At 40.3% G+C, this 144,179-nt stretch overlaps 8 protein-coding genes and 1 long non-coding RNA gene across 14 annotated transcripts; 7 read left to right on the top strand and 2 right to left on the bottom strand.

The window, feature by feature from the left end:
• Positions 1-6,410: 6,410 nt before the first annotated feature.
• On the bottom strand, positions 6,411-13,789 carry LOC124135248 (sedoheptulokinase-like). Its single transcript, XM_048395850.1, has 5 exons — positions 13,462-13,789; positions 11,526-11,823; positions 8,225-8,400; positions 7,318-7,524; positions 6,411-6,799 (listed from the first exon to the last, which is right to left on the bottom strand). Exons 1-5 carry the CDS (start codon positions 13,787-13,789, stop codon positions 6,411-6,413), a joined length of 1,398 nt encoding a protein of 465 aa, XP_048251807.1.
• Positions 13,790-16,400: 2,611 nt separating this feature from the next.
• Positions 16,401-32,335, bottom strand: LOC124135189 (sedoheptulokinase-like). 3 transcript variants are annotated; one of them, XM_046500433.2, is made up of 6 exons: positions 32,217-32,335; positions 28,831-29,163; positions 26,215-26,513; positions 24,202-24,377; positions 21,155-21,361; positions 16,401-19,898 (listed from the first exon to the last, which is right to left on the bottom strand). In XM_046500433.2, the coding sequence occupies exons 2-6, from the start codon at positions 29,146-29,148 to the stop codon at positions 19,504-19,506; spliced, it is 1,395 nt and encodes a 464-aa protein (XP_046356389.2). In that variant the 5' UTR covers positions 29,149-29,163; positions 32,217-32,335; the 3' UTR covers positions 16,401-19,503. The 3 variants fall into 3 exon arrangements, with proteins under 3 accessions (XP_046356389.2, XP_046356391.2, XP_046356392.2); XM_046500435.2 differs by lacking the exon at positions 32,217-32,335 and adding an exon at positions 31,152-31,203; XM_046500436.2 differs by lacking the exon at positions 21,155-21,361.
• LOC124135190 (beta-1,3-galactosyltransferase 1-like) lies at positions 32,251-37,807 on the top strand. Its single transcript, XM_046500437.2, has 2 exons — positions 32,251-32,331; positions 36,612-37,807. Exons 1-2 carry the CDS (start codon positions 32,310-32,312, stop codon positions 37,601-37,603), a joined length of 1,014 nt encoding a protein of 337 aa, XP_046356393.2. The 5' UTR covers positions 32,251-32,309; the 3' UTR covers positions 37,604-37,807.
• Positions 37,808-46,077: 8,270 nt separating this feature from the next.
• On the top strand, positions 46,078-51,992 carry LOC124135192 (tripartite motif-containing protein 42-like). Of its 2 annotated transcripts, none has more exons than XM_048396298.1 (4): positions 46,078-46,145; positions 48,930-50,109; positions 50,440-50,487; positions 51,224-51,992. In XM_048396298.1, exons 1-4 carry the CDS (start codon positions 46,137-46,139, stop codon positions 51,859-51,861), a joined length of 1,875 nt encoding a protein of 624 aa, XP_048252255.1. In that variant the 5' UTR covers positions 46,078-46,136; the 3' UTR covers positions 51,862-51,992. The 2 variants fall into 2 exon arrangements, with proteins under 2 accessions (XP_048252255.1, XP_048252256.1); XM_048396299.1 differs by lacking the exon at positions 46,078-46,145 and adding an exon at positions 48,253-48,316.
• A 2,305-nt stretch (positions 51,993-54,297) lies between these two features.
• Positions 54,298-61,422, top strand: LOC125379945 (E3 ubiquitin-protein ligase TRIM33-like). Its single transcript, XM_048395851.1, has 4 exons — positions 54,298-54,348; positions 56,228-57,407; positions 60,175-60,216; positions 60,800-61,422. Exons 1-4 carry the CDS (start codon positions 54,313-54,315, stop codon positions 61,420-61,422), a joined length of 1,881 nt encoding a protein of 626 aa, XP_048251808.1. The 5' UTR covers positions 54,298-54,312.
• A 7,001-nt stretch (positions 61,423-68,423) lies between these two features.
• On the top strand, positions 68,424-100,478 carry LOC125371693. 2 transcript variants are annotated; one of them, XM_048396300.1, is made up of 6 exons: positions 68,424-68,544; positions 78,165-79,344; positions 88,286-88,327; positions 91,396-92,574; positions 96,428-96,469; positions 96,994-100,478. In XM_048396300.1, exons 1-6 carry the CDS (start codon positions 68,509-68,511, stop codon positions 97,623-97,625), a joined length of 3,111 nt encoding a protein of 1,036 aa, XP_048252257.1. In that variant the 5' UTR covers positions 68,424-68,508; the 3' UTR covers positions 97,626-100,478. The 2 variants fall into 2 exon arrangements, with proteins under 2 accessions (XP_048252257.1, XP_048252258.1); XM_048396301.1 differs by lacking the exon at positions 68,424-68,544 and adding an exon at positions 68,692-68,810.
• Positions 100,479-107,960: 7,482 nt separating this feature from the next.
• On the top strand, positions 107,961-118,125 carry LOC125380069 (E3 ubiquitin-protein ligase TRIM71-like). Its single transcript, XM_048396302.1, has 4 exons — positions 107,961-108,206; positions 112,926-114,098; positions 116,300-116,341; positions 117,418-118,125. Exons 2-4 carry the CDS (start codon positions 112,931-112,933, stop codon positions 118,047-118,049), a joined length of 1,842 nt encoding a protein of 613 aa, XP_048252259.1. The 5' UTR covers positions 107,961-108,206; positions 112,926-112,930; the 3' UTR covers positions 118,050-118,125.
• Positions 118,126-120,632: 2,507 nt separating this feature from the next.
• LOC125380070 lies at positions 120,633-124,522 on the top strand. Of its 2 annotated transcripts, XM_048396303.1 has the most exons (3): positions 120,633-121,808; positions 122,530-122,580; positions 123,339-124,522. In XM_048396303.1, exons 1-3 carry the CDS (start codon positions 121,202-121,204, stop codon positions 123,959-123,961), a joined length of 1,281 nt encoding a protein of 426 aa, XP_048252260.1. In that variant the 5' UTR covers positions 120,633-121,201; the 3' UTR covers positions 123,962-124,522. The 2 variants fall into 2 exon arrangements, with proteins under 2 accessions (XP_048252260.1, XP_048252261.1); XM_048396304.1 differs by lacking the exon at positions 122,530-122,580.
• Positions 124,523-128,230: 3,708 nt separating this feature from the next.
• LOC125380071 lies at positions 128,231-129,279 on the top strand. The gene is made up of 3 exons (XR_007221050.1): positions 128,231-128,248; positions 128,534-128,581; positions 129,260-129,279. It is a non-coding gene; the product is annotated as an uncharacterized LOC125380071 (long non-coding RNA).
• Positions 129,280-144,179: the final 14,900 nt, after the last annotated feature.

The following is a 144,179-nucleotide window of genomic DNA, read 5'->3' on the forward strand; positions in this document are numbered from 1 at the left end:
TGCCTATGCATATTATGACGGGTGCCACCAATGAGTCAGGACACGCACACCTTTACGTGAACACTTTGTGTCATCACTTTGTGTCATCACTTTGTGAAACTGATTCATAAACATGCTTATGAAGGACCCTTCAAATGGAGATTGCTTATGGTCATAGTTATTTAAGCAAAGTTGATCAACCTCATACCCAAGGTTCTCCGTGGGCACAGGAATTAGCTTAAGTCCCCAAGACTCCATAACTTGTGCAAAGAGGCGATTTTATTGAACTGCGCCATGAATGATTGGTTGGTTGGTTTGTTGCTTAACGCCGCACTCAGCAATATTCCATCTATATGACGGCGGTCTATAAATAATCGAGTCTGGACCAGACAATCCAGTGATTGATATCATGAGCATCGATCCACGCAATTGGGATCGATGGCATGCATCAACAAAGTCAGCGAGCCTGACCACCCGATCCCGTTAGTCGCCTTTTACGACAAGTATAGTCGCCTTTTACGGCAAGCATGGGTTGCCGAAGACCTACTCTACCCTGGAGTCTTCACGGGTCTGAAGCGTGGCGACCCGACGGCGTGGGACGTTGCTCAAACAGCTCCAAGACTGGGTTATTTCTGTGCCGTCGTCATGACGCTGGAACATTGTTTTGACTGTAGTGTATGGCAACCAGAAACAAACAAATACACTGTGGTGCAATAATCATAAAGTATTAAATGTTGATGAAGGTACCTTACAGCAGCCCTATGGACAAAACAACACGCACACCCGACAGTCATCACCCAGAGGGTGTGAGAATAGATTAACAGTCTCTGTAGGAATATTCACATATGCTTTAAGGGACTCCAGAGGCTGTCAGCCAACTGCATCACGCAATGACAATGTAATGCACGGCTTTGTCAGAACTAAATCTATTGATCTGTGTAGCGCTATGGGTACACCCATGAAAATAAGAAACGAGATACAAAGATAAATATAAATGTACCGTTTACACATGGGTATGTACGAGGTGTTTTTACAGCATCTCGATATGTCTGTGACTAAAATGTACACGCAACCTGATCAAGACAAGGAGAGGGAGGGGCAGCCTTTCGGGTAAAACGTTTGCTCGCCGAGTTCAATTCACCAAATAGGTACAATGTGTGAAGCCCATTTCTGGTGTCCCGGGCCATGATATAGCTAAACACGGCGTAAAACACAACTCATTCACTCACTTATCATTAAACAAAAAACAAACAAACTTTACTAAATGAATCAGACGGACTTCTGTTGTCACAATGGAATGTCGGGGAATCACAATGAAGTAAAGGCAAGTTCCTTGCACTCCCGGTGTACCCCCATTGAGGGTTCCCCCCCATGTGCAACTTCTGGGAGGATGCCTCAGGAAGTAATAGTGAACGTTAAGGGTTCTTTCGGTATCTTTGTTCTTTTGTTTGTTGTTTAACACTGCAGACAGCAATATTCCAGCTATATGACGGAGGTATATAGATAACTGAGTCTGGACCAGACAATCCAGTGACTGACAACATGAGCATCGACACACGCAATTGGTTGGTTGGTTTGTTTGTTGTTTAACGCCGCACTTAGCAATATTCCAGCTATATGACTGTAATAAAATTGAGTCTGGACCAGACAATCCAGTGATTGACATCATGAGCGAGCCTCCACCCGATCCCGTTAGTCGCCTTTAAGGAAAAGCATAGTCGCCTTTAACGGAGAGTATAGGTTGCTGAAAACCTTTTCTATCTCGGAAATCTTCACGGGTCCCACGCAATTGGTACACAATGACATGCATCAATCAAGTCAGTAAGCCTGACAACCCGATCCCGTTGACCCGTGAAGATTCTGGGGTAGAATAGGTCTTCAGCAACCCATGCTTGCCGTAAAAGGTGACTATGCTTGTCGTAAAAGGCGACTAACGGGATCGGGTGGTCAGGCTCGCTGACTTGGTTGATGCATGTCATCGATCCCAATTGCGTGGATCGATGCTCATGATATTAATCATTGGATTGTCTGGTCCAGACTCGATTATTTACAGACCGCCGTCTTCACGGAAAGATTTGTAATAGTGGACTGAGATATTAAAATTTAGTGTTTGTTTGCAAATGTTGACTTGAATTCAAAATAAACCTATTTACATTATTTAGTGTTGGTATTCAGCACTAGATTAATTCTAGAGTCGTTTCTGCTGAATAATCATGGATGTACCAAGACTTCGTTATGAAATATGGCAGGAAATTCCTCGAAGAAAACGGGCATTTGATTCTTCGAAAACGATGAAACAACGAAACGAAAAAAGGAAACAATCGTCGTCTACTGACGTTTCTAGAACTATTCGCTTTTACTTACGCTATTATTTTTTCCGAAGCAGAACTCCGATACTGTTAAAAATTTCTTCATCAAACTTTGCATTTATATCACTCTAGTGGTGAAGTTGTGCCTTTTGCTATTTTGCAATTATTCAATGTTTTCATCTCAAATTTTCATGTAAACATGTTGGACATAGGCTCACTATGTGAGTGATGTTAGTTTCCGAAGCAGGACTCAAAAACTGTTGAATATTTCTCCATGTTACTTTTCATAGGTTTAAACTACATACTGAACTGGTGCCTTTTTCTATTTTAGGATTGAATTTTCAGTCTCCACGGAAGCAAATTCGACTTAAGTTCAATTTGGGATAGGGTTCATTTCCTGAACAGAACTGAGAAACACACTTGTTTTACTTTCTATTTCATATGGATGCGACCATGGTGGATCTTTTGTGGGTAAACAATGTATGCTTCTTCAAGAACATTCAAATCTTGACTCATTACATACAGAATTGCACATTTACTTGTGGTTACTTAACAAACAGCTGCCGGGGGGATATGTCATATTTCTGATGACTCTTGTTTGAATCAACATGGAGCTCCGGGGTGCTTTTGAACAGACCGAACCTTCTGAACGTGAATTGTTGATACCACCTTCTTATCAAATATCTTCGCGTGAAGACACCTCCGAAGAACTCTTCGTTGTTACTCAGTCAGCGCTACAGAATTGAACTGATCGGGGTCATTATCATGCAACTGAAGAGAATTGTACGCACGCCTTAAAACTGCATGAAATGAGCAGATTTGGACATGTCGGAAAGTTTACTTCAGTAGTGGTCAGCATTGTGTTAAAAGGAACACGTCTCGTCACATTGAAGGGGGATGTTTCAAGCGAATACTCGTAATGTTCATTGCTTGTTGATGTCTGGACTTCGTTTTGTACAATATGAAAGGTTTTGTACACTTGCTAACATGGGCGTCAGTTCGCTTTATGATCGTCATTATGACATTGTTAGTGATATGGCTAAGGTGAGGTGAGGTGAGGTGAAATTGGGTTTAACGTCGCGTCCAAGATTATTGCACTTATATAGCGACGTGCATGCACGTGTATGTGTGTGTGTGGCTGCTTGTACTAGTCCGGACTGATGCCGATTTATAGTGCTAGCTCACTGAGATACCATGCCGCAGTTTAACATGAATACCCCACTCAGACACAGTATACTGACTCCGAGCCGACCAGTCCTTGTTTTAGCCCCTTAATGCCGAGCGCCAGACAGGGTAACAACAAGTACAATCTTTTAACGTCTTTTTGTATGACGCGGCCCGGGATCGAACCCCGGACCTTCCGCTCTCCGGGCGGACGCTCTACCACAAGACCACGGAGGCGGTCTGATATGGCTAAGGAATCGGGTTAGGCCGTGTCGAAAGAGGCTGTGGGTATCACATTGTTGAAATCTATTGATCAGAAAGAAGATTATCGAGGCATTGACATTATGAAAAGCTCGACATGGGTGGAGAAAAAAGGCAGCTGAGAGCGACATTTTCGCTTTGAGTTGCGAGACCAAGAAATGTGTCCATGCCGGAGTAGTGACAAGAGAGGATGATCCGTGTAGCCAGCGACATGAAATGCATGGTTCTCGAAAATTGTATACTACTTACCACCCGTTAGTCGCATGGTTCTCTATTACGGCAAGCATGGGTTGCTGGAGACCTGTTCTACCCCGGATCTTCACGTGTCTCTTTCGGTATCACATGTTCTGATACAAACACGCATCTGTCTAGTTAATATAGAGTTTCATTTATGGAATAAAGTGACGTTATTTATATATATTTTCTGGTTTACACTTTCCCACAAAACACACAAAATAAATATCCCAGGTGGTCTCCGCAGTCGTGCGACATGTATGCTCAAAAGATGAAACAATACGACTCACTTAATCTCCATATGCAATACCCAATCCTACCTCCCAAAACAATCAAGTCTTTAGGTTTTCTGTCTAAGTCAGACTTTGCAAACTGTGTCTTCCATTATGTCCAGATCGCCGTCATATAGACGCCGAAATCAGAAGGGATCATGAGACATGAATGTTATGATCGTTCGTGCGGAGACAGCTTTGAAAAATGACAGCCACAGATAGAACGATTAGATTTTGACACTTCAATGAGCGACCCGTGAAGATTCCGGGGTAGAATAGGTCGTCAGCAACCCATGCTTGCCGTAAAAGGTGACTATGCTTGTCGTAAAAGGCGACTAACAGGATCGGCGGGTCAGGCTCGCTGACTTGGTTTGATGCATGTCATCGATCCCAATTGAGTGGATCGATGCTCATGATATTAATCACTTATTTACAGACCGCCGTCATATAGCTGGAATATTGCTTAGTGCGGCGTTAAACAACCAACCAACCAACCAACACTTCAGTGAGCGGTCGTCAAATCTTTCTGAGCAACTGGTATTGTTGATTCTGGTTGTCCACAGTATCATGTGAGCTCTCTACCTTTGCTTTTGTGCAGCTTTTCATCCCCACTACTGATCCCGTACAGTGATTTCAAACAAACCATCAAGAGTTGTACGCGGGATCTCATGCAGAGGTACTGTAAGTCCCCATGATCCCCAGTGAGGTGGCCTAGCTTTGGTTACTGGTGGCCTTTAGCCCGTGTTTTAAAACTGTATACATGATATTGTTATGCTCAAATATGTTTCATGAATTGTTTCTAAATAAAGTATGGTCAAATATGTTTTACAACTTGTTTTTAAACAAAACTTTGCATTAATGACAAAATTGTAAATATATTAACTTGGTCTCGTCGCTATATGGCTGAGATAATGCCGATGCGACGTTAAATTTTAACTCACTCACTCATGCAAAAGAGGTGGGACCCCAGTAAGAAGCAATAAACTTCACGAATTAAAACCAACATTCGGTCATACCTACTTGGGTTGTCAGTCAAGACATGACGAGGTCGTTTAAGACGATGTATTGGCCACAGTCGGTTTACCCACGAACATCTGCTTAAGAGAGATGAGGACCAACCTCCAAAGTGTATCCCTTGTAATGAAAGGTTCGCCGTCAAGTATGTATTGCTTGACTGCGTGGACCTTGCAATCGCAAGGGATTCACATCATCAAAGCTTTAATCTGAAAGATCTCTTTTTCCGTGTCAGGCGGGCATCTCATCTTGAATGAGTTGAAAGAAATTGGTCTGTATTATAAATTTTAAATATGTAAGTGAATAATTAAATGCTTGTTTGTAAATTTGGCGTGATACTATCATCAACAGGTGTTTTTAACCAGTGTTTACATTGGCTAGTATTGAGCACAACCACCAGTGGCTAAAGTGATGACGTAAATCCTGCTGGGGTATCATGCAGGAAGTATAGATACTGTAAGACCCCATGATCCCCAGCGAGGTGGCCTAGCTTTGGTTACTGGTGGCCTATAGCCCGTGTTTTTAACTGTATTAATGCTATTGTTATGCTAAAATATGTTACATCAATTGTTTTTAAATAAGTATGGTAAAATATGTTTCATAACTTGTTTTTAAATATAATTTTGTATAAGTAACTAAATTGTAAATATATTAACTTGGTCTCGTCGCTATATGGCTGGAATAATGCCGATGCGACTCACTCACTTATGCAGCTTTATGATCAGATTGGGAAGGCGCCGTGTACAACGTGATGAACCTCTAAGATCCACTGGCATAATTCCAACTGGTAAAACTCAGCGAGAGGTAGACAACATGTTCCTTGGGTCTCATTCTGTGACTTGCAGACTTTGGAACAGGTTTCCGCAGACACAAAAAATAATGATCTGCCTCGCACAGGGCGCCTAGGTCAACAAAACAAGTCGAGTATCGATAGTCAGAAATCGAGGTCGAGGGTGGGACTGGCACTATAACACATTAAACCTCTTCATTTTGTTCCGCTTGGTCCTTTAATTTTGCTTTTATGGCCAAAAATATTCGTATTGCGTTTCTTTATTTTTCAAGAGGAAATATTTCAGCGATTTGGTTTTAGGTGTGCACATTTTACAAATACACAAACATATTATTTCTGAAGTCATCTTATGGGGTAGGCTAGTTTTTGACATCGAGCTCAGACTAATTACTTCACCACAAGGGCTGCACCCAAGGCAGAACTACATTCTTCGCCGTGAACGACAACGGTGACGTCGTACAACTCGCGAAGGCGTTGACTGATCGATGGTATAGCTGCTGTCACGTGGCCAACAGCGTGTATCGTTGAGATTCCTCGCCCCTTAAGGTATTCAGCATTCATATGATTGCTGATTTCATCGACAACACCAAAGCAGAGTGATTGGAAAACCTGCCCTAAAGTCATGTTTTCGGGAGTTATCCCCCTTACGCTGCAGGAAGGTGAAGGTTGGAAAAATGTTCCAAATAATTTGGGGTCTATATTAAGATCGCTGTTTGTTGCATCCAGGGCGAGTGAAGGCAGTTTTCTCCATATAGTTTCTTCATCCACGACCACACCTAAAAACAAAAGTGTTTGCAAACAAACACTGCAAACATCGTGACATGTTTATCAAATATAGGCTTACTTATGAAAATGAACATTATATATACAATGTTACATAACACATCCTGAATATTTCTACATAGTGTTATGTGCAACGCAGCGCGATGAGGAACCGACCATTTTTGATATTTGGTGTGTGTGGTGTTGGTGAGGGGAGGGGGGGATTATTGAGGAGTACTGAGATTTTGTCTGCATATTTTTTCAGCTTAAGGTGCAAAATCTTTTCTTTAAATTACAACTGTGAGCATGAGCATTTATTAAAGAAAAACACATTGCAACGATGTTATTTTTGTGGCAGACAATTATTTTTCAACCATCTGAAGTATATATCTTTTCCTTTACAGAACCTTCTGGGGCATTTGTTTCCGATCGACAAAGTCCAAACCGCGGGATAGAATCAACTCAGATGTCCGTACATGAACGCACTTAATGATATTCTACTCAATCTATCCAGATGATATAAACAACGTACCCAAATCCTGCAACCAGCTGTACAGCATCTTGACAAAGGCCTCCAGTACATTCCCACCGTCCAACCCACTGCAGGATGCATAATGACCTCCGTGGAAGAAGGGCTGATACTCCAGGTTTGCGGGCGTATCTGGAGGACGCTTGTTAGGGTCGAAGCTGGCGTCAGTTATGACGTAACCAAGTTGTGTCGACGTTCCAATATAGAACACTAGAAAATGAATTGACTCATGCAAGTGGATACACAATGCGATTTATTCCCATTTAGGAGGATTCCTGTCCGCGGTGATTTCAGGTTAGAATAGGTCCACGGGAAACTATGTTAGTCGTAAGAGGCGACCAAAGCGATTGGTCAGTCTAGTTGACTGGGCTAATTGCGTGTCATCGTACTCCGACGGCGTGCATCTTTGCTTATAATTTCAATCACTGAATCATCTGGTCAAAACTCGATTATATAGAGCCGCCGTCACACAGCTGGAATATTATGGAGTGCAGCGTTAAACACCAACGGACCATTCCACGATACACCGTCTGTATAGCGAAGCAGTTAATTACGACCTCATAATTATAAGACCACGTTTCAGTGGAGTTCTGTTGGATTGTCTACTCAACACAAAGTCATTTACTCTGATGCCCGTAAAGATCCGGGGTAGAACAGGTCTTAAGCAGCCCAGGCTTCCCGTAAAAGGCGACTGTGCTTGTTGTAAGAGGCGACTAACGGGATGGGGTGGTCATGCTCGCTGACTTGTTGATGCATGTCATCGATCCCAATTGTGTGGATCGATGCTGATGATGTCAATCACTGGATTGTTTGATCCAGACTCGATTATTTACAGACCGCCGTCATATAGCTTGAATATTGTTGAGTGCTGCGTTAAACAACAAACAAACAAACAAACAAACAAACAAACCTGCATCGTGCACCCCAGGTCTGACAGAGTGGACTGCACACTGGGTGTCCATCGCACCCACATACACTGGCACCCCGTCCTGTATGTGGCCCCAGGGGCGAGGCAGGTGCCCCACAACAGTACCGCTCGGAACAAGAGACGGCAGCATGTGAACCGGGAACCCTGCTTCCTCTAATCTGAAACAGTGGATGAATGTGAGTTAATGTCAATGCAAGTCAGCAAAATTACGTGCATTCTTCCAAAGTGATTTTGCTTCGCTACCAACAGTGTTCCAGCTACCTAACGTCTATATATATAAATAAGTCTTGACCACAAACAATGGTCACTCTTGCCGAACTTGGATGTTATTATGGAGTTACATTTTGGCTGGACTAACGAGTCTATGAATTGTCCAATCAAAATCGAGCAACGAAATCGAAAACCGGTTCGGAAACTATCTTGCAGATTTCGGTCGATTGCAGGATTTGCAAAGCATGTGCACCGCCAACTCGTCAACAGATATTTTCCAAATCTGTTCATGCTTTTAATCAAGGTGCTCGCGGGATTTGATGTACTTCGCGATGAAAGACCCGTTTATCCAAAGATATATCTTGATTGTCGATCAGATCGTCTTGACTGAGCGCCGCCATTTCGTTTGAAACAAATGCAAGTGATACGAGAGGTGAAATCTGATTGGTCTGTAGTAGAGGCTTAAAAGGGACATAACACGTAATAGCCACTGGTGGCGCTACGTTCGAGCGCAGGAATTCCAGTCTAGTTCAGCACGGGGGGGGGGGGGGGGGGGGGGGGAAACTGGACTTTTAAAGTCAGTTAACTCTCTTGCCTTGGGAAGATTCCAATGGTTGACTGTAGTGTCATGTTACTGTCAACACACGCCGCGGTTCGATGACACGCAAACAACCCGGGTACAGAGCCTGGATGCTGTGACAGTCGTCTCTTGTGACAAGCTTGATACAGGGGTACAATCCTGACCTTGAATCCTAACTGGCGTGGCATTTGTACATTGCACAAGACACAAGTGTCATAGTCAATACAATGATCATATGGCATCACGTCAAGTCACGGACCGCCTCCGTGGTCTAGTGGTAGAGCGTCCGCCCGGAGAGCGGAAGGTCCGGGGTTCGATCCCCGGCCGCGTCATACCAAAAGACGTTAAAAGATGGTACTTGTTGTTACCCTGTCTGGCGCTCGGCATTAAAGGGCTAAAACAAGGACTGGTCGGCTCGGAGTCTGAGTGGGGTATCCATGTTAAACTGCGGCATGGTATCTCAGTGAGCTAGCACTATAAATCGGCATCAGTCCGGACTAGTACAAGCAGCCACACACACACATACACGTGCATGCACGTCGCTATATAAGTGCAATAATCTTGGACGCGACGTTAAACCCAATTTAACCTCACCTCACCTCACGTCAAGTCACGTCATGTCAGAGGTGTTTCTACCTTGTAGTGCGACACTACTACATCCTCCGTTATATCATCACATGGACTACAAAAATACTGTAACCTTAAGGATAATAACGGTAAAACAAATTGCGTAACATATTGTAAGTAAATATTGTTAAGTGTTGGTTATCGTTATGTTTGTTGTGACAACATCTTGAAACTCACTTTAGTTATTTGATCTGTGATCTGTGATCTGTGAAGATTCCGGTGTAGATAGGTCTTCAGCGACCCATGCTTGCCGTAAAAGGCGACAATGCTTGTCGTAAGTCGTAAGAGGCGACTAACGGGATCGGGTGGTCAGGCTCGCTGACTTGGTTGATGCAGTTGTGTGGATCGATGTTCATGATATCAATCACTGGATTGTCTGGTCCAGACTCAATTATTTCCAGACCGCCGTCATATAGCTGGAATATTGCTGAGTGTGGCGTTAAACAACAAACCAACCATCCAACCAATATTTGATCTGTGCACATAGATGTATATATGCAAGAGGGATATCAATATTGGTGAGTGAGTGAGTGAGTTGCGTTTAACGCCGCTTTTAACAGTATTCCAGTTATATCACGGCGTGTCAGTTTAATGTGGTAGGAAAGCCCGAAGTGATGCACATCTCAGACGTTAACCACTTCGGTGAAACCCACGAGCACGGTGCTGACAAACCTAGAAACATAATCGGGGCGAACCGGGATTCGAACCCACAATCATAGCTTTCTGGCGTGCCCAAGGGACGCAACTCGGCGCAGTCAATCGCGGCGCCTCGGATGACTGGGCTACACGTGACCCGGATATCAATCTGAATGTTTATCCAACAAATGCATCTATTACAAAACAGTCGAAACTCTATATAAAGAATATTATTTATGATGTATATTTATGTCAATAAAAATTAGATTGCAATATCAGGATTGCGATGTTCGTCTCAGAATCTGTTTATTACATTTGTTCAGGTGTTCAAAGAGAAGAAATTATGTCAGCTGTGCGACCTAAACAAGTTTCAAGACGACAAGTAGCGTTACTTTCCCTTCACTTGTGTCCAATCTATTCACCACTAGATTTTAATACTCGCAAGAATATTATTATGTACAGCAATATTAGATTCTTTATTCTCTGTTGAACAATGGATATACTTTAAATTTACCTCAATTGTCATTTATTTATAATTTATTTCGTATAATTTATTTAGAATTGTTAATTTATAATGCAAAGTTGCACAGAAAACAAACACTCATATCATAGCCTGTTACAGGTTTCACGGTTTTACATTTATGTTTTGAGCTTTAAACTTCAGAAAAACATTTCGCAAGTTTAAAAAAAACAGTCCTGGATTCTGCCCAAACACTTTGGTCTTTCCCAAGCATGGTCACGTGACTTCAGCATGGCGTTAGAAAGGCCAGAAAAAACAACTATTAAAGTATGTAAGTTAAAGTTTGACTTTCCACCAACCGGCAAATTGCGTGATGTATACTAACCGCCAAAAGAAACGCGAACAATAAAAAATACATATAGAGAAGTATGTACGTTAAGAGATGTTTCCAGTGTGACAATACTAACAATCAGCCAAATGTAAACACAGAGTGACTTCATGCCTATCACGTCATTGCCGCACATCATTTCCAAACTTTACACGCTAAACATGCACGAGGCAAATTTATTAATGGTGCATCTCGAGTCATGGATCTATGACATCACACGTGATGCGTTCATGAGCATCGGCGTACACATACCAGTATGTTCGTTTGTGCAACAAACGAATAAATATGAAAATGAGTAAGTCTTCATAAATTAGCCAACATGTATGGTATTCGCGTTTCTTTTGTTGGTGAGTATATGTAAAAATGTCTATTTCCAACTCACATATCTGAATTCCAGGACGCAGACTTGGCGTCGAAGTACCCAAAGCTGTATGCTAGCAGCTCAGATGTAGTAGCTGTCCCTCGCTCACACAAGCCTGCAATTAGGTATTCGATGATCGTCCCCGCGCAGTCGTAACCTTTCTCCTCTATCAGTCCAGGACGATGTTTTTGTAGCCACTGCAGTGTGACCCAGCCCATACCTGCTTTGATTGGTATATTTGAGTCTGGTGGGGGCAGGGACGACACGAACTCAGGGGTGCAGCGTCTATCCATCCACGTGTACAGGTTGCTGCAACTGCCTGGATCAAACAACCATTGGATGAAGACTGATTTAGTCCATAGGTTCGTCGACGGTTAAATTAAAAGCAATGTGGTTCTACATTCAAATGTTTTCATTACTATATTATTTATCAGGCTCGCTGACTTGGTTGATGCATGTCATCGATCCCAATTGCGTAGATGGATGCTCATGATATCAATCACTTGATTGTCTGGTCCAGACTCGATTATTAACAGACCGCCGTCATATAGCTGGAATATTGCTGAGTGTGGCGTTAAACAACAAACAAACAAACAAACAAAACAAAACAAATATTTCTCAAACTAGATCCTTATAAGTGAAATCTCTTTACTCCCGACATGGTTAATCTTGACAAAAACATACCCTTGGTAATACGTTTTGGAACATCAATATAGCTAAGGATACATTACGATTTACTAATGATTCGTTGATCAGAAATTTCGTTTATCTTGACGATTTCAATGGGAACGCTACCGCCCGGATTAATCGTCTTTCACGGTACACGAGATTATTTCTTAAAGACATTTTAAAGATGTCATTCGAAATTTGCAAATATTTTATACTTTATCTTTCTTAAAGAATGAACTTGCCTTTAATTTTACAAAGGTTAAAAAAATAAAAAAAGGAAATTATAATTGTGTCAAAACATAAAAATGTAAATAAAGTCTTGATCATCCGATACGTTTCTCGATGGGAAGTTTCTAGGAGGCTGAAGGTACTTATATAAAAACAACATTAGGATGATTCGGGACTCTTTTCAACTGTGCATGCGAAGTGCGGATACCTATTTGGAAACACCAAATTCCTGCAAGCTTCCCACACTATTCTGATTTCAAGAACTGAGACAAGGGTGTTTCAAGACATTGGGCAGTGACAAACATTCGTTAGCAAACCAACATTAATTCTAGGGATTGTTACTTATTGCTGCCATTTATTTGGGATACCATTTGATTCTTACCTTAAAGTAGTGTGTTTAAATATAATATAGTTATTAAGTGTGGTCATTCACTGATAATTATGTGCGTACCGATTGCTGGGTTAACCGCTGCGATTCATTTTGGAAATCACCTTGTAACAAGTGAGTGAGTGAGTGAGTTGGGTTTATAGCCGCTTTTAACAGTATTCCAGTTATATCGCGGCGTGTCAGCTTAATGTGGGAGGAAAGCCCGAAGTGATGCAGGTCTTAGACGTTTACCACTTCGGTGAAACCCACGAGCACGGGTATGGTGCTGACAAACCTAGAAACATAATCGGGGCAAACCGGGATTCGAACCCACAATCATAGGTTTCTGGCGTGGCCAAGGGACGCAACTCTGCACAGCAAGTCGCGGCGCCTTAGACGACTGGTATGATCGCAGAAGAATATCAGCGAATTGTCAATGAACAACATTCATATTCGTTAATAAATTGTGATGTAAGTGTGCCGAAAGGAAAAGGCATGGTTCCTTTATTAATCAGTGTCTATTTCATGTCAGGATTGACTGTGAATTTTTTCGGTTCAAGCTTTTGTAAGAATCCGCACATATTAATTTGCTAAGAGAAAAAGCAATGGTTGTTTTCAAGATGTGGCCGAAAAAAATATCTTTTTTAACACAAAAATCCAAGAACTATCAAGACAAGCCCAGAGATACTTCACCTGCAACCAGATGCCCTGTGTCCGGGTGGATGTTACATCCGCGTCCCCCGGCCCACATGATCAGTCCGGTTCCCTGACCCGTCACGGCGATCCCCGCAACCCTCTTCTGCTGGGTAGTGGTCATCTGCTGCAGACACTCCTCCAGGGTGCTGAGAATGGTTCCCGGGGATTGTTCAGACCCGAGAGAACCTATATCACTCTCTACCTGCGACCTGGAGGGGCGGGACACTGCAAACACCTGTTCCTCTGTCTGGATGTCTATCAAACTCAGCTTGATACATGATGTTCCCAGGTCGATTCCCAGAGCTAGGCGTCTTTCTGGAGACATTGCAGAAAACGGAAAACCCTTGCGCTTGTGATTAATCCGGTATGATAAATGGTCTCCAAAAATGTCTGCCTTTCCGATGCAGTTTTGACACTCAGTTGTTGTTTTCTTGATCCTCTACAACACGTGCTCCTATAGTCAGTATATAATTCGTGTAAATAAACATATATTGAACAGCAGCAATGATGAATAATGAAGTCTCTGAACCACCAGATATTGCACTCGTGTACACAGTGGTCGTGTAGCCGCAAGCTCAGTCCTTTAAGCCAGTCTAGATTATACTATATCATCTCATCACAAGATCTCTTCAGATGCAGTCGTGTTCAAGATGACATGTAACTGACCACCTCACTGTGAACATCAACCTTTGAAATGTGTCTGCAGTTTTTGTATCCAGAACGCTGTCTTGCAATATTAGAAGTCCATAACGCACATCTGTTGTCGCTCGCTGCTGGAAAATTGTGGTGTCAACACTGTTTAAAACTTGCATGCCAGTCATGTAGTATTTGTGTCATACCTTTCAGTATGAATATTACGAAAGGATTATAATCGTGTGTACATGTGTGCTCCAGTCGGGATGTCAGTCGACAGAACCAGTCTGTGTCGCTGTCTGTGTGAGTGAGTAAGTGAGTTGGGATTAACGCCGCTTTTAACAGTATTCCAGTTATATCGCGGCGTGTCAGCTTAATGTGGGAGGAAAGGCCGAGGTGATGCAGGTCTCAGACGTTTACCACTTCGGTGAAATCCACGAGCACGGGTATAGTGCTGACAAACCTAGAAACATAATTGGGGCGAACCGGGATTCGAACCCACAATCATAGGTTTCTGACGTGTCGCTGTCTGTGGTAGTGTTTTAATCAGAGTGACGAATAACTCTCCACAAGACTGTTACAAGTCGGACGACTTCAACTTTCCCTTTATGTCGAGCTATTTTCCATCAGCTGTGCCTTTGGTGTCTACATTTAACAACTTTTGAGAAACAATCGAACATGCTCTTTCTACGAAGATTTCACAGAACGTCATATAACTCTTGCTCAAAAGTGTTTTGTTCAAGGTTACAACATTCAAGGCCTCAGTAACACTTCATGGAATACATTTCCAAATTTGACACATCAGTGACAAAAAAGTATGTCCAAAGAAGTTCCATATTTTGACTAGTACCATTTTTTTTTCAGGTGAACAATTGACTTGCCTTTGCATGGGTTTATGACGGATGCCTGCGGCGGGACAGGATAAGCTCACCTTTTCGCGAACGCCTGGTATCAACACTGTGATTCAGGGGCGGTCGGGTAGCCTCCGGTTACAGCGTTCACTCGTCACACCGAAGACCCAGGTTCGAATCCCGACATTAGTACAATGTGTGAAACCCATTTCTGGTGTCCCATGATATTGCTAAAAGTGGCGTAAAACGTCACTCACACACTCGCAGATAGTTATTCATAAACACATGCATACGATACATTTGGAATGATAACATCGACTCTGCTTTCAGCAGATATTTCACATGAATATGGAAATGGTGGTTGTGTATTTTTATTCATTGACGTGCATACCAGAAACCACATGACAAGTAGGTAGCAGAAACAAGTGTTCGGAAAATGGTTGAAAGCATATGCGAACGAGTGATGGTGTTATTTAAGTCAGACCATATTCATTCGACAAGCATGGGAGTTTGTTTGTTGTTCAACGCCACACTCAGCAATATTCCAACTATATGACGGCAGTGTGTAAATAATTGAGTCTGGTCCAGACAATCCAGTGACTGACATCATGAGCATGGATCCACGCAATTGGAATACGATGACATGCATCAAACATGTCAGCGAGCCTTACCTCCCTAACCCGTTAGTCGCCTTTTACAAGCAGTCACTTTTTTGGCAAGCATGACAAAAGAGTTAGGGATCATGAATATTTTACGGGATATGTTTTGTAGCACACAATTTCATACAAATATCCCCCAAATCTTCATGATCCCTATTTGTTAGTTCAGAATATATCGCAGCATGCAACTTCAGCAAAAACCCAACAAGGCCAATCAAACAAGTGTAAACATAATACAAAGCTGTAGCCATTACAATACATCCCTTCAGCTAATAACAAGACAATGTGTTGGTGTTGGATCGTGTTTCATAACACTGTCACAATGCGAGTGCTCATTTATCAGTACTGAGCGAGCCTCACTTAGGAAATGTGTAATAGTGAAATCTGTTGTTAAGGACGTTAAATGATGTCATGGAGGTACATCCACACAAAAAAAAACCGTGAGTCAATTAAGCAAATTGTGTCGCTGTGACAGGTCGGGGAAATAACCTGGGGTCTGTGATCTTTAGAAAATTGGGGAACGAACAATGATCAAGTACTTGCAGAAAAAGGGGTTCGCGTCTGGAAGGCTTGTGACGTCAACAACACCAGAGATGATCCACAGATGAGTTCGTTCGTTCGTTCGTTTGTTGTTTAACGCAGCACTCAGCAATATTCCAGCTATATGACGGCGGTCTGGAAATAATCGAGTCTGGACCAGACAAACCAGTGATTCATGTCATGAGCATCGATCCACGAAATTGGGATGGATGACATGCATCAACCAAGTCAGCGAGCCTGACCACCCGATCCCGTTAATCACCTTCGCCTCTTACGACAAGCATGGTCGCCTTTTATGGCAAGCATTGGTTGCTGAAGACCTAATCAACCCCGGATCTTCACGGGTCGCTAATGACTGAGCGTCATACTGCTGGTTCAGTAGGCATTTCTCTGGATTAGATTCCATTATCTGATACTTTGGGGTCTAAAGCTTCTGACATTTGATAAAAAAAAACCCGCACCAGGCACACGTCTCGTGACAATCTAGCTCTGTTTGAAACTGATCGAAAATGTTTCTTGTTGTGATTTGTGAAACGATTCCAAAGACAGGAAGCATTTGACATCACCACACCAAAGAAGGCTAAGACTGTCCCATCAGCTGGAAAGGTTGTGGCATACTTGTTCTGGGATACCAAGGGCGTCATCATAGTGGACTATCTTCCAAATGACCACGCAGAAATGGAGCTCATTATGCTGCATGTTTAAAGAAATTAAGACCAATATGTGTGGAAGCTGAGAAAACATGTGGTCTTCTACCCGGACAAGGCTTCGGTTAACAAATCAATCATTGCTGTGGGTAGTCCATGTGTGTGGCTTTGAACTCCTTCAGCACCCACTTTACCCTCCTGATCCAGTTTTGTCAGATTAACATTTGTTCCTAAACATGAGTAAGGATCCAGATGGTAACCATTTCGACTCGAACGGTCACCTAGTAATGAGTGAGAGTTTGGTTTTATACCGCTTTTAGCAATATTCCAGCAATATCACAACGGGGGACACCAAAAATGGGCTTCACACATTGTACCCATGTTGGGATTCGAACCCGGGTCTTCGGCGTGACGAGCGAACGCTTTAACCACCAGGCTACCCGACCGCCCCTGGTCACCTAGTAGCAGCTGTGGAAAACGTTTACACAGCCAAGACTTCTACAAAACTGGGATAAGATATATCATGTTATCGTCTTTAGGTCAAGTCTTCCTTTCCACTGAAGATCAGAAAGATTACCTGTTCAATAATATGATGTACAACTTGGGGAATGAAATAAGGATATCTGAAATAAATTTGTTGTAAACAATTTCCACCTGATGTGTGAAATAAATTCTTAAATTATTGTTAGTATATTGTTAAAAAAATATGAATTTAATTGGTTTGTGTGGAATAAATGAATGGCAAATGGTAATATATTGTTTGTTTTCCTTTTTCGCTATAAAAATCTAAAAAAGGTCTGTTTTTCTGCAAGAAAATCCACATTTGTTCACCTAATTTGGTTCTGTTTTATCAAGTACAAATTGGTACTATTCTGACTCGGTTCAGATCTCAGCACAACCCGAAGTAACACCAGGACTGGAGTCACACAAGGATTATTATTTGTCAGGATGGAGTCACACCAGGACTGGTGTCTGTCTGGGTGGAGTCACACCAGGACTGGTGTCTGTCTGGGTAGAGTCACACCAGGACTAATGTCTGTCTGGCTGGAGTCACACCAGGACTGTTGTCTGTCTGGGTGGAGTCACATCAGGACTAATGTCTGTCTGGGTAGAGTCACATCAGGACTAATGTCTGTCTGGGTGGAGTCACACCAGGACTGTTGTCTGTCTGGGTGGAGTCACATCAGGACTGGTGTCTGTCTTGGTGGGGTCACACAAGTTCTGGTGTCTGTCTGGGTGGAGTTACACAAGATCTGTTGTCTGTCTGGGTGGGGTCTCACCAGAACTGGTGTCTGTCTGGGTGGGGTCACACCAGGACTGGTGTCTGTCTTGGTGGGGTCACACAAGGACTGGTGTCTGTCTGGTTGGAGTCACACCAGAACTGGTGTCTGTCTGGGTGGGGTCACACCAGGACTGGTGTCTGTCTGGGTGGAGTCACACCAGGACTGGTGTCTGTCTGCGTGGAGTAACACAAGGACTGGTGTCTGTCTGGGTGGAGTAACACAAGGACAGGTGTCTGTCTGGGTGGGGTCTCACCAGAACTGGTGTCTGTCTGGGTGGGGTCACACCAGAACTGGTGTCTGTCTGGGTGGAGTCACACAAGGACTGGTGTCTGTCTGGTTGGAGTCACACCAGGACTGGTGTCTGTCTGGGTGGAGTCACACAAGGACTGGTGTCTGTCTGCGTGGAGTCACACCAGGACTGGTGTCTGTCTGGTTGGAGTCACACCAGGACTGGTGTCTGTCTGGTTGGAGTCACACCAGGACTGGTGTCTGTCTGGGTGGAGTAACACAAGGACAGGTGTCTGTCTGCGTGGAGTCACACAAGGACTGGTGTCTGTCTGGGTGGAGTCACACAAGGACTGTTGTCTGTCTGGGTGGAGTCACACAAGGACTGGTGTCTGTCTGCGTGGAGTCACACAAGGACTGTTGTCTGTCTGGGTGGAGTAACACAAGGACAGGTGTCTGTCTGGGTGGGGTCTCACAAGGACTGTTGTCTGTCTGGGTGGAGTAACACAAGGACAGGTGTCTGTCTGGGTGGGGTCTCACAAGGACTGTTGTCTGTCTGGGTGGAGTCACACCAGGACTGGTGTCTGTCTGGTTGGAGTCACACCAGGACTGGTGTCTGTCTGGTTGGAGTCACACCAGGACTGGTGTCTGTCTGGGTTGAGTCACACCAGGACTGGTGTCTGTCTGGGTGGAGTCACACCAAGACTGGTGTCTGTCTGGTTGGAGTCACACCAGGACTGGTGTCTGTCTGGGTTGAGTCACACCAGGACTGGTGTCTGTCTGGGTGGAGTCACACAAGGACTGGTGTCTGTCTGGTTGGAGTCACACCAAGACTGGTGTCTGTCTGGTTGGAGTCACACCAGGACTGGTGTCTGTCTTGGTGGGGTCACACCAGGACTGGTGTCTGTCTGGGTGGAATCACACCAGGACTGGTGTCAGATCCTTAAACATACTTAATGTTACTCCAGAGCTGTGCTACATGGAGCCTGGTATCTTCATATGATAAGCTTCAAACAAAATACAGTAAACTATGGTTATGACAAACTCTAAGGGGCCACTAAGTTTAGTTCGTAATAACCGTAGTCCTATATAAGCATATATACAACAAATAAGTTCATTATATCGGTCAGTTCAATATATGCGTGTTCGTTTTAAACATAGTTTACTGTAGATTTATATTCTTTATTAATGTTACAAAAAATCAAAGTTTAACAATCTTGGCAGCTCCATTGGCAGAATCACCTGACTGTCCATACACAATGGGAATGTCCTTATACACCAGCTCCAGTCTAGATCGAACAATAGGGTTTTTAGTAATAACTGATCCACTAGCAAGAATTCTTTTCACATGGCCTGATTGTGTTAAAACCTGAGACGACATGAGTGTATGTAGATTGTCTATGATAGATTCACACAGGCCTCTGAACACCTCACCGAGAGATGTGTTACTGCTGGTAATTCCGGCAATGCTAGCTTTCAGGGAAGGTTGGTGGCGCTCTCCATACAGGGTTGGTGTGATGCACAAACTGCAGCTTTCTGATGTCATAGCAGCGTCAGAGAGCTTAGCCCAAATATCAGTTTCAGACATAGCAAACCCTGTAAGAAGAACATGTCAGTGGTGATATATTGTCATGGTGGGCATGTAGTCACAAATAACATACCTAAAAATGTATGTATTTTCTTCTATATTACGGTGGTCTGTAAATAATCGAGTCTGGACCAGACAATCTAGTGATCAATATCATGAGCATCGATCCACGCAAATGTTTTGTTTGTTTGTTGTTTAACACAGCACCCAGCAATATTCCAGCTATATGACGGCGGTCTGTAAATAATTGAGTCCGGACCAGACAATCCACTGATTGACATCATGAGCATCGATCCAAGCCATTGAGGTACGTTGACATGCATCAACCAAGTCAGCAATACTGACCACCCGACTCCATTAGTCGCCTCTTACGACAAGCATAGTCGTCTTTATATTCTTCTGTGGTCAATGTTGCTTTCCTATTGCAATCCATCTTCCCGAGGCAAGGGAACTGACTATAAAAGATTTGGCTGGAGTAATGAGTCTATGCATAGTCCAATCAAAATTGCCTAACAAACTAGACATCCGGTTGGTTAACAGAATGGATTTCTATGTGCAGATTTCCTTGACTGCAGGATTTGCAAAGCATGTGTACTGTCAACTTGGTGTCAACAGATATTTTGCAAATCTTTTTATGTTTTTAATCAAGGTACTCAAGTCATTTGATGGACTTCGCTGGGTAATACCCGTTTTATTACAATATAGCTCTTGATTATTGATCAGATCATCATGACTGGGCATCTTGTTACGGGATATGAGAAGAAGGGACATCGAGGGGACATAACTCGTAATAGCCGCTGGTGGCGCTCCGAACGAACTAGGGTGGAAACTGGACTTTAATAGTCAGTTAACACCCTTGCCCGGAAAGATGATTGCAATTATACATGTTAACTTTGGCATTGACAACTTTGATTTATTGCAGCAAAATATGTCAATTTAGTTTTAATAACACAAAAACACATATTCTCAGGCAATGGCTATTTAGAAGGTGAGGTGATAGAGATTACTGAAAATCTGGAAAGTTTTGTGCCATGATATTACTGCGAGTGGCTAATGATAGCCTTTACTGCATCTAGAAAGTTTTGCAACACCCAGTTAAGATTGCTTAATATGAAAGCTACTTTTGCAGGTGTTATATTTGATAAGTAGGAAGCGACATGATGGAAGGGTAAGTCAGTGTCAGTCAGTGATTTGTAAACAATAGATGCATGTGTTGTTGTTGTTGTTGACAAGGGAGGTTGGAGTATGACTTAAACAGACCTACCAAACTCCCCGAACCATCCTTGCAGCATCGACACAAAGTGTTGTAGTACGTTGCCACCATTCAGGCCAGTACTCAGGGCCAGGTACTCATCACCGAAGTAAGGGAAATAACACAATGTGGCAGACTTGTCCTCCAGAGAGCTAGACTTCACGGAGTTGTCTCCCTTGACAACATAGCCCATTTGAATGGATGTGCTCAGGTTCAGGACTGAACAGATTGTAACAGTGCATCAGAAATTTTCTTCAATTGATTTTGAAAGTTTTACAATAAATTTTAATATTCATATACTTATCCTGTCTCACACTCTGCATTTCGCCTTCTTCTTTCGATCATGGTGTGGTAACGGCCAAGAATGAAGTTTCCAGCTTCAAAACATTTTGCCTGAACACATCACCATGGTCACCACCTAACCAAATGGGTCGTGCACTGTAATCCCATGCATCGCGACCCTACATGACCTGGTAGCCTGACAAAACCTACCACATCATTCTCTTTCTTAGAGCAGAAAGGCTGGTGATACTGTAAGGCGGGGGATGGTCGGGTGGGCATGTAGCGTGTGAGATAGGATAAGAATATAACTATACAATTTAGTGAAAGTTTTCAAACATTTAAACTTATCCTATCTCACAGTATGCATTTCATTGCAAAACAAAGATCTGAGGACATCCCATTACGGGTCACATCAGAACGACCTTTCATCCAACCAATCAGAGCATCGCTTACCAGATCATGAAAATGACAGTCGGAATGTATTTTTTAATCATGCAACTGCGAAATATTTAACACTTGGTATTCCGAACGACAGTTATGGGTTTTATGATTATATCCATACAATCTAGGCAATGTATAAGCCATTCCAGAATGTTCTTCTTATAACTTATATGCCAAAATATGTTTCTACGCGTAGTTGCCAGTTTGAAACTAGTGTCATAAAGCTCGAGAAAGCTGCCTTCTGATTGGCTAATGTCGATTTCTTGTCAGTCATTTCATTGGTCAGTCAATATTCTCGAAAGGTCGTACTGGCATGACCCGTAATGGGATGTCCTCAGATCTTTGTTTCGTGGCAGCGAGAACTTAGATCTGATTTTAATGAGATTGCCGACGACTTGGGCTTGACAGTGTCCTTTGTTGTTGGAGTTTACAGTGCGTGACCCATTTGTTTGAGTGGTAGCCATGGTGATGCTGGATGTGTTTGGGTGAATTGTATTTTCGAGGCTAGAAAATCTGTTCAAGCACAATTCCACATAGGATTGAAGAAGATAGAAGAATTGCATAGCGTGAGATAAGTTGAAAATTTATCATTGCAAGTCAGATAACAAAATTATAACATTAAAAAGGCCCCAAACCAGGAAAATACTATGTTTTTATCACCTATCTATCCAAATAAAACTCTGAGATAATATTTTTAAAAAATCCTGTACAATGCATTTTATGTATTTCTTTGTTTTTTACCTACCGATCACATTTTTGACTGTCAAAATCCATAAAAAAGAGAAAAGTAAGTGTGGTCTCGAGTAATCTGCAAGCAACCTGTAGCTGTAACATGGTACTGTCATCAAAACACTTCATACCCTTCAAGGAGGGTCACTGGTGGCCCAGTCGTCTAAGCTGGGTTGCCTCCCTTGGGCATGCCAGCAGCCTATGACTGTCGGTTCGAATCCCGGTTCGCCCCAATTATGTTTCTAGATTTGACAGCACCATACCGTGCTTGTAGGTTCCACCGAAGTGGTAAATGTCTAAGACCTGCATCACTTTGGGCTTTCCTTCCACATTAAGATGACACACCAGGATTTAACTGGAATACTGTTAAAAGCGGAGTTAAACCCAACACACTTACTCACACACAAGGAAGTGATGAAGGAGTAAGTATACATCGAAATGCCTCGTTACTCATAATAAAGAAGTTGACAACCATAATTTCTTTTCCTTATGAGTATCACTTCTAAATGCCATCCAAATACTTGAATTTATACACGATGGTTGTTATGTCAGAAAAAGAATATTTATGTTTCTGGTTCCCAGACCAACCCATCACATGTGATTTTCATCTTCCCGAGGTGAGGTGTTAACTGTCTTTAAAAGTCCAGTTTCCACCCTTGCCCAACTAGGCTGGAATTCAAGAGTTATATTTTGGCCAGACTAACGAGTCTATGCCTCGTTCAATCAAAATCGTGTAACAAAATCGACATGCCGTTTGTAAACTGCCTTGTACCGTTAACTCGGTATCGACAGATATTTTCTGAATCATCAATGTCTTTGTCCATGTTCCATGTCTTTGATCAAGGTGCGCAAGTAATTTGAAGCACTTCACACGGTAAGTCTCATTTTATTACAATATAGACCTTCATTATCGATCAGATTGTTTTCATTGGGCCCTGCCATTTTGTTTGAAGCCAAATCAAGTAGTATAAAATGTGGAATCTGATTGGTCAACAGGAGTGACAACGAAGGAATATAACTTGTAAATAGTCACTGGTGGAGCTACGACCGCGCCACGAAATTCCAGTGTAGTTCGGCAAGGGAGAAAACTGGACTTTCATAGTCAGTTAATTCCTTTGCCTCAGGAAGATGGTGATTTCTTACAAACTGGGATGTATTGATGAAGAATAACTCATCACAGCAAGACCACATTTTACAGATGTTGTTGCAGAGGATGTGTTTGACCAATTTTCTTGTTTTGAAAATGGGAACCAAAAACAAAATGTGTAGTGGCCTTTTCTATCAGAGCTTTAGAACCAAGAATATATTTTACCAGTATCAAGGAATCTTTTCTTTCAAACATTTTCTTAAAATAAGTAGATAATAATTATCATTGAATAATATATTTTCTTATATTTAGGACACATTATCCCCCAAAACAATTATGATGTAACTTAGTTTTTTTCTAAAAATAAGGAACATGATTTTGACAGTGATGCGACCATAACATCTTTTTCACATCCCTAACTAGTTGTCAAGACAGCTGCACAAAACATTAATAAAAATCATAATTATAAGTTTTTACCTCTCATGTTTCCTGAGACAAATATTTACTTGTTTGGAATTACCTGCGTCGTGAGGGTCCTGTAGGATAGACAGAAAGGCACACTGGATGTCCCCCAGCGCGGCATACACTGGGATGTGAGGCTGGATGTCCAGCCAGGGACGCTGTAGCTGACCGGCTACATTCCCAGCAGGCACGACCTCCTCCAAGAGGTCAGTCGGGAAGCCATTCTCAGACAGTCTGCGAAATTAAGCTGTAATGACTTTCAGATGTAGACACATATTGTAACAGTGTAAATATGCAATCTTATTAAAATCAGATCTTAGTTCTCGCTACCGCTAAACAAAGATCTGAGGACATCCCATTACGGGTCATGTCTGAACAACCTTTCAATCGACCAATCAGAGCGTCGCTTACCAGATCATGAAAGTGGCAGTCGGAAGGTGATTTCTAATCATGCAACCTTGAAAACTTTAACACAGGGTATTCTGAACGATAGTTACGGAGTTAACGACTGAATCCATACAATCTAGACCATCTATTAGCCATTCCAGAATGTTCTTTTGTTAGGGTTTCAAATTTTTAATCGAGAATTTGCCAAATATGTTTCGATGCATTGTCTCCTATTTGAAATTAGTGCCGTAAAGCACGAGAAAGCTACCTTCTGATTGGCTAATGTCGACTTCTTTTCAGTCATTTCATTGGTCGGTCAAAGTCCGCGCAAGGTTGGTCTGACATGACCCGTAATAGGGTGTTCTCAGATCTTTGTTTAGCGGAAGTGAGAACTAAGATCTGATTTTAATGAGATTGTATAAATATGCATTGTCCATTTTCCTTCATACATCTGTAAAACAGAAGACAACTATTTAATATGAGACAGAGTTTAACACAAGGCAGAATTGCCCGTCCAGTATGCACAAATGGATAATAGGGATGCAGAAATAAAATATATTGCATCCCAACAGAGTAATATTCATTGTACAGAAGTACAGCCCTCTAAGTTTGCATCATAGTTAGGGAGCCAAGCGGCTCCCAACATGAATATTAAAGGAGCCAAACTTAAGTGTTTAGGAACCTACTATTTTTTCCAAGGAACCAGACTGAGAATCTGAGATAGGACATGTTTGCACAGGTTTCATTTGGGATAGGACACATGTTTGCACAGGTTTTGTTTCAGATAGGACACATGTTTGCACAGGTTTCACTCGAGGTAGGACACATGTTTGCACAGGTTTCATTTGAGGTAGGACATATGTTTGCACAGGTTTCATTTGAGGTAGGACACATGTTTGTAGGGTCTTCATTGTGTCAAGCCTAAAGGTGGGTTTTCAATTGGAACAGACAGGTACATTAGTAATATTGTAAATATTTCCTTTTGGTACACTATCACATGTTCATGATAGTGCAGCCGGGTACAACATACTCAAGCTATTAATGAAACCCATGTAATTGTATTAACCTAAATAAATAGACATCATGATATGAAACATTATTAATTAATTATGTACTGGACGTTGGTCCTGCAAACACGACTTGCTAAACAAGATTTGCAACTAAAATCTATTTGTATCTTAAACAGACAGACACCAGTTATTTTTACTCTTAGGTAGCCAAGTGGCGAGAGGTAGATAAATTAAGTTCGCCAGTCACAGATTTAGGTCGCATTGGTCACCGAAATAGTTGCTACTTAGAGGGCTGAAGCAATTATCAAATCTTTCAGTACAGTACACCACATACTTTACCTACTGTACCAGACCCAACTAGTTCCTGTAATTTCTTAGGGACCCTTGAAATCAATTATTGAAGGTGCCCTGGATAGAGGCAACATATTATCATTAAAAGACAGTCTGTGCCAAAATGTTCGTGCCCACAAGCTCAAATATTCATCTTGTCATCATTTTCTGAATTTCATTATTTGTCTCAGTCTATGGACAAGTTTTGTGTGATCTTATCATACAAGAAGATATTTTACTGGACTTTGTTTTCGGACTAGTGGCTAAAGTTGTGGACTAAACAGGTATAAAAATGGTGCCAATAGTTTTTTTGGTGCTTAATAAGCAAAAACTTATATACTGACATGCCTGTGTTCCAAGACAACAGCTGTGTGTTGAAATAGCCCAAACTGGCTGCCACTTGGACCGAAGTCACCGGTTTCTTCAAGCCACAGAGTCTCGCTACAACATAGTCCATCACTGAACCACTGCAGTCGTACCCCATGTCAGTGACGACCTCCCCCTTGTGGCGAGTCAGCCAGAACAGCGTGGCACAGCCATGCCCTGTGGCCAGCTGGAGGTGGGAGGAGGGGGCTGGGAGGGTGGCCAGGAACTCGGGGGTGCAGCGCTGGTCCATCCATGTGTACAGGGGACTGGTGACGACCTGACATATAAATAGACTTTACACATGGTCAGGTGTAAGCTGTCTTCATGTTCATAAACCCTGAAACATAACATTAAAGAGGTGAGAGAGTCTCGAGGAGTTCGGCCACATAACATCAAATAGGTGAGGGAGTCTCCAGAAGTTCGGCCACATAACATTAGATAAGTGAGGGAGTCTCCAGGAGTTCGGCCACATAACCTTAAAGAGGTGAGGGAGTCTCCAGGAGTTCGGCCACATAACCTTAAAGAGGTGAGGGAGTCTCCAGGAGTTCGGCCACATAACCTTAAAGAGGTGAGGGAGTCTCCAGGAGTTCGGCCACATAACATTAAAGAGGTGAGGGAGTCTCCAGGAGTTCGGCCACATAACATCAAATAGGTGAGGGAGTCTCCAGGAGTTCGGCCACATAACATTTAAGAGGTGAAGGAGTCTCCAGGAGTTCGGCCACATAACATTATAGAAGTGAGGGAGTCTCCAGGAGTTCGGCCACATAACATCAAATAGGTGAGGGAGTCTCCAGGAGTTCGGCCACATAACATTAAAGAGGTGAGGGAGTCTCGAGGAGTTCGGACACATAACATTAAATAGGTGAGGGAGTCTCCAGGAGTTCGGACACATAACATTAAATAGGTGAGGGAGTCTCCAGGAGCTCGGCCACATTACATTAAATAAGTGAGGGAGTCTCCAGGAGTTCGGACACATAACATTAAATAGGTGAGGGAGTCTCCAGGAGTTCGGCCACATAACATTAAATAGGTGAGGGAGTCTCCAGGAGCTCGGCCACATAACATTAAATAAGTGAGGGAGTCTCCAGGAGTTTTTTATTGGGTCTTAGTTTGATCAGTACTTAAGTTACATCGTGACTTGTCAGCTTCAGAGACATATGACATAGGTCTGCGACTCTAGTGAAGCCTGTGAGCATCGATTATATGGAGCTGAGAGGCCTCGACTCATGACTGGGGAGACAGCCTCCGTGATCTAGTGGTACAGCGTCCGCCCGGAGAGCGGAAGGTCAGTGGTTCGATCCCCAGCTGCGTCATACCAAAAGACGTTAAAAAATGGTGCTAGTATTAACCTTGCCTAGCGTTCGGCATTAAGGGGCTAAGACAAGTACTGGTGTACTGTGTCTGAGTGGGGTATACATGTTAAACTGAGGCATGGTAAAATCTGCATCAGTCCTGACTGATTCAAGCACACACACATGTATGCATGCACATTGCTACATAAGAGCAATAAGCTTGGACGCGACGCTAAACCCCATTTGACCTCACCTCACCTCATGAATGGGGTTTAAATCCCATAATCACTAATCCTGGCATAGCTGCTTTACACCCTCAGGGTTGAATCACAAAGTCTGAATATTTGATATCACATGGTTACATCACATTGACATTTCTTATATAAATCCACAGAGGATCTGATATTTTTTGTTTCTTTTGTTTGTTGTTTAACGCCGTACTCAGCAATAATCCAGCTATATGCCGGCGTTCTGTAAATGATCAAGTCTGGACCAGACAGTCCAGTGATTGACATCATGAGCATCGATCCATGCAATTCGGATACAATGACATGCATCAACCAAGTCAGCAAGCCTGACCAACCGATCCCATTAGCTGCCTCTAACGACGAGCATAGTCGCCTTTCGCGGCAAACATGTGTTGCTGAAGACCTATTCTTCCCCAGATCTTCCAGGTCCAGAGGATATGAACTAAAACAGAGTTAATGAATGTTGTTTCAGATCCCAGTGGACACTATTCCATCATATCATACAATCCCAGCCACTTGGTGCAGAATACAGGATACTCATCTTCAGCACTTACAACAAGCGTGGATTGGCTCAAACCTATCAGAGCTCCAGATTACCTTTTGAGCAATTGAGGTTTTACTTGAAGGTTTCTATTTCAATTGGGCTATTACATTTTTCATTGGGTAATCAATATGTTTTCACTTATCTATTCATCACCCTATTGGGTTTTTCCCAAAATGAGTAAACATTTTGAGATTTCAAAAAAATAACAATAATGTATCAGACGTACATAAGGGTTTTAACTATAGGCTTGACTAGGAAAGCAAATTAGCTCGTAATTGTGTTTCTGAAATTAGCTCCATTGTACGCATGCTGAAAAAGCTTCATTGGGTATTTATGCATGCTGTTATTACACATTTGACTTTTTCATTTAATGCATGCGTTTCCGTACGCAAGTTAATTGAAAGTAATCAGGGTTTGAATATTTTGGGGGGTTATTTTACGCATATACGCAGCTTATCTGTAGCTCTGGCTATTCTGGGTAAGCTTCATGAAAAGCGAGTGCTGAATCACCTTTGTGTCCAGATCAGTTGCTTCCGCAACCTCCTTGCCCTTCCACAACATGATCCCGTGCATCTGCCCCGTCACTCCGATTCCTTCAACCTGCTTCTGGGCACAAGGTGGGATCTTCCTGATGCACTCACTCAATGCGTGCAATATTTTGTCAGGGTCCTGCTCGGATCCAAGATGGCCGACATCACTGACAGTGTCTGCTGCTGACTTCTGGGAAGCGGAACAGATGGTTTCTTGTGACACAATGTCCAGCACAGACACCTTGACTGATGTCGTCCCAATGTCAATACCCAGTGCATAGGCGTGGTTCTTGGACATAGCTTCACTTCACAGCTGAAAGAATATGAAATTATATAGCATGTGAGTTGACATGAGGTTATATCGTCGTGTTCAATATTACTGTACTTATATAGTGACATTCATGCACGTGTACGTGCGAATCTGCTTGTACTTGCCCGAACTTCTGCCAGGTCCATAGTGCTAGTCCACGGAGAAACCATGCCGCAGTTTTAACATTGATACCCAGTAGACACAGCACAATAGCTCCGAGCTGACGAGTACCATAATGCCGAACTACAGGAAGGGTAACAACAAGTACCATCTTCTAACCATGTTTGGGGCGGTCTGGTAGCCTAGTGGTTAAGGCGTTCGCTCGTCATGCCGACGATCCGGGTTCAATTCCCGACATGGGTACAATGGGTGAAGCCCATTTCTGGTATCCCCCGCTGGATATTGCTTGAATATTTCTAAAAGCGGCGTAAAACCAAACTCACTCATTCACTCTAACCATGTTTGGTATGACACGGTCGAGGATCAAACCACTAGATATGAATTTGATGTCAAATGTGCAAATTGATGAGAGTTGATCCTCTATGGCTGCCACATTACATGACTTCAACATGTTCAACTTGCTATGTCAAAGAATGAAAGACAGTTCACCCATGTATAGGCTTCACATGATTTTGGGGAGAAAATCAGTCAATTATAGCTAATGAGTCCGTCACCACAAAAACTGAGGAATAATAGTGAGTGGGCTTGACCCCACTTTGAACAGTATTCCATTTAATCACTGCATGTCAACATCATGTAGGAGGAAGACCCGAAGTAAAGCAGGTCTTAGACTTTTACCACTTTTACCCACAAGGACTGATATGGTGCCGACAAACCTTGAAATATAATCATGTGAACCGGGATTCAAACCCATGATCACAGGATTCTGGTGTGCCCAAGGGAAGCAACTCTGCACAGCGAATTGTTATACCTCAAGACGACTGGGCTGCCCGTGGATAATACATAATTATGAATAGAACACACACAACAGAGAAGATATATATTTGCTTCGACCCTAATTAGAAAAAGAATCTGACTGCATATCCCAGAATCTTGGATTAATGTGATCGCTGCAGAATTGTACTGGTAAAATATTACTTAGTTTGTTTATTTAACCGAAAATATAAAATGTTATTTAAGGGGCACTGATCTAAAGCAATTCCGCGGGACTGCTTGTTGCCTTTGTTATTGTTTTTTCCCGTGAGTACCCAGCTGATATAGCAGAAACCTAGATTAGTTCGCAACCTGTGCTGAGCAATTCGTAGGCGCGTTTGTCACTTTTATTGATAGTATAAGGGCGTATGGTCACATTGATCAACAAAATGGAAATTGGAAATAATAAGGAAATGTAGGTATCGTTGTGGGTAGCATCGGTAATGGTGACAAAGTTTTGATGAGTCACTTGCTTGGTAATTGTGCAATATTGTGTAATTGTAAATATTTCTCCTGAGCATTGCTTATTTTATTGTGTTTATATTTTTACAGTCAAAATGTGGAAAAAATTTCACTTAGGAAATTTATTAAACGCCTGAATATTCAGTTATTTTACAAATTGACTGAAAAATATGTCCATCTGTATTATTATGACAACGAATTCCAAACATTTTGATGTTTAATATCATCACCAAGAGACTGAAAATGTTACGATGAAAAGTACATTTCTATTTTGTTTGGCTTCTAATCCTACATAATAATCTACTGTGATGTTTTTAGGCCCTATTGATCGTCTTAATCAATTTTGGTCAATCTGTTAAAGAAATGGACAGATTTTTCAGTCAAAATGACTGAAATATTTACACATTTTATAAATTGCCTAAGAGAATCACATTTTACAAATTGACTGTAATATACAAAGGAAAAGACTTGTGAAAACAACGTCTATCACGCATGGAAGAACTTCCCAACCATGACGTAGAGGAACAAGAATGAATCTGTCCAATGCTACTGCAAATGAAGGAAAACAAAATGCGAATATCATAATTACAACCTACCAGATTTAGGTGTATAAGTTTAGGCAGCTTCCTTGTTCGAGGAATGTATCCGTGAATATCCACACAAAGGAACAATATCCCAAATGGCTGCAGCTGTACAAAGAAACGTATTTGATGTCACGTGTCTCTGTAACAATCAAATATTTTAAAATATATTTATCGTTTCGGGATATTATAACCTGTGTTCGTTTCTCAACTGATCACTTAGATTGTTTCAGGTGTTTCACATAGGTGTCAAGTCTCAAAGGTCGGCTGAGAAAGCCCACATGACAACTATTTTCATAACGTCCACGTGCATATTACATAACACACATTTCACCTCACTCTCTAACCTGGATTTAGATTGAATCATTACCCCAGACACAATAAATGCCAAATGGGAAGCTTTCTCATGTATTTGGAGTGGTGCTACAACTAATTATACCTGTAATAAATTCATTAACTGAGCATCAAGTGAATGACGACAAATACACAAGTGTAGGGTTATACCAGAAAACGTGGATGACAACAAGGGAGTAGTAATCATATTATCGACGCAATCCGAAAATGCTTTCACTGCATTGATACTTTTTTTAAAACTATAACAATCAGGGGTATTTCCAAATGACGACAACCGATGAGCTCCGCCTTTCTTTTTGTCTGTTTGTTTAGGCTGAAGAAATTAATTAACATGCGCCCTTTGTCGAAATCTTAGATCACGGTTAGGCCTAACCAATCAGTGTTCAAAAATGGGTAAAACAGATATTGCCTCCAAGTTTATTTTGCTGTCCTTGCAGACGGTAGCCCAGTCTCCTGTCACGCTCCGTTGCGTTGCGTATCATCCGGGTACTCACGGGAAAAAAAACAATAACAAAGGCAACAACCAGTCCGGGGAATTGCTTTAGATCAGTGCCCCTTTAAATGAAGTCAGTTAATTCATGTCAGTTTTGATTCAAAAGAACATTTTATTTTATTTTATAACCACATGGTTATCACGCAGTCACTGATTTCAAAAAACTATGAGGAAGGGGGATACGGACGGAAGTCTTTCCAAACATTTACCTTGTATAAAAGTATGGGTCTCACCTGTAACTTCCCCCAGTCAGGATTTTCTCATTAGAGTTATCTGCCCTTGATTTAAAAACCCAATCCTGCTTCCTGTCAAGTTTCGGAATCGGCATGTCAACAGCGATAGTTTATGGTAAATTTCACATCACGGAGTTTTCACAGCAGTGTAATTGACAAAGCGGTTGCACATATATTTTACAAATATTGTAGGATGATACTGATATAGCCACATCAGACTTGTAGGCCTACATCGATATTAATTATTTATTCATAAGCAATCGACGCATTTGACAAGATCACATCTTCAGATCTGATCTTACTATGTGACATCTGGGCTTTTGACACAGGCCCTAAACAGGATATGTATATTACTGAAACACCGGACCCATATATATAAATAGATATAAGGATCCGGTGTTTCAGTAATATTACTATCCAGCTTCAGGGGCCTTTTGAGGCCATGCTAAAATAAGGTCATTTTGACCTGCTCGTGGCTAAAAAACGCGAATGCCCTAATACTAGACTTGCACTAATCTCAGAGGCAATAATTATTAGTTTAGATCATATTTTCTAGATTATATAAATGATAAGAACAAGTTGTCCAAGTAAGAAACTGGCGTCCTTTACTTAATCCTGCAGTGTCTGCTTATGTTGCCTAGCTATTATATGGATAGAATTACTATACACCCATGAACTTATCATTCAGGACAGCCTTGGAGCAAGGCTACTCCAACACTTATAAAGGGATATGCACTAGGGCTGGGACGGGTAACTCGGGTACTCGGGTCGGGTAGGTCCTGAGTAGGACCCGGGGACCCACAGGACTACCCGGACCCGTGGTAAGTCACGTGATATATTGTTTGATGACAAAAACTCACTATAGCTCATTGGTTACACCACAAGTCGCTAATGTTCGCATTTCTTTCTGATGATGCACACATTCCTTTTGGCTGGTATATGTTTCAGTAAAGATAAAACTTCAGTCAACTTCAGTGTATTGATCGTTTAATACAAGAATCTAAATAGTTTTGGCCAGGGCTGCAATAAAACAATTCCCAATCAGACATTTTGTTCCCAACTCTTGAGACCTGCAGTGGGTACCCGGTAGGGCCGGGTAATAGGTGATCGGGTACCCGGGTAGTAAATTTGAACTCGTCCCAGCCCTAATATGCGCTGCATAGCCATCTGTGAAGTGCTGGTGTTCTAAGATTGTAATTTATCATCCAAAACTGGCTCCCACAGGAGATATCGCTTGGATGAGATCAAGCGATATCTACACTGTAGATATCGCTGCAATGAAATTACATCACAATGCTTTACAGACCATTGTGACGTCACTGGTTACCATGACGTCACAATCAAATGACATCACTAATGGCTCTGCTACTGAAGCTGTTTGCAGTACTTTTTACACTGAAGACACTGCTAATTACTGTCTACAAATTGAAAAAGTTGAAAGAATGATGTTGGATGATAAATAAAATCTCACCCTCGTGTCTTTTGATATCAAATATATCAACACTCGTTGATAAAAGTGGCAAAAATCCTCGGCAAGCCTCGGAATATTTCCACTTTTATCAACTCGTGTTGATATATTTGATATCAAAAGACACTCGGGTGAAATTCTCTATTTATCTTTATCTTTAACCTCAGGACCATGTATCTATTCATGCAAATAATAATAACAAACAGATGAGGCCATAGGCCATACACTTGTGATATTGCAGGGTATGAAACTCCTAAAAATTTCAGCCAGACCACAGGACTGGCTAGCTGAAATACTTGCCAGCCCTGACCAAAACCTGCCTGCCCACTATAATCATATGTTTCTCAGGATAAGCTAACGGGGTTTCTTTTTGGTTACATTTTATCATTCATCTTTACATGTGAATTAATGATTATCATCGGGATATATTTAGAATATTGTCACATATGAAATATAACCCGACCGTCGGGCAGGGGGATTTGAAAATCTGGCAGCCTGAGTTGAAATCAACCCGTCTCGGACGGTGGGGCAGGCAGGTATTTCGAACACTGGATATTGATAACATATGATAACAACAATTAGGCCTATGGGGTAACCAGAGCTGGTAACCTCCGTACCATGTGAAACAAGCGTCTCTGCGTTGTGCGGCCAGGCAGGTCACATATTTACAAGGTCCACTTTGAGTGTTATTGTGTGTGGTTATGTCTATTTAATTTTAAAAATCTAAACATGAAATGGTTGGACAATGTTAATACTCAAAGTTGAAGGCACAAGAAGTCCAGATGTGACTGTTTTGTTATTTGTAATACAAGTGATAGCTATTGTAGGTGAACAGGGCTCCAGATCATTTTTTGGGCCATTGTTTATTGTTTGTTTGCACTCCTGTTCATAATCTGGAATACTCTATGACGTTCAATGATCTTTTTTGGATTCCCCTTTCCTTTCCCTTTCCATAATTGAGATAAAAGAGATATGAACATACATTTAACTGTACCTCTAAACTAAAACATCGTCAGCTTTAAAACAATTGTGGAAAATCTACTTGATCTAGATATGTATAGTTTCTATTTTACGCTGAAAACTGTGAAGGCAATCCGGTTTGATGTCGTTTGTTAGTTTAATGCCGCACTCAGCAATATTCCAGCTATATGACGGTGGTCTGTAAACAAATGAGTCTGGATCAGACAATCCAGTGATTGATATCGTGAGCATCGATCTACGCAATTGGGATCGATGACATGCTTCAACCAAGTCAGCGAGCCTGACCACCCGACCCTGTGAGTCGCCTCCTACGACAAGCATAGTCGCTTTCTACGGGAGTATAGGTTGTTGAAGACCTATTCTACCCCGGATCTTGGGCCATTGTGTATTTAGTTACATGTGAACATTCAATTTGGGTATTGATCATGTTTATAGTTGTCTTTGGGTACTCAAAATGTTTATGCATTTCGACACCACTTGCCATTCCTTAGAGTTAGTTTTGAGGTAGGGTATGGGTTAGCTAATATTCCAACTTTATGACAGCGGTCTGTAATCGAGTCTGGACCAGACAATCCAGCGATTGATATCATGAGCATCGATATACAATGACGTGCATCAACCAAGTCAGCAAGCCTGATCACTTTGTCCCGTTAGTCACCTCTTACGACAAGCACGGGTTAGTAGCGATGTGGTGAGATGAGGTGAGGTGAAATTGGGTTTAAAGTCGCGTCCAAGATTATTGCACTTATATAGCGACGTGCATGTACGTGTGTGTGGCTGCTTGTACTAGTCCGGACTGATGCCGATTTACAGTGCTAGCTCACCGAGATACCATGCCGCAGTTTAACATGAATACCCCCCTCAGACACAGAAAACTGACTCCGAGCCAACCAGTCCTTGTTTTATCCCCTTAATGCCGAGCCCAAGACAGGGTAAGAACAAGTACCATCTTTTAACGTCTTTTGGTATGGTGCGGCCGGGGATCAAAACCCCAGACCTTCCGCTCTCTCCGGGCGGACGCTCTACCACTAGACCACTGAGGCTGTCTGGTAGTGATGTACCTGTAGGGGTTCTGGGGCAGAACAGGTTTCCATTAACCAGGCATGTTGTATGATCGACCAAACATGAGCATTGGGTGGTCACAATATGTGACCAAGGTTGACATTGATTAAATATTCAGGTTTTTATCGGGGGGCACAGGTGGCCCAGTCGTCTAAGGTGCCGTGATTCGCTGTTGCGTCCCTTGGGCACCCCAGAAACCTATGGTTATGGGTTCAAATCCCGGTTCGCCCCGATTACGTTTCTAGGTTTGTCAGCACCATACCTGTGCTTGTAGGTTTCACCGAAGTGGTAAACGTCTAAGACCTGCATCACTTTGGGCTTTCCTACCACATTAAGCTGACACGCCGTGATATGACTGGAATACTGTTAAAAGCGGGGTTGAACCCAACTCACTCATTCAGGTTTTTACCTTTCGTCTTCTTACAATGTTTAAGATTTGGACAGTCTCACTGGCTATTGGAAAATACAACATTTGGTGTCTTTCTTGTGTTGTTTGAACAGAACAGGTTGACAGTGCTCTCAATCATTTTCTGCGTTACTTCAACATCTTCCTGAGGCAAGGAAGTAAACTGACTGTATAGTCCAGTTTACACCCTTGCCAAAATTTCTACACATCCTGCAATGGACCGAAATCTGCACTGCAGTTTATGAACTGGATGTTGGTTTCGTTACAAGATTTTGATTGAATTATGCATAGACTTGTTAGTCCAGCCAAAATATAACTCCATAATTCAAGCCTAGTTTGGCAAGGGTGGAGTATGGACTTTTGTCATGTTTATAGTCGGTTAGCTCCCTTGCCTGGGGAAGATGTTTTTCTATGGCACTTGTGCTGTTGTATTGCATCTGTCAAGCCCTGACCCACTGCCTCCTATTGATTGTTTCAGGACTGGACAACAACTTGAAGACTGCCCGACCAGTTATGCCATGTGGCTTCTCCCGACGCAAACCTCTCTGTCTGCTGTGTGGGATCCTCTCCACAACAGTGGTCCTGTACATCATGATCAACATCATCAGAGGCAACAGAAACAGAGTGACAGTAGACGTGTTTCAGACCGGCTTCTTTGATTACAATGGCACACATGACTATGACTACATCTTTACAGCTCAGGAGACTTGCAGAAAGGGAAGAGGAAATCAATCAGTTTTCTTGACTGTGGTCGTCGAAACTGCACCTGTCAAGTTTGCAGAGAGGCAGGCAATACGCGAAACCTGGGGATCATGGGTAAAACTGTATCCAAATATCCGTTTGGTTTTCTTGTTGGGGCTCACGGACAATGCAACACAAGCCAAACTTGGTGAGGAGAATCTGAAGTTTAACGATATCGTCCAAGAAACTTTCATCGACTCATATCAAAATTTGTCGATCAAGTCAGTCGCTGTTTTACGCTGGGTGTCCACATACTGTCGAGAAGCCAAATACGTTTTGAAAAGTGATGATGATATGTTTATTCACATTCCTAATCTAATAAACCTCCTTATGAAAGAGAAGTATGAACGGACCATTCTGGGATGTCTCGTGAATGGTGCTGCACCTATACAGGATCCCAACTCGAAATGGTATACGCCAACGTCAGACTTTCCTATGAGCACATATCCAGATTATACAAGTGGCACTGCCTATGTGGTATCTGGTGATATTGTATACGAGTTGTATCACATGGCTTTGCACACCAAGATGTTTTGGTTAGAGGATATATATATTACGGGGATATGTGCAAAGCGAATAAAGGCAAGACTTGTTAATAGTGCTGGGTTCACTTTCTTCAAGCGGGAGGTAAACGGATGTGCTTATAAGTACGCTATATCAGGACACGACAACACAGTGGAGGACATCGTCACAATCTGGAGCGATTTGCAGCAGAACAAGACTTGCTAGACCCCATGTGTATCTGTCATCTCCTAGGGATTCTGGATTAGAATATAGGGCCCCAGCAACAATGCTGGAGAGAGGCGACCAAATGGATCGGCTGGTGTCACTCGATGACTTGGTTCATTGCATGTCATTCTATCATAACATTGTGAAATGCTTGATTCTGATTGGTTAAAAAGAGGTTTCCTTTTTGTTATGGAAAATCCTTTTAAATATATTAAGCCTTTTCACATGAAAAATATGTGCATGTATACATCGATAGCCTACATATCGATTCATAAATTATTAATATTTTTAATCAAGGTGCTCAAATGATTTGATGCAAGACCCTTTTTATCACAATATAGATCTTGATTAAAAATCAGATCTTCTTGACTGGATGCCGCTATTTTGTTTGAAGTAAATGGAAGAGATATGAGAGGTGGGATCTGATTGGTCTATAGGAGTGACATAGACATGATAGAAGGGACATAACTGGTAACAGCCACTGGTGGTACTACGATCAAGCCACGGAATTCCAGTGTAGTTCAGCAAGGGTGGAAACTGGACTATCGCAGTCAGTCAACTCCCTTGCACAGGAAGATGCTCCTACTCATACCCAGACAGCAAGGGTTGTTGTTGCTCATGCTATCAATCAATGGATTGTCTGATCAAGACTGGATTCATTACTGACCGCCGTCATATAGCTGGAATATTGCTGAATGTGGCTTTAAACAAACAAACAAACAAACAAACAACATGCTGAGAACATAGTTCTTGGTGTTTTACATTAGTAAATGGTGCCGGTGCTGTTTTTTGTGAACCTATTTACACAATAGTTTGTATATTACCTTGATCTAGTCCTGGAGATATGAGCTGTGAATCAAATAAATTTTGTATTTAACTTGTGTGTCAAAATGTAAATGATCGATATATTACCTGAAGCTATTGAAAGCTTATTATTTGTCTGTGATCTGTCCATCTATCCGTTTGTCAGATTTTCTAATCTGTTATCATTACTCACTGAATGCCCCCACCAAATACTTTTCTTCCAAACGCCAGCCTGCACGGCATGCGAGTGGTATTAAAAAAAACAACTTTTTTGTAAAACTTATTTTCTAAATGTTAATAAGGAATATTTTTGGTGATGTACAGTTTCTGGAATCCAAGATGAAAGACAGTTCTTTGCAACATTGTTCCAACATGGAAAGATCACCTCTGTGGTCTAGCGGTAGAGCGCCCACCCGGAGAGCGGAAGGTGTGGTGTTCGATCCCCGGCCACATTATACAAAAAAGCGTTAAACGATGATACTTGTTGTTACCCTGTCTGATGCTCGGCACTAAGGGTCTAAATTAAGGACTGGTTGGCTCGGAGTCAGTTTTCTGTGTCTGAGGGGGGTATTCATGTCAAACTGCGGCATGGTATCTCAGTGAGCTAGCACTGTAAATCGGCATCAGTCCGGACTGGTACAAGCAGCCACACATGTGCATGCACATCGCTATATACTGATATAAGTGCAATAATCTTGGACGCAACGTTAAATCCCATTTCACCTCACCCACCTCCAGGGGGTGGTCGGGTAGCCTAGTGGTTAAAGCGTTCGCTCGTCACGCCGAAGACCCGGGTTCGATTCCCGACATGGGTACAATGTGTGAAGCCCATTTCTGTTGTCCCCCGCCGTGATATTGCTGGAATATTGCTAAAAGCGGTGTATAACCATGCCCACTCACTCACTCAACCACCCACCCACCCACTCACACCCACCCACCCACTCCCACCCACCCACTCACTCACTCACCCACCCACCCACCCACTCACACCCACCCACCCACCCACCCACTCACTCACTCACTCACCCACTCACTCACTCACTCACTCACCCACCCACCCACCCACCCACTCACCCACCCACCCACTCACTCACTCACTCACTCACCCACCCACCCACTCACTCACTCACTCACTCACCCACCCACCCACCCACTCACTCACCCACCCACCCACCCACCCACTCACTCACTCACTCACTCACCCACCCACTCACTCACTCACTCACTCACCCACCCACCCACCCACTCACTCACTCACTCACTCACCCACCCACTCACCCACCCACCCACCTGGGAAATGACTGCCTTGATTGGACAGTTGCATTTCTGGCTTTAAGGTTTGTTTACCCCACCTGTTTTTGAAACCAATGGTTCTGGGAGATCCCCGGGTCACCATATTATTTGTCTCTTCTTTGTTGACCTTTCTAATTAACACGTCAAGTCAGTCATATCAAGGGTCAATTTTTTTATTTTCATTGTTAGATTGAATTTGTGACATCATATTTGATGAGTATGTTTAACTGTATAAACATGCACCTGTGCAACCTTTTATTGAAAAGTGCAATGCACTATTTATCATGTTTATGTCTATATGCACCAAGTGCATGTCAAGTATTTTAAATTTGTGTTTGACTAATCCTTAATGTTCCACACAACGTTGATCTCTGAACACTCTCAGCACCTCTAAGCTTCATGTACCACACTACATCACTAATCCCTGTGTTACCGTATTCGATGTCATAAGCGCCCCGCTCTAATAAGCGCCCATGGTGATATTTGCTAATATATTTGCGAGTGAACAATCCCAATAAGCACCCTTTCCGACTGATTAATGTGCACATGACTTATTGATTTGTGTATAATATGCACTCATGTGTTATATGCACCCTTAATTGTGGGCAGTTAAATTCTGGAAAATATATCTGTCGTGTATGATATGCACATACTTTTCTTTTGTATCATTTCATGCTGTCAGCATAAACTACGAAATTTACAATTTTTCAACTCTGTTTTTGTTCTCACCAAAATTATATTCGAACAAGAGCCCACTATTTCCAATTTTGATAGCGCCATGGGTGCTTATTACATATCGAATACAGTATGTGTAATTTGTCCGGTTTCTTGCTGTGATCAAACTGGGTACTGCAAGATTATGTACATATGTTCCTCTCATGTTTTACAGCAAGACGTCATTAATTTATGTAAAGTCATGACACAGTCATCAGAGATTTGAGATTTTATTTATTTAGACTAATTTACGCATCTATGGTTCAACTTTGATAAATTGATAGGACCAGGGTGCAACCTTTTTTTTTATCGGGGATTTGTGATTACCTGTTTTTGTTTTAATAATTTCTTATTAATGATCTATTGATGTATATACTGTCTGATGTTCATTCATCAGGGGTGAGAATCTTCTGTGGTTCCGAAAATATTAGTGACCACAAATTTGTTAAAATCTGATGGCTTCCCCCTTAAACACCCCCAAATTATTGACCACATTCCTTTACAAAGAAGTTTCAACTGAAAAGGAAAAATATTTATTCTCATCCCTGATTCACACAGTCAGAAAAGTATTTGACTTTGAGCAAGTGGCACAGCTGTTGTGGATGGTGCTATACATGATTTCTGTTTTATAGGTTTGAAATCAGAGTTTGCATTTGTTATCTATGGTTTTCTTGCATTTTCTAATCATCCTTACCGTATTCGACGTAATAAGCGCCCCGCTTTAATAAATGCCCACGGCGATATTTGCTTATATATTGGCTATTGAACAATCCCAATTAGCACCCCTTCCGATTCATCAATGTACACAAGACTTATTTATTTGTGTATAATATGCACTTGTGTGTTATATGCACCCTTAATTATAGGCAGTTAAATTCTGGAAAAATATATCTGTCGTATATAAACATTTCAGGCTGTCAGCATAAACCACGAAATTTACGATCTTTCAACTCTGTTTATTTTTTACCCAAACAAAATTCTAATAAGAGGCCCCCATTTCTAATTTTAAGAGCTCCCTGGGCGCTTATTATGTCAAATACGGTATAGTGAATTATTTCATATGCATATGTAAAGGTATCAATTTACAAATTAAAAGTCATGAGCCTGGCATAACTTTGAGGAAATGCTTTAATATTGTTTTGTTTGAAGTTTGTTAAAGCAGATTCACACCATTTTCTAGAAGATCTTTGTGGAAGACCAGAATTTATGAGAATAGTTTCAGAATTATAATTTGATAAACCAGAAATTCAAAGATATTTAAAAACTCCTGGGACTATTTTGTTTAGAAATAGTACAACATCGCAGCTGGTCTTCCACAGGCCTGTAGTAAATAGTTGCAGATGCTTTAATATATATGTTACCTTGGTTACATATTGATACAAATTGGACTATATAATGAACAGTAATCAATCACACTTGTGAAGGTTTTCATTCTTAGTCTTTGTAGAGGCCTGTTAACATTGTGCAGTTTTATTACTGTGCCAGAGACCTTTAGGTCATTCAGATAATATGTAATTAAGCTGATCAATGGAAACAAGATAGTTGAAGTGCATTGTTTCTTGTATGGTACATTATTTTTTAAAGATGAAAAAAACCCATCATGACAAACAAAATATTTTGACAGTTACTTCATGTTCTTGAAGAAAAATACATCGTGTGGCTGCTTCCCAATTGCTCCTGCATTAATGCTTGTTTTGTTTGTGATTTTATTAGCAGGAATGTATGTTTCCCCTTGGCAAAAAAATGATGTCCACCAAAGCTTGGAGGAATAGAAATTCCAATGAACTTTAAGCTCTTCACGGACAATTACTTGTTGTAACATGTATCAATCTGTTGAGAGACAAAAATGAAACGGTAAAAATGTCTTTTTGAAATTACAAAAATAATTGCTCATATTTTTTTTACATTTGACAAGAAAAATCTGCCAACCGTTGGATTATTGGCCTTATTTTAGCTGTCTTTATTATTATTATATATACAAACAGGTCTTCAGCAACCCAAGCTTGCCGTAAAAGGGCGACTATGCTTGTTGTAAGAGGTGACTAACGTGATGAGGTGGTCAGGCTTGCTGACTTGGTTGATGCATGTCATCAATCCCAATTGCAAGGATGGAAGTTCATGATATCAATTACTGGATTGTCTGGTCCAGACTTGATTATTTACAGACTGCCGTTATATAGCTGGAATATTGCTGAATGAGGCGTTAACAACAAACAAACAAAACAAACAAAAGATATACAAATAGTGTTGTGCTCCTTACATATTCAGTGGGGTCACGGGTGGCCCAGTCATCTAAGGTGCCGCGATTCGCTATGCAGAGTTGCGTCTCTTGGGCACGCCAGAAACCTATGATTGTGGGTTCGAATCCCTGTTCGCCCCGATTATGTTTCTAGGTTTGTCAGCACCATACCCATGCTCATGGGTCTCACCGAATTGGTAAACGTCTGAGACATGCATCACTTCAGGCTTTCCTCCGGCATTGAGCTGACACGGCGCGATATAACTGGAATACTGTTAAAAGCAGCATTAAACCCAACTCACTCACTCACTCACTCCATATTCAGTGCTTGGTACAGGTTAAAGAATCACCACCGAACATGATAGCCTAAGAATGTGTAATCCATACCCATGTTCATATACAGTTTCATATACAGTTTACTTGCGTCCTGTGATCATTGCGTTGTCTGCTTATAAGAAGTAGGATGTACTTTATCAATAAATGATTGAATATATGACATCACTCAGTTGATGTAAAGTTTGTGTACTAAGATATGTGATTCTTGTTGATGTGTTATAGTGATTCTCATTTATGTTTATCAGTCTCATTTGTTTAGTCTGTTTTTTCCTCTGATCATGGAGTATTTTTTTCTCTGATCATGGAGTGTTTGTCTGTATTTTGTATCAGAACTTTTGTCTGTTTCAATATTATTAAAAAAAAGTAAAATGTATTTTTGAAGTTGCACTTCTTTATATATTTACCTGGAAGACAGCAATCCTGATTACCTCATGCTTGAACCAACTTAAATACTGATCAGATGGTCAGGCTCTGTGACTTGGCTGATTGCATGTCATCATACCCCAGTGGTGCAGCAGACCTGTGAAGATTCCGGGGTAGAATAGGTCTTCAGCAACCCATGCTTGCAGTAAAAGGCGACTATGATTGTCGTAAAAGGCGACTAACGGGATCGGGTGGTCAGGCTCGCCGACTTGGTTGATACATGTCATCGTATCCCAATTGCGTGGATTGATGCTCATGATATTAATCACTGGATTGTTTGGTCCAGACTTGATTATTTACAGGCCGCCGTCATACAGCCGGAATATTGCTGAGTGCGGCGTTAAACAACAAACCAACCAACCAGTGGTGCAGATAATTGCTCTTGTTTTTAGTTTGCCTGGTCTGGACCAGATTACTTACAGGCTCCATGATACAGTAGCATGCTACAGACCCCACCATAAAAGAACCTAGACCCACTCACTTGCTGGTAGACGATTAGCAGTCCAGTGAAAAGTGGCTGCTGTTTTTTTTATGTGAGAATTTGGCTGTTGCTGCAGCCGTTTCATTTCTCATGTCTTCCTTGCAAAGGTTATGTCAAAGAGGATCTCCTACCTTGCAAAGGTTATGTCAAAGAGGATATCCTATCTTGCAAAGGTTATGTCAAAGAGGATATCCTACCTTGCAAAGGTTAGTGACATAAGAGGATATCCTGCATGGACAGACCCGTGAAGATTGGGGTAGAATAGGTCTTCAGCAATCCATGCTTGCCGTAAAAGGCGACTATACTTGTCATAAGAGGCGACTAACGGGATCGGGTGGTCAGGCTCGCTAACTTGGTTGAAGCATGTCATCGTATCCTAATTGCGTGGATCGATACTCACGATGTCAATCCCTGGATTGTCTGATCCATACTCGATTATTTGCAGACCGCCGTCATATAGCTCGAATATTGCCGAGGGCGGCGTTAAACAACAAACATACAAATCCATTTGTTGAATTTGAAACGCGATATTATAAAATCCCAGCTCTCTTTTATGAAACCATAAATATAAAGAAGCATGACTCTACACTGTCAAACTAAGAAATAATTAGAGCAACATTTAAAATAAAGAGAGAGATGTTTGTTTGTTGTGTAACGCCGCACACAACAATGTCCGGTGGTCTGTAGAAACATCAAGTTTGGACCAGACAATCCAATAAATTGACATCATAACTAGACTGGGAGAAGTTAAGTTCAAGGAGCGAGAAATCAATATTATAACTCCGTTTGCCTGCAATAATTAGAGATCATTATTCGAACATTTCCCGAGTGAGAGCGAGGCGTAACATGAATTCTTACATGGGTTTCTCAAAATCAGTTTGATACACATGCGAGTATAATACTTTCTTTATATTATTACCCATTATTTCTTTATCCTTTTGAGGTCCCCTTAAGAAAAATGTACTCCATCTTGGTAAACCACAATTATAGAATGAGTGAGTGAGTGAGTATGGTTTTTCACCGCTTTTAGCAATATTCCAGCAATATCACGGCGGGGGACACCAGAAATGGGCTTCACACATCGTACCCATGTCGGGAACGAACCCGGGTCTTCGGCGTGACGAGCGAACGCTTTAACCACTAGGCTACCCGACCGCCCAATTATAGAATGAGGTCTGGAATCTTCAGCTTCACAATAAGATTCGAATGACATCAACAATGCTGTCTCGATGACATGAACACCAGAATGGTGTGCGTGAAATGATATTTTCACTCGTACATTAACGATTCTTATGAACTCGGATAGATATTTCTAACCCTATGGGTAATAATGTTGTTTAATATTCATGGTAAATATTTGTGAATGGACGCGGAAACATCTTCACATACACATCTTATATTTTATAGTTGTATTGAATCTGTTTTATTTACCTTTTGTTTTATTGTGCATGTTATTTATAGTTTCATAAATTGTTCCTATGGCGATGTGGCTGATATATTGCCTGTATGTGTTTAATTCACTCTCCAACTGAAGAAGAAAAGCAGCCATTGAGAAAACCTAGTACGTTAACAACAAACAATATTGCAATATGAGCTTAACAATGGGACTTGAAAATAGACACATAAACGAAGTTACCCCACACAAGAAGCTGTGTCTGTAGTTATGCATGACATGAAATACAATTTATTCATTTTTCCCTGTAACTGTTTACTGTTCAAAGTAGAGTGAGTGAGTTGGGTTTAACGCCGCTTTTAACAGTATTCCAGTTATATCACAGCATGTCAGCTTAATGTGGGAGGAAAGCTCGAAGTGATGCAGGTCTCAGACGTTTACTACTTCGGTGAAACCCACGAGCACAGGTATGGTGCTGACAAACCTAGAAACATACCCGGGGCGAACCGGGATTCGAACCCACATGGGGTCTGGCGTGCCCAAGGGACGCAACTCAGCACACCGAATCGCGGCGCCTTAAACGACTGGTCCACCCGTGCCCTCCGTTCAAAGTAAAGGAAATGCTTCATGCAATCATGACACTTATCGATCACAGCACGCATATTAACCCAGTGTGACCTACCTCGTGCTTTGATACACGCTTGTCCTTACCTGGTATGTGCCCCCTGATACCCTAAACCGAAAGTAAGTCGTGCGCATGTGTATGGCGCATGTGTATGACACACAGACAGGGTTGTTGTTCTGCACACACCCCTCGAAAGATTTCTGCAGAAGCTTGAAGTGACGTTACATGACACAGGTGAGGAGAGTTTATGCTTGAGTAACATCCTTGGGTAGAGGCTTGTTGTTATAACCCGGAATCTCCACGGCGGCAGAGGCAGGATCTTTAGACACAATGTAGAAATTGGTTATTGTTTTTGACAGGGCATTTTTATACCGGATATAAGTCTGTTGGTAAAGGTATGGGACATCTTCTCCTCGTTCGCTATATGCTTAAAACTGTATGTGTATCTGGTAGGGCTGGGACGAGTCCAAATTTACTACCCCCTATTACTCGACCCTACCCGGGTACCCGCTGTAGGTCTCAAGAGGTAGGGGGGCGGTCGGGTAGCCTAGTGGTTAAAGCGTTCGCTCGTCACGCCGAAGACCCGGGTTCGATTCCCGACATGGGCACAATGTGTGAAGCCTATTTCTGGTGTCCCCCGCCGTGATATTGCTGGAATATTGCTAAAAGCGGCGTAAAACCATACTCACTCACTCACTCACTCAAGAGGTAGGTACAAACTGTCCGATTGGGAACACTTTGACCGTAGCTCTGGTAATATGTGTTTAGATACATGTAAAAAACGATCTGGTGTATACACTGAAGTTGACTGAAGTTGAATTTTTATTCAAACATATAAAAGTCAGAAGGGATGGTCGTAGTAGTCAGGAAGAACTGCGAACATTACATTGACTTGTAGTTTAAACATAGAGTGTTTGATACTGTTTGTCATTAAATCCACCCGACCCGAGTACCCGTGTTACCCGTCCCAGCCCTAGTATCTAAAGCTGTGAACACCGATCTCATCCTATTCGCTCTCATGAGGGGCGGTGGGGTAGCCTCGTGGCTAAAGCGTTCGCTCGTCACGCCGAAGACCCGGGTTCGATTCCCGACATAGGTACAACGTGTGAAGACCATTTGTGGTGTCCCCGCCGTGATAATGCTGGAATATTGCTAAAAGCGGCGTAAAAGTATTCTCACTCACTCACTCGTTCGCATGAAATGTGTATCCCCCATTTGCCTCACTTCCGGGTTTTGTAGTCCTAAAGTCAGTAATACTATACCCTTCGGGAGATTGAAAGCTGTGCGTCATTCTATATGGAAGGATGTCAGTTCTTATGGGGTTTGTATACACATCGTGTTACGTAGTGTAAAGAGTAAGTGAGTGAGTTGGGTTTAACGCCGCTTTTAACAGTATCACAGTTATATCGCGGCGTGTAAGCTTATTATGGGAGGAAAAACCCAGGAGCTCGGAAATGGTGCTGACAAACCTAGAAACATAATCGGGGCCAACCAGAATTTGAACCCACAATTATAGGTGTCTGGCGTGCCCAAGGGACGCAACTCTGCACAGCGAATTGTGGCGCCTGAGACGACTGGGCCACACGTGCTGCCGCCATGTAGTGTAAAGAAACACATAAAGTATTGGCGATGACATCCCGTATCAACGCGAGTGTTATAGATGTTATTGTTAACAAATTTGTTAGTTTTATGGCACTAACACTCTCACAAATAAATGAGACATGCACCGCGTATGAGTACGTAATACCTCAGATTCATGTAACGAGCATGTTATTTTCCTTGCATGAAAGGTGTTGGACATGGGATGTTGAAATCTGTTAAATAGCCACTGTATACCCCATGACCACCATTGGGGCACGGGTGGCCCAGTCATCTAAGGCGCCGCGATTCGATGTGCAGAGTTGCGTCCCTTGGATACACCAGAAACCTATGCTTGTGGGTTCGAATCCCGATTCCCCCCGATTAAGTTTCTAGGTTTTTCAGCACCATAGCCGTGCTCATGGGTTTCACCGAAGTGACACGCAGCGATAAAAGCGCCGTTTAACCTAATTCACTCACTCACCCATGACCGGCGTACCAGTAAGGGCTTTAGCAACAAACCATTTAAATGTAAAGGTTCTTGTTTTGTTTCTCCAGTAATATATCCGATCCCCACACGATTGTACCCCCCAAATATACTACTCAAAAGATATAAAAAACACCCCATTCTTTCACAGCACTATTGTTAATCAGGCATTGCGTGACAGATTACCGATAGTAATATGAACGATTCGAATTTTATTTGCGTAATATATTACTTGTTACTGTAATTAACGACTTCTTTTGTACCCCATTGACAGTGCACACCAGTGTAGGAGAATATATGATACCTCACACTCAAAACAGCATGCACAGACATATTCACAGTGAGTTGTAAATATGAGTGAGTGAGTATTCTTTTGCACCGCTTTTAGCAATATTCCAGCAATATCACGGCGGGGGACACCAGAAATGGGCTTCACACATTGTACCCATGTCTGGAATCGAAACCGGGTCTTCGGCGTGACGATCAAACGCTTTAACCACTAAGCGACCCGATCGCCCCTGTAAATATGAAAATATATATCCAGATGTCATGTACATGAATGCAATTTTGTATTCACTGAACTTTATGGCTCAGTATTAGAACGGAGGCGCCCGCACGATGCCTATAAGTAGTCTATGTCATGGCCTCTATGCGTTTCCTCCATGACTGGACCTAATGCAATTTATTTCTGTTTTCAATGTAGACAGAACAGCAATAGCTGAAAGATATAATCACAAAAACAACCAGAAGGCTGTAGTTCCTGTCCTGAAGAAATATTTTCATTGAATACATTTGAACATTCTATGAATTGCCTCAAAATAGTTGGTACAAATGATTGCAGTGCAAACGTTTGGCATCAATGATATTTCCTGGATTATCTTTCCTAGATCCTTGATTTTGTTTTCAATTTATTTTATATGCTTTTCATGCAGTCAATATATTTCATATAACAGATCACAATGTCGGAACTTGTCTCAGTCAATGCGATCAAAGATGAGCTAGTTGAGTGTCCAATATGTACAGAGCACTTTGATGATGACAGTCACATGCCCCGTCGTATGCCCTGCTGTGTACAGTCTATTTGCGAGTCCTGTTTGGAGACCTACTGCAAAGGACGTCAGATCATACCATGCCCTTTGTGTCGGCACCAACATAACCTACCTGGCGGTGTGAAGTCTCTACCAAAAGAGCGTCTCATTCTTAAGTTCCTGGAACATCTGAAGGTCAAGAAAGGTATCCGTCTGCCATGTACAGATTGTCCTGATAATGAAGCAGCCACTGCCCAATGTATGAACTGCAGATTATTCCTGTGTTCGATATGTCTAAATGCTCATACAAGGAACAAAGTCACAAGAAAACACAGGACAGTGACTTTTGAAGAGATGAAAGTCTTGCCCCAGGAGAGTTTTGAATTCCGGCATCAGTGTTTCCAACACGAACAGCCACTACAGTTCTATTGCTATACCTGCAGACTTGTGATCTGTGTATCTTGCACTGTACTCGAGCACGATAAAGGGAACGGACACAAAGTTGTTTCTATTACTGAGGCGCACCACAACATAGCACATGCCACTGACGACACTCTTGTCAAACTTGACGAGAAGGTAGAAAAGCTCAGCGGAACAGAAGCAGATCTAAAACAAAAACTTGTCGAGTTAGAACATTCCAAGAAAGCTGCCAAAGATAGCCTTGACCAAAGATTTGATAAAATAATAAAAGAAGTTCAGGACAGAAGACGCATCCTTTTGTCACACCTTGAAGACGTTTATAGTAATAGTTTTAAGCTGACGAACGAGGCCTTAGAGTCAACCAAACAACTGCGAAACAAGGTAAAGTCTTCTTTGGCCTACACACGGCAGATTAGGAGTAGAGCTGACCAGACAGAAGATCTACAAATTATGACATCATCGGCTGCTTCTTTCACAAAGATGCTGCAGGAGTCTCTCATTGAGATACAATATACGAGGACAGGCGTAGGCTTTGTACCTGCCAACCTGACCCAGCTTTCCTCCGCAATCCAGGGAGCAGGACTGATAAGGTCAGTCGCATACTTCCCAACACAGAGGCCGGTATATGTACCAGGAACTGACGGATACAATGCCATCACACTGACACCTGCAGAATTTCAAAAGGGTAAAATATTTTTTATTATGTAGGAAAAAAGATCTATAAAATGTTATTGTCGACATGAGATAGCTGTGGTTCGACAATTTGTGACAACTAATGACCCATGTCTACTTTTAATGACATATTTTTTTAACTAAATGTAAACAATTGGATATATATATATATATATATATATATATATATATATATATATATATATATATATATATTATTGTAGTTTGTTTGAGTATGTTGAAGTAAAACTAACATTTAGTTTTTAAAAAGATAAAGGTAAATCATAATCTTTAATTCGACAGGTGTTGAATCTACAGTTAGTTAAATTGTAATCTGTTTCAGTCGATGATGTGGGCAAGACCATTTCCAGTGGAGATAAAGCCATTTCATGTGAGATGTCATGTATTTAAGCTCCAACTTATCTTACTCATGTGCCCATCAACATAAGGGGCACTGCTTGACCTGTGATGTAAGGCTCCTGTGCAGATTTCCGTCGACAGTTATGCCAGTGTCTGATGATGATGGGTTTGAATCAAAATTTAACCCTGACTATGACTCTTTGCTTGTCTACATCATACGCATGCTCGTCGGTTTCACAAGCACCAGATGCTTGCCGTAAGAGGCGACTAACCAGATCGGGTGGTCAGGCTCGCTGACTTGTATTTTGTTTGTCATAATATCCCAATTGGGCAGATCGATGCTCATTATCTCATTCACTGGATTGGCTGGTCCAAACGCGAATATTTACAGACCGCCTTCATATAGCTGGCCGCGTTAAATAACGAACAGACAAAAAATCCCAAGCTACAGATAGTCGTGAAAGATAGATGGATAGATGAAGGACATTTAAAAAAAAAACATATAACTGTTCATATGATTTGCTTTGTCTTGTACTATATATTTCGCTGAAATGAAATGTAACTTTTTTCACTTCTAGGAATAATACATGGGAGGTGGAAAATACATATTTCGTCTTGTATCATTTTAATAAAAACATTCTCTGTTATGAGGCGTCTGTCAACTTGAATGGGTGTTATGCAATACTGATTCAATGATGTGTATTTGTGGATTAGACTTACAATGAATGTGTTTTGTGTTATTGGTTTGTCTTTTGTTTCCTCCCTAGGTCCGCTCCTTGAATGGGACTGCAGTACAGCGAGTGACGACATCACTGTTTCTGATACTTTGGTAACAAATGAAAAGCCCAAGACTCCGCCACAAGACACAGGATGTCGAATAAGGTCGTGGAGACGTCTATTGACATCAAGACCTTTGGTTATCAGAGGTGGAAGCCGAGAGATGTTTCTGGTGAAAGTCAGCTTCTCTTTGAAACAGGTCACTGAGAAAAGAAGCATGGTGTTTGAGACAGCAATGACTGCCAACCCCGCAGATACTTGCTGGAACCAATCAACTGGACTGAGTGTACGCATCATAGGATGTCCAAAGCATAAGCACCAGCTCTGTCTCTGGGTTAGGTTTGATGACAAGCTCCTCGTTGATATACCTATTGCTTGCAATCAAATTGGTGGGGCAGGTGCCTTACATCTAGGCTTTCTACTGGACGGTAGGAGAAGTAAAGTGAATGTTGTTGACCTTGACAACACTACAGTGATTCAGTCTGTGACTGACATTGTGTTTGACAGACCATTCTGGGTCATGGCGTATCTAGATGCATCCCAAGATTCAAACATGACGTGTGAACTTGTATCAGGTCACAACATTACACTCTCAGAAGGAATGACCAAGTTGTTGTTAGCTCTATAGGAAGGTGACTGGACAGGGGAATAAACGTGTAAAATGCGGAAAGAAGGAGCCAGTAAAACATCGTTGGAGAGGATGGTCCCTTGGGCAGAATCCGACGTCCATTGTGGAAGAATAAAGACTTCATGATTATCCCCCCCCCCCCCCCCCCCCCCCGTTCAGATACCAGGGACCATTGTATGCATCTCATCCCATCCTTTCTTGCTCACCCAAAAGGATCGAACCATATTGTGTCTTAAATTCTACTCTACTATGTTTTATTTCAGATGTGGAGGACACGTGATGAAAATTATGCCGATGTAATTCCTTGTTAAACTTTACCTTATGTTCCTGCGTTTGTGCAGGGGAACTCTTGAACAACTTTTGCATGTGTTTGTGACGGGTGCCACCGGTGGACCTGGATGCTCTCACCTTATCATCACTAATTGATGGTGATTCATAGACACCTGCTTTCGATATAGTCGGAATCGTGCAACAGACTTTGCCTTCAAGCAGAGATTTTTCTTTATATTCTGTAACAGCTTTTGTAACTTTTAATTCATAGTCTACCGAAACGCTAAATACGCAATGCTGATGTTTCTTGATATATCTTTGCAGTACTAATTGATTGATTCTTTTAATTGAAGACAGAAAGTTATCATCAGTGTTTCACATAACAATATATAGATGAAATTGCAAATGATTTAGAGATTATCCCACGACATACGTTTCTTTTTGTGAAATGAACAAAAATATAGGTTTCCGTATCACATAGATATATAAGCTCAGTAAATATATTCTCTGACGTCATTCACAAAGGATGACTTCATATTTGAATATTTGCAACTATGCTTGATATGACGTGACGTCGTTATGTGCTGCATCTCACATAATGGGACATTTGGTGTGATCCAGCCAATTGACGTGAAAAAAAATCCTCTTGCACAGTGAGAATTACTAATTTAATAATTGCACCGCTTTTCTCGCCTGATGGGTAAAAATGACCCTACAATCTAAGAGAAGGTGCGGAGCATCTATCTCGAGTTAATTTACCAATTCACTAAAGACAGATTAACAGTAATTCGGAGTTGCGAGTTATTCTTCATACTACCCGAGAGACACGGCAACCCGCCTGCACTCTGCTTGACTCTTTTACTTTATCAGTAACTAGCAGGGAGGGAAAGAGTGGGTACGGTTTTTACGCCGGTTTTAGCAATATACCAGCAATATCACGGTGGGGGACACCAGAAATGGGCTTCACACATTGTACCCATGTGGGAAATCGAACCCGGGTCATCAGCGTGACGAGCGAACGGTTTAACCACTAGGCTACCCCACCGCCCCACCACCCCACCACTGGGGAGATGTAGATTCCGTATACTTACCAAGATGTCCCGTGACATGTTGAACTTGGCAGATATGTATCTATGTCACTCGACTATGAGTTTCACAGTAGTGATTTTGTTCTTAATCGTGTCCTTTGTCACAATCATCAACCTGAGCAGAAAATCAAGTATCTGATGATGCAGTGTAGTACACGGGTTCCCGGTGTGAACACATATGTTGTTCACATTTTCGTATTTAGTATGTTGATGGGGTTATTATCACCCTGATCATGAAAAGGGTAATTTTAACAAAAAGCTACGAAAATCACACGCACGGCCAAAGTACAGAACTGAATTAATATCAAATATACGCCTTTATAAACGGATTAACTATGAGTCTTGACACCAGTAAACATGCCTTTGTTTATCCCTCTTGATTCCTCTTGATTTCTGCCTTGTCGCCATTACCCCTGATATACAAAACCTGTAATTTAAATGATTGTGTCTCAACTTGCAAAAATAATTATTTTTCTTCTGGAACACCATTTTCGATTAACAACACAAATTAACTAAAGAAATACAAAGATAGATCAAACCAAGATAGATATCATATATTCAGATTATACACTTTTGATTGTACTCAGAGTGATATTGCACATTATCATAGAGCCAACATGACGACGGTCATATCACAGGGGGTGTATATAAAGTAACCAGACCCTCGTTACACCCCTGCGGGGATGATGAGGCTTTTCAGTGCATTTTGAATGGGCGATTGATATCAGCCCCGGATGGAGTGCGTCCTCTGCTCGGCTAACTTTCCCATGACAATGTCTTCTAAACAAGGTGAAAATGTTATGGATGCGTTTTGCATTTTTTTATTGTGTATGATAAAAATGTTATTTTATCGACCACCATTCATTTGGCCCACGTTATGACATGGGGGTCTCGGTTTGATATGGAGTATGATATGAAAGCTGTTGTTTAAAAACTGGAGTTACCACTGACACTGGTAATATGAATTCCTTTATATATTTGTTCCGACAGCTACTCCCATATTCGTCTGCAAGAGGTCTGTGCATATACGTGCCTGGTTGTATTCACGACACACCACAAGGTGTGATCGAAGTACATTGTTTACAACTGACCTATGTACCATTGTATGAGACTGCACACACCATACAAGGTAGTCATGTCTTCAGAGCCGTTATTGTGCAAATACGTACGGTCCTGGTTGTATCCGTGGCACCCCACACGGAGTTATCGAAGTACACTGTTTACAACTGACCTATGTACCATTGTATGAGACTGCACATGCCATACGAGGTAGGCATGTCTTCAGAGTCGTTATTGTGCAAATACGTACGGTCAACAAGGAGTTATCGAAGTGGACTGTTGACAACTGACCTACTTTACTGTTACATGACACGACACAAACCATACAAGGTATTCATTCCGAGTAGTTCTTATCACGAAAGTAGCTAGTGCGCGTGTGCAGATAAGGCGAAGGTCGTTTAGTGTCTGCAGTAGGCGCCTCCTGTTCAAACCCTCTTCTCTACTGTCATTTCTCGAAGGTAAGAAAGTGACTCGGTGTGTTAATAATGACATGTCGCCTTACCAGGATCACACAACGTTTGTAATTTAGCAGCTTTACCTTTGGACTAGTGATTGTATAAATATATGTGAATCGCGAGTTACTTCCTGGTTCTTATCAACACCTGAATGAAATAGGTCGCCCTGGACCACGTCAAAGTTTGTTTCTCAATCGCAAGAAGCCTCTATATACAGAATATAAAATTAAGGTTATATATTTCACAATGTAAATTGACGAGTGCTGTTCGAGTTTTATGACTATTTTGTAAGACCCTGTGAATATACATGAAAACGAAAGTAGCCGCAATGTTCAGATTTTAACAAGTTGATCACCAACACACGCATATAATTATAACTTACTGATATTTTGACATTTCACGCGTTTCACAGTTTAGGAAAGTTAAAACAGTAAAGCTTTTTCAAAATGTTTGCATTCCTGCAGGAGCTGCCCACTAGGTTCCGCACTACACACTACTTCAGTATATGATGTGATCGTGTACACAGCGTAGTGACCTACTTTTCTAAGGCATGGAGTATTTCTTTGGCGAAAGTGTCGACTGCACTTGTACATTCATGGACTACATCAAGGTTAGGTGAGGTGAAATGGGGTTTAACGTCGCGTCCAAGATTATTGCACTTATATAGCGACGTGCATGTACGTGTGTGTGTTTGTGTGGCTGCTTGTACTAGTCCGGACTGATGCCGATTAATAGTGCTAGCTCACTGAGATACCATGCCGCAGTTTAACATGAATACCCCACTCAGACACAGTATACTGACTCCGAGCCGACCAGTCCTTGTTTTAGCCCCTTAAAGCCGAGCTCCAGACAGGGTAACAACAAGTACCATCTTTTAACGTCTTTTGGTATGACGCGGCCGGGGATCGAATCCCGGACCTTCCGCTCTCCAGGCGGACGCTCTACCACTAGACAACGGAGGCGGTCATTGAACTACATCAAACGCATATATGTACGAGTGAGTGAGTTGGGTTTAATGGCGCATTGAACAGTATTCCAAGGCGTGTCTGCTCCCTGACTTTGGTCACCCGTGGCTGTACGTTATATCAACCAATCTTAATAAACCCTGCAGATACAAAAACGCACAAAATACAATTAAAGCTCCACATACAAGTCTATTTTATATACATTGATCCAGAACTCATGAAATCAGCTGCCGGAGTACAATACTTTCACACTGCGAGTTGTGTATTTGACGAGTAAAATCATGAATATCTTCTTGGTTCTTATGAACGCTTGGATATAACACTTCCAGTTTGTAACATGCCTGTGAAGGGATGATATTTCGATGTTAAGGTCTTGAAGCTGATCCATTGTTTCCCAACTATGCCTTTGCTCATGGAATGCTTAACATGTACAATACACACATATAACCAATGGCTCACGACACATCACAATAAAAGAAATTGATACCAGTTCATATATCATGTTCATTATCATTATGTCTTTTCCCAGACAAACATGTCGGATCTTGTGTCAGTGGCTGCGATCAAGGATCTTCTGACAGAGTGTCCAATATGTACAGAACACTTTGATGAGTCAACACGAATTCCTCGTCGTATGCCATGTTGTGTACAGTCTATATGTCAGCCCTGTCTGGAAACCTACACTGGAGGTGCTGCAACCCTATCCTGCCCCATGTGTCGACACCGACATAATCTGCCTGGAGGGGTGAAATCTCTGCCCAAAGAGACTCTCATCCTGAAGACTCTGGACTACCTCAAGATCCAGAAAGGTCTCCATCTTCCATGTACAGATTGCCCTGACAAGGAAACAGCTGTAGCCCAGTGTGATAACTGTGGAACATTTTTATGTTCCCTTTGCTTAAGTGCTCATAAACGGAATACGGTATCAAAGGCCCACACTATAAATACCTTTGATGAAATGAAGGGCCGACCTGTGGATAATTTTCGTCGTCTACATCAGTGTAGTCAGCACCAACACCCTCTACAGTTCTACTGCTACACTTGTGACAATGTTGTCTGTGTGTCCTGCACTGTAGTGGATCACAAAGAAGGAAAGGGACACAACGTCGTATCCGTGAATGAAGCACACCAAGGAAAGGCGAAGTCCACAAATGATGTTTTAGGAAAGTTAGAAGAGAAGACAAAGAGACTGAGCGAAACGGAGTCAGCCCTTCAAAAGAAGATAGAGAACATCAAATTGTCAATGAGCGTAGCAAGAGATGATATCAATAAAATCTTTGACAACCTGACCGATAGGCTGAATCAAAGAAGAACAATCCTTCTATCAGATGTTGATGGGAAATCCGCTGAGAATCTGAAGCTAACAGAGGAGGCCTTGGATTCGACAAGACAACTGCTGACTAAAGTGAAATCTTCATCCGAATACATGCGACAGATGCGCAGCAAAGCTGACAAGGTGGAAGATCTACAAGTAATGGGGTCGTCTGAGGCCTCTTTAAACTCCATGTTGAAGGAGTCACCACAGGAAATACCCTTTGACAGGACTGGAGTCAGCTTTGTTCAAGCAAACGTACAACATGTGCAGAACACTATCAATGTGGCAGGAATGGTCAGATCAGTTACGTTCTCCTCAACAGAGAGGCCGAATGGTATGCCAGATACAGAAGTATACAACGCCATCATACTGGAACCTGCAGAGTTCCCTACAGGTAGGTAGTAAACTATTACATATTGTTCATCTATTTATCATGTGTGCAGCTACCTCCTATGTATGGAATCCTAGAAGGGACATTGTCGCGTTGTCAGATTGTCGCCGTTACAAAAACAAGCCAAAAGTGTCAAAATTAACCAAAGCGGGACAATGCGATAATGCAAGAATGCAACAAGACATTTGGCTATTTGTTACATTGTCACATCATCGAATTGTTGCGCTTTGAACAATATTTCATATTTTACTAAAGGTCGACAATGCAACATTTTTCAATTTGAAAATATGTCACGTTGTCGCCCATCAAAACTGTGTGAAAAGGGCGTTAAAATGTGCGACAACACGACAATGCGACATATTGATTTTGTTGCATTGACGAGTTGAAGCCCTGTTCAATTATTGGTGCACAAGCGTTGTAAGTAAACGTGACGAACGAACGCTTCAACCACGAGTCTACCCGACCGCCCCCTTACAAATGTAGAAGTACCCCAAAACGGAGATCGTGGAATTGAACCCCAGCACCATACACTCAGGGATTTCCTGACACGCTGTGCAATAACTGTAATTTAGTTCAAAGCTGCGTTACACCACTGGTCACGTTAGTCACGGGTAGTCCTTGGATGGGTGACCGTGTTCGGCTGCTTGGCTCCTTAGAGTTTCTAGGTCTTCGGTCCTGCCCCACACTGAAGCACATGCACATGTGGTGCCTCTTTGGGCAAGTGACTTTGAATGAGATCTGAAAATTAAATTAGTCATGGTGTAAAATTAACTGCAATCATTGAACTGGCTCGAGAAACCGACAGTGCTTTGTTGCCGAGATTTTGTTATACGTCAACTCGTAGCATATTGCGCCACATTTTTTCGTACACCAACAAAATATTGTCTAATTTCTGAAGGACTGATATCTATATCAAGTTGATTTTCATGTTTATATATAACGTTATGCATTCGAGTGTGGTGATAATTTGCTGTGGATAACGACTATGTATTTTCGCATTGTTTTGTTCACGATTAACCAATCCATTCCAACGTCACCTTAAATAATAATTAATGAGGATATCATACTACACACATAGGAAGTCATAGCGAATTGGATGACCATATCTAACAGGTGAATTAGTCCCTGGGTTCAAGCATTCACCTGATTGTGTCAGTGTCATGTGACTCATGGTGTACCATTAATAATCAAGTGCTAGCAAATATGATGAAAACTGAAAATTTGACACAATTTCGTTTGTACGTCATGACTTGTTTTATGTCTTTGGAGACGCGGCATTGAGACATGCTATATTGATCAATATAATTATATATTTCATCAACGTGCGTTCACCTGCAAAAACAACCTGGATGTGTAAAAAAGAATCTGAAACTTATTCGGCAACATTGATTTATGTTTACATCATGTAAGTAATGTCTTTGAAAAAAAAATGAGTTCGTTTATTTTTTTTCAATAACATAGACATTAATACTACATATAAAAAAAAAATCTAAAAAGTCAAATCTGTTGTTAATATCGGAGGTATGTGTGTAATTAGAATGTGGTTCTTCTCTTCAATTTGTCTCAGTATTTTACATATTTTAAGAATAAAATATGATTAATTTTGTTATTTAAGAATTGACGTGCAAGCTCCGACGTTCATACAGTTTGACCCTGACTCTATGGAAACCCATCCTCGAACTCACACAAAATGTCAAATTGAATTCTTATCATGTTTTTATTTCACTATTTTATACCTCAAAGGATGTGTACACATCTTCAAATAGCACGTCATATTTATACTGGCAACCGTAAACCAACCAACCTCACAAAGTCATAGTTACAACGGGTCGTACTGCAATGAAATAAAGAAGAAGACGTCTAAATGTAACAAGTGAGGTGTATAGGGTATTAACGTCGCTACGTGCATATGTGTGTGTGTGTGTGTGTGTGTGTGTGTGTCTGTGTGTGTGTGTGTGTGTGTGTGTGTGTGTGTGTGTGTGTGTGTGTGTGTGTGTGTGTGTGTGTGTGTGTGTGTGTGTGTGTGTGTGTGTGTGTGTGTGTGTGAGTGTGTGTGTGTGTGTGGCTGCTTTTACTGGTTTGGATCAATGCCGATTTCATAGTGCTAGGACACTGAGATACCATGACGGAAAGTTCCCTTCGGCACTCATGTTTGCGGCTTTTTTCTTTAACGAACTTTGGTTCGTGGTGACGTTTCAGAAATATAATTTGGTGTCTTGACAAATCAGATGTTCTATTTAATCTCAAACTGAGGTTGAAGGACAAAGACATACATGTCCCTGTGGTATCCAGGAGATAACAGTCTGTGAGACATTATCGTGCCCTGTCGGCTTGACATGGTACGAACACCAACTTGGCGCACGTTGATGGCTGGGATTCCATTAAGTGTGGCAGCTGAGGGACACAGTCCCGTCCAGTGAATTGCATGTTGTACTTCCCTTTTCACATGATGATACTGTTAAAACAGGTACGTTCTGCATTATTTGTTTGTTTGTTGTTTGAATCCGCACCCAGCGGTATGCCAGCTATATGACGGCGGTCTGTAAATAATTGAGTCTGGACCAGACAGTCCAGTGATTGACACCATGATCATCGATGTACGCTATTGGGATACGATGACATGAACCAACCAAGTCAGCGTGTCTGACCACCCGATCCCATTAGACCTGTTCTGACACGGATCTTCACGGTAGACCTTCTGCATTAAAGTAGTGCGAGCAGGGAGTACGTGTACACAGGACACACATACTGATTAATACTTTTGTTTCAGTGATGGAGATGGACCGGAGCATCTGTGACCAGGAGATAACATGTAAGATGTGCGTCCTTGACTCAATGATGTTACAGTATATTATTAATTGGTTTTGTCATTCATTTGTCTGTTGAGTTCGATAGGTTCGACCACTTTCGAGATCTAAACGAGCGTAAAACGCAGTGTCAGTCAATGTTAAAGTATAGGAGCTATGATAGGATTTGCGTTAGCGATGTTCCATGCAAGAGGTTCTTGGGTTTTCAATGTTATGTACAAGAAATATAAAAGAGAGTGAGTGAGTGAGTAGGGATTTAAGCCACTTTTAGCAATGTTCCAGCAATATTACGGCGGGGGACACCAAAAATGGGCTTCACACATTGTACCCATGCCGGGAATCGAAGCCGGGCCTTCTGCGTGACGATCGAACGCTTTAACCACTAGGCTACCCGACCACCCCAATATATAGAAGAAGAACGCTTATGCCATTTGAAATTGATATGACACTTCTTATGAATGTCTATGATAACTTGTGACTTTCTTTTTCTGGTTGGTAGATACTAGTGTCTTGTCAGTTGGGAAGTTAAAGTGTTATACACTACAACAAGATCTGTTGGTATTTATTATGGACGTTTTCTTCCCACAGGCCCGACTCTGGAATGGGACTCAAGCACTGCTTATAACAATATTGACGTGTCTGAATGTGTAATCACAAACACCACCTCAGCCGTCCCTTCTCCTGACACAGGATGTCGGATACAACATATCAATTCATGTCTGGCATCCAGGCCTTTAATGGTTAAAAACTGTCAAGGCCAGAGATGCATGTATCGCGTAAAGTTTCGGTTTCGTGTAAAGGAATTGATAGAAGATAATAAAATGATACAAGAGATTGCCCTGACCCCCATCCCTGTAGATGCTCGCTGGAATCAAGTCACTGGACTGAGTGTAGGTGTTGCTACATGCCCCAACCACAAGCAGCAGCTGTGTCTCCGTGTAGACTATAATAGCACCTTCCTCACTGATCTCCCTCTCATTCAGAACAGAGTTGGACAATCTATTGACCTACAACTGTGTTTTCTAATGGATGGAACAAATGACAAAATATTAGTTATTGATGCCGCTGATAACACAGTGTACACCACCGTCACAGATGTTGCTTTTGACAGACCCATGTGGGTCATGATGTATGTTGGTAGTCCCGCAAGATCAGATTTAAGTGGAGAACTGATTACAGGACACAACATCACAGGAACCTTCGCCAACTAAGAGATGCATGCGCTTGACTCATGATCAACTTGTGTACATATGTAAAAACACGTTTGATTTACATGTTTGATACAAATACGAATGTACCCGTGAAGATCCGGGTTGGAATCCTGCCTGCCGTAAGAGGTGACTATGCTTGTCGTAAGAGGCGACCAACGGGATCGTGTGGTCAGGCTCGCTGACTTGGCTGGTGCATGTCATCGTATCCAAATTGCGTGGATCAATGTTCATGACAACAATCACTGGATTGTCTGGTCCAGACACGATTATTTTCAGTCCGCCGTCATATAGCTGGAATATTGCTCATTGCGACATTAAACAAGAAACAAACAAACAAAGCAAATCCGAATGAAATATGAAGCCATAATAATGCAACACGGCTGATGTTCACTACTTGTCCTTAGTATCTTACAATCGCAATACATTAGGCGTCAAAGTGGACATTATTTGAACGCAGACTAGAATAACAAAGTTGATGACTGATCATGAATATTCTTATGCTGGCATAAAATGCGTCTTACCTTCGTAGAGTGTAATGTTTTACAATCATATTAATTCTCATTTACCGATCATTACATACTGACCACGGCAAAAACTATTTCAAGTAGACATGACATTGCTGTGTAGTTGCTGTGGCCCATTATGAATGTATATAGACATGTAGGGAGAACAGTACTATTGCGAGAGCAATATAGAATTGACAGCAACTTTGAAAGTCTTCATTGAAATCATCTGAGGATTGCACTATCACCTCAGTCAACGTGTGGCAACGGATAATTCATGGGAGATAACTCGTGTGGTACTACTGGGGGCACCACCACATCCCTATCACCGCTCCACATCGACACACCCTGGTCTGTAATCAACTCATTTCAACAGTCCCGTGATGTTTGTTATTACCATGATTTACTGCAATTGTAAATATCCCGTATTGATGTATTTTCATTTTTTAGACATGATGAACTTTTTCATCTGATTTCAAGTTCTCTACTTCGTCCATGTTTATGACGTTCACAAAGGACTACGTCATTTAATGTCAGCGAGATTGTTATATATAAAGCTATGTCAGTCATATGACGTCATCTGAGTAAGTAAAACACCCCCAATGTAAGGGTTGGACTGGAAATTATATTTTCATAAGGGTTTTTATGACTCGGGGCACGGGCTGCCCAGTCGTCCAATGCGCCGTGATTCGATGTGTCACTGGCATAGCCAGGTAACCGTGCTTTCGAATGTTATACTTGGATTAATGTTCTTGGTTCATGAGCAATATTTCCGTGATTTCAACATTAAACTGACGCGCACTTATTTAACTGAGCTAATGCTGAAAGGAACTTACACACTCCAACCCAAATTACTTTGACGACACAGTAATGATGGCTGACTTGACCTGGAACATGAAACACTCTTAAAATATGAACGTGTGTTTCCTACCTGTGTGGTTATGTAGGATGGGGTGAGGTTTGGTAATTTATGTTTCTATCGTTGCTTCAAGGTAGGTTGGGGTGAGGGTGAGTAGGATGTCAACAGTCAAGGCTGGTGAAAAATAATCGTCTGAAGATCATTGTTTCCACCCTGGAAATCCAGACTAGGTCTATTTTGGAAGATTGACCGGTGTTGCTTCAAGGTAGGATGGGGTGAGGTTGGGTAGGATGGAGTGAGGTTGATGTGGGTGGGTTTGGGTTTGGGCTGGGGATAGGGGTTAAGCCGTATTCAATTGATATTTTTTACGTGACTGCTTCACCTCTTGCATAACACCACAGGAAAGAAATCATCTGGTAAAATTTGTGGTCATGTTATTCTCTGTGGAATTATTATCCAAAGTTCATTCCACAGTCATTAATCAGTATCAGCAGTAATAATGTATGTTTCTACTGTCTACTACACGTTATAACGTGTCTGCCTTGTTTCCTTAAGACATTGGTATTTATATTTCTTGCATAAAAAAAAAGTATCAATGTTGTAGAATTGCTGTGTGGTCGAACACTACTAACGTTACTGCTGCTGAACATTTACCTAATTTCTGTATATATATATATATGCATATCTGTATTATGATGTTATATTAACTGGATTATGAATGAAATAGTGAAGTGCAACATACAGGTTATGTTGCCATGTTATGAATGGGGCTTCAAATTGCTTGAATTTGTTAGATAAACTTACCCTGTTTTGAAATTTGATGTAGTCACACTGTAGAGAAGATACTTCTTATTTGAATTTGTAACCGAACGCTTTACACGAACCAATGATGACAACCTGATCTATGATGTGGTTCCACATTAACCAGTTGATTTACTGGGAATGAGCCTGCTGGTGCAATGTGATTGCCAATGAAACCGTTAGGTATTTTATGACACAAGTGATTTTTTTACCTGTCAGTTTCAACATTTCACGGCATTCGATGCTACTATTTGAATGTGACAGTTGTGGCTTTTACACAGAAGTTCTGTATCTTTAGTGAGAAAACGCTACATTCATCATGAACTAGTGTCCTGTATCAACATTAATTTTGTGCCCATCAGACAAGGCAACTATGCATATGCACATATGCTTCAAACGTTCCATTGAGTGGTCATTGAGTGCATCTGCTGAATTTTCAACAGTCAAGGCTTTTGAAAAATAATCGTGTGAAGATCATTGTTTCAACCCTGGAAATCCAGACTAGGCCTATGTTGGAAGATTGACCGGTGTTGCTTCAAGGTAAATATTAATGTGAATGACTTAATTGGTCTCACATATACTTTTGTATATTATACTGACACTGGATTTTGTACTGCCACTATAGTGTGTACACCCGTTGTAATTACTTTGCAGCAATTTGTACCGATTTGAAAACTTAGTTAATTCTATATGACAGTTGTTGATTGTATAGCATTTCTTTGCCGTTTGTTGGGTTTCACACTAAATTATTTTACACATTGATTTATGGGTCAACTTGTTTCAAATTGGACGTCGACACGTAACATAATACAATCATATTTTATTTCCATATATATAAATATATTACTTAACAAATGTAAAATGTGTAATTTATTATTTGTCCCTTCGTTGATTTGAATATTAATAAAACTATCAAAATGTATTTGTCAACTTGCACTTTTTTATTTATTTACCTTGTGGATCTAGAAAAATCCTGACAACTTCATGCGTGCTGAAAGAGGCAACTAAATACGGATCAGATGATCAGGCTCTGTGACTAGGTTGATTGTATCTCAATGGGCTGGCATGTTGCTTTCAACCACCGGTAAGCCTGATCTACACTCGATTATTGACAGGCCCCTCTGACACAGAAGGAGCATTACTAATTCCATCTCCAAAACAACCAATACTCACTTGCTAGTAGCAGCCTTGTGAAAGGCAACTGCTGTAATTTATTTTGTGAATTTGTGACTGTTTCAAATGATTAATTTAGGTAGTATTTTATGTTGCCAATGCTGATTGCAAGGAAGGGCAACAGGTTAAGTTCTTTTAGAGTATTTTGGTATGACGCGACCGGGGATCGAACCACCAACTTTCCGCTATCTGGGCAGACGCACTATCCACTAGGCCACAGAGGCGATAAATATGATGCTTGAAGGAGATGTGACAGTGCACATGTACGACCGTTAAACCGATGTCAGTTGTATCTGATTCACTGTAAACAATAAATGTGCTTAAAGGTGTAGTACACTGATAGTACTACGGGTTAAAACGCTTTGTTTTATAACTTTAGGTTTAGTTCTTTTAGATTATGACAAGCTTACTAACTCAGTTAGTTAGTAACTCAGTCAAACTATTGTTAACAAGGAGATAAGTACATATCTACCGAACTGACGTCTTTGCACGCGGAGAAAACAATCAAAGTTCAAGTTCAAGTTATTGTTTCATGCATGAAGTCGCTAAGGTCAAATATCGCATCTACACAGAAAACGTTTTGAATGAATGCGGAGACCTAACTTCACACATCTGAAAGAGATTAGTTTATATTGAATCTGTTTTTTTACTGTTTTATTGTATATACCTTTTTATGATTGCAAACATTATTCCTGTGGCTATACGCTGAAATGTTGACGAAATGATGTTGTGTAACGCACTCGCTAACTAAAACAGAAATGCAGCCATTGAGTTAACCAACAACGAAAACATCAAAACCTATTGCAATAACTAACCCGGCCGTCTATGTGAGCATTGTCAAAGCCTGTCAGTTCTCGTGTGTGTGACACATATGCAGGGTTGTAGGTCAGTATACGCCCCATGAATAAATACAAGAGAAATAGCTTCTTCAAGAGACGTTCGTAACCTAGGATAGAACTTTCTTTTTGAATAACACACTCAGCCGTATTCCAGCTATAAATCGTCGGCCTGTATATAATCGAATCTGGCCAAGAATATCCAGTGACTGATAATATAATGAACAGCGATCTATGCTGAGGTATGATGACGCCAAATCAAGCAAGTCTTCCAGCCTGACCACCAGATCCATTTTCTCGCCTCTTACGAGCCGCATAGACTGCAAGTGACCACACATTACCGGGAATCCCCAGGAGCCAGAGGCAGGATGTTTGAGAATCCATGATTATTGTTTTTGAAAGGAAAGGGCATTGTTATACAGGATATATGAAGTCTACCGGTATAAGCATATTGAAGCCTGTCTTAATTGGATATGTGTTTAATGCTGTATATGTATCTAGAATCTTCAAAACCGATGTTAAACTATTCGTGCTTGTGAATGGTGTTACCCTTCATTTGCCTCACATCATCAATACTCCACGGGCTTGACAACACTGCATTCTTCTATATCAAGCAACGTCAACACATATCGTTCTTTCGTATTAGGTAGCAATATAGTGTAAACACGGAATATATAGATATATAAAAGCACAAATATATTGACATACAAATATATATAACTATAAATAATATATACATATATATATTTGTGTTAGTTTTAAGCCACACACAGACCTACAAACATAAGAGGCTATGGCAACGCGAGCATGTTATTCACCTTGCCATGTAACCTGCCAAACATAGCACTGACCAAAGATAAAAGAACGTCAGGACAGAAGACGGATCCTTGTCAGACATCGAAGGCTTTCTTAGCAATGGTTTTAAACTCACTAACGAGGCCTTAGAGTCAACTAAACAACTTCTTTGGACAACCACACAGCAGATGAGGAGTAGAGCTGACCAGACAGATCTACAAATTATGACATCATCAGCTGCTTCTTTCAGAATATGCTAAATACGCATTGCTGATGTTTCTTGATATATCTTTGCAGTACTAAATGATTGATTCTTTTAATTGAAGACAGAAAGTTATTATCAGTGTTTCACATAGCAATCAATATATATAGGAAGTTGCAAATGATTTAGAGATTATCCCACGACATACGTTTCTTTTTGTGAAATGAAATGAAACATATAGGTTTCCGTATCACATAGATATATAAGCTCGGTAAATATATTCTCTGACGTCATTCACAAAGGATGACATCATATTTAAATATTTGCAACTATGCTTGATATGACGCGACGTTGCTATGTGTCGCATCTCACATAATGGGACATTTGGTTTGATCCAGCCAATTGACGTGAAAAAAAAATCCTCTTGCACTGTGAGAATTACTAATTTAAAAAAATAATTGCACCGCTTTTCTCGCCTGATGGGTAAAAATAACCCTACAATCTAAGAGAAGTTACGGATCATCTGTCTCGAGTTAATTTACCAATTCACTAAAGACAGATTTACAGTAATTCCGAGTTGGTTATTCTTCATACTACCCGAGAGACACCGCACCCCGCCTGCACTCTGCTTGACTCTTTTATTTGATCAGTAACCAGCAGGGAGTGAGTGAGTGGATACAGTTTTACGCCGCTTTTAGCAATATTGTAGCAATTTCACGGTCATCAGCGTGACGAGCGAACGGTTTAACCACTAGGCTACCCCACCGCCCCACCGCCCCACCGCCCCACAACTGGGTAGATGTAGATTCTGTATACTTACCACGATGTCACCGTGACATGTGGAACTTGGCATATATGTATCTATGTCACTCGACTATGAGTTTCACAGTAGTGATTTTGTTCTTAATCCTGTCCTTTGTCACAATCATCAACCTGAGCAGAAAATCCAGTATCAGATGATGCAGTTCAGTACACGGGTTCCCTTTGTGAACACATATGTTTTTTCACATTTTCGTATTTAGTCATCATAATGATGGTGTTTTTTTTCACCCTGATCATGAAAGGGTAATTTTAACAAAAAGCTACGAAAATCACACGCACGGCCAAAGTACAGAACTGAATTAATATCAAATATACGCCTTCATAAACGAATTTACTATGAGTCTTGATACCAGTAAACATGCCTTTGTTTATTCCTCTAGATTCCTCTTGATTTCTTCCATGTCGCCATTACCCCTGATATACATAACCTGTAAGTTAAATGATTGTGTCTCGACTTGCAAATAAAGTAATTTTTCTTCTGGAAAACCAGTTTCGATTAACAACGCAAATTAACTAAAGAAATACAAAGATAGATCAAACCGAGATAGATATCATATATTCAGATCATAAACTTTTGATTTTACTCAGTGTGATATTGCATATTATCATAGAGCCAACATGACGACGGTCATATCACAGGTGGTGTATATAAAGTAACCAGACCCTCGTTGCACCCCCTGCGGGGATGATGAGGCTTTTCAGTGCATTTTGAATGGGCGATTGATATCAGCCCCGGATGGAGTGCGTCGTCTGCTCGGTTAACTTTCCCAAGACAATGTCTTCTTAACAAGGTGAAATTGTTATGGATGCGTTTTGCATTTTTTTAATGTGTATGATAAAAATGTTATTTTATCGATCAACATTCATTTGGCCCACGTTATGACATGGGGGTCTCAGTTTGATATGGAGTATGATATGAAAACTGTTGTTTAAAAATTTGAGTTACCACTGACACTGGTAATATGAATTCCTTTATATATTTGTTCCGACAGCTACTCCCATATTCGTCTGCAAGAGGTCTGTGCATATACGGTCCTGGTTGTACCCACGACACACCACAAGCTGTGATCGAAGTACACTGTTTACAACTGACCTATGTACCATTGTATGAGACTGCACACACCATACGAGGTAGTCATGTCTTCAGAGCCGTTATTGTGCAAATACGTACGTGTCTGGTTGTATACGTGGTACCCCACACGGAGTTATCGAAGTAGACTGTTGACAACTGACCTACTTTACTGTTACATGACACGACACACACCATACGAGCCATTCATTCGGAGTAGTTCTTATCACGAAAGTAGCTAGTGCGCGTGTGCAGATAAGGCGAATGTCGTTTAGTGTCTGCAGTAGACGCCTGTTCAAACCCTCTTCTCAACTGTCATTTCTCGAAGGTAAGAAAGTGACTCAGTGTGTTACAAGGATCACACGACGTTTGTAATGTAGCTGCTTTACCTTTGGACAAGTGATTATATAAGTTGATGTGAATCCTTACTTACTTTCTGGTTCTTATCAACACCTGAATGATATAGGGCATTGCCTAAAAGTCGGGCCGGGCCGGGCCGGGCAAAAGTGTTATTGGCTAATTACTTCATTATCGGCGGTCATACCTACATATAATTGATGCAACATACACACATGACATTTATGAACAATCACCAAACAATAAAGTGCATCATAATTAAGTAATTCGGAGTAAATCACTTGAAAACGAGAAAGTGGAGCTGTGTGTAAGCGTCGCTGATCTAGGTAACATGTAAAAGAGCAATCGTTAAACGAAATAAGATTTGAAACGTATCAAATACTTCCAGCTATCGTGATACAAATTTCCATCTGTCGGCATAGCGTTTCTATTTATAGGAACCTACTATATCGGACCCAACAAAGGCCAAACACTTTTGATAGAGACTATGTTGAGAATGTAGAGGGAAAAGGGTTTCATTTTGAGCACCTTGTTTTCTTTAAGAAAAGCGATCAGAGACACTATAAAGTGGTATTAAGGTGGATATAATACTAATCTATAGATGTGAATCCATTTGATGATACATCTGTGCGGTTTAAGTTGATTTTGACAGCCCGGGCCAAGTCGGACCGAACACTTCTAACAGGGTTTTTCTTAAGAAAATACAGTAAAAGTCCTTGACTTTAATGGCCCAGTTTTCTTAAAATGCGATATACTTGTAACAGCGGTACTCTGGTCCTCACAAAGATAAGAGAGTACTTGTTGGGTTCAAGGGATTTATTTTCAATGGGCGTAGAGAACTACACCGTAGTCCGGATCTGCCCTAAAACATTAACAATTTGATATAAATATCATGGGTATCATTATAAAGGCACTAAATAACAACAATACTAAGTATACATTTAGATCTATAGTTCCTTACTTTTGGCATATATATATATATATATATATATATATATATATATATATATATATATATATATATATATATATATATATTAACAAATCCTTCCAGATAAAACAAATTACACTCTATATATATATAGTTAATAATGCATAATTAATAAAATATAGATAGCATACCTCGTCTCAGGGACGCAGGCTGGAAACTCTCTTATAGAGATGTGCAGTGAAATAGCCCTGCACAAATAAGTATACTACATATAAATATATTACATAGCCACAGTTACACTAGCGTGTATGGAATACAAGCATTATAAATTCTACAAAATACTATACATATATACATAATACATATACATATATCACTATTAACCAGTTTAAATCTATTTTATAAAATTTACATTTGGCTATTATCTCAGTCAAATACACAGTTAAGTTGAATTAAGAATACATTACAATGTCATAATACAATGCTAGCCAAAATACTATATCAAACAACAATGATTGAAATACATAACCTAAGCTTCCAGATAAATAAAGTAATAATTAAATGAACTTACCCTATATGATTCAGTGTAGAGAACGTGTTGAGAAAATATGTGCTGACTGACCAGTAGAAGTGTGATCAGTGTCCCAGAATAATTGCAGAGAACATGCAACAAAGCTAGATCAGAAATAGCACCTAATCACAGGCCAAGCCTGTGACCGACCCATTGACAATAGCCAAGAAAGAAATGGCTGAACTACCCAAGCTATATACAGAACTAGCTTACCTGTGAATTAGTAGATTTGTGCAAGTGCTGAAGTTAACACAATTATTTAGTAAAATAAATGTTAAATATTTAGGTAAGCTTATTAATTTAATTCATGTTTGGTTACTATGATGATACTACTATAAAGGGAATAAGCTCGTCGAGGAACCTAAGGAGGACAGTGTACAGAATTCACAATATAATATCATCCAGCAGAACAAGCCTCCCATGCGACAGCTTAGATCCTACTCTCACGCTGACTCTAGGGGACAGTCGAGCTAGGGGTGTGGTCAGGGCCGAGTAAGAGACAATGTACATACTTCTAGTGGTTGTAGGACGTTTCATCAAGAATCTGTGGACTTATTTGACAATCAACCTGTAAGTAAGAAAAATCTTGTGAAATTTATATTTTGGAATATTTCTGGAATTTGGAGTAAATTAAGTGACTCTGACTACTGTAGCTATGTACAAAACTTTGACATCATTGGAATTACAGAAACATGGTGTAAGGATCTCAATTTAGGTCATGTTTTTCAAAATTATGAAATCATTAACAAAGAGGCAGATAAATTATGATCTTATGGCAGACTTTCTGGTGGCATTTTAGTTATGGCTAGGAAAGAATTAAATATGTAAAATGGACAAAAACTTCTGAAAATGCAATTTTCCTACTGTTTGACAAACAACTTTTTGGAACAGAATTAGATTTGCTTTATGCTTGTGTGTACATACACCCAGAGAGTTCCTCATGGTATGATAAATTTAGTTCTAATTGGAAAAATGGTGTCACTCTTTTTCAAGAGAAACTACTTACAATATTATCAGAATTTGATGATGTACATGTATTATGTGGTGGTAATTTCAATGCCAGAACTGGAACTAAATCTGACTTTGTTGAAGATGACATAATAGAGTATACTGAAAATCATAATTACTTCATGTCTGATCTTATATCGGATTACTTCAATCTTGAACGCTTTTCTCTAGATAGAGTTTTAAACAGTTTTCGAAAATGTTTAACTGATTTATGTTCAGTTCTGAATATTCATATCATGAATGGAAGATGTGGTAGAGATAAAAACGTCGGTGACTTTACTTTTATTGGTGTAAATGGTACCAGTGTAATTGACTATATTATAGCCTCTTCTCCATTATTTGACAATGTTGCAGACTTTGGTGTAGAATCGCGATCAGATTCAGTTCACCTTCAGGTTACTATGACATTAAGAGTACCCAAAACACACAAACCCTCAAAACCAAGGAATGATCAGGCTACTAAATCTTTCAAGTTTGTCTGGGATAATGACAAATCACAAAATTTTAGAGATCAACTCTTTTCTGACCAAGTTCAAGATTTACTTGATAAATCAGTAAATACAGCATTGTCCAATATTGATGTAAGTATTAATTACTTAGTGGATGCCTTGAAATTAGCGGGCTCAGACATGCAAAAAAAGGTTAGAAATCCAAAGCTTAGTCAATTGTGTAAATGGTATGATGCAGAATGTGAGGGTCTTAAAAAGATAAGATGTAGGGCACTCAAAAAATTCAGGAGATGTAAAGATAAGGACTCACTTAGAGAATATCATAACTTAAGAAACAAATATATAGCTATGTGCAAAGAAAAGAATATTTACATGATAAGCAACAATCCTTAGAAAATAACATTCATGACTCTAAACTATTTTGGTCAGAACTGAAAAGTCTAAGCAAACATCAAAAGACAAATAATATCAACATTAAGGATTGGTACATTTACTTTAAAGAATTATTTACTTTCACAGATACTGATCAGAGCCCTGAAAATCAGTTCCAGGAGTCACAAGATAATACTCAGACTCAAACAGATACTCAGTTTGCAAATGATAAACTGGATTCCCCTATTACCAGAAATGAGATTTTAGAGAGTATACACCATCTTAAATGCAACAAATCACCAGGAATGGATCAGATTATTCCCGAGTTTTTTAAACATTCCTCAGATATCATTGTACCTTACCTTGAACTTATATTTAATGTTATAACAGAAAATGGAACATTTCCAGATGCATGGTCAATAGGGATAATTGTGCCAATACATAAACAAGGTAATCTAAATAATATAAACAATTACAGAGGTATTTCACTGCTAAGTAGTTTTGGTAAACTATTCACAAACATAATAAATTAAAGGTTAGTGTTTTTGGCAGATACCCAAAAAAAATCAATGAAGAACAAGCTGGATTTAGAGAGGGCTATTCAACTATTGACAACATTTTTATCCTTCAAGTTTTAGTTAACAAATACCTCAGTGTCAAGGGTGGGAAACTTTATGGGCTCTTTGTTGACTTTGCCAAGGCATTTGACTCAGTGCAGAGACATAAACTATGGAACCTTTTAAGATCACATGGCCTCAGCTTTAAGATGAACAAACTATTGGGTAGCATTTACGAGAATATTAAGGTGTGTGTGCGAAACAATAATGCGATTTCAGAAACATTTATTAGTCAGTTAGGCGTATGACAAGGATGCATCTTAAGCCCATTTCTCTTTACTTTTTTCATAAATGAACTGGCTGTAATAAATACCAACTGTAATTATGGTGTTCAGCTCCATCCAGATATTACACAGATATTTTTACTTTTATTTGCAGATGATATTGTTCTCTTTTCGTCAACAATCAAAGGACTGCAGTGTCAAATTAATGAACTTGAAAGTTACTGCAATAAATGGAAGCTAACAGTTAACATGAGTAAAACAAAAGTTTTGGTATTTAAGAATGGAGGTCATTTAGCAAGTAAAGAATATTGGCCCTTTAAAGGACAAAAAAATAGAAACTACAGGATTTTATAAATATCTTGGTGTTTACTTCAGTAGAAACTTGTCATGGCATAAACATTTGTATCAAGCTGCTTTACAAGCAAGAAAGGTCTTTGTAAGTATCCATAAGAGTTTGAAAGTTTTAGAAACCATTTCTCATCAATCTTTTTTTAAAATATTTGATATAAAGATACTCCCCATTTTGTTGTATGGGGCAGAAGTCTGGGGTTTACTGCACTTTGATGCCATAGAAAGGATTCATTTATATGTTTGCAAAAAGTATTTAGGTGTTAAAATAAACACTTCCAGCTTGGTGGTGTATGGAAAATGTGGAAGATTCCCTCTCTATGTATATTCAAATATAAAAGTTATTAAATACTGGCTGAGACTTATTGACATGCCCTCATATAGATTGCCAAAAAAGTGCTATAATATGATGATAGTTTATGATAATAATGGGAAAAGAAACTGGGTTACAGGTGTTAGAGAATTACCTTTCAGTTGTGGCTTTGGTGATATTTGGCAAAACCAAAATGTGTATTCCAAACCAATGTTTATACTTTCATTAACCCAGAGATTAAAGGATACTTATTTACAATCTTGGACTTCATCATTGACTCTAACAAACAAATGCTTTTATTACAAAATGTTTAAATCAGAAATAATTATGGAAGATTATTTATCAAAAGTTAATGTTAAAAAATTTCGAACGGCTCTTTCACGTTTTAAATGTTCTTCTCACGACCTTTTAATAGAAACAGGGAGCTATGTAAACATTCCTCGTGAAGAAAGAATCTGTAATCTATGTAGTTTAAACTCAGTAGAAAATGAATTTCATTTCTTACTTGCATGTCCAGTGTATTTACACCTTAGAGAAAAATACCTGCAAGCTTATTATTACAGGTACCCTAATATTACTAAATTTGTTACATTGCTGTTAAATACAAAAAGAAGTATCTTACAAAATGTTTCCATGAACATATATTATGCCTCTTTATACCGACAGAACCTTATGAAAGAATAATCTTAGCTGCTTGGTATAAGGAAACTATTGTGTATATACATTAAGTACATATTTATAGATATTTGCCATCTGAATAAACTACAAACAAAAGAGTTAGAAATGGTATTAAACTACTAGGCTGTCATATGATATTGTGGGACGTGATATTACAAATGGTTAAGTATAGTTATATGTATATGAAATGATATGATGTGACATGACATGATGTGATATGATATGAAGTGTTGTGGTGTGATATGATACATGAGGGGATATGATGCAATATATTATGTGTATTATAGAAATTGTGTAAATACTGTTTTTTAGTGTACATATTATATGGCTTGTGGTCGTCCAGTGTTGAATAAATATTGATTAATTGATATGAAATAAATTGGCATGGAATGACATGGCATTATATGGTATGATATGATAAGATATGATGGGACAAGCTATGACATTACAATATAGTTGTGATATATGGTACGATGGTATGTATAGTATGTTATGATAATGTTATATGAAATAATACTATATAGTATGATCTTATAATAATGATACAATATGATATGATGTTATAGAATATGTTGTATGATATAACAAGTTGTGATATGGTAATATAGAAATTATGAAATTACAGGGTATGGTATTGTACTGTATGTGTGAAATTATGTGACTGCATTGAAATGCGAGGTGGAATGACGTGAGGTGATCTGGTGAGATATGTACAGAAATTGTATAAAACTGTATATTCTTCAAATTGTACTATAGGCCTGTGGCCTCTTCAGTATGTGAAATAAAGATTAGAACACGGGCCAAGCCTGTGACCGACCCATTGACAATAGCCAAGAAAGAAATGGCTGAACTACCCAAGCTATATACAGAACTAGCTTACCTGTGAATTAGTAGATTTGTGCAAGTGCTGAAGTTAACACAATTATTTAGTAAAATAAATGTTAAATATTTAGGTTAGCTTATTAATTTAATTCATGTTTGGTTACTATGATGATACTTTAAAATCTAACAATATTCTATTTACAAGCATACTGCTACATACTGTAACATTATACAGTGGTATATAGGTAGATATAACACTAGTTGATAGATGTAAACACATTTGAAGATACAGCTGTGCGTTTAAAGTAGATTTTGACAGCCCGGGCCAAGTCGGACCCAACACAAGCCAAACACTTCTGATAGAGACTATGTTGAGAATGTAGAGGGAAAAGGGCCTCACTTTGAGCCCTTTGTTGTCTTTAAATACGATGTACCGTGACATTATAAAGTGGTATATAGGTAGATTGAATAGTAATCTATAGATGTCAACACATTTGAAGATAGATTTGTGTGTTTATAGAAGATTTTGACAGCCCGGACCAAGTCGGACCTAACACAAGCCAAACACTTCTAATAGAGACTATGTCTAGGATGTAGAGGGAAAAGGGCTTCACTTTGAGCACCTTGTTTTCTTTAAAGACGATGCACTGAGACACTATAACGTGGTATATAGGTAGATGTAACACTGATCTATAGATGTAAACACATTTGATGATACATTTATGTGTTTAAAGTTGATTTTGACAGCCTGGGCCAAGTCGGACCCAACACAAGCCAAACACTTTTTATAGAGACTATCTTGCGAATGGAGAGGGAAAAGGGTTTCATTTTGAGCACCTTGTTTTCTTTAAATGCAGCGAACTGAGACACTATAAAGTGGTATATAGGTAGATATAATGCTAGTCTATAGATGTAAACACATTTGATGATACATTTGTGTGTTTAAAGTGCAAACACTTCTGATAGAGACTATGTTGAGAATGTAGAGTGAAAAAGGCTTCACTTTGAGCTCTGTGTTTTCCTTAACTACTGAAATATGAGACAATGAAATGGTAAATAATTAGATATAATACTAGTCTTTAGATATAAAGAATGTTAGGAACTTTAGAAGTACTTGGACAGTTATTAACACGTGTCGTGTCAGTCCTTTGAGATTCCCGAATATCCACTTGAAGAAAACATCCTGTGTTGGTTTAACACGAATTAGTAAAGGTTAATTACCTTAACACGTTAATTAATGAAAGAGGAGTAGTCAAAACACTGTCGTTTCCTGCCCAGGACATCATACCCCTACGCGCTAAGGTCGGTGAGAAGCATTCTAATCAAAGAATACACACAGTCAAGACACTGACTTTTCTACGAGACTCACGGTATGTAGTCATAATCATCAGTTTATTACATTGTTGACGGTGCATTTTTATTCAAACCCAATTAAATGAGCAAAACTATACGTTTGTGGACATTTGAGATCGGCCTAGATATGCGCGTTTCGTTTTATTATTCTGCAATCCATTTTTAGTATTACCCGCTGGCCCGGCCCGGCCCGACTTTTCTTGGCCCGACTTTTAGGCAATCCCATGATATAGGTCGCCCTGGACCCCGTCAAAATTTGTTTCTCAATCGCAAGAAGCCTCTATATACAGAATATAAAATTAAGGTTATATTTTTCACAATGTTACTGTACGAGTGTTGTTCGAGTTTCCTGTCCATTTTGTGCACCAAGACCCTGTGAATATACATGTACATGAAAACGAAAGTAACCGCAATGTTCAGATTTTAACAAGTTGATCAGTGGTGCCTATACACAAACGCATATAATTTACTGATATTTTAACATTTCACGCGATGACAGTTTAGGAACATTAAAACAGTAAAACTTTTTTCAAAATTTTGCATTGGTGCAAGAATTACCCACAAGGTTCCGCACTACACACTACTTCAGTATATGATATGCTCATGTACACAGTGTAGTGACCTACTTTTCTAAGGGTATTTCTTTGGCGAAAGTGTCTACTGCACATGTACATTCATGGACTACATCAAATGCATATATGAACGAGTGAGTGAGTTGGGTTTAATGGCGCATTGAACAGTATTCCATGGCGCGTCTGCTCCCTGCATGATTCCCAGCAGGATTTAAACTTCGGTCACTAGTGGCTGCACGTTATATCAACCAGTCTTAAAAAAAACCAGCAACTAAAAAACGCACAAAATACAATTAAAGCTCTCAATACTAGTCTATTTTATACCCATTGATCAAGAAATCATGAAATCACCCGCCGGAGGATAATACTATTTTAACACTCTGAGGTGAGGTGAGGTGAGGTGAGGTGAGGTGAGGTGAGGTGAGGTGAGGTGAGGTGAGGTGAGGTGAGGTGAGGTGAGGTGAGGTGAGGTGAGGTGAGGTGAAATGGGGTTTAACGTCGCGTCAAAAATTACTGCACTTATATAGCGACGTGCATGTACGTGTGTGTGTGTGTGTGTGTGTGTGTGTGTGTGTGTGTGTGTGTGTGTGTGTGTGTGGCTGCTTGTACTAGTCCGGACTGATGCCGATTTATAGTGCTAGCTCGCTGAGATACCATCCGAGCCGACCAGTACTTGTTTTAGCCCCTTAATGCCGAGTTCCATCTTCAAGTTCCATCTTTTAACGTCTTTGGGTAGGGCGGACGCTCTACCACAAGACCACGGAGGCGGTCTCTGTGAGTTATGTATATGATGAGTGAAATCATGAATACCTTCTTGGTTCTTATGAACACTTGGATATAACACATCTTCCAGTTTGTAACATGCCTGTGAAGGGATGAGATTTCGAAGTTTAGGTGGGAGTCTATGCTTCTTGAAGCTGATCCATTGTTTCCCAACTATGCCTTTGCTCATGGAATGCTTAACATGTACATTACACACATATAACCATTGCCTCACGACACATCACAATAAAAGAAATTGATACCAGTTCATATATCATGTTCATTATCATTATGTCTTTTCGCAGACAAACATGTCGGATCTCGTGTCAGTGGCTGCGATCAAGGATCTTCTGACAGAGTGTCCAATATGTATAGAACACTTTGATGAGTCAACACGAATTCCTCGTCGTATGCCATGTTGTGTACAGTCAATATGTCAGCCCTGTCTGGAAACCTACACCAGAGGTGCTGCAACCCTATCCTGCCCCATGTGTCGACGCCGACATAATCTGCCTGGAGGGGTGAAATCTCTGCCAAAAGAGACTCTCATCCTGAAGACTCTGGACTACCTCAAGATCCAGAAAGGTCTCCATCTTCCATGTACAGATTGCCCTGACAAGGAAACAGCTGTAGCCCAGTGTGACAACTGTGGAACATTTTTATGTTCCCTTTGCTTAAGTGCTCATAAACGGAATACGGTATCAAAGGCCCACACTATAAATACCTTTGATGAAATGAAGGGCCGACCTGTGCAGAGCTTTCGTCGTCTACATCAGTGTAGTCAGCACCAACAACCTCTACAGTTCTACTGCTACACTTGTGATAAGGTTGTCTGTGTGTCCTGCACTGTAGTAGATCACAAAGAAGGGAAGGGACACAACGTCGTGTCCGTGAATGAAGCACACCAAGCAAAGGCGAAGACTACAAATGATGTTTTAGGAAAGATGGAGGAGAAGACAAAGAGGCTGTGCGAAACGGAGTCAGCCCTTCAAAAGAAGATAGAGAACATCAAATTGTCAATGAGGTTAGCACGAGATGATATCAACAAAATCTTTGACAATCTGATCGAGGGGCTGAATCAAAGAAGAACAATCCTTCTATCAGATGTTGAGGGGAAATCTACTAAGAATCTGAAGCTAACAGAGGAGGCCTTGGATTCGACAAGACTACTGCTGACTAAAGTGAAATCTTCTTCCGAATACATGCGACAGATGCGCAGCAAAGCTGACAAAGTGGAAGATCTACAAGTAATGGGGTCTTCTGAGGCCTCTTTGAAATCCATGTTCAAGGAGTCACCAAAGGAAATACCCTTTGACAGGACTGGAGTAATTTTTGTTCAAGCAAACGTAAAACATCTTCAGGATACTATCAAGGTGGCAGGAATGGTCAGATCAGTTACGTTCTCCCCAACAGAGAGGCCGAATAGTGTGCCAGATACTGTAGTATACAACGCCTTCACACTGGAACCTGCAGAGTTTCCTACAGGTAGGTAGTAAACTATTACATATTGTTCATCTATTAATATGTGTGCAGCTACCTCCTATGTATGGAATCCTGGAAGGGACTTTGTTGCTTTGTCACATTGTCGCCCTTACAAAAACAAGCAAAAGGTGTCAAAATTAACCAAAGCGCGACAATGCAAGAATACAACAATAAGACATTTTGGCTATTTGTCACATTGTCACATCATCGAATTGTTGCGCTTTGAACAATATTTCATATTTTACTAAAGGTCGACAATGCAACATTTTTCAATTTGAAAATATGTCACCTTGTCGCCCATCAAAACTGAGCGAACAGGGCGTTAAAATGCGTGACAACACGACAATGCGACATATTGATTTTGTTGCATTGTCGAGTTGTCGCCCTGTTCAATTATTGGTGCGCATGTGTTGTAAGTAAATTAATCTACGCATGCGTACAAATGGTTATACCTCTTTTCAAACTCCAGTGGTCATTTGCTAGCTCCAATTGTTCCAAAACCAAAATAGCAATGGCAATGTGAGTAGCTTTTCTCAAAGTTAAAAGAACTCTTTCATCGTTGCTTCAGAAAGTAGTTCATATATCGTTATTGTCTGTGTCATTTTCCATAAACCTTATGTGTCTTCACAGCAAGAAACAACGTTTCTATTTAATTTAATTCTGATCTCTGACATCTTCTCAAATCGATGGCCCTGTCGTTCACGTCTCTTACAAATGTGAGTGAGTGAATGAATTAGTATGGTTTTACGTCGCTTTTAGCAATATTCCAGCAATATCACGGCGGGGGACACCAGAAATGGGCTTCATACATTGTACCCATGTCGGGAATCGAACCCGGGCCTTCAGCGTGACGAGCGAACGCTTCAACCACGAGTCTACCCGACCGCCCCCTTACAAATGTAGAATTACCAAAAAACTGTGATCGTGGAATTGAACCCCAGCACCATACACTCAGGGATTTCCTGACACACTGTGCAATAACTGTAATTTAGTTCAAAGCGGCGTTAAACCACAGGTCACGTTAGATTGGTGTTTGTGTTCGGCTGCTTGGCTCCTGAGAGTTTCTAGGTCTTCAGTCCTGCTCCACACTGAAGCACATGCAACACATGTGGTGCCTCTTTGGGCAAGTGACTTTGTTTTTACGATAAATTCACTGTGCAGAGTGATGTCCCCTAAGCGTGCCAGAACCTTATGATCGTGGGTACGAATTCCCAGTTTGTTCTAATTAAGTGTCTTCATTTTTGACCTAAATCATTTCAGGCTTTTCTCCAACATCAGCTGACACGCAATGACTGTTCAGAGCGGCGTTAAACAATTTTCGTCTCACGATTTTCACAATAATGTTTCAGCAATGTCAATATTTGAATCATATGTACTTTTTCGGAGTCAATACATCGAACTTCAGATAACTGATGACCCTTAAGCTCACAGACTTAGCTCCTTCGCGGACGCACATATATGCATGCGCATTTGTAATTGTTGTACCTGAGTTCGATCCCTAAGAGCATTTCTTTATAACCATAGATAATGTTTTGTAAAAATCTCCAAAATAAGCAGTGACCAGTAAAAGGGCGACAATGTGACAACGCAACTTTTTGATTAAATGTCACATTATTGCTTTGTCACGCTTTGGTTAATATTAACACTTTTGGCATAGTTGTAAGGGTGACAACGCGACAATGTCCCTTCCAGGATTCCATCATATGGTATGTAATGTCTAAAGTGAAGGTTTTTAATGAAAGTGTTTTTTATATCTTACATATTTTAAAATTGCCACTATTTCCCCTAGCGGTGAAAAGCCGATTCCCTTCACTGACATACCCACTTGAAGCAGAAATAGAAGGGACAGTTTTATGTTACAGTGTTCTTTCTCGGAAAATTTCTAAGAGCGTCAAATGACACTTGCTCAAAAGTTGTGATCTGTTTCTGATGTTTATGAAAGCTGTAACATAATATTCTATATCCAATACTATCTTAACGTGTGAATAATACCTTAATTTACAAGACTCATCAATTCTCATCTGGATACTCTTTTTACAATCCAACAAACGATGCCTGAACAATTAACATCACCAATGCAAACGTAGCCAAATGCATAAATGTCGCGTAAATGTTTAACATGAGTTATGAGTTATGAATTAATCTTGAGGGCGTTTAATCTTGAAGGTATCAATGCATTTAAACCAAGACAATCTGGTTGAAAACAGAACTGCAGTAAGTACTTATATTAATAAGCTTATCATTAAAAAATCACGTTCATCATCCCTTAAAGTGCCACCTCTTCTGAACACCAAACCCTCGATTTTAGACAAAGTCCCAACGTTTAATAAAAAAAAGAAAATGAAATGTCAATTTTGATTTGCAGACCTAGTACGGTGTCATCGAATATACACTAATCATCTGCATATAGTAAAAGTAATTGGTCAATGAATTCCTCTCCAACAAAACATTCCTCTTTCCGTCATAGACTGTAATTCAAGGTTAAACATCGTGAATAGTCGAAAGTTACCCAACACTCAGGCTTGTCGAACGCTGGTCAGTGATTCGAAATAATCTGAAAGAGAGTTTTTTTCTGTCTTGACAGCACACTGGATCTTGAAGTATAGATCCTTCAAAACCTCCAATCAACGACCGTTGATTCCATTTTCAATTAAAAAAACCACAAGAGCTTCCTGTTTATCGAATCGAACGCTTTTCGGAAATCAACAAGCAAACAATAAAATCTACCTCGACATTAAGAGAGATACTTTTTGTGCTAAACACTGTAAAGTAAATATATTGTCAATTGTACTCTATCTGCTTCGAAATCCGGCCGGAGCTTCAGGGATTGTGTCATAAATTTACGCAAAAGTCTTGAGCCGTTCATTTAATATTGTTGTTATCAACTTTCCAAATACATCCACCTTATCAACTTTCCAAATACATTCACCAGCGTTATGCCTCTTTAATTATTGACATGATTAATATTATCTTTCTCATGCACGGGAAGTCATCACATCAGCATTCAGGAGATTATTCATACCATCATCATTTCAGTAATTGCACTCTTTAATAGAATGGCTGGTGATAAAATCTTGTTCCGCGTGTAGATTGTCCCCTTCCACATGTATATCCCTTAAATTCAACCGATGCTTGAAATATTCTGTCTATTGCACATTGCTTATACCTGGGCTGCTTGTCACAGAAGGTGAAGAAATAATATTGTTGACACGTCTCCAAAAGGATATTTCATTCTTGCTATTATTGACCAAGTCATCTATAGAATCTTCCTCATGCTCAAATTGCTTGTCTCTTCTGTGATATCATCCACTGTCATTTTAGGCAAAGCAAAATTACTGTGTGTTCAGAAATCTAATTATCGGATTGAATTTCAAAAATAGCACATTAGTGATCACGAGAATCTGTTTTTCACCAAAACATCAATGATAGTTCTGAAACGTCGCCGAGGAATCTGGACTCGTTTAGAACGTTTGGGAAAATACCCAAACACAAACGCCGAAGTGCACTTTCCGCCATATTGGATTATGTTGACAAAAACCACGTTTCACGTATGCGGGTTATGAGACGCCTATTAGATCACGTACACATCAACCTCAGCTGCGATACATGCATCCCTGAATTCCTCCTACATTTTAGAAGCATGTGGCAAATGGTGTTTGTCACCAATACAAATTATCGAGATGACATCAAGGGAAATAAATTAGGTGTGGAAACGAACACTGTGCTCGGAAAACTGTACTTGTTGAAATATAAACCAAGCAAAATTCAGATTTTACACTCTCCCATTTTGAGAGATCAGTTCGTCTAATTGATCAGAGAAATTCAACAGAAATCGTAAACGTTTCCGTCGTGTGTGACGCCATGACTGAAGCAAAGTCGCGCACAACGACGACGGTAATTATTTGCATTTCTGACACATTCTCTTGGTTACACTGGAAAACATAAAAAACAAATAACAGTACGCAGTTAGTCTGATTGTTTCTGATTATTTACATGACACATTTATGTATATACCATCCATCCCTCAATCAACGAAAATCCTCCTCTGAAAATCCCGCGTACTGTTGTCAGTGAACACGCAATTTTGTAGACGTCGGTCACCGGCAGTGATGTTATACGATATGTAAACATTGTTGTACATATTTGGTAATTTCTTTGATGTGATTTTGTTTAACTCAGCATCATGCGGCTTCTTTGATCTCATCTAGTTTGCACTATCACCATGGCCTTTGTAATCCATAGATGGCGGAAACGTTTTCAGGTTTAGGTGTAGGGTCACATTATTTATAAATAGTAAGCAGTACGTCGGTTGACGTCACTCATTATCGGAGTGTTATGTATTAATGCGCCACTGCGATCATGAGATCAGACAAAGTGCATCAATTCGATGCTAAAAAGGTGCGATTTTAGGTTGTGTAAGAAACAGATTTCTGCACGAGTGCCTGTCAGATACCATTTTTCTTACAACTCGTTGTTTCAAAACGTATCTAACTCGCTTTCGTTCGTGAGATACGTATGAAACAACTCGTTGTAAGATAAATAGTATCTGACAGGCACTCGTGCAGTAATCTCTTTATATTTTGTCGCCCTGCACTATGGGCCGTATTTACTTCCAATGACATAAGGCTTGGAAAATGATCCGACTCGTACCATGTTCGTACATGTACAGTACTGTGGTAAATTAGTCACTTGAACATAAACGGAATCAACCAGACTTGCTTCGTCTCCTTTAAAGGGGCACTGATCTTCAACAATTCCCCGGGACTGATTATTGCCTTTATTGTTGTGTTTTACCGTAAGTACCCTGGTAATATCCCAGAAATCTCGACTAGTTCGCGACCTGTGCTGCGCCAACAGTAAGCGCATTTGTCGCTTTTATTTAATATTTCACCTGAGCATTGCTTATTCTATCGTTTGTAAATGTTATAGCCAATGTGTAATATGACTAAAATTTTCACTTAGGCAATATATCAAACTTCTAAATATTCAGTAATTTTACAAACTGACTGACAAATGTATTATAACGAATTCAAATTGATGTTTAACTTCATCCCCAAGGTGAAAATAATAGGATTAAAACAAAACGAAAGTCAAAGTACATTTCCATATTTTTTGGTTCTGATCCTAGCGTAATTAGTCTGTTGTCATGTTCTAAGCGCTCTTGAATGTCTCAATATATTTTAGACAATTTGTTATTTAAATGGTCATTTGTAAAATAACTGAATATTTAGACTTTTATAAATTGCCTGAGTGAATCACATTTTACACATTAACTGTAACATATACACGCCTACAAACGAAAAAGGCTTGTAAAAACAACGAGTTGGTGTTGTCTGTCTTGCATGAGATTGAAAACAAAATGCAAAATTAGTAATTACAACCGGACAAAGCTATATGTGTCATATTAGGCAATGACCTTGTTTGGGGAATGTATCCGTGAATATCCACATAAAGGAAAAATACCCATAGGTTAGCAGCTGTACAAAGAAGCTTGTTAGATGTCACGTATTTTTGTAACAATCTAATATCTAAATATATACACATATATACATATATAATATTTAAAACTCTATATAGCGTTTCTTGATGTTATAACCCGAGGTCGTCTCTCAACTGATCACGTAAATTTGTTTCAGGTGTTTCATATGAGTGTCAAGTCTCATTGGTCAGCTTTAATAGCACACATGACAACTATGTTCATGATGGCCACGGTTCTTTAAAAAAAATCAGTGAGCAATCAAAAACGTACTATTGGCTAATCCGTTGAACAAAATACATGTATGTTGTTTTTACATAGGCATAGAAAACCTACCCATGTAAACACTTACTTGTGACAAATCCACTGTGCAAGTTAACAGTGATTAATCAATCGACGTATATTCGGTTAATCCTTTGATGGATGTTTTTTTTTGTAACTCAACTGATCATGCTTTCTTGTGGGGCTGTGACGTGCGTATTACAGAACATGCATTTACCCCCAGTTAAAACCTGGATTTGGATTGAGTAATTACCCCTGACACAAGAAATGCCAAGTTGGAAGTGTTGTCAGGTATACTGAGTGGTTCTACCACTAATTATATCTTTAATAAATTGATTAACTCAGCATCAAGTGAATGACGACAAATACACAGGTGTTGGTATACCACGAAGGATGGATGACAAGGGAGTGGCAATCGCATATAGACTATCCTTTATATGGTCTCCCTGGTGTTAGCCATGTCATCCGAAATCTAAAACTGCTTTCACTACAGGGATACATTTTAATTAAACCATAACCATCAGGGGTATTTCCCAATAATGACATCGGGTGGGCTTCCATCGTTCTTTTTGTCTGTTTTATTAGGTTGAAGAAATTAATTAACATGTGCCCTTTGTAATTTCGAAGACTTCATCGATCACAATTAACCAATCATTGTTCAGAAATGCGTATAGATATTGCCTCAAAGTTTATTTACGCTGTTATGGAAATATTTGTTGTCACGTTTTATTTATGATTCCCTAAACCGAAAACAAATAAGGCCACGTCCACTAACTGACCTCTCTGTCCTGATTGGCTGATAAAAGAATGGGTTGGGCTGTAGTTGCGTTATTGCGCTAAACGATAAACTGATTTTGGATTGTCTACAGTTTCTTTTGTGGTCAGGATTAGAAAGACACCATGTGAAGTCATAATTTCAACGTATTTATTAATAAGAATTACTTCATATGTAGCCTCAGGTACACATATAGAAATATTTTAGTGTACACGTAATTGACACTTACGTTTGTGCGGATGTGTTACATTTATGAACATAAACAAAAAGACATAAAGACTGTTCCCTGAATACATACTGCAAGTATTGATCGATAACAATATATAGTTATTTAACATTTCGACTAATAGACAGCTGATAATCACTCAATACTAAACAATGCCAGTTCATGCCAGTCTTTACTTTCTGGATGACGAATGAGTTGTATGACGAACATTTCTATAAGATCCGAAAAAAAAATTAGTTATGGTGTAAAATTAGATTCAATCATTGAGCTGGCTTGAGAATCAGACAGTGCTTTGTGTTGCCGAGATTTTGTTATACTTCAACACGTAGAATTTTTTTGCCACATTTTTTCGTACACCAACAAAATACTATCTAATTTCTGAAGGACATAAATCTATATCAAGTTGATTTGCAAGTCTATATATAACGTTATGCATTCGAGTTTGGTGATAATTTGCTGTGGATAACGACAATGTATTTTCGCATTGTTTTGTTAACAATTAACCAATCCATTCCAACGTCACCTCAAATCATAATTAATGAGGATATCATACTACATGAATAGGAAGTCATAGCGAAATGGATGACCATATCTAACATGTGAATTAGTCCCTGGGTTCAAGCATTCACCTGATTGTGTCATTGTCATGTGACTCATGGTGTACCATTAATAATCAAGTGCTAGCAAATATGATGAAAACTGATAATTTGACAAAATTTCGTTTCACGTCATGACTTGTTGTATGTCTTTGGAGACGCGGCATTGAGACATGACGACATTGCTATATTGATCAATATAATTATATATTTCATCAACGTGCGTTCACCTGAACAAAACAACCTGGATGTGTAAAAAAGAATCTGAAACTTATTCGGCAACATTGATTTATGTTTATATCATGTAAGTAGTGTCTTTGAAAAAAAATGAGTTCGTTTATTTTTTTTGATAACATAGACATTAATACTACATATAAAAAAGAAATCTAAAAAGTCAAATCTGTTGTTAATATCGGACGAATGTGTGTAATTAGAATGTGGTTTTTCTCTTCATTTTGTCTCAGTATTTTACATATTTTCAGAATAAAATATGATTAATTTTGTTATTTAAGCATTGACGTGCAAGCTCAGACGTTCATACAGTTTGACCCTTACTCTATGGAAGCCCATCCTCGAACTCACATAAAATGTCAATTTGAATTCTTATCATGTTTTTATTTCACTATTTTATACCTCGAAGGATGTGTACACATCTTCAAATAGTACGTCATGTTTACACTAGCAACCGTAAACCAACCAACCTCACAAAGTCACAGTTCCAACGGGTCGTACTACATTCACATAAAGAAGAAGACGTCTAAATGTAATAAGTGATGTAAGTGATGTGTATAGGGTATTAACGTCGCTTTCCAGATTATTGTACTGATATAGCTACGTGCATGCATGTATGCATGTGTGTGTGTGTGTGTGTGTGTGTGTGTGGCTGCTTGTACTGGTTTGGACCAATGCCGATTTCATTGTGCTGGGACACTGATATACAATGAGAGAAAGTTCCCTCCAGCAATCTTGTTTGCAGGGTTTTTTCTAAAACGAAATTTGGTTTGTAATGTCGTTTCAGAAATAAAATTTGGCGTCTTGACAAATCAGATCTTCTGTTCAACCTCAAAGTGGGGTTGAAGGACAAAGACATATATGTCTCTGTGGTATCCGGGGGATAACAGTCTGTCACACATTATCACGCCCTGTCAGCTTGACATGGTACGAACACCAACTTGGCGCACGTTGATGGCTGGGATTCCATTACGTGTGGAAGCTGAGGGACACAGTCCCGTCCAGTAAAAAGCATGTTGTACTTCCCTTTTCACATGATGATACTGTTAAAACAGGTACGTTCTGCATTATTTGTTTGTTTGTTGTTTGAATCTGCACCCAGCGGTATGCCAGCTATATGACGGCGGTCTGTAAATAATCGAGTCTGGACCAGACAGTCCAGTGATTGACACCATGATCATCGATGTACGCTATTGGGATACGATGACATGAACCAACCAAGTCAGCGTGTCTGACCACCCGATCCCATTAGACCTGTTCTGACCCGGATCTTCACGGTAGACCTTCTGCATTAAAGTAGTGCGAGCAGGTAGTACGTGTACATGGGACACACATACTGATTAATATCTTTGTTTCAGTGATGGAGATGGACCGGAGCATCTGTGACCAGGAGATAACATGTAAGATCTGCCTCCTTGACTTAGTGATGTTAAAGTATATTATTCATTGGTTTTGTCATTCATTTGTCTGTTGAGTTCGATAGGTTCGACAACTTTTGTGATCTAAACGAGCGTAAAACGCAGTGTCAGTCAATGTTAAAGTATAGGAGCTATGATAGGATTTGCGTTAGCGATGTTCCATTCAAGAGGTTCTTGGGTTTTCAATGTTATGTACAAGAAATATACAAGAGAGTGAGTGAGTGAGTAGGGATTTACGCCACTTTTAGCAATGTTCCAGCAATATTACGGCGGGGGACACCAAAAATGGGCTTCACACATTGTACCCATGCCATTGTATCATATACCATGGCATAACATTGTAAAATGTATCTGTTTGCCAGTGAATGAAATACATTATATTACTGTCCACAAACGAGCAGGCGACGCACTAAGGGACATAAGTCGGGCTGATTTCGATCGTTATATCAGCACGGCCGGGTTATTACACCCCTGTGAGCCAATATGGCGATGGTCATATCACAGGGGGGTATCACAATAACCAGACCCGTGTTACACCCCTGCCGGGCTGTTATGCCTTGTCAGTGCACTTAGAATGAGCTATTGATATCAGCCCGATTGGAGTTGGTGCGTCGTCTGCTCGGCTAATATTCCCTTGATAGCGTCTTCTCAACAAGGTGAAAATGTTATGGATGTTTATGAATGGATACATTATTTTATGGTATATGATAAAAAGGTTATTGTATCATATATATCGACCACCATTCATTTGGCCCTCGGGATGGCATGGGGGTCTCGGTTTGATATGAGGTGTTACATGAAAAATGCCATGTAAAAACTCGAGTTTCCACTGACACTGGTAATATGAATTCATTTATCAATTTGCTGCAGCTGCGCGCATATTCGTCAACAAGAGTTTTTGTTTTGTCTGTGCATATACGTGCCTGGTTGTATCCACGACACACCACAAGGTGTGATCGAAGTACACTGTTTACAACTGACCTATTTACCATTGTACGAGACTGCACACACCATACGAGGTAGTCATGTCTTTCAAGTTGTTATAATAACGAAAGTAGCAACTGCGCGTGTGTAGAAAGGCTAAGGTGGAGTGGTGTCTGTGTACGTGTATGTAGACGCCTTCTGTACATCTCTCTCTGTCATTTCTCTTAAGGTAAGAAAGTTAATCAGTCTGTTGATTATGACGTGTTGCTGTGTCAGGATCACAGAACGTATGTAATGCAGCAGCGTTTCTGTTGGAGTAGTGATTATATAAAGTTGATGTGAATGTCGAGTTACTTCCTGCTTGTTTTCAACATCTGAATGATATAGGTCGCGTAACATTTGTTACTCAATGACAGACGCAAGAAGCCTGAAATGTCGCTGTACCCATTTTTATACAGAATACATGTTTCACAATGTCACTTGATGAGTGTTGTTAGTGCTGCCTGTCCATGTTGATGGCAACTGTCACCGGGTCGTAAAACAAGTCTGGTCACATTCTTGAGATTTACTGCGTCGTCACCGTTCGACAAACAGCTTCCCTTTCCCTAATATGCCCGGTGTCGCCACCCTTTAATATTGACAGTAGCGGGTGACTTCGCCAAGGTGAACACTACCAAGCTTACTGTCGTTCATTTCCCGACGAACGTCAGTATGTCACATGATTACGTTGTCAATCGCGCGGAGACATACAGAACTACTTTAAGGGAATTCCTCAATGTAAAAAAATAACATTAAAAAATAATTAGGGTAAACTGAGTGCGACATCGATTGAATGATCACGGAATTTGCTTCATTTCATCAGCTGATCAACGTCAACAAATACAACTTCAATCCTTAAGTTAAGTCGGGCGGATGCCATACTCCGGTGTCCTACGTTCATTGTCAGGGAATCAGTGACCTGTAAATTTTAATTTCTAGTGGTTTAAATCGCATACTTCTATCATCCGCCGGAGTTTGCCGAGAGGTGACGACGCAACGGGCAATTAAGAAAGAGGTGAATGTTACGTTCACTAGACCATGACTATACTGGTTTTAAGACCAGTTGACATCAACACACGGATATAACAAATCTTTCTGACATTTTGATAAACCACATGATGGGAACATTCAGTGAAGCTTCTTTTTTCAAATTTAAGCATTTGTGTAAGACCTGCCCACTTGGTTAAGTACACACTACTTCACTACACGACATGCTGTATGTAAGCAGTGTACTGCCCTACCTTTCTATGGCATGGAGTATTTCTTTTACGAAAGTAGCTTCTGTGCATGAACACTCATTGAGTACACTCAAACTCATATATGTACGAGCTCATGCCACCGAACAGTATTCCATTTATATCACGACGTGTCTGCTTAATGTGGGAGGAAACCCACGAACACGGGTATGGTGCTGGCATACCTAAAAACATAATCAGGGCGAAGCGGGTTTCGAAAAAAACGATCATGACTAAAGGACACAACTGTGTACAGTGAAAACCGGTGCCTTAGACGACTGGGCCACCCGTGTCCTCCATACATGTACTTGTGGTTCGACCTTTTCTATTGTTATTCCCGAGGTGATATGGGACACAGGCTGCTCAGCTCTCCACATTGCTGAAACCAGAATCGGCGGTTCGAATCTAATATTTGCTCCTGTTATGATTCTAAGTTTGTCAGCACCCCTTTCATGCACGTGAGTTTCTCTATTGGGTACGTTACTTCGAACTTTCCTCCCAAATTAAGCTGACATGTCGGTAAATACTTGAACTACAGTGAGTAGAGTAAGCCCAACATCACTCTCACATGGGTTAAAATAATACATAGCTTTACACATAGCAAAAGTGATATACCCGAAAGAGAAACATGTATATGAGGAGTGGAATTCTGAATCCTAGTCTGTAACATTCGTGTGAAGGGATGAGATGCGTATGTGTAGGTGGGAGTCTATGCTTCGGGAAATTGATCACATATATAACCACTGTCTCACGACACTTTCAAATTCATAATATATGTTGATATCCATCACAATCATGTAAGAAATTGATTTCATTTAATTCAACATGGTCGTGATGATTGTCTTTTGCCAGACATCATGTCGGATCTTGTCTCAGTGGCTGCGATCAAGGATCTTCTGACAGAGTGCCCAATATGTACAGAACACTTTGATGACGCAACACGAATTCCTCGTCGTATGCCATGTTGTGTACAGTCTATATGTCAGCTCTGTCTGGAAACCTACACTGGAGGTGCTGCAACCCTATCCTGCCCCATGTGTCGACACCGACATAATCTGCCTGGTGGGGTGAAATCTCTGCCCAAAGAGACTCTCATCCTGAAGACTCTGGACTACCTCAAGATCCAGAAAGGTCTCCATCTGCCATGTACAGATTGCCCTGACAAGGAAACAGCTGTAGCCCAGTGTGACAACTGTGGAACATTTTTATGTTCTCTTTGCTTAAGTGCCCATAAACGGAATATGGTAACAAAAGCCCACACTATAAATACCTTTGATGAAATGAAGGGCCGACCTGTGCAGAGTTTTCGTCGTCTACATCAGTGTAGTCAGCACCAACAACCTCTACAGTTCTACTGCCACACTTGTGACAAGGTTGTCTGTGTGTCCTGCACTGTAGTGGATCACAAAGAAGGGAAAGGACACAACGTCGTGTCCGTGGATGAAGCACACCAAGGAAAGGCGAAGTCCACAAATGATGTTTTAGGAAAGATAGAAGAGAAGACAAAGAGACTGAGCGAAACGGAGTCAGCCCTTCAAAAGAAGATAGAGAACATAAAATTGTCAATGAGGGTAACCAGAGATGATATCAATGAAATCTTTGACAACCTGACTGATAGGCTGAATCAAAGAAGAACAATCCTTCTATCAGATGTTGAGGGGAAATCTGCTGAGAATCTGAAGCTAACAGAGGAGGCCTTGGATTCGACAAGACTACTGCTGACTAAAGTGAAATCTTCTTCTGAATACATGCGACAGATGCGCAGCAAAGCTGACAAGGTGGAAGATCTACAAGTAATGGGATCATCTGAGGCCTCATTGAACTACATGTTGAAGGAGTCACCAAAGGAAATACCCTTTGACAGGACTGGAGTCACTTTTGTTCAAGCAAACGTAAAACATCTGCAGGATACTATCAAGGTGGCAGGAATGGTCAGATCAGTTACGTTCTCCCCAACAAAGAGGCCGAATGTTGTGCCAGATACAGCAGCATACAACGCCATCATACTGGAACCTGCAGAGTTCCCTACAGGTAGGTAGTAAACTATTACATATTGTTCATCTATTTATCATATGTGCAGCTACCTCCTATGTATGGAATCCTAGAATGGACATTGTTGCTTTGTCACATTGTCGGCCTTACAAAAACAAGCAAAAGGTGTCAAAATTAACCAAAGCGTGACAATGCAATAATGAAACAATGAGACACATTTTTCAATTTGAAAATATGTCGCCTATCACAAATGCGTGACAACACGACAATATGACATATTGATTTTGTTGCATTGTAGAGTTGTCTTCTGGTGCCTCCCCAGATTCAAAATTCGCAAAAAAATTCCCCAGACTGTTAATTTTATATGGGTCAAACACTGACTTTCTCCGACGAGATCATCGGCCCTGTTGTTCTACCGCTTTTGCGTCGTCATTGCCCAGGCATGACCTTTCAACATGACTACGCACGGCCTCATATTGCTCGACTATTGTTCGATATTCTCTTCAACCAAACAACGTAAATGTCATCCCCTGGCCGGCTCGCTCCCCTGATCTCTCACCAATCGAGCTCAAGTCGGATGAGATGGATCGGCGCCTTCAACGTCAGCCACATGTTCCAAAGACGCTCCAGGAACATATTCCAGCATACATGGACAGATAACCCACAGGACTTTGTGCGACGCCTGGTCCATTCCATGCGACGAAGATGTGTTGCTTGCATCGCAACCAAAGGTGGACACACACGCTATTGATGTGTAATTTGACATTTTGGCATGTTCATGTTTTTTATGAAATCACGCATTTTCTGAAGTCAGTATGGCAAATTAAACCATTTGAATACTTACAGGAGTCTTTTATCTGTTGGAAACCGAAATTGTTTCAGATTTGGTAAAAAACAAAACTTTGCATTAAATCTTATTCAATGTCAAGGGGTACGGCTGGCCCAGTGATCTAAGGCACCGCCATTCGCTGTGCAGACTAGTGGATTCGAATCCCGGTTCGCCCCGATTATGTTTCTAGGTTTATCAGCACCATACCTGTGCTCGTGGGTTTCATCGAAGACCTGCATCACATCGGGCTTTCCTCCCACATTAAGCTGAGACGCCGTGATATAACTGGAAGACTGTTAAAAGCGGCGTAAAACACAACTCACTCACAATTCAATGTCACAGGAACTTTTGTTGTTCAGTATAACTCTACAAGACTGTTTCACAACAGGGTTGATTCCAACTTTCCAACTTTCAAAAAGTGAAATTCCCCTTTGTGACGAGCAGGTTTCCAGCATTTTTAGGTTACACTGGAGCATGTTCTTTCTCCGAAGATTTCTAGGAGCGTCAAACGACGATGTTCAAAAGTTGTGATCTGTTTCTGATGTTTCTGAAAGCTGTAACATAATATTCCATATCCAATACTATCACCAATGTTCTGCTCGTGCAAACGTAACCAAATCCATAAATGCCAAGTAAATGTTTAATATGAGTTGCCCAAGTAATTCTATCACATTCATCGAGCTCCTTCATTGTGAATAACATTGTCGGGGATATCTGTCATCATTCATTCTAATTGGTTTATACCAGCATTTAACACTCTTCATATGATAATCCACGTGCAAACCATATATGTGTCACATTAAATATCTCATTCAGAATATTCAGTTATTTTACAAATTGACTGAAAAATGTATCATAACGAATTCCAATTGATGTTTAATTTCACACCCCAGCTGAAAATGAAAGGATTCAAACAAAACGAAAGTCAAAGTACATTTCTATATATTTTGGTCTATATTTACGCTGTTATGGAAATGTTTGTTCTTACGTTTGATTTATGTTTCCATAAACCGAACACAGAGGCCACGCCAACTGACCGACTAATGTGTCTTGATTGGCTGATAAAAGATTAAGTTGGGCTGTAGTTGCATTAATGCTCTGAACAATAAACTAATATGTTTTGTTGTGCTTTTGTGTTAAGGATTAAAAAGACACCCTGTGAACTTCAACGTACTTATTTAGAAGAATTGACTTCATATGTAGTCTCAGGTACAAATATGCAAATAATTTAGTGTACACGTAATTGTCACTTACGTTTGTGCGGATGTGTTACACTTATGAACATAAACAAAAAGACATAAAGACTGTTCCCTGAATACATACTGGAAGTATTGATCAATAACAATATATAGTTATTTAACATTTAGACTAACAGACAGCTTATCAGTCAATGATAGTGTTTAATTTCACAAATATAGATACTTAAGCTGTATTTGTTGAGGTATGTCATCATAAATCATAGTTAATGAGGATAATACTACATAAATTATTCCCCACATTCAAGCATTCGCCTGATTGTGTCAGTGTAATGTGACTCATGATGTACCATTAATAATCAAGTGCCAGCATATTTGATGAAAACTGAAAATTTGATACATGTTTGTTTGACGTCATGACTTGTTTTATGTCTTTGGAGATGTGGCATTGAGACAAGACGACAGTGGTATATTGATAAATATTATTATATATTTCATCAACATTTGTTCAACTGAAAAAAACAACATGGATGTGTAAAACAGAATTTGATACTTTTTCGGCAACATTAAATTATGCCTATATCATGTAAGTAATGTCTTTGAAAAAAAATGAGTTCGTTTATTTTAATTTCATAACATGCGTAATTGTTAAACATTAATATAATTACATGCAAAAATTCTAAAAGTCTATTGTTTATATCGGACGTATGTGTTTAAATAGAATGTGTTTATTCTCTTCATTTTGTCTCAGTATTCTACATATTTTAAGAATAACATATTTTTAATTTTGTTATTTAAGCATTGACGTGTAAGCTTCGATTCATACAGTTTGTCCCTTACTCTATGTAAGCCCATCCTCAAACTCACACAAAATGTCAAATTAAATTCTTATCATTCTTTTATTTCACTATGTTATACCTCGAAGGATGTGTACACATCTTTAAATAGTAGACCATGTTTACACTGGCCACCGTAAACCGTGCATTTATGCGTATGTATATATATATATATATATATATATATATATATATATATATATATATGTGTGTGTGTGTGTGTGTGTGTGTGTGTGTGTGCGTGTGCGTGCGTGTGCGTGCGTGTGTGGCTCCTTGTACTGCTCCTGTGGCTCCTTTGGACCATTGCCGATTTCATAGAGCAAGGACACTGAGATACCATGACGGAAAGTTCTCTTCGGCAATCATGTTTGCGCCTTTTTTTGTAAAACGGACTGAAAGATTCTTTAGTTCATGGTGACGTTTCAGAAAGAAATTGTTGTCTTGACAAATCAGATGGCAGTGATCTCGACTCAACCACGGATAATCTGCAGCAGAATTCAAAACTATGAAGTGCTTTTAATGTGCATGATGTTGAATATGTTCTATTCGACCTCACAGTCATGCATGTCCCTGTGGTATCCGGGGGATAACAGTCTGTCAGACATTATCGTGTCCTGTCAGCTTGACATGGTACGAACACCAACTTGGCGCACGTCTTGGTTTCCATTACGTCCCACCCAGTGAATTGCATGTTGTACTTCCTTTTCACATGATAATACTGTTAATACAGGAACGTTCTGCATTATTTGTTTGTTTGTTGTTTGAATCCTCACTCAGCAATATGCCAGCTGTATGACGGCGGTCTGTAAATAATCGAGCCTGGGCCAGACAGTCCAGCGATTGACATCATGAGCATCGATGTACGCAATTGGGATTCGATGACATGCACCAACCAAGACAGCGTGTCTGACCACCCGATTCCATTAGACGTATTCTGACCCGGATCTTCACGACAGACCTTCTGCTATTAAGTAGTGCGAGCAGGGAGTACGTGTACATGGGACACATACTGATTAATATCTTTGTTTCAGTGATGGAGATGGACCGGAGCATCTGTGACCAGGAAATAACATGTAAGATCTGCGTCCTTGACTCAATGATGTTACAGAATATTATTGGTTTTGTCATTCATTCGTCTGTTGAGTTCCATAGGTTCGATGGCTTTCGAGCTCTAAACGAGCGTAAAACGCAGTATCAGTCAATGTTAAAGTATAGGAGCTCTGATAGGATTTGCGTTAGCGATGTTCCATGAAAGGGGTTCTTGGGTTTTCCATGTTATGTGTAAGAGATATACAGTAGAGTGAGTGAGTGAGTGAGTGAGTGAGTAGGGATTTACGCCAGTTTTAGCAACGTTCCAGATATATCACGGGGCGGGGGGGCTTCAGACACTGTACCCGTTTGGGGAAACGAATCAGGGCCTTCGGTGTGACGAGCGAATGCTTTAACCACTAAGCTACCCGACCACCTCAATATATAGGAGAAGAACGCTTTCTTTTTCTGGTTGGTAGATAGTAGTGTCTTGTGAGTTAGGAAGTTAAAGTGTTATACATTACAACAAGAAGTGTTGGTATTCATTATGGACGTTTTCTTCCCACAGGCCCGACTCTGGAATGGGACTCAAGCACTGCTAATAACAATATTGACGTGTCTGGATGTGTAATCACAAACACCACCCCAGCCGTCCCTTCTCCTGACACAGGATGTCGGATACAAAATAGCAATTCATGCCTGGCATCCAGGCCTTTAATGGTTAAAAACTGTGAAGGCCAGCGATGCATGTGTCGCGTAAAGTTTCGGGTTTGTGTAAAGGAATTGTTAGAAGATAATAAACTTATACAAGAGATTGCCCTGACCCCCACCCCTGTAGATGCTGCGTGGAATCATTCCACTGGACTGAGTGTATATGTTGGTACTTCCCCCAACCACAAGCAGCAGCTGTGTCTCCGTGTGAGCTATAATAACACCCTCCTTTCTGATCGCCCTCTCATTCAGAACAAAGTTGGACAGTCTTTTGACCGACAACTGTATTTTCTAATGGATGGAACAAATGACAAAATATTAGTTATTGATGCCGGTGATAACACAGTGTACACCACCGCCACAGATGTTGCTTTCGACAGACCCATGTGGGTCATGATGTATGTTGGTTATCCCGCAACATCAGATGTAAGAGGAGAACTGATTACAGGCCACAACATCACAGGAACCTTCGCCAACTACAATCATTAGACTTTCCACTATCCACAACAATCACACACTCTATGTAACATGCAATGTATACAAGCACAGCTCAGCAAAATAATATGTATGCCCTTGACACATTATCAACCTTTCCTCAATATCTTACTATCTTACTATCTCAAAGCATAAAGCGTCAAAGTGGACAGTCGTTAAACGCAGACTAGAATAACAAAATTTATGACTGAATATTCTAATGCTAGCATAAAATGCGTCTTACCTTCGAAGAGTGTTATATCATACAATCATATCAATTCTCAATTACCGATCATCGCATGCTGACCACGGCAAATACTATTTCAAATCAGCATCACACTGTTGTGTCGTTGCCGTGGTTCACTATGAATGTATACACACATGCAGGTAGAACAGTACTATTGTAGAATATAATATAAAAATATAGAATTGACCACAACTTTGAAAGTCCTGACACAAAAAAAGTCTTCGTTGAAATCATCTGAGGATCGCCATATCACCTCAGTCAACGCGTGGCAACGGATAATTCATGGGAGATAACTCGTGTAGTACTACTGGGGCACCACCACATCTCTTTCCCCGCTCCATATCGACACACCCTGGCCTGTAATCAACTCATTTCAACAGCCCCGTGATGTTCTTTATTACCATGTTTTACTGCAATTGTAAATAGCCCGTATTTATGTATTTTATTTTTTTATGATGTACTTTTTCATCTGATTTCATGTTCTCTACTTCGACCATGTTTATGACGTTCACAAAGGACTACGTCATTTAATGTCAGCGAGATTGTTATATATAAAGCGATGTCAGTCATATGACGTCATCTGACTAAGTAAATCACCCCCAATGTAAGGGCTGGACTGAAAATTATATTTTCATAAGGGTTTTTATTACTCGGGGCACGGGCTGCCCAGTCGTCCAATGCGCCGTGATTCGATGTGTCATGGACGGGGCATAGCCAGGTGACCGTGCTTTTGAATGTTATACTTGGATTAAGGTTCTTGGTTCATGAGCAATATTTCCGTGATTTCAACATTAAACTGACGCGCTCTTATTTAACTGAGCTAATGCTGAAAGGAACTTACACACTCCAACCCAAATTACTTTGACGACACAATAATGATGGCTGACTTGACCTGGAACAAGAAACACTCTTAAAATATGAACGTGTGTTTCCTACCTGTGTGGTTATGTAGGATGGGGATGAGGTTGGGTAATTTATGTTTCTATCGTTGCTTCAAGGTAGGTTGGGGTGAGGGTGAGTAGGATGTAACCAGTCAAGGCTGGCGAAAAATAATCGTGTGTAGATCATTGTTTCCACCCTGGAAATCCAGACTAGGCCTATTTTGGAAGATCGCCCGGGGTTGCTTCAAGGTAGGATGGGGTGAGGCTGAGTTGGGTGGGTTGGGGCTTAAGGTTTGGGGGCTGGGGATAGAGGTAAGTCGTTTTCAATGAAACCTTTTCGATTGATATTTTTTAGTGACTGCTTCACCTCTTGCATAACACCACAGGAAGGAAATCATGTGGTAAAATTTGTGGAATTATTATCCAAAGTTCTTTCCACAGACATTAATCAGTATCAGCTGTAATAATTTATGTTTCTACTGTCTACTGTCAACTACAATGTATAACGTGTCTGCCTTGCTTCCTTAAGACATTGGTATTTATATTTCTTGCAGAAAATAGAACCCAAGAGCCCCATTAGTATCAATGTTGTATACTTGCTGTGTAGTCGAACACTACTAGCGTTAATGCTGCTGTACATGGCTTGTGTGTGATACTCTGTGTGGGGATTGCACCTTATTGTGAACATTAAAATCCAGATTAAATCCAGACAAGGCCTGTTTTGTAAGATTGACCGATTAATGTGGACTTTATTATTTTATTATATATTACATGTACACCGAGTGAACATTTACCTACATTTTTGTATATATATACATGCCTATTTGAATGGGGCTTCTAAATTGCTTGAATTTGTGAGATAAACTTACCCTGTTTTGAAATTTGATGTAGTCCAACTGTAGAGGAGATACTTCTGATTTGAATTTGTAACCGAGCGCTTTACACGAACCAATGATGACAACCCGATCTATGATGTGGTTCCACATTAACCAGTTGATTTACTGGGAATGAGCCTGCTGGTGCAATGTGATTGCCAATGAAACCGTTAGGTATTTTATGACACAAGTGATTTTTTTACCTGTCAGTTTTAAGATTTCACGGCATTCTACGCTACTATTTGAATGTGACAGTTGTGGCTTTTACACAGAAGCTCTGTATCTTTAGTGAGAAAACGCTACATCCATCATGAACTAGTGTCCTGTATAAACATTTGTGCCCATTAGACACATAAGGTTCAAACATTCCACTGAGTGCATCTGCTGAAATGTCAACAGTCAAGGCTGGTGAAAAATAATCGTGTGAAGATCATTGTTTCCACCCTGGACATCCAGACTAGGCCTATGTTGGGAGATTGGCCGCTTTTCCTTTCAAGGTAAATATTAATGACTTTATTGCTCTCATTTATACTTTTGTATATTATACTGACATTGGATTTTGTACTGCCACTTTAGTGTGTACACCCATTGTAATTACTTTGCAGTAATTTGTACCTATTTGTAAACTTAGTTAATTCTATATCACAGTTGTTGATTGTATAGTATTTCTTTGCCGTTTCTTGGGTTTCACACTAAATATTTTTATACATGGATTTATGGGTCCTCTTGTTTCAGTTTGGACGTCAACACGTAACATAATACAAACCTATATTATTTAAATATCTAAATATATCACTTAACAAATGCAAAGTATGTGTGATTTAATATTTGTGCCTTCGTTGATTTGAATATTAATAAAACTATCAAAATGTATTTGTCACCTTGCACTTTTTTATTGATTTACCTTGTGGATCTAGAAAAATTCTGACAACTTCTTGCGTGCTGAAAGAGGCAACTAAAATACGGATCAGATGGCCAGGCTCTGTGACTAGGTTGATTGTACGTCATTTGGCATGCATGTTGCTTTAAACCACCGGTAAGCCTGATCTAGACTCGATTATTGACAGGCCCCCATGACACAGACAGAGCATTACTGACTCAATATACTCACTTGCTGGTAGCAGCCTTGGGAAAGGCGACTGCTGTAATCTATTTTGTGAATCTGTGACTGTTTCAAATAATTAATTTCGGTCGTATTTTATGTTGCCAATGCCGATCGCAAGGAAGGGCAACAGGTTAACTTCTTTTAGAGTATTTCGGTGTGACGCGGCCGGGGATCAAACCACCAACCTTCCGCTATCTTGGCAGACGCACTATCCACTAGGCCACAGAGGCGATAAATATGGTGCCTGAAGGAGGTGTAATAGTGCAAACGTACGAACTTTAAACTGGTGCAAGTTGTAACTGACTCCCTGTAAACAATAAATGTGCTTAAAGATGATAGTACTACGGCTTAAAACGCTTTGTAGCTCTTTTATTACTTTAGTTTAAGTTCTTTTAGATTATGACATGCTAACTAATTCTAAGGTATGCCATCTGTGACAGTTAAACTCAAACTTAAAAGTTCAACTTCGGTCAAACTATTGTTAGCAAGGAGATAAGTACATATCTAAACAAAGTCGACGAACTGACGTCTTTGCACGCGGAGAAAACAATCAAGTAAAGTTCAAGGAATTGTTTCACACATCTGAAAGAGAATATTTTATATTGAATCTGTTTTTTTACTGGTTAGTGTATATACCTTTTTATGATTGCAAACATTATATTCCTGTGGCTATATTGCTGATGTTTTGTAACGCACTCAATAACTGAAAGAGAAACGAGGCCATTGAGATAACCTACAACGATAACATCAAACCCTATTGTAATAATTAACCCGGCCGTCAATGTGTGCATTGTCAAAACCTGTCAGTTCTCGTGTGCGTGACACATATGCAGGGCTGTAGGCCAGAAACGCCCCACGAATAATTACAATGGAAATAGTTTCAAGAGACGTTTGTATTAAGTGAGTACAGTTTGTACAGTGAGTACAGAGAGTACATGTTGCAATAACCAAGGATAGAAGTTTCTTGTTTAATAACACACTCTGCAATAATCCAGCTATAAATCGGCGGCCTGTATATAATCGAATCTGGCCAAGAATATCCAGTGATTAATGTAATGAACAGCGATCTATGGTGAGGTACGTTGACGCCAAATTAACCAAGTCTTCCAGCCTGACCACCAGATCCATTTTCTCGCCTCTTACGAGCCGCATAGACTGCAAGTGACCAAATATAATCGGGAATCCCCAGGAGGCAGAGGCAGGATGTTTCAGAATCCATGCAGAAACTGATAACTGTTTTTGAAAGGAAAGGGCATTGTTATACAGGATATATGAAGTCTACTGGTATAAGTATATTTAAGCCTCTCTTAATTGGATATGTGTTTAAAGCTGTATGTTTATCTAGAATCTTAAAAACCGATGTTCAGCTATTCGATAAAGTGTAAATACGGCAATGATGTATTGGCGATGTCACACAGTGATATATATTTAAAACACTTGTGCTAGGTTTACGATACATACAAACCAACAAATATGTTAGGCTATGTACTGCATATGAGTACCTAAAACCTAACATTGACATCGCGAGCACGTTAGTTCCCTTGCCGTGACTTGTGTCGGGAAAAGTGTGTGTGAGAAACTGATGAATATCTTATGCCTGTCGTGCCCGTCGTGCTATAACAAACCATTTACATGTAATCACTCTACTCTATCACGACATAGTCTGATTTTAAATCTCATGGTCGCCAACATTTTCTTCAAAATATGTTAGGCTTAAATTCAACTTTGTATATGTGTTTTGTTAGATATGTGTTTTGTTTGTTTGTTTGTTTGTTTGTTGTTCAACGCCGCACTCAGCGATATTCCAACTTTATGACGGCGGTCTGTAAATAATCCGGTGATTGACATCATGAGCATCGATCCACGCAATTGGGATACGAAAGCATCAACCAAGTCAGCCAGCCTTACCACCAGATCTCGATCGCCTCATACGACAAGCATAGTCGCCTTTTATGGCAATCATAGGTTGCTGAAGACCAAGTTTTAGCCCGGATCTTCACGGGTCTGTCAGATATGTGAAGGACATGTGACTCAAATGATGTCAGATATAATTCCCTATTTCAACTTGTACCATATGTTCCCCCGTTTGTCCTATAATTCAAATTACAGGAACCGCCAACAATGTCATTTACCAAAGCGAGCACCATTTCATTCAGGCTGTTCAATTAAGGGAAAGTGTTGCAGAACGTCGACTTGGCAGCTCATAATGTGAATTCCACTACCTGTTCCTGCTAAGACATAGCATGTACCAGCCTATAGGTAATATAATCACAGGTGACTTCTCTTTTGTTGACAATAATAACATTCGTCAGTCATTCAAATATGGACCAAAATCATTCCAATGAGCAGTATCATTCAAATTGGGATCACAACTGTAAATCTTTATGGATGCTGTCGAAGAATATGCCAATAAATGGGGCAAAGGAGAAAAGGAACCTGTGAATGTCCTCCAGAGTGGGTTAAGTCTGTGCGTGGTGTTGTCAGTGGTAGAATGCACAAACTGATAAAAGAGGAAATAGAAATGGAACAAACGAATTCTGTCCCAATCAGCAGTCATCCAACTTCTGACTGCTTTACATGAAAAGTCGTTGTTCCCACTGACAAGGCCTCAAATAACATAACCATTACATGTTAGCATCCTACACACATTGGTTCGTCAAAGAATTTGGAATAAGTGACATATCAAATAATGCCACATATAAGGCCAATATGTTAACTGAGGAAGAAATCTGCCAAAACCATGCATCAGTATATCACGTCAAAAAATGAAATCCCGTATAATCGCCGTAACCATGCATCAGTACTATCGACTTTTGACATGACTAGAAACCTGAAGACATATTTACTCCTAGTTTGTACTGGATTCCAAAGCTCCAACAAAATCCGTACAAAGAGAGATATATTGTTGGGTTCAGCAAATGTACCACCAAACCCAAGATCAACCATAATCCTTAACACAATCAAGGAAGGACTTTCTTTATATTTACAAAAACTATTTGGCTTCCGATCTTCGTCAGCAGCCAGCGGGTAATCGAGGGGTGTAGACTTCATATATTTATCGAAATGTCGCCATGATATTTAACTTTTGGAACATATACGTATCTAGGTCAGTGGAGTAAAAGTTTGACAGGTGTCCATTTGTCCTTAAATGTGTCCATTTAAACACTCATTCAGTGAAGGGGAAATCCCGTATAATCTAGATCAGATGATCAATAATCTATTACACAGCTGCCCCGTGTCTACATTACAACTAATCAAAAATGAATTTTCACACTAATGGTGTATACATTTTAGCATTTAAATATTTATAAATTCACTTTTGATGATAACAGTTTTAAAAACCAGTGACTTTGTCCTTTCACAAAAGTAAATCAATGTGTACCAAGTAGCGACAGCATTGCAGGCCAAGGTTTGCTGTTCTCTCTTGAATAGAATTCATTAGTAGGGAGTTTATGATGAGGATTGTCTTCACATGCACCAGAAACAATATCAACATAACCAACGAAATATTGTAATTCTATTCCAATCATATTTGAGTGAGTGGGTATTGTCTAATGCAGCTGTCAGCAATGGTCAAGCTAAATAACGGTGGACTTTATGTTTGGACAGACCGTCAAGTGGCGGATCACATTAGCAACGTCCCACGCCTTCAGGGTAGGCCGACACTCGATAAGCATGTCACTATAGTTAGGTCCGACCAACCGATCACCACTAGTTGCCTCGTACAAACAATACGAGTGTTTGGGACCTATTCGCTCACTCATACATTGACATATACAACATCCCCAGAAGGTTATTCTCTATGAAACAATATACTTTTCCGGATCTCTTTTGCACATCGGCATCAATGTGTATTGTATTTCTGCTCTTTGTCAGTTTAATCAATTAAAGTTTGTCTGACACGTACGTCATTTATACGAAATTGTGGCAAGTTAAATATGGTCATTCTCAAAGAAAGTTGAATGTAACGTTGTTTATACAGTATTTCGGTTTATCACGATGTGTGACTACAATGTAGGAGTAAAATCTTAGGTGACCGTTTCAATGTTTTGTTTCGTTAGCACGGCTGTCAGGCTGAAAATCCCCATTTCATAACTGAAACATTTACGGGATTCCAACAAAAGCTTAATTGTGGATGAAGTCATTTTGGTGTAACCAAATAGCAGGGGTATGGTACCGATTAACCATGGACTATAATCAAGGTGATCATTGGCTTTTTCTAACCCATGATGACATATTTGCACACTGCTAATTGACATAATCCTGCAAAATGATTGCTCCACCTTGTAACACAGGGCGTCCTGTAATTTTGGACTATTGTACCGAAAGTATAGGTATAGGTAAGACTGCTCGGAGCCGATGTTTTATAGTTGAAATCGTCAGTTATACCCTGAAGTGCAATAACCAACATTCATTTTCCCTTCAATACTGTAGTCCTTATTGTGATGCTATATCCCTAAATGAAGCAAGTCTGGATTCTTCAGAGGTTCTGAATCCCCCATCTAATTGGGGTTCCTTTTCAATTTAAGTGGTTTATTTCTATCAACATTAAATATTTTCAAAGACTATGAGTAGGTCTACACATGTACTTGGCTCGGAGGCAACTATGGTTATTTAATGCATGATGCGGAACACGTATTCAGATTAGATAGGACCATCCCGAGCACATTTGTTGATCACATAAATATTACATGTTGTATTTAGTCGTGTACAATAGACCGGCTCTGTGGTCTGGTGGTAAAGCGCCCGCCCGGAGAGCGAAAGGTCCGGGCTTCGATCCCCGGCCACGTCATACCAAAGACGTTAGGTTAAAAGATGGTACTTGTTGTTACCCTGTCTGGCGCTCGGCATTAAGGACTGGTCGTCTCGGAGTCAGTTTACTGAGAGGGGTGTGCGTTACATACTGCTGCATGGTATCACATTTGGCTTGGACTATGAAATCGGCATTAGTCAGGACTAGCAAAAGCAGCCACACATGTAAACACACACACATGCATGCACGTCGCTATATATCTGCAATAATCATGGACGCAACGTCATACCCCATTTCACCTCACCTCGTACATAATACGCACTACGAATTTTTATAACCAGAATTGTTATACACAAAAACAAAATATTACCACCTTTTACCCATCACAGCAGGTGGCCATGCAACAGAAGGGTATGACCAGAAATTATCGTTAGCTACATCCAGGGATGTATAAGCATATTAATAATGATGATATATTAATGTTTATCACTGCTTCTTTGTCTCAGCTACTGATTTGTAAAATTAACATGAAATAGTTTTTTCTCAAAACGTTTGTTGTTATTCTGTTGGCCATGTACCTGGCCATGCCAGATCATCAGTTCAACAATCAATACACACCCAGCGTTTGAATGAAAGTACTAAAACTACCTACAAAACAAAATTCATAAACATTTTCTGAAGTAAATATATGCAAATATCCCTATAATTAAATGTAGTTTTGAATTAATCAAACCTAGCATAACACCTCTGCCATCAGCTAATTTGCATGTCGCCGTGACCGGACGTTTCTCTCGTTTTTAAACAAACACTGAAATCAGAACAGACTGGCCTAATGCAAGCCTTTGGTGCGCTTAACGTATTGTTTTGCATAATTATATAGGTATGCTACTACAACTGCGACAGTGAGGTGCCCGACAATATATATTTATGCATCAAAGTGACTCGTATCGCCAGCTCTCCGCAGTGTAACTTGAAGGAAAACTACACAAATGGAAATATTTGTTCACGTCTTGGGATACGTTCTCAATGCAAGTTAACCATGCCATATGTTTATCTAGATGTGTAGACTCATCAAAAATGAATCCGATGAAAAACATGCAGTATCTTGAATGGACTGTGTTAGATGTGACGAATGCTGTCCTCATGGAACTGGGTAGGAGAGTCGACCGGACGGTGTCAAGACAATTAATGCCTAAACCAAGAACTGGTAACGAAACACATGCAGATCTAGGTCTTCATCTCGGGTGGCTTGCCATATCTTTTTTTACCAAAGGGCTTTTTGTTCCTCCTTTCAATGGGAGTTCTCCTGTTTCAACTTGTAGTGCTAGCATTTGGGCTTTGTGTTGTATTCTGTCGAGGCGGCTCAAAACAGTGCTGATGCTGAGAGGCCTTACAACCATAGTCTATTGTTTTAATCTGATAAGTGATCTGTAGAAGTTCGGTTGAGTGTTCCCTATTTTGACTGATAGCGACCTGTCTTGCAGGAAGCTGTCTATGTACTTTGCCATGCTCCCTTTTTCCCATTCGGTGCTAGTTTCGTGAGTACATCATTCCATTAACCATTTTATTCAGTATTTTAGCCAGCATTCACAACAAACCTCACTTAGCACTTGGATCTCCACGTCTGACAGCCTGTAATGATAATACAGAAAAATCAGTGCGTTTTCAACAAGAGAGATATATTTTCCAGGATTAAATTGCCCATAATTGCAACAATAAGGGGTCTGTCATACACAAAACTAGGGATACCGCTTCTGGTTTGACACATGCTTCTATTGTATTACTTATATGTAATCGGAATCGTACAATGGACTCTGCTTTTAGCAAGGATTGCGTATGATTATGGATTTTTTGCTTTTATTATAGACAGGTCCTTTGTTTATTAATGTTTTCCAGGAAAATGACCGTTTCTAGACTTCTCAAAGTCATAATATGATTAACCCCCTCCACCAATAGATATATGAAAGATTTAGATTAAAAGGTTTAAAGGCATTCCTCTTACTCAGTATGACGTTCCAAATTAACCTGAAATTGGGCATATACAACATATACAAAACCTTCAAAAACATACAAACATTTCAATGCTTGTGTCTCGCCTTTCGCAAAAGTATTTTCATCCATATAGTCAGTACATGGGAATTTTACATCCTCTTCTGGAACAATTTCGACCAGTTAACAAAAAATACAAACAGATAGATCAAGCAAGATAGATATCACATATTCACAGCTATACAGTTCTTGAGTTAACTTGTTCCTCTCGCTCAGTGTAAAAATCCACATTAACCTAGACTAACAGTTAATCTTTGAAAATATATACTTTTGATAGACACAAGTAACACCATATAAATTGAATAGGAGCCACAGTGAGATGAGAGTTTTGTGGAAAATCTAGACCTGCGTTATTTAGGGATACATCATAACAGTAGGGGCTGGGGAAAGGGGAGGAATATGCTTTAGGGACAGTGAGACAGCCTACACATTATCCCTGACACTGGTATGAATTCATATCTCAACTGTCTGCACGAGGCGCAAGTGTGCCCACACGGCGCGATCGAAGTACATTCTCAAAGCTGACCTACTTTACCGTACACGCCATACGAGGTATTCGTGTTTTCCGGGTTGTTCTGATAACGAAAGTAGCTACTGCGCGTGTGCAGATAAGGCGAAGGTCCAGTATTGTTTGTGTACATGTATATAGGCAACCAACTGTACTCTCTGCTGTCAGTTCTCGTAAGGTAAGAATGTTAATCTGTCTGTTAATCGGAGAGTGTCTTGGGGTGGAGGTTAGGGGGTGATTAACATCTGTAATGCAGCAGCTTTTCTGGTGGAATAGCTAGTTAATAGGTTGAGGGGATTCAGAGTTTTACACCGACTTCAATAGTATTCACCGTATATACCATATTTTCTCTATTAGTCGCCGTATCAACGTATCGCGCGAACGTAATAGACGTCGAGGCGTCTAATTGAGGAAATACAGTACGTATTGTGTGCTCATAAACCTACAACAAGTCTAAAATATTTATGAGTGGGCGGAACCTACATGTATGTGACCACGTCACACTTGTTTCGTACGCACTGCATCTCACCTGAACACGGAAGTGCATCGGACTTCTGCAGAGTTGTGACACCATACAGGGTATATGCCGGCACTCCATTGTTTGCGGTACAGTCACTATAACCTAAACAACCTGTAACTTCTTTGTTAAATAAGCAAACGATCATATAAGTGAATCCCTGTGAAATGAACAAAGCGAACTGTATATTACAAAGTGGTGTTTAAAGATTGTGTAGCTTTTAGGCAAGAATGTCACGGTTGGACATGTAATCTCTTAGTATGCCACATTTCTTTTTGTCATTTAGTCCTGGAAATTAAATACTGGAAACATGTGCTGAATATATTAAAAATAAAATAAAATCTAAAAGGTATATGAAAGTATTTCTTTCTTTATTTTTTCACACCAGTACGTCATAACAACACTGTTGTTGAGGTGCTTTATGTTGAAGCATCTTGCGAAAACGAACATAAAACCTCAGTCTAAACGAAGACATAAGTAGCTTTTAATTTAGGCATCCTAAATATTAATGATTTTTGTTTCTTTAGTTGTTTTTGGAGCACTCAGCAACGGCGGTCTGTAAATAATAGACTCTGGGCCAGACAATCCAGTGATCACCATCAGGAACATGTATCTAAGCCATTGGGATACGATGACAAGCATTAACCAAGTCAGCGAGCCTGACAACCCGATCCTTCTAGTCGGCTCTTACCAAAAGCATGTATCGTCGCAGGCCCATAGGCATAAATAACAGTAATGTTTAATTGGGGATGTATCCCCACTGGCATTATAAGTAGTAGTAAGATTCAAACCAACTTTCATTATAAATAATCGTAATGTTTATTCGGATGAAGATTGACCCCAAAGGCATTATGAACAGTAGAAATGTTTTATTGGGATGAAGATTCAACCAACAGGCATTATGAATAATAGCAATGATTATTGGGATGAAAATTAATCCCAAAGGCATTATAAATAACAATAATGTTTTATTGAGATGAAGATTGACCTAAGCTTTTTGAAAGAAATTGGTCTGTATCATAAATTTTAAATATGTATGTGAATAATTAAATGCTTGTTTTTTATTTGGTGTGATGCTATTATGAACTGACATTATTGAGGGCTCTGTCCAGGAGCTGACTTTGTGTGCTGGCGATTAGGTGCCTCACCCTGGCAGGTGTGGGTTCGAATCCCGCACGGTACTCAACCCCAAAAAAGTACTAGAATCTGTACTTTACTAAGAAAGTGTTATCCCAAATATAACATTAGTTACATTTGACCACTTTCTAAATGGCATTGTGTATTCATACTGTCCAGGAGGTTAACGTAGCGTAAAAATATTGTCCCCATGTGTGATCCTATCTAAATCGAGATCACTATCATGTTGGAACAGCTCCCTCTGGCGGGCCAAAGTTGGGAGTAGGTGATGACGCAAAATTTGGTCTATGTATTGGTTTGCTGTAAGATTGCCCTGCACAACCACTAACTGTGATCTATCCGTGTAGGATATGGCTCCCCACACCATGACACTCCCTCCACCAAATCGGTGCACCTGTCGAACGCAGTTCGGCGCAAAACGTTCATGTCGACGTCGGTATACACGCTGTCTTCCATCCTGTCGTTGAAGAAGAAAACGTGACTCATCACTGAACCAAACGCGTCGCCAGTTCCTGAGATCCCATGCCTGTACTCTGTTGCACCACCGGACACGTCGTTGACGGTGTAGACGTCGCAAGACAGGTCCAACTTTTGGTCGTTTCACTCGAATTCCCACTTCCCTCAGACGATTTCTGATGGTTTGGTCGGAAATTTTTCCCATACCAGGCACTTGTCCTTCAGTGTCCGTTGCTGTAGCAAATCGATTCCGAATGTGATGTAACCGGATGTACCGATCCTGAGCAGGGGTGGTCACTCTTGGTCTTCCACTTCTGTGATGATCTTGAGTCGAATTAGTGCTGGTATATCGATCCCATTGTCGAGATTTGGTGAACGTTGAAGTGTCTTGCAAAGGCAGACTGGTACTCCCTTGCTTCCAAACGTCCAATATTTCGGTCAGCTGCAGTTAATCTTGGCATTTTTCGATCTCTGTTTACGTCAGAAAATTCGTAGTGAACTGTTGAATTTTGTACGGTCTTTTATAGTCAGTGTCTCTACTATTGTTTCCAACATTTTGCACGTGCATTGTGCTGAAAACGTTTTCTGAAAGCAATTTCCGTGCATCCTTTGCATTTTTGCTGATAAACGTTTCCCCGAAAAACATTTTGAAATGTGTTTGCGCGCAGTGCACAACAAACATGACACGATTAACAGGAAGCAAACATAAGAATTGTCTTTATGACGATTGCTTGGAAAAAAATCTAATTGGAATTCTCAAAACACCTATGCGTTTCTTTTTTGAAGAGTGTATTTTATACAAATAGGGCATCATATCATATACTGTTTGGAGATAAAAGTTGTATCACTCTAACACCTGGAAATGTTTGTAATATAGTTTACTTTATATATTCTACGTGCATGAGGACCATAGTTAAGCAGTACAGAATGAATGAAAGTGTGTCAGAATCTCTGCTCATATGGATTGCACATTCCTGAACCTCTGTCTCTCCGACACATATGAATAAATAGAGAAAGGAACTCAAGTCTAGAATGATTTGGCAAGTCCTAAATGCCTGAGCCCTGGGCCTGATTAATAAACATTGTTCTAGGTGCTATTTGGATTTTTTTTTACATATTTATTTTACAAGCATGATAACTCTTTGTTTCTAGGACAACCTGGAATCTTATCAAGGTTTCTGAAATAAATAAAATATTGTTGTATCTTGTAGTTGACCAACTTATGCCATGCGCAGAGATTGCTTTGCTCTTGCATATAACAAGAAGGGAAAGATGTATTGTATTAGTATGGAGCCTGGTGACAAAAGGTTTTTATTGTGTTGGGTATGAAAGTAATAGCAAAGACATGTCAATGTTTCGATCAGGGCTACTGTGCATCACTGAATGTTTCGGAGATGGGCGAGTTGGGTTGACTCAGTAATTCGCGTAAATTTCGATCTGTCCGAAGTCGAGGCTTGCAAATACAGTACAGCACAATCTTCAAAGACACATAAACTACATGTTATATACCTGATGTGCAGATTGTGAGTTAAACATCGTATCACGCAATGACAGCCGAGACAGCGATGCGCTCGTTAGACGTCAACTAGTTTAGCGGAAGATAGTGTCACGTGCATACATAAGCCACGCCCACTCACGGATATTGTAGATTTAAGACCATTGTAGGTTTAAGGGCACAACATACGTATGATATTTAATTATTTTGGCATTTGCATACAAATGATAAAGTTTATAACGGCAGTTTCCTCTTTGAAAGAGACTATAATACAATTAAGCTATAACATTGTAAAACAATGTTTTATTATTTTTATTCATGACAACTTGCCGTTGACATTACAACTTGCTAATTAGAATCGTGCAAGGCATTTTTGGTGTGTCCTTTAGGGTCCGACCATTTGATTTGATTTGTATCGAATAAAACATTGCTCGAAAAAACCCTAAAATGCATCATACTGTTTGAATAAAATACACTTGTTTGCCACAAAGAAACATTGTTGCAAAGTGTTTAATAAAACATATTCAGGGCTCATTGGTTTATTTAGAAATTGGCGGTCCCTTCCACAAGCAAAGATGACATGTATGGCTAATGTCATTCCCACCAGAAGCGTGACATCTTTAAACTGTAAGAATAAAATTGATATGGAGTACATTGACACGCATATAAGTGTGCTAGAGTTCTGACCTTTGTCATTGTGATTTCCCATTAGATGTTTTGCAGGTAACCAGGATTATTTGTTCGAATCCCATATTCACCCCAATAAATTGCTCTTGGTTTGTCTGCATCATATTCAAGCTCGTGAGTTTCTACACTGTTACTTTAAACGTTCCTCCCACATTATGCTGACATGTCCTTATATCACTGAAATATTGTTTAAAGCAGACTAAAGCCCAACACCACTCAGGTAATCATCCGGGGCGAAATAAACTATTAGAATATCGCTTGATTACCCAATGCACAGGGGTTTTACTTGAGGTAAAACATGTGAAATCCCGAATCTGTTCTTGTCTCTTATCAACAACTGTATAAAACATGTATACTACATTGTAACAGACGTATGGGTTGATGACGTGTCAATATGTATGTGTACGGGTGTGTATATGTGTCTACTCTTAGAAGCAGATCATATAGAGTTTCCTCTTTGTGGATATTTGGGTTGTCATTCTTTCCCAATTATGCCTTTGATCATTGAATGCTTAACAACGACAGTACATACCCATTAGGACTACCTCATTACAGATTCTATTTCAATTTCATATAACATAATCGTGATGATTTTCCTTTGCCAGACATCATGTGGGATCTTGTCTCAGTTGCTGAGATCAAGGATCATCTGACCGAGTGTCCAATATGTAAAGAACACTTTGATGAGTCGACACGAATTCCACGTCGTATGCCGTGCTGTGTACAGTCCTTATGTCAACTCTGTCTAGAAACCTGCAGTAGAGGCACAACAGTCTTAGACTGCCCCATGTGTCGACATCGACATTACCTGACAGGCGGTGTTAAATCTCTCCCCAAAGAGACTGTCATCCTGAAGTTTCTGGACTACCTCAAGATCCAGAAAGGTCTCCATCTTCCATGTTCAGATTGTCCTGACAAGGAAACGGCTGTAGCCCAGTGTGACAACTGTGGAACATTTTTATGTTCCATCTGCCTAAATGCTCACAAACGAAATATGGTAACAAAAGCCCACACAATAAATACCCTCCACGAGATGAAGGGCCGACCTGTACAGAGTTTCCGTCGTGTACATCAGTGTAGTCGCCACCAACAACCTCTACAGTTCTACTGTCACACTTGTGACAAGGTTGTCTGTGTGTCCTGCACTGTAGTAGATCACGATAAAGGGAAGGGGCACAACGTCGTGTCCGTGGATGAAGCACACAAAGAAAAGATAAAATCCACTGATGAAGTTTTGGTCAAGATGGAGGAAAAGACGAAAAGACTGAGCAAAACAGAGTCAGATCTTAACATGAAGATACAGGACATCGAACTGTCAAAGCGCGTATCAAGAGATGATATCAACAGAGTCTTTGACAACTTGATCGATGCTCTGAAGCAAAGACAAAAAATCCTTCTGTCTGATGTTGAGGAGAAATCAGCTAAAAGTCTCAAGCTAACAGAGCAGGCGCTGGATGCAACAAGACTACTGCTGAGGAATGCCAGGTCATCTATAGAATACACGCGACAGATGAGCAGCACAGCTGACAGGATAGAATATCTGCAAGTATTGGGATCAATACATGAATACATGTTGAAGGAGGAGTCACCAAAGGAAATACCCTTCGTCATGACTGGAGTTAATTTTGTCCAAGCAAATGTAAAACATCTTCAGGATACTATCAAGGTGGCAGGAATGGTCAGATCAGTCACGTTCTCCCCAACAGAGACGTCGCATGGTGTGGAAGATTCTGCAGCATACACCGCTATCATTGTGGAACCAGCCGAGTTACCTTCAGGTAGGTAGTACTAAATAATATATTTCTCATGGAAATAACAGATACGATAGACAGACAGTATGAAGTAAGTGTACGAAGCGTATAAAAGGGAAATCACTCAACATAACTGCAATACAACATGTTAAACACGCGTGATTTTACTTTACTGATTTCACTGTAAAATATTGACAAGGAGTTCTTTACATTTATAAATTCGAGCAATATTTGGTAAAGTTGGTTGGTTGGTTGGTTGGTTGGTTGTTTAACGCCGCACTCAGCAATATTCCAGCTATATGACGGTGGTCTGTAAATAATCGAGTCTGGGCCAGACAATCCAGTGATTAATTTCATGAGCATTGATCAAAGCAATTGAGATCGACGACATGCATCAACCAAGTCAGCGAGCCTGACCACCCGATCCCGTTAGTCGCCTCTTACGACAAGCAGAGTCACCTTTTACGGCAAGCATGGGTCGTTGAAGACCTATTCTAGCCCGGATCTTCACGGGTCATATTTGGTAAAGACCTATTTTAGAACAATAGATTTTTGGTTCTCATGTAAATTAAATATCATACTCATCCTCAATTTCACAACTGTCACAATGTGTACATACACAATGAAACACCTGAACAACAGATCCTTTTGTTATAAGATCCAACATGGGCAAAAGCAGTAGGGAAAAAAGGTCTATCCCAAATTTTCTTTTCCAGTGTCATCCCAACCTTTTAACATTAAACAACAATCTATCCCCAACAACCTACCCAACAGCTTACAACTCTATATTGGCACTGGACATGCATACTGTAACCCCAGATCCCCAAAGTATGGCATTTACTACATTTTCATTTCACAAATAATATTATTGGAGACTTGTTTCCATCAAACAATATTGTAGCTGGCTCGAAATATAAATGGCTTTTGGTCTTGAGCAATTTATAAATGGGAATAAAAACATTTGATGCTGGTGTAGCCTACAAGGCAGGATGAAAAACGCTATACCCAGGTATTTGTAGTAAGATACTACAATTTTCAGTCGTATGTACATCGAATTTATTGTATGTTTCTGATGCGTTCGAAAAAGATCCACCCGTCGTCCCAAGACGGTTTTCTTTGTTTGCTAAATTACATGATTTCCTACTTTTGTACAACGTTCCCGTCTCAAGACTTAATTACGTGACGCTATTCCAAAGAAAATGTAGTATTGATTGTTGTCATGTCTTTCTATGTGGAAATGTTATACTATGTGCCACCCGCAGTGATAAATCGGTATTAAGGTTTGGAGTTCTGATGCATCTGAACAAGTGAGAAATGTCAAAACAGGGATTTGCATCATTCTTGTCACTGATGCGTCAATTTTGGAAATGTTATCAACGTCAAATGTCTACCATACATGTTTTTGAAAACTTTACTGAGGCCTTGAATTTTGTAACCTTGATCAAACAACTTTTGAGCAAGAGTCCTATGACTCTTTTTGAAATCGTCAAAGAACAGCATGCTCGATTGCACCTCAAAACAATGGAAACCCCAAAGACCGGACCCGCTGGATTCAGCTTGATATCAAGAGGAAATTGACTACTGGAAAGTTGAAGTCATCACTCTAGTTATACGGTCTGGTGAATTTGTTTGGCTATTCTGAATCTTTATTCATAAATATAAATATGAAACTGATGAGGCGGTATCATTTGTCTCATTTATTTCTACTTCATGTTGGTTGGTTGGTTGGTTTGTTGTTTTACGCCGCGCTCAGCAATATTCCAGCTATATCACGGCGGTCTGTAAATAATCGAGAATAGACCAGACAATCCAGTGATTGATATCATGAGCATCGATCCACGCAAATGGGATCGATGACTTCATGTTGGTAAATCAGTGGAAGGGAATTGGCTATTTAGCCATAATGGAATTATATGAGATCAAACGTATTATCCAAATTACCTAGTTTTGACTTTGCCAAGCAGGGCAGAAATTCTGATCCATATGTAAAAAGAACAGATAAGTAAGAAGGGGAGCAAAACTGATGCCCAAGGTGATGACTACTTTCTTGCCTAAATATCTACGGCAAATATTCAGATGCATCAGAATGACACGACCCCGTCCAGTGAAGTTTGTACTTCTGTTTCATCCCGCGATACTGTTATAACGGGTAATGTATGCAATCAAAATGGTAAGAGCAGGCAGTCCGTGTACATGGGACACACATAAAGATTAATATCTTGTTTCAGTGATCGAGATGGACCGGAAGATGTCTGACCAGGAGATAACATGTAAGATCTGCGCCCTTGACGACATGATGTTACAAGATATTTTTCATTGGTTTTGTATCTGTCAGTTGATTTCGAGAGGTTACGACCGCTTTCGAGATCTGATCTTTGTGCTTACCTTTTGATAGTTTAGTACAGAAGTTTTATTAGTGGTCGCGTTAGCAATGTTGCATATCATGCATGTGTTGCCTGATCTTTGAATGTTATGTAATAGAAGTATGTAGGAGAAGAAAGCCTCCTTGGTGTAGTGGATAAAAACGTCCGTCCGGTGAGCGGAATGTCGGAGGTTCGATCCCCAGTCACGTCATACCAAAAGACATTAAAATATGGTACTTGTTGTTACCCTACCTGGCGCCCGGCACTAAGGGAACAAAATTAGGACTGGTCGTCTCGGAGTCAGCATACTAAGTGGGGTATCCATGTTAAAATTGTGGCATGGTATCTCAGTTGGCTAGCACTTCGGCAGTCGTCGTCACTAGTACAAGTAGCCACACACATACAAACACACACTTACATACACACCCTCGCGCGCCCGGGCATGCATGTAATACGTGTAATAATCTTGAAGTTGTATATATTAAACCCAACTTAACCACCTCACCAGAGAGAAGAAGAACGCCTTGGCTTTAACACTTCTAACTTAATACATAATAGATCAATGATAGCTCATAGTGAGTGAGTGAGTGAGTTGGGTTTAACGCCGCTTTTAACATTATTCCAGTTATATCACGGCGTGTCAGTTTAATGTGGGAGCAAAGCCCGAAGTGATACAGGTCTCAGACGTTTACCACTTCGGTGAAACCCACGAGCACGGGTATGGTGCTGACATACCTAGAAACATAATCGGGGCGAATCGGGATTCGAACCCACAATCATAGGTTTCTGGCGTGCCCAGGGGACGCAACTCTGCACAGCGAATCGCGGCGCCTTAGACGACTGGGCCTGCCGTGCCCCCATGACAGCTTATAACTTTCATTTGGTAGATTGACTAAATTGTCGGTAAAAACGTATTAAGTGATATATGTGTTAGCTACAAGAAGACATGTTGGTACTCATTACGAATGTTTTTTTCATCACAGGCCCGACTCTGGAATGGGACACAAACACTGCAAAATGCATCATTGACGTATCTGAATGTGTAATCACAAACACACGACCGGCTGTTATTTCTCCGAACACAGGATGTCGGATACGAAATGCCAGATCATGTCTAGCGTCCAGACCTTTGGTGGTCCGAAACAGTCCTGGGCAGCGTTGCGTGTTTGGAATAAAGTTGGGGTTATATATAAAGACATTGGTAGGAAGTAATAAACTTATACAAGAGATAGCCCTGACATCCTCTCCTGAAGATGCTGTCCGGCCGCAACAAATTGGACTGAGTGTGTATGTTGCAACATGCTCCACCCACAACCAACAGCTGTGTCTTCGGGTAAACTACAATAAAAAGCTCCTCACTCACCTTCCACTCACTGAGAACAGAGTTGGACAGTCTTATGACCTTCAGCTATACTTTCTACTGGATGGAGCTAGTGACAAAATATTAGTCGTTAATGCCATTGACAATTCAGTGTACACCACTGTTACAGATGTAGAATTTGACAGACCACTGTGGGTTATGATGTATGTTTGTGATCCCACAAAAGCGGTTGTAAGAGGAGAACTGATATCTGGCCACAAAATCCAAGGAACCTTTGCCAACTTTAATCTGTAGAATCTGTAGAACATATTAACATTTTAACAATAGATTTTTGTAAATAAAGTGTTTGAATCTGAATTTCCCACACACTACTGTCAGTGATCATGAGCACGCGATTTGTTTGGAAATGAGTGAGTGAGTGAGTGAGTATAGTTTTAGGCCACTTTTAGCAATATTCCATCAATATCACGGCGGGGGAAATGGGCTTCACACATTGTACCCATGTCGGGAATCGAACCCGGATCATCGGCGGGACGAGCGAAGGCTTTAACCACTAGGCTACCCGACCGTCCTGTTTGGAAATGATGGTAGTGGTGCTGAACTATGTAGGATGTAGACATATGGAGGGCATTTGTTCCTTTGTTGGTTCGCACGAACCCATGACTAGCCTTTGCATGCATTTTTGTGGCGTGCTACCGGAAGGGCAAGCAACGCTGACATTCATTATTATGCTTCAGACTGTTGTAAAAAAATTGTCTGCCACAACAACTACCTGGTTGCAAGGTGTTTTTCTTAAAAACATTTCAGGCTCATACATTTATTTTACAAAATATCTGGTCATGCAGCAGGAGATGAAAATGTATATTATCTTGCACTTACAAGGGTGATTTTCATTAAAATATTTTCTGCATGAGATCACCTGAGGTATAAACATTTACCTGCTAAGTAAAGCTCTTGCTTCATTTGAAAATCCTGTGTCAAATCCTGATGTTGTAGCTTCTGTTTCCTTTGTGAACTGTACATTGTACCTTAAACCTTATTCGTTTACTTGATTTCCGATTTCCAACCTCACATCAAATACACAGACTGGGCAACAGTGAGTGAGTGAGTGTGTTGGGTTTAACGCCACTTGTAACAGTATTCCAGTTATATCACGGCGTGTCAGCTTAATGTAGGAAAGCCCGAAGTGATGCAGGTCTCAGACGTTTACCACTTCGTTGAAACCCACGAGCACGGGTATGGTGCTGACAAACCTAGAAACATAATCGGGGCAAACCGGGATTCGAACCCACATGGGGTCTGGCATGCCCAAGGTCGCGGCGCCTTAGACGACTGGGCCAACCGTGCCCCCTGGGCAACAGTGATCAATAAAGTCAACAAGCATCCATGGTTTAGTTAAATGTGATCTTGACATAACAAATCCTGATTGTGATCGCATAAATACAATAGAAAATAAGCATAATGTAATGTAAGCAAAATAAGTTCATGTGCGCGTTAATAATTTGTTTAATACCGCACTATACAATTTAACATGAACAAGAAAAGCTATGAAACCCAATTCCATAATCATAATATATATAGATATTATAAATTCCATTGTACGATTCCCTCTCCAAAATAAGCATATTTTTTTCTATAAATGTAAATCACTACCAAATGCGTCAACTGTCCTCCATGTGTTTAAACCAATAGGAAGCAATACTGAGGCCTTGAGTGTTGTAGCCCTGATCAAACACCAAGCGTTGCACGGAGCTCTTTGGAATCTCCTTAGAGTGACCATGATCGATTGTACATCAAACCTTTTGAAATTTTTACGCCATCAACAAAGTCACAGATACTGACCACGCAATCCAATTTTTCGCAACGATCAGCAATAAAATCCTATATGTTCGAAGCTAGTTTCCTACATGATTCATACATGGGGGCTAATATCGAGACCTTACACTTGTGAAAGGTATTTGTCATTGATAATGATAGACACAACAGCCTAATGTTCTATATGAGGTCACATGTGCACGGGTTATCAACATGATATGTGTGGACTTTGTACATCCAAACCATACCCTGGGTCCGTGTTCCAGTCACATTGATCTGTGCCGCCCACATATATCTGCATCTCCCTTGACTCATGAAAGCCAATGCGATTGTGTCTATGTCTGTATGTCAGGGTGATGCGACCACAGATCACTATTACAGGAAGGTAGGTCCCAAACAGTTATAGCGTCAGTGTGTGTTACCACTTGAGACTTAAGGATTAAAATTAGTAAGGTTTGACGCACCTTTCAACATGTCCTTTATAATTTGTTTCATTGAACAAATTAAATTTCACACACACACACACACACACACACACACACACACACACACACACACACACACACACACACACATATATATATGTTTTTTGCTTAACGCCGCACTCGATACTGGACCAGACAATCAAGTGATTGACATCATGCGCATCGATCCCCACAATTGGGATACGATGACATGTATCAACCAAGTCTACGAGCCTGACCACCCGATCCCGTTAGTCACCTCTTACGACAAGCATGGTCATCTTTTACGGCACGTGTTACTGAAGACCATTCTACCCCGGATCTACAAGGGTTATATTTATATCAAGGCAATTTTCATTTAAGGTATTGAAAACATTAATTGTCATGTTTTCATTAAACTGTACCACCTTAACACGAAAGGAGTTAGCATCAAATCAATCGCTATCATGAACCGTCACAATTATTTTCTCTGTGCTAATTGATATAATTGGATTGCATGTTTTCATATAGATACGGGGCATAAGGTAAGAGGACTTTTTTATACAAATTAATATTGCAACATTCATTATCGAGTTGTGTGTGCTTTTCGCAGGAACAATGTCTGACTCTCTCTCAACATCACATGTGCAACGTTATCTCACAGAGTGTCCAGTATGTTCTGAACAATTTGATGATGTCGCGCGCCTTCCCCGCCGTCTGTCGTGTTGTGTACAGTGTATCTGTCAGCCATGTTTACAGCAGATCTACAATGAAGAAGACAAGACGTTGCTCTGCCCTGTCAGTCACCACAAGCACGAACTTCATAATGGAGTTACCTCTCTTCCGACTGAGCCTATCACATCGAAGATACTTGACTACCAGAAAATCCAAAGAAATGAGCGGGTGGTATGTACAGATTGCCCAAGCAGCAACGAGGCAATAGCACGTTGTGAAGAATGCTGTGTATTTTTATGCAAGGAATGCAGGATAACCCATGATCAACACAGATTGTCACGACATCACAGAACTCATACATTTGAGGAGATTAAAGGTCAGCCGATCCAGGCCTTGAGACGACTACACGAATGCGGCCATCACCCACAGCGTCAGGAATACTTCTGCAATACCTGCGAGAAGATCATATGTGTTTCCTGCACTGTAGAAGATCATCGAGAAGGAGCGGGACACATGTTTGTACCTGTGGATAAAGCACACCAAGAAAAATCAATACATGTTGATAACATGTTAAATCAACTTGACGAAAAGGCTGTAGAACTGAGTCAAACAGAACAAGAATTGTTACACAAAGTCGACAACATGCACGTGTCAGCACTTGCAGCCAGACAGGACATCAACAAATGCTTTGAGAAGATGATAGAGGAGTTGCAACAAAGGAAAGCAACTCTTTTGTCAGACGTTGAGGAGAGAACCGGCGCTGATGTAAAGCTGACGGAAGAGATCCTCCAGTCAACCAGAGAGCTGCTGGCGAAGGTGAGATCCTCAACAGAGTACATTAGACTGATGAGAAGCATGGCCGATAACATCGAGGATCTTCATCTGATGCTTTCCTCTACACCATCACTGAATGGCATACTAGCTGAGGAGCCAAAGAAAGTGGAATTTGTAAGCAGGGGAACATCCTTTGTCCCAGCCAATCTGAATAATCTCGCGTCCACTATCAAGGTGACAGGCATGGTCAGGTCTGTCACATACACGCCAACCCAGAGGCCAAAATATGTACCACAGAAGACAATATATAACACCATCACACTGGAGCCAGCTGAGGTACCTGCAGGTCGGTTTCTGCAATAGTTCAAATATTTCAATACCTTTGTGACCCTATCTTAAACTGGTTGTTCAATTCTGTTATTTTAAGCTTGTTTATTTGCTGTAATTGCTTTTATGTATATTCCAGCAAAATCATAGCAATATGTACATACTCGATTGAAAATTGTTGGCCTTTTAGCGATATCTCATGCAGTTTTAATCTCCTCTTCTAGCAATCATTGATTACTTGGGACGAATTCTTGTCCCTCAATTCACACTAGAGAACGTCATATATGACCATGGAATTTACTGAAAATATGCCATATGTATCCCAATGTCACAAGTAGTAAGCAGTTCACACACTACGATCACCCGGACCCAAGAAAGTCACCAAACCGTAACCCCTTGATCCAATCTAGTCAGCGAAGTGGTAAACGTCTGAGACCTGCATCACTTCGGGCTTTCCTCCCACATTAAGCTGTCACGCCGTGATATAACTGGAATATTGTTAAAAGTGGCGTTAAACCTAACTCACTCACTCCCTCACTCCAATCTAGTCACCTCTTACGAAAGGAAATTGAGAACTGGGGGGCCAGTTCTATGCTGGATCCTTATTAGATATGTATTGTTTAATAGTTGTAAACACCGTGTAACTTTTTTAATCTAGTAAGGCTTCAGTAATATGATTTGATATGACAAACGGTAGGCTTGGCATTCATTTTATTCACTCAATCAGTATCTCATTTCAGTGTGTGATGGTGACATGGTTCTATCGAAGGTAGACACAATGGTTACAACATGTAAGTTTAAATATGTTTCTATTCATAACAACGTTTTTATTACAAATACGAACAGATCATATACACATACCATATGTTTAATAAACAAGATTGTAATATTAAAAGTACTCCTTGTCACGTCTTAGAAAACCCCTGTTGTTGAGTGACTTCAACTTCAGCTATGACGTCGTTTCTAGTGTGACGTCATTCCGGCCCTATGTCACAATCGAATGACGTAAACAATACAAGTGTGATGTGCACTTGAAAGAAGAGACCAAACTGGGAAAGAAATACATTGCTTCTTGCTAAGTAATTAAACCTCATCATGAAAATAAAGTCCCTCTCCTGAGCTAATCAAGTATTAAAAAGAAAAAAACACGACTGCTAGTATAGCAATTTGTCTCCATTTAACATCCCACCTATTGGGTGCACCTTAGCTTAAGACAATCAGTAAATGTTACAAACATCCTTCTCTAAACTGTCACATCCACTTTGAACAGTGGTTACCGTCAGATGATTATGGAATACTGTAAGGGACATTCTCGCGATCTCGACCTTTGGAAACGAGGTAAATATGCCCAAAACACGAGAATGCGAGATTTGTCCAATCTATCGAACCTTTGACAGTTGCAATTTCTCTGATCTACCGTGAGTAACATAGATATTAAGATTACATACTTTGATCTATTTTCAACAATGGATTCAAAATGTATCCACATTTGCCATGGACGACCGTGATTTCTGAATATTAGCCATATGTTTCCTACTCCTTTCAAAAGGTATACATCTGGAGTGGGACTCAACCGTTGCTAATCGTGACGTGACTGTAGAAGGGACTACGATCTCTAATGCCAGGCCGGATGTCTCGCCAAATGACACAGGCTGTAGGATACAATCCCAGAGATGTGTCATGGCATCGAAACCTCTGATCATGAAGACTCGTCGCATTGACATGTTCCAGGTGAAGTCTCGATTCAGCCTACGACAGAAGGCAGAAAGGAATACGATGCTATTTGAAACAGCTCTTACCCCTTCACCATTAGCTTCTGATTGGAATCAGTTGTTGGGGTTGAGTGTAAGTGTTGTTGCTTGTCCTAATCACAAAACGAAGCTGTGTGTCTGGGTGAGGTATGGGAAACTTGTCACTGACCTGCCACTCTTCAAGAATGAAGTTGGCATGTCCTGTGAGTTGCACTGGAATTTTCTTCTTGATGGCAACACACAGAAAATACATGTCATTAATGTTAGGGATGGGAACACGTTCAGCACTGTGTCGAATGTTCTACTCAACACGCCACTGTGGGTCTTGATGTACGTTTCTCTACCATCTACATCAGAGATGACAGGGGAACTAATATCAGGCCACAACATTGACAAGAAGGGTCACATGTTTGAACTGTGAGTCAGTTAATATTTATCGTGGCAATACCTTCACGGTAGCGACGGATTATACGCAGTATATCAAGTCTCATACTGTAACATCTTAAATTGAAATTATTTTATCAGAAAAATTTGATGTTGTGTATAACATATGTTTATATTTATACAAAGTCCAAAACTAAGAGAAACTTATATAGATTACTTCATTGGCATGCGTAGTTCATGCAACCAAACATTGTCTGTATTATGGGCCTATGGCCTTTCTGCTGAATATACAGTCTGTCTCTGTCTGTAAAGCCAAAATATTTAGACAAAAATATGAAATGTCTCTCAACAACTTTCTATAATACATGTAGGTCTATGTAAAGTCTAAATTACTAACACATGTTCTAATTATTTGTATACTGTACAAATGATGTACTATCTGAATGAGACATGTGAACCATTTGTATAAGGAATTTCGGCACCCTCTAACTAAGCAGCGGGGCCACGGGTGGCCCAGTCGTCTGAGGCGCCGCGATTCGCTGTGCAGAGCTGCGTCCCTTGGGCACGCCAGAAACCTATGAGTGTGGGTTCGAATCCCGGTTCACCCCAATTATGTTTCTAGGTTTGTCAGCACCATTCCCGTGCTCGTGGGTTCACCGAAGTGGTAAACGTCTGAGACCTGCATCACTTCGGGCTTTCCTCCCACATTAAGCTGACACGCCGTGATATTACTGGAATAATGTTAAAAGCGGCGTTAAACCCAACTCACTCACTCACTCACTAACTAACCAGCAGCTGTTCGTCATCCATTCAGCAGCAAAGCGGAATGGTGTCGCAAAAAGATGTGTACTGTAATGAAGAAATAAATTGTCTTTTGTGTGGATAGTGATCAGCCAATATCCTTAATTGCCTCTACTGTGTAACTCATCTATATCTATATCACATCTATATTTTGCAAAATGGTAACAATATTTAAATTGCATTGGTGTTTTGTTAGTGTAACATATGCCATGATGTGATTTGTTTTGGAGACTTATGTTTTCTCTTCTGTCAGCAGCTGTACAATGAACACCAGTTGTTTAAACATACTTATCCAGTGGAGGACTTGATCATGATCGAGCTCAAATTATCCCAACAAATAACCCATACTATTGTGCACCCACTGGAATCTGTTTTGTTGGATAATCGAGACTGGTTATTAGTGGACATTGTATATGTATCTATTTACTTTTCAACATGGATGAGGATGTGCGGAATTTCATAGCTTTGATTCCATGATAGTTTTGAATGATTATTGTATTTTAGTAATTATATATTGTTCTTGAATATATATGCATGTTCTATAGCAGCACCCATGATGTTATTCTGTTCCTCGCGGGTGGTTGGAGCATATAATGCACAAACGTCTCACTTTTGTACATGATTTATTATGTTTTTGAATATGAATACATCTGTGATGTTTCAAGACTGTCACAACTATATGAAAAGATGTGACGGAAATAAAGGAAAATGTTTGTACCCACTTGGTATGTGTGTGCCTCGTATTATTCAAGCCATCGAGGCGTGTAAATAGGCCACTGAAGACCATATAATCCAGTGACTGATATTATCAGCAACGTTCCACGCCGATTCGGTTGGTTGACGAGCCATCAACCAAGTCACCGAACCTGACCATCCGATCCATTAGGTCGCCTCTTCGAGTAGCAGTTGGGAGCTGCAGACACATTATATCCCGGATTTGTCACAGTCGAATGCTTTAAATGAGGCACGTTCTCCGTTCATGAATTCGGGAAACAGTGTTGAAAGCAGGAAGAAAGATTAGCGCTTCCAGATTGGAATCTCGACCGCACTGGACAAGTAAATAATTCGTAGGTCAGGTCGTAAAATACCTCGAATCACCCTCGCCTTGCTCTTATATAGGTACAGCTAGCCTGCCGGAACATGAAACCTCACAAATAGTATCGAATAATAAGTCTATCCCAGCGTCGATACACAAAGGTGGGTGTTTTGAAGTACCTTGTTGCAAATCTACCCTTATCTGGAAACGTAAACATTTCATGAACACTTTAATAAGCAGCCACCAAATCTACTGCCACGTAATATTGTTTATTGACTTTTTATTGTCATAATAGCTATAAACCTACACAATATCTCCGATTATTAATTGGTGTTGCATATTATACATGCTCCAGTTTGAGTTGTAGTGCTAGGAAAAGTATACTGAAACTTATTTCACGCACATTGTATACTATGACAGAAAGACAAGCTTCATTTCATCCTTTTTATCAATCAGTGACTAATTACAGAATACACTATCTGGTCAATCTATGACCACTTACAGAATACACTATCTGGTCAATCTATGACCACTTACAGAATACACTATCTGGTCAATCTATGACCACTGACAGAATACACTATCTGGTCAATGTATGACCACTTACAGAATACACATGATAAAAAGTTTTGAATGAATGCGGAAACCTAACTTCACATATCTGAAAGAGAATATTTTATACTGAATCTGTTTTTTTACTGTTTTATTGTATATACCTTTTTTATGATTGCAAACATTATTCCTGTGGCTATACGGCTGAAATGTTGACGAAATGATGTTGTGTAACGCACTCACTAACTAAAACAGGAACGCGGCCATTGAGATAACCAACAACGATAACATCAAACCCTGTTGTAATAACCCGGCCGTCTATGTGAGCATTGTCAAAACCTGTCAGTTCTTGTGTGTGTGACACATATGCAGGGCTGTAGGTCAGTATACGCCCCACGAATAATTACAACAGAAATAGTTTCAAGAGACGTTTGTATTAAGTGAGTACAGTTTGTACAGTGAGTACAGTGAGTACATGTTGCAATGACCAAGGATAGAAGTTTCTTGTTTAATAACACACTCTGCAATAATCCAGCTATAAATCGGCGGCCTGTATATAATCGAATCTGGCCAAGAATATCCAGTGATTGATAATATAATGAACAGCGATCTATGCTGAGGTATGATGACGCCAAATCAACCAAGTCTTCCAGCCTGACCACCAGATCCATTTTCTCGCCTCTTACGAGCCGCATAGACTGCAAGTGACCACACATAACCGGGAATCCCCAGGAGCCAGAGGCAGGATGTTTTAGAATCCATGATTATTGTTTTTGAAAGGAAAGGCCATTGTTATACAGGATATATGAAGTCTTGTGGTATAAATATAATTTAGCCTCTCTTAATTGGATATGTGTTTAATGCTGTATATGTATCTAGAATCTTCAAAACTGATGTTAAACTATTCGTGCTTGTGAATGGTTTTACCCTTCATTTGCCTCACATCATCAATACTCCACTGCATTCTTCTATATGAAGCAATGTGAACACACATCGTTCTTTCGTATTAGGTAGCAATATAGTGTAAACACGGAATATATAGATATATAAAAGCACAAATATATTGACATACAAATATAAAAAAAAATATATATATATATATATATATATATATATATATATAGGTATCCCAATGTATGAACTGCAGATTATTCCTGTGTTCGATATGCCTAAATGCTCACACAAGGAACAAAGTCACAAGAAAACACAGGACAGTGACTTTTGAGCAGATGAAAGACTTGCCGCTGGAGAGTTTTGAATCCCGGCATCAGTGTTTCCAAGACAACACAAACAGCCACTACAGTTCTATTGCCATACCTGCAGATTTGTGATCTGTGTTTCTTGCACTGTACTTGAGCACAATAAAGGGAGTGGACACGAAGTTGATTTTATTACTGAGGCGCCCCACGACATAGCACATGCCTCTGACGACACTCTTGTCAAACTTGACGAGAAGGTAGAAATGTTCAGCGGGACAGAAGCAGATCTAAAACAAATTTAGAACTTTCCAAGAAAGCTGCCAAAGATATCCTTCACCAAAGATTTGATAAAATGATAAAAGAAGTTCAGGACAGAAGACACATCCTTTTGTTACACCTTGAAGACGTTTGTAGTAATAACTGCTAAACAAGGTAAAGTCTTCTTTGGACTACACACGGCAGATGAGGAGTAGAGCTGACCAGACAGAAGATCTACAAATTATGACATCATCAGCTGTTTCTTTCAGAAAGATGTTGCAGGAGTCTCACATTGAGATACAATATACGAGGACAGGCGTAGGCTTTGTACCTGCCAACCTGACCCACCTTTCCTCCGCAATCCAGGGAGCAGGACTGATAAGGTCAGTCGCATACTTCCCAACTCAGAGGCCGGGATATGTACCAGGGGCTGACAGATACAATACCATCACAATGACACCTGCAGAATTTCAAAAGGGTATATTAATTTTTATTATGTACATGTATGTAAAAAATATCTATAAAATGTTATTGTCGACATGAGGTAGCTGTGGTTCGAAAATTTGTGATGACTACTGTCCCATGTCTGCTTGTAATGACTTAACTTGATAACTAAATGTAAACGGTTGGATATATACATTATTATAGTTTGTTTTAGTATGTGAAACTAACATTTAGTTTGTAAACAGATAAAGGTATATCATAATCTTTTGTTCGACAGTTGGTGAATTTCATTTCTTAGTTACATTGTAATCTGTTTCAGTCGCTAATGTGGACAAGACGATTTCCAGTGGAGATGAAGCCATTTCATGTGAGATCTCATGTGTTTAAGATTCAACATATCATGTCATGTGCCCATCAACATAAGGGGCACTGCTTGACCTGTGATATATTGCTATGGATTTCCGTAGACGGTTATGCCTGGGTTCGAACAAAAATTTAACCCTGACTATGACTCTTTGTTTGTCTACATCACACGCATGCTCGTCGGTTTCACAAGCACCAGATGCTTGCCGTAAGAGGCGACTAACGAGATCGGGTGGTCAGGCTCGCTGACTTGGTTGTTGTTTGTCATAATATCCCAATTGCGTAGATCGATGATCATGATCTCAATCACTGGATGGTCCGGTCCAGACGCGAACATTTACAGACCGCCTTCATATAGCTGGCGGCGAAAAATAACAAACAAACAAAAACCACACGCTATAGATAGTGGTGAAAGTTGCAAGGATAGATGAAGGTGTGCTTCTCTTGTTCTCTTGTATTTCGCTGAAATGAAATGTAATTTTTTTGACTGGAAGGAATAACACATGGGAGGTGAAAAAATTCATATTTCTTCTTGTATCATTTTAATAAAAACATTCTGTTATGAGGCGGCTGTCAACTCGAATGGGTGTAATGTTATACTGATTCAATAATGTGTATTTGTGAATTAGATTTACAATGAATGTGTTTTGTGTTATTGATTTGTCTCTTGTTTTATCCCCAGGTCCGCACCTTGAATGGGACGCAGTACAGCGAGTGACGACATCACTGTATCTGATACTTTGGGAACAAATGAAAAGCCCAAAACTCCGCCACAAGATACAGGATGTCGAATAAGGTCGTGGAGACGTCTGTTGACATCAATACCTTTGGTTATCAGAGCTGGAAGCCGAGAGATGTTTCTGGTGAAAGTCAGCTTCTCTTTGAAACAGGTCACTGAGAAAAGAATCATGGTGTTTGAGACAGCAATGACTGCCAACCCCGTAGATACTTGCTGGAACCAATCAACTGGACTGAGTGTACGCATCATAGGATGTCCAAAGCATAAGCAGCAGCTCTGTCTCTGGATGAAGTTTGATGGCAAGCTCCTCTCTGATATACCTATTGTTTGCAATCAAATTGATGAGGCAGGTGCCTTACATCTAGGCTTTCTACTTTGACGGCAGGAACAGTAAAGTTTATGTTGTTGACCTTGACAGCACTACAGTGATTCAGTCTGTGACTGACATTGTGTTTGACAGACCATTCTGTGTCATGGCGTATCTAGATGCATCCCAAGATTCAAACATGACGTGTGAACTTATATCAGGTCACAACCTGACGCTATCAGAAGGAATGACCCAGTTGTTGTTATATCTGAAAGGAAATGACTAGATGGTGATAAACGCGTAAAACATCGTCAGAGGAGATGGTCTCTTGGACAGCACCCGACGTCCATTGTGAAAGAATAAAGACTTCATGATCATTACTCCCGTTCAGATCTCAGCGACCATTGTATGCATCCCATCCCTCCCTTCCTTGCTCATCCAAAAGGCTCGAAAGATATTGTATCTGAAATTCTACTCTACTATGTTTTATGTCAGATGTGGAAGGACACGTGATGAAAATGATGTGCGATGTAATTCCTTGTTTTAACTTTTCTTTATGTTCCCGCGTTTGTGCAGGTGAACTCTTGAATTTCTTTTGCATATGTTTGTGACGGGTGCCACTGGTGGACCACAATGCTCTCACCTTACGTGTACACTACGTATCGTCACTAAGTGATGGTGATTCATAGACACCTGCTAATGATATATTCGGAATCGTACAACAGATTTTGCCTTTAAGCAGAGATTTCTTTTGATTCTGTAAAGGCTTTTGCTGCGTTTTTCATAATCTCCTGAGTGAGCACGGTTTTACGCTGGTTTGAGCAATATTCCAGCAACATCAAGGCGGGGGACACCAGAAATGTGCTTCACACATTGTACCCATGTCGGGTATCGAACCCGGGTCTTCGGGGTGACGAGCGAACGCTTTAACCACTAGGGTACCAGACCGCCCTCATAATCTACGTCTCTCCTTTCCGGCCTTTGTCTACTCCTCCCTGGCAGTTGGTGAGGCAAGAAGTAGACATTTCACTGACACGCTTTCTAAAATCTGACACAAATCAACTAGTATATCAACAGGAATATTTACAACTGAGAAGCAAATATGACACTCACCGTTCAATTTTTACTGATGGATCCAAGGACGGTGGCAAAGTAGCAAGTGCCACTGTCGTTGGATCCAAGATTATATCGTCTAGAATACCAGACAATAGCTCTATTTTCACTGCTGAGGCCAATGCTATCCTTACAGCCTTGGTATATATTCAACGACAGTCTTCATGTAAACAGTTCATCATTTTTTCGGATTCTCTTTCTTGTCTTCAGGCGTTAACTAAGGTATCTTCTACTCATCCGATTATTTTACATATTTTAGAACTATACAATGATCTTTCAACTGGCCAATGCGACATCGTATTTTGTTGGTTGCCGAGCCATGTGGGCATAACCGGAAATACCATGGCCGATGCTGCTGCAAAGGCGGCGCTCAACAAGTCTGTGACACCACTTCTGCAACCATATAGTGATTTGAAGCCTGCAATAAGATCTTACATCCGTGATCTAATGCAACAGAAGTGGGACACCCAAGTAGACAATAAATTACATGCCATTCAACCCAATATTGGTTACACCTACTTGGGTTGTCAGTCCAGATTTGATGAGGTCGTTATGCGACGATGTCGTATTGGCCACAGCAGATATACTCATGATTATCTATTGAAAGGTGAGGATCCTCCGTTTTGCATCCCTTCTGATGAAAGAATCACAGTCAGGCATGTCCTGCCTGACTGTATCGATTTTTTCATCACAAGGGATCAATATTTCAGTGTCAAAACAGTTAAGGACCTTTTTAACAATGTTAATTCATATTTAATCCTTACCTTTTTAAAAGATATTGAACTAGTTCACAAATTTTGATATGTATTTTATGAATCGGTAGTGTATGATTATTAACAGAGATTGTTCGTGGCTATGCCCTTGACGGGGGTTGACGTAGCGTAAAATTATTGTCCCCCTGAGAGGGTATGTAAGACCACCTCTTTCAATGTATATTTATATCTACCTCTATTTTAACTGCAGAATATTTGTTGATTTTAATCTCTGGCTAAACTTGCAACAATCACCGGTAACTCGGGTAAAGGTGTAAATCCTGCTGGGGAACCATGCAGGTAGCAGAGGTACAGTAAGTCCCCTTGGTCCCTAGTATGGTGACCTTCACCTTGTTGCTGGTGATCTATAGCCCCATTTTTATATTGTGTCGTATCCAACTGTTCAAATAGTTTTAATGTTCTACAACTAGTTTTAAGTCAAGCTGTGATATACTGCTAGTTATTCTACTGTCCTTCGTGGACAGTTTTTTATTAATCTTGTCCAACTCTTTCAAGTCAGATTATGGCTGAAATACTGCCGACGTGACTTTAATTAAACTCACTCACTCACTCACTCATAATCTACGTAAACGCTAAATACGCAATGCTGATGTTTCTTTACAGTACTAATCGACTGATTCTTTTAATTGAAGAGTGGGTGAGTGAGTGTGGTTTTACGCCGCTTTTAGCAATAGTCCAGCAATATTATATGGTCCATGGGCGAGAATATGTTCCTTTACTTAAAACTCATGTTTTTGTTTCGCAATTACATGAATGTATTTCTTAAGGCCGACACTGTAATTAGATACAACATACTAATGAGAATATGAGAATTATCATAAGAAGGCTGTTTTTTTTCTGAACTGTAACCATTTTCACACCAAAAGTGGCAATACATTTAAGAGTTGCTTTTTTGTCATAATATTCACTCAAGTTTTCCTCAATCGCATTAAAACATAATTCCCATTGGTCAGTTCGACACCGCATGTAATTAAGTAATTATTTCGAGATTTCGTTAGAATGTGAGATATGTGAGATATGTGAGAATGTCAAACGTTATGCAATGAAAGACGAATCGGTTTTTTCCATTCAAATACGTGCACGTTACCTGTATTATTGCATACCTAGTGTCATGTAATGGCCCAGTGTGATGTATCAACGATACATAATATGGGAAATGAAAAAGAAACTAACTTAACTTACACAATGTGGAAAATAACGTCAATGAATTTGAGTACACGCGCATGAATTCGTATGATAAACTGTCAAAACGTTTTAAGAGGTAAGGCCGGGTTCATTAAAGATCGTTACAATATGTAAAACAGGTGAAATTTGTAAAACTTCTATAAAAGAAACATCCAACCAAAGGCCCCTTTTAAATAGTAATGTAATGATTATATATAAAGTATATTTCACATGATACAATATACTTTGTACACAATCAGTTGATGCTTTAAAGGGACTGACGAAAACATGGGCGAAAGATTTTAATAACGCCATAATATAGTTGAATTAATCTAAAATGAGTTGAATCATGTGTATCGTTGTAGACACACCTTTATGTATTTGCGATACTAAAACTGTTGAGCAAAGGAAAGATTTCTCGCCCATGGGCGAAATATTTCAAACAGGCCGTAAAATAGTTGAATTAAGTTAAAATGAGTTAAATTTTGTGACATGAAACTTTTAAGAACACCTTGATGTATTCGCCACACTAAAACACTGGTTTTGAGTGAAGGAAATATTCTCGCCCATGGGCAAAACCTTTTTTTGCCCATGGGCGAAATATTTCAATGACGCTATAAAATCGTTGAATTAAGTTAAAATGAGTTACACTGTGTGTCCTGAAACTTGTAAGAACATCTGTATGAACTTGCGAAACAAAACCATGAGTTTTAGTAAAGGAAAATATTCTCGCCCATGGGCCAAACTTTCTCGTCCAGGGCGAAATATTTCAATAACTCCGTAAAATAGGTGAATTAGAGTTAAAATGAGTTAAATTATGTGACAGGAAACTTCTAAGAACACCTTAATGTATTCGCGACACTAAAACACAGTTTTTGAGTAAAGGAAAATATTCTCGCCCATGAGCAAAATATTTCAATATCGCTATAAAATCGTTGAATTAAGTTGAAATAGGTGGACAAAGACAGTAGAGTTTCAGGACTATTGGATTTCCAGAATTAAAATGGGACGTGTAACAGAATATAAAATTAAGGTTACATATGTTTCACAATGTCACTTGATGAGTGTTGTTAGTGCTGCATGGCTATGTTTATAGCAACTGTCACCGGTTGGTGAAACCAGCACGGGTATGGTACTGGCAAACCTAAAAACATAATCAGGGCAAAGCGGGATTCGAAACAAATTCGACCAAAGGTTTCTGTCATGTCTAAAGGACATAACTGCGTCAGAGAATTGCGGTGCCAAAGACGTGTCCTCCATAAATGTACCAGTGGTTTAACCTTTGCTACTGTTATTTCCGAGGTGATTTGGGTCATAGGCTGCTCAGTTCTGCAAATTGCAGAAACCAGGATCGGCGATTCGAATAAAATGTTTGCTCCTGCTAAGATGCCAGTTTGTCAGCACCCCTTTCATGCACGTAAGTTTCTCCACTGGGTACGTACGTTACTACGAGAAGCCGCCCACATTAAGCTGACATGTCGGTAAATACTTGAACTACTGTAAGCAGAGTAAGCCCAACATCACTCTCACATGTGTTAAAATAATACATCGCTTTACACATAGCAAAAGTGATATACCCGAAAGAGAAACATGTATATGAGGAGTGGAATTCTGAATCCTAGTCTGTAACATTCGTGTGAAGGGATGAGATGCGTATGTGTAGGTGGGAGTCTATGCTTCGGGAAATTGATCACATATATAAGCACTGTCTCACGACACTTTCAAATTCATAATATATGTTGATATCCATCACAATCATGAAAGAAATTGATTCCATTTAATTTAACATGGTCGTGATGATTGTCTTTTGCCAGACATCATGTCGGATCTTGTCTCAGTTGCTGCGATCAAGGATCTTCTGACAGAGTGCCCAATATGTACAGAACACTTTGATGACGCTAAACGAATTCCCCGTCGTATGCCATGTTGTATACAGTCCATATGTCAGCCCTGTCTGGAAACCTGCAGTGGAGGTGCTGCAACCCTATCCTGCCCCATGTGTCGACGGCGACATAATCTGCCTGGTGGGGTGAAATCTCTGCCAAAAGAGACTGTCATCCTGAAGACCCTGGACTACCTCAAGATCCAGAAAGGTCTCCATCTTCCATGTACAGATTGCCCTGACAAGGAAACAGCTTAAGCTCAGTGTGACAACTGTGGAACATTTTTATGTTCCATTTGCTTAAGTGCCCACAAACGGAATACGGTATCAAAGACCCACACACTATAAATACCTTTGATGAAATGAAGGGCCGACCTGTGCAGAGTTTTCGTCGTCTACATCAGTGCAGTCAGCACCAACAACCTCTACAGTTCTACTGCTACACTTGTGACAAGGTTGTCTGTGTGTCCTGCACTGTAGTAGATCACGATAAAGGGAAGGGGCACAACGTCGTGTCCGTGGATGAAGCACACCAAGGAAAGGCGAAGTCCACAAATGATGTTTTAGGAAATATAGAAGAGAAGACAAAGAGACTGAGCGAAACGGAGTCAGCCCTTCAAAAGAAGATAGAGAACATCAAATTGTCAATGAAGGTAGCAAGAGATGATATCAATAAAATCTCTGACAACCTGAAGGCTAGGCTGAATCAAAGAAGAACATTCCTTCTATCAGATGTTGAGGGGAAATCTGCTGAGAATCTGAAGCTAACAGAGGAGGCCTTGGATTCGACAAGACTACTGCTGACTAAAGTGAAATCTTCTTCCGAATACATGCGACAGATGCGCAACAAAGCTGACAAGGTAGAAGATCTACAAGTAATGGGATCATCTGAGGCCACTTTGAACTCCATGTTGAAGGAGTCACCACAAGAAATACCCTTTGACAGGACTGGAATAATTTTTGTTCAAGCAGACGTACAACATCTGCAGGATACTATCAATATGGCAGGAATGGTCAGATCAGTCACGTTCTCCCCAACAGAGAGGCCGAATGATATCCCAGATACTGCAGTATACAACGCCATCACACTGGAACCTGCAGAGTTCCCTACAGGTAGGTAGTAAACTATTACATATTGTTCATCTATTTATCATGTGTGCAGCTACCTCCTATGTATGGGATCCTAGAAGGGACACTGTCGCGTTGTCAGATTGTCGCCCTTACAACAATGTAGTTCATATATCGTTATTGTCTGTGTCGTTTTTCATAAACCAAATGTGTCTTCACAGCAAGAAACAACGTTGCTATTTCTATTCAATCTAATTCTGGTCTCAGACATCTTCTCAAATCAACGGCCCTGTCGTTCGCGTCTTTTACAAATGTGAGTGAGTGAATGCGTAAGGTTTTACGTTGCTTTTAGCAATATTCCAGCAATATCACGGCGGGGGGACACCAGAAATGGGCTTCATACATTGTACCCATGTCGGGAATCGAACCCGGGTCTTCAGCGTGACGAGCGAACCCTTCAGCCACGAGTCTACCCGACTGCCCCCTTACAAATGTAGAAGTACCAAAAAACTGTGATCGTGGAATTGAACCCCAGAACCATACACTCAGGGATTTCCTGACACGCTGTAAAATAACTGTAATTTAGTTCAAAGCGGCGTTAAACCACAGGTCACGTTAGTCACGGGGAGCCCTGATGGGTGACTGTGTTCGGCTGCTTGGCTCCTGAGAGTGTGTAGGGCTTCGGTCCTGCCCAACGCTGAAGCACATGCACATGTGGTGCCTCTTTGGGCAAGGAAATTCTTCTCACATTATCAGCTTGTCGTCATGATATTTGATAACTGGTCATCATGTGACTTGTGTGATATCTTGACAGCGTAAATTGTAAGTTATTCTTTATGAAGTTACTATATCGAAGACATTGAATATGTATACTGAAAGGCAAAAGAAACGTCACTTCTGAAAATACTGATAAAACTTAACAGACACTGGCAGTTACATGTTCTGTGGTCAATAAACTCATTTATCGTTCTACTGCTTCTTTTTGTTGCCTTAAAGTCCATTTAACAATTGAGTGTAAAATGGAGTGCTTTACCCAAACGCAGCCTACAAAAAGGCAATGGGACTCAGTTGCGGAAGAGTCTTGTCAAAAAAATGATGCACGTGCATATCGTGAATGGTATGGGTATAAAAGACAATCAAAACTGCTAAGCTGGCTTTCGTTATTTCGATTAATCAGCTATGCCAAGATTATCAGGTAATGAGAGGCAACAAGCGGTCGGAAGACTGCAAGCAGGCCAGAGTGCACAGATCGTTGCACATGCATTCAATGTCAACGTCAGAACGATATATCGTTTGCAACATCGCCACAACATCACCACCGACGACCGACGACCGACCGCGTAGTGGTCGTCCTTGAGTTACTATTCCCAGACAAGATACGACAAAATCTGCAGAATCGATTACGAAAGGCCACTGAAACAGCTCGGCAAACCTTTGGCAACCACCAGCGTGCCATCAGTGATCGTACAGTCCGGCGTCATCTAACTGCCAACAACATCTCGTGCCACCGTCCTGGTCGTGTACCCATCCTGAGAGATCGTTACCGACAGGCCCGACTGCATTGGGCCAGGCAGCATCAAAAATGGCGTCAACAGCAAAGGAGAAGAATCATCTTCACTAATGAAAGTCGCTACTGTGTTTCAACGGTGGATGGCAGAGTCAGGGTCTGGCGAAGGAGGGGCTAACGTAATGCTGATGCTTGTGTTATGGAACGAGACCCGTGGGGCGGCCCAAGCATTATGGTTTGGGTGGAATCGGACTGAACTTTGTTTGCCCGTCATCAAAACCACACTTTTCAGCAAGACAACGTCCGTCCCCACACTTCCAGAGTCACCAGGGACTTCCTCCAGCAGCACAACATCCAAATCATGCCTTGGCCTGCCCTCAGTCCGGATTAGAATCCCATTGAACTCTTGTGGGATGAGATCCAACGCCGACCCAACGACGTACGCCCAAGGCCGACAACTGCAGCAGAACTGCGTGTAGCGTTCCTGAGGATATGGGCCCATATCCCAATATTAATGGCTTTCATCAACAGGCTTGTCCACTGCATGTACAGGAGAAGTGTGGCTATAGTCAACGCCCGTGGTGGCCACACCAGGTACTGATTTTGAACCCGCGGCTATGATGTCTTTTGTTGCCTCCCTAAATTCACAATTCGCAAAAACCTTCCCCAGACTGTGGGTCAAACACTGACTTTCTCCGACGAGATCATCGGCCCTGATGTTCTACCGCTTTTGCGTCGTCATGGCCCAGGCATTACCTTTCCTCGTGACAACGCCCGGCCTCATATTGCTCGACTTGTTCGATATTCTCTTCAACAAAACAACGTGTATGTCATCCCCTGGCCGGCTCGCTCCCCCGATCTCTCACCAATCGAGCACAAGTCGGATGAGATTGATCGGCGCCTTCAACGTCAACCACGTGTTCCACAGACGCTCCAGGAACATATTCCAGCATACATGGACAGATATCCCACAGGACTTCCATGAGACGAAGATGTGTTGCTTGCATCGCAACCAGAGGTGGACACACACGCTATTGATGTGTAAATTGACATTTTGGCATGTTCATGTTTTTTAATGAAATCACGCATTTTCTGAAGTCAGTATGGCAAATTAAACCATTTGAATTCTGAAAGGAGTCTTTTATCTGTTGGAAACCGAAATTGTTTCAGATTTGGTAAAAAACATAACTTTGCATTAAATCGTATTCAATTGAAGGGGGCACGGGTGGCCCAGTCGTCTAAGGAGCCGCGATTCGCTGTGCAGAGTTGTGGGTTCGAGTCCCGGTTCGCCCCGATTTTGTTTCTTGGTTTGTCAGCACCATACCCGTGCTCGGTTGTTTCACGGAAGACCTGCATCACATCGGGCTTTCCTCCCACATGAAGCTGACACGCCGTGATATAACTGGAATACTGTTAAATGCGGCGTAAAACACAACTCACTCACTATTCAATGTCACACGATCTTTTGTTGTTCAGTATAACTCCACAAGACTGTTTCACAACGGGGGTGATTCCAACTTTCCAACTTTCCAAAAGTGAACTTTGTGACGAGCAGTATTCCAGCACCGACGTTTCAGCATTTTTAGGTTACACTGGTGGATGTTCTTTCTCCGAAGATTTCTAGGAGCGTCAAACGACACTTTTGTTCAAAAGTTGTGATCTGTCTCTGATGTTTCTGGAAGCTGTAACATAATATTCCATATCCAATACTATCACCAATGTTCTGCTCGTGCAAACGTAACCAAATCCATAAATGTCAAGTAAATGTTTAATATGAGTTGCCCAAGTAATTCTACCACATTCATCCAGCTCCTTCATTGTGAATAACATTGTCGGGGATATCTGTCATCATTCATTCTAATTGGTTTATACCAGCATTTAACACTCTTCATATGATAATCCACGTGCAAACCATATCTGTGTCACATTAAATATTTCATTCAGAATATTCAGTTATCTTACAAATTGACTGAAAAATGTATCATAACGAATTCCAATAGATGTTTAATTTCACACCCCAGCTGAAAATGATAGGATTAAAACAAAACGAAAGTCAAAGTACATTTCTTTATTTTTTGGTCTATATGTACGCTGTTATGGAAATGTTTGTTGTTACGTTTGATTTATGTTTCCATAAACCGAACACAAATAAGGCCGTAGCTGCATTAATGCGCTGAACAATAAACTGATTTTGTTTTGTTGTTCTTTTGTGTTAAGGATTAAAAAGACACCCTGTGAAGTCATAACTTCAACGTACTTATTTAGAAGAATTGACTTCATATGTAGCCTCAGGTACAAATATGCAAATATTTCAGTGTACACGTAATTGACACTTACGTTTGTGCGGATGTGTTACATTTATGAACATAAACAAAAAGACATAAAGACTGTTCCCTGAATACATACTGCAAGTATTGATCGATAACAATATGTAGTTATTTAACATTTCGACTAACAGACAGCTTATAATCACTCAATGATAGTGTTTACTTTCACAGATATAGATACTGAAGCTGAATTCGTTGAGGTCACAAATCATAATTAATGAGGATATCATACTACATAAAAAGGAAGTAATAACGAAATGGATGGGCGTATCACACATGTGAATTAGTCCCCAGATTCAAGCATTCATGACTCATGGTGTGCCATTAATAATCAAGTGCCAGCATATATGATGAAAACTGAAAATTTGATACATGTTTGTTTGATGTCATGACTTGTTTTATATCTTTGGAGATGTGGCATTGAGACAAGACGACAGTGGTATATTGATAAATATTATTATATATTTCATCAACGTTCGTTCAACTGAAAAAAACAACCTGGATGTGTAAAACAGAATTTGATACTTTTTCGGCAACATTAAATTATGCCTATATCATGTAAGTAATTAATGTCTTTGAAAAAATAAATCAGTTCGTTTATTTTAATTTCATAACATGCGTTATAGTTAGACATTAATATAATTTCATCCATTTTTTTTTCTAAAAAGTCTTTTGGTAATATCGGACGTATGTGTTTAAATAGAATGTGTTTATTATCTTCATTTTGTCTCAGTATTTTACATATTTTAAGAATAAAATATGATTAATTTTGTTATTTAAGCATTGGCGTGCATGCACCGACGTTTATACAGTTTGGCCCTTGCTCTATGTAAGCCCATCCTCCCACAAAATGTCAAATTGAATTCTTATCATTATTTTATTTCACTATTTTATACCTCGAAGGATGTGTACACATCTTCAAATAGTACGTCATGTGTACACTAGCAACCGTAAACCAACGGTGTGTGTGTGTGTGTGTGTGTGTGTGTGTGTGTGTGTGTGTGTGTGTGTGTGTGTGTGTGTGTGTGTGTGTGTTTCTAAAACGGACTGAACGATTCTTTGGTTCGTTGTGACGTTTCAGAAAAAAAATTGTTGTCTTGACAAATCAGATGCCAGTGATCTCGACTCAACCCCGGATAATCACAGAAAAACACATCTGCAGCAGAATTCTGCTTTGAAATGCGTTTAATATGCATGATGTTGAATATGTTCTATTCGACCTCAAAGACATATATGTCCCTGTGGTATCCAGGGGATAACGGTCTGTCAGACATTATCGTGCCCTGTCAGCTTGACATGGGACGAACACCAACTTGGCGCACGTTGATGGCTGGGATTCCATTACGTGTGGAAGCTGAGGGACACAGTCCCGTCCAGAGAATTGCATGTTGTACTTCTTTTTTCACATGATGATACTGTTAAAACAGGAACGTGCTGCATTATTTGTTTGTTTGTTGTTTGAATCCTCACTCAGCAATATGCCAGCTGTATGACGACGGTCTGTAAATAATCAAGCCTGGACCAGACAGTCCAGTGATTGACATCATGAGCATCGATGTACGCAATTGGGATTCGATGACATGCACCAACCAAGTCAGCGTGTCTGACCACCCGATCCCGTTTGACCTATTCTGACCCGGATCTTCACGGCAGACCTTCTGCATTAAAGTAGTGCGAGCAGGCAGTACATGTACATTGGACACACATAATGATTAATATCTTTGTTTCAGTGATGGCGATGGACCGGAGCATCTGTGACCAGGAGATAACATGTAAGATCTGCGTCCTTGACTCAATGATGTTACAGTATATTATTAATTGGTTTTGTCATTCATTTGTCTGTTGAGTTCGATAGGTTCGACAACTTTTGTGATCTCAACGAGCGTAAAACGCAGTGTCAGTCAATGTTAAAGTATGGGAGCTATGATAGGATTTGCGTTAGCGATGTTCCATTCAAGAGGTTCTTGGGTTTTCAATGTTATGTGTAAGAAATATACAAGAGAGTGAGTGAGTGAGTAGGGATTTACGCCACTTTTAGCAATGTTCCAGCAATATCATGGCGGGGGACACAAAAAATGGGCTTCACACATTGTACCCATGCAGGGAATCGAAGCCGGGCCTTCGGCCTGACGAGCAAATGCTTTAACCACTAGGCTACCCGACCACCCCAATATATAGAGGAAGAACGCTTATGACATTTGAAATTGATATAACACTTCTTATAAATGTCTATGATAACTTGTGACTTTCTTTTTCTGGTTGGCAGATAGTAGTGTCTTGTCAGTTAGGAAGTTAAAGTGTTATACACTACAACAAGATGTGTTGGTATTTATTATGGACGTTTTCTTCCCACAGGCCCGACTCTGGAATGGGACTCAAGCACTGCTAATAACAATATTGACATGTCTGGATGTGTAATCACAATTACCACCCCAGCCGTCCCTTCTCCTGGCACAGGATGTCGGATGCAAAGCACCAATTCATGTCTGGCATCCAGGCCTTTAATGGTTAAAAACTGTCAAGGCCAGCGATGCATGTATCGCGTAACGTTTCGGGTTTGTGTAAAGGAATTGATACACGATAATACATTTATACAAGAGATTGCCCTTACCCCCACCCCTGTAGATGCTGCCTTTAATCAAGTCACCGGACTGAGTGTACGTGTTGCTGCATGCCTAAAGCACAAGCAGCAGCTGTGTCTCCGTGTAGACTATAATAACACCCTCCTCACTGATCGCCCTCTCATTCAGAACAGAGTTGGACAATCTATTGACCTACAACTGTGTTTTCTAATGGATGGGGCTAATGACAAAATATTTGTTGTTGATGCCGGTGATAACACAGTGTACACCACCGTCACAGATGTTGCTTTTGACAGACCCATGTGGGTCATGATGTATGTTGGTAGTCCCGCAAATTCAGATAGAAGAGGAGAACTGATTACAGGCCACAACATCACAGGAACCTTCGCCAACTACAATCATTAGACTAGTTTCCACTATCCACAACAATAACTCTATGTAACATGCAATGTATACAAGCACAGCTCAGTAAAAAAATATGTATGCCTTTGACACATTATCAACTTGTGTACATATGTAAAAACACGTTTGATTTACATATTTAATACAAATAGTAATGTAACCGTGACGATCCGGGTTAGAATCCTGCTTGCCGTAAGAGGCGACTATGCTTGTCGTAAGAGGCGACTAAAGGGATCGGGTGGTCAGGCTCGCTGACTTGGTTGGTGCATGTCATCGTATCCCAATTGCGTAGATCGATGTTCATGACAACAATCACTGGATTGTCTGGTCCAGACTCGATTATATTCAGTCCGCCGTCATATAGCTCGAATATTGCTCATTTCGACGTTAAACAACAAACAAACGAGCAAAGCAAATCCGAATGAAATTTGAAACCATAATACTGGAACACGGCTGCTGTTCAGTACTTTTACTGTCGCAATACATCAAGCGTCAAAGTGGACATTATTTGAACGCAGACTAGAATAACAAAGTTAATGACTGAATATTCTCATGCTAGCATAAATTGCGTCTTACCTTCGAAGAGTGTAATGTTTTACAATCATATCAATTCTCATTTACCGATTGTCGCATGCTGACCACGGCAAATACTATTTCAAGTAAACATGACACTGTGGTGTAGTTGCTCTGGTCCATTATGAATGTATACACACATTTAGGTTAACAGTACTATCCCGAGAGCAATATAGAATTGACAGCAACTATAAAAGTCCTGACAAAAAAGTCTTCGTTGAAATCATTTAAGCATTGCCATTGTCAACGTGTGGCAATAATTCATGGGAGATAACTCGTGTGGTACTACTGAGTAGGGCACCACCACATCTCTATCCCCGCTCCATATCGATACATCCTCGCCTGTAATCAACTCATTTGAACAGTCCCGTGATATTTGTTATTACCATGTTTTACTGCAATTGTAAATAGCCCGCATTTGTGTATTTTCATTTTTTAGACATGATTATGTCCTTTTTCATCTGACATCATGTTTTCTACTTCGACCAATGTTTATGATGTTCACAAAGGACTACGTCATTTAATGTCAGCGAGTTCGTTATATATAAAGCTATGTCAGTCATATGACGTCATCTGAGTAATTAAAATACCTCCAAGGTAAGGGCTGGACTGAAAATTATATTTTCATTAGGGTTTTTATGACTCGGGGCACGGGCTGCCCAGTCGTCATAGACGGGAGATAGCCAGCTGGCCGTGCTTTCCAATTTCATACTTAGATTAAGGTTCTTGGTTTATGATTAATATTTCCGTGATTAAGGTTTTCATTCATCATTAAGCCGACGCGCTCTTATTTTAACTGAGCTACTGCTCAAAGGAACGTTAAACCTTACACACTCCAACCCAAATTACTTTGACGACACAATAATGATGGCTAACTTCACCTAGTACATCCACTCGTGAAATATGAACGTGTTTTAGTGATGTGGTCATGTTATTCTCTGTGGAATTGTTATTCAAAGTTCTTTCCGCATTGATTAATCAGTATCAGCAGTCATAATTTATGTTTCTACTGTCTACAATGTCTGACGTGTCTGCCTTGTTTCCTTAAGACATTGGTATGTATATTTCTTGCAGAAAATAGAACCCAAGAGCCTCATTAGTATTAATGTTGTATACTTGTTGTGTAGTCGAACACTACTTACGTAAATGCTGCTTTACATAGCGC

Source organism: Haliotis rufescens, unplaced genomic scaffold (assembly GCF_023055435.1).
Source record: "Haliotis rufescens isolate VD_foot unplaced genomic scaffold, xgHalRufe1.0.p SCAF_15, whole genome shotgun sequence".
NCBI lineage: Eukaryota > Metazoa > Mollusca > Gastropoda > Lepetellida > Haliotidae > Haliotis > Haliotis rufescens.

Coding starts and splice junctions, on each gene's coding strand:
- LOC124135248 (XM_048395850.1), bottom strand. CDS start 13,789: ATGTCTCCAGAAAGACGCCTAGCTCTGGGAATCGACCTGGGAACATCA. Junction 8,401..11,525: donor GCGTCCTGGAATTCAGATAT/GTGAGTTGGAAA, acceptor CCACTGTTTCAG/ATTAGAGGAAGCAGGGTTCC. Junction 7,525..8,224: donor ACCTGGGGTGCACGATGCAG/GTTTGTTTGTTT, acceptor TTCATTTTCTAG/TGTTCTATATTGGAACGTCG.
- LOC124135189 (XM_046500433.2), bottom strand. CDS start 29,148: ATGTCCAAGAACCACGCCTATGCACTGGGTATTGACATTGGGACGACA. Junction 21,362..24,201: donor ACAGGACCCTCACGACGCAG/GTAATTCCAAAC, acceptor CAATCTGTTCAG/TCCTGAACCTGAGCACATCC. Junction 19,899..21,154: donor AGGATGGTTCGGGGAGTTTG/GTAGGTCTGTTT, acceptor TTCTTCTTACAG/GGTTTGCTATGTCTGAAACT.
- LOC124135190 (XM_046500437.2), top strand. CDS start 32,310: ATGTCAACAGCGATAGTTTATG. Junction 32,332..36,611: donor GTCAACAGCGATAGTTTATG/GTAAATTTCACA, acceptor TGATTGTTTCAG/GACTGGACAACAACTTGAAG.
- LOC124135192 (XM_048396298.1), top strand. Junction 50,110..50,439: donor ACCTGCAGAATTTCAAAAGG/GTAAAATATTTT, acceptor AATCTGTTTCAG/TCGATGATGTGGGCAAGACC. Junction 50,488..51,223: donor TGGAGATAAAGCCATTTCAT/GTGAGATGTCAT, acceptor TTTCCTCCCTAG/GTCCGCTCCTTGAATGGGAC.
- LOC125379945 (XM_048395851.1), top strand. CDS start 54,313: ATGTACCATTGTATGAGACTGCACACACCATACAAG. Junction 54,349..56,227: donor GACTGCACACACCATACAAG/GTAGTCATGTCT, acceptor GTCTTTTCCCAG/ACAAACATGTCGGATCTTGT. Junction 57,408..60,174: donor ACCTGCAGAGTTCCCTACAG/GTAGGTAGTAAA, acceptor CTTTTGTTTCAG/TGATGGAGATGGACCGGAGC.
- LOC125371693 (XM_048396300.1), top strand. CDS start 68,509: ATGTACCATTGTATGAGACTGCACACACCATACGAG. Junction 68,545..78,164: donor GACTGCACACACCATACGAG/GTAGTCATGTCT, acceptor GTCTTTTCGCAG/ACAAACATGTCGGATCTCGT. Junction 79,345..88,285: donor ACCTGCAGAGTTTCCTACAG/GTAGGTAGTAAA, acceptor TCTTTGTTTCAG/TGATGGAGATGGACCGGAGC.
- LOC125380069 (XM_048396302.1), top strand. CDS start 112,931: ATGTGGGATCTTGTCTCAGTTGCTGAGATCAAGGATCATCTGACCGAG. Junction 114,099..116,299: donor ACCAGCCGAGTTACCTTCAG/GTAGGTAGTACT, acceptor ATCTTGTTTCAG/TGATCGAGATGGACCGGAAG. Junction 116,342..117,417: donor GTCTGACCAGGAGATAACAT/GTAAGATCTGCG, acceptor TTTTCATCACAG/GCCCGACTCTGGAATGGGAC.
- LOC125380070 (XM_048396303.1), top strand. CDS start 121,202: ATGTTTGTACCTGTGGATAAAGCACACCAAGAAAAATCAATACATGTT. Junction 121,809..122,529: donor GCCAGCTGAGGTACCTGCAG/GTCGGTTTCTGC, acceptor ATCTCATTTCAG/TGTGTGATGGTGACATGGTT. Junction 122,581..123,338: donor AGACACAATGGTTACAACAT/GTAAGTTTAAAT, acceptor TCCTTTCAAAAG/GTATACATCTGGAGTGGGAC.